Here is a 144179-nt window from a genome sequence, read left to right on the forward strand (position 1 = left end):
TTATTAAATATATGTAGTGTGGTTAGTGGGTTGGCTGAGTTCTTGAAGAAGAATATTTAAAGAGGGCTTCTCTTTTATACAACGCCAATTATTATTATTATTTTTTTGCATCCTTTGTTATGGGTGTAATGCATTATCTTGCTAAGGGATTCAAGAGCTGAATTTATAAGAAGTGTTTGTAGAAACAGAGAAGTACTATGGTCTTGCATCAGTCCAAGAATAGAACAAAGTAATAGATGAGGCAATTATGGGAATGTCAGATGGAAATATGCACAATTTAGTAGGAAGGCCAACTAATAATGAATTCAGGGCTTTGTGGTTATTTTTTACTGTAACATACTTTGTAATTATGTTAATATAATACATGTACAACAAATAAATGACTAATACACTTTTGCTTTGTAGTAGATTTAATAAGTAAGCTAATACATAAACAGCAAAATTGTAGTTGCAATCTGTGCATCTCTGTCATGTTTATAGATTAATTTCAGATGCACAGCAAGGTATAGTGCTGAGGGAAACAAATATTGGAATTATGCATTACAAATATATGAATGTATTGCTGTCCTTAAACAAAAAGTTTTTTTCACACAAAAAAAGCTTAGAATTGTGGTTTAATACATTGATATTCAAGAGTGAGGCACATTTTCGAAACAGTAGGAAATTTGGAAATTGTTGCAAACAGGAGGCACCTACTTAGACTGACATCGCAGATACACCCTCGGTAAATATATTGCACTGAAACAATGCCAGAGAACTCATTCTGGCAGTAAAGGCTTGGCTATTGATTCAGACAGAGGAAGTTCTGCCCTGTCTTTTTTCTCAGCATAATGCTGTGAAGAATTTTACCGTCTGTAACTTGCGGTAAATTGCAAAATGTGCTTTTGCATTCAAATATAAAACATAAGATAAGCTACTTTGTGGTTACTGTTGAGATAAAATAATTTAAGGTACTCTGGGCATGTGCCACACCAGATCACTCTCTCTTACAATGAGCTTTACAACTTCTCAATTTGTAACCAAGCTGAAAGATCTTGCCCCTTCATAAAGTTTGGCATCCGAAGGATATCGATGAGTAGTTTTAAGGGACCGTATGGACTACAAGCACTGCCATTGCGATGAGTGATAAATTGTAAATTGCTACATCTTTGTCCCTGTTGGTGAAGGCAAGAGTAAATATCTGTCTATTTTCATGGTTTTTTGTCCACGTTTGCCAAGCATAACATCAGAACTTTAACTGCCACTTTAGTATGGTCAAACTATTTTATGCACCTGCCAAACAAGAGTTGTGGTACTCTTACCTCTCCAAAACAGCTAAGTAGCTAGCATTCTGTTCCCATCAGAGAACACACGCACACTCACCTCATTGGCAGCTAGTACCCCTGTATTTGATTGGCTGCAGTGGAGCAGAAGTGGGGAGAGATGGGAAAGTGGGGGGAGGGGGGATCTGCAGGAGATGGCGTGCGGAGGCCGGGGGGCCCAGCGTTCGGCGATACATGCTGCCTTTCAGATCTGATGTGCTCTGGAGGAATTTAACTCAGAAAGGGGAACTGGATTGAAAAGCACAGGCCTAGCAGGTGTCTGCATTGTGAAAGGGCATATCAGGCATTTAGCTCTTGGAAGCTTTCTGACAATTTAATTTTTTGACGGCCTCCTCCAAACACATTCTTTACCGAGGGAGAAGATGGCTTTTCGCGAGTGGAGGAATTTCCCCCTTTTCCTGTGACTTCTCTTTTCATCTCTGAAAAAAAATGTATGTACAGCTGTCTTATTTTTACCGGGAGAACAGGCACTGTGATGCTGGCCGGTCCATTCACGCCACGTACGTGCTTCGGTGACAGCGCACCTGCTCGGTTAAAATGGCTCCACGTTTGACCTTTCAAGCATTTATGCTTAATTAGGTTTGCCTGGTGCACTGAAAGCCTCAGTTCAGCTGTTGCTGACACTGTCCTCCTACCTGACCGAGCCAAGCAAGGCTCTCTGAAGCATAAAGTCATTCAATAGCGTTCCCAGCAAATGGAACAATACGTTTCCCTGCTTGTATAACAGCTGCAGAAAAAGAATGTAATGCTTATATTATTTGCTGTGCTTGCATTGCTGCTTATAAATAATAGTTACAATAAAAATTGTAATAAATAGTATTTTGTATAGTAATATATATATATTGACTGTTTATTTCATCACGGTATATGACAGAGTCACATTATTTTATCATAGTTGTGTCCTTGTAATGATGGAAGGCAACAAAAACAAAAAATACTTTCCTAAAACTAACACAGGCTGAATGTTTCCAGATAACTAGCTTAGCTGGCACTGTTGTATAAGGGGTAAGAATCTGAGCTTGTAACACAGGCTCGATTCCCGGGTGGGACACTGCTGTCGTACCCTTGAGCAAGGTATTTAATCTCCATTGCTTCAGTATATATCCAGCTGTAGCATCTGCTAAATGCCTGTAATGTACAGTAATCTAATATACTATCAATCTCCGTTGCTTTTTTTATATTTTTAATTTAGTGACCGCTACAATTTCTAGATATATGTTCGGCCAGAGATATATCTGGCCTGTCTGGTATATCATCATCAGAAATGTACAGGCACCCCTATTTGTCTGCATTCTTATATTCAACAGGGATTATGTGTCAGAGGGAGTCTAGTCCACAAATTGTTTTGACTGTAAGGCAATTTCTACCACCTACTTTGGCTTTTTGCGAAATGGAAACTACATGAAGTATGTTATTGATTTTGACAAGAGATTATAAAATATAGAAATACTCTTGCAGTTTGTTATTCCTATTCTGGAGACAGAGTATGTCTTCAAGGATGGAGACAGATTTCAAAATCTATCTTCTACAAAAATGTTGATATACATACACAAAATTCTTTCTGTTGTCTGAAAGCAGTGACCGCTGAGTTACCAAGTGTAAACAGGACAAGGTGAGATACTACCTCTGGGCCACATCTGTCTAGACATAAATTATAATGGCACTGTCCATAGCCATTATCTTTGCTATGAAATGAAATACTGTTTGACATGGAATGTGTTTCGAGGAACTATCACTGCCCACTGTTTCATGAATCATTAGACTTCCAGTCCATATATGGCCTTTTCCCCTCTCTCTCTCTCTCTCTCTCTATATATATATATATATATGTATACACACACACACACATATATATACATATATGCATACATACATGCACTATATCTCATAAATATGAAATCTCCTAGGCATGTAATATGGAAGCTGAATGGTAATGACATAAATGAAATGCCTTGTTTGAGGCATTCACACAAGTGTATTATTCTCATTCATCATCATCATAATCATCATCATCCTTATTATTACGACTACTATTAGCATAAAAGAACACTCAGCTTTGCATTTGACAGACTGTTCTGAGCTATGTGCGTATCATCTTCTGTGATTCAACAGCACTGTTCTTGATTTGTAGTTTCAGTCTCCCTGAACTCCTTCACCAGGCCTGTGATTCGCTAGCTCGGCCGAAGGGGACGGGAGCATAACAGGACAACTGAAGGGAGTAACCGGGCCCCGCACATGACCGGCTTACCGGGGACTCCGCAGGAAGCAGTAAAACAGTACGGGCTTTGATATAAGCATGCTGCTGCGCTGCACTTATCATACCCCAAACTTGTGTGATAAGGTGCGGAGAACCCTGCTGTCTCAATCCCTCCCTCCCTGGGCCAGGCGACAGCCAATCAATGCGCTGACCTGCTGGGACCCTAGCAACAGTCACCACCGGCATTGTGAGTATTTCACTCCAAGCCACAAAGTGTGCCATTGACCCAAGAACCGGTGCTATAGCAAGAGAATACCACCCGACGGGCCGCATTCCTACACTGGCACGCTGTAATGTTTCCCCATTACTCAAGTAACAAAACCGGGCCTAAATTTTGTGGCTCCAGATAAAACTGAATGTGCACTTGATATGCAATAATAAAGCATAGAGATGAGGAACTACATCATTTGTATGCTTCCTTTCCTTCTGACCTAATGTGCACCATGGATTTCTGGCATCCACAAAGGACTGCAACCATTTTATGACCGCAGTTGCTGTTTCAAATTAAACCACACAAGCAAGCAGCACTATAGTTAGCTGCACCATTTCCTTTCTCTACGTTTGAAGGAAATGTTGGTTATGTGTGCTATCTCATTCAGGGAGACAAAACGCACAGGAAACCCTGCATCTTTTCTAAATGCATTTCACCCGCCACCAACTGTGCCAACGTATAGATGTGGATAAAAGTGTGATTGCATTGCAAATTCAACTTATCCCGACTGCACTTAGGAGCTGCAATGTATCTAACAAGGCAAGGGGAGTATTACATAAGATATACAGTAATTTGATTTAAAAGAATATTTTTGTCTTTTGAGAAAAAAAAAAACTGACAGGTATTCTTAAATCAAGGGATTTATGTCTAAGGAACTTTACCATGGGATGCTGGCCCCGAATAATTAAATCCACAGAGGTGCCATTGTTGAACTTTTAAGAAGCTTTGAAACTATTAAAAACAGGACTGATTGAATTTATAAAATAAGATTTAAAAAAAAATATATATATATATTTATTAAATATTTTACTCCTTTGCCGAGATTGATTTCACTGACCCCATTGTCATGCATTCCACATAAAAGTACAACATTAACACCAGAGGGGTTTAAATAGTAACTAGTTGACACAACTGTCCCCCCCCTCTGTTGTATATAGGCCTACAGTATTGGCTTTTATGTACTTTTAGGAAATGATAAAATTGCAGTTAGATGACCGAACGAGACCCTGATTTGGTTACCGCTTGAAAATGCGCCAATGCGAGAAATGACAAATGCCTACGCGTGCGATAATGAATACGATCATTTTTGCAAATGCGTAACATTAGAGACATGCCTTTATTCATTTGTAAGAAGCGCTGCATTTTAAGTTTGCATTTTATGGCGTTTAGTCAACTGAAATAGTTGGTATTGTCACACTTCGACAGTCTCCAGTGAGGCAGAATGGACGAGTTGGCTAACAAATCGCTCCTCAGCTCCCATGATTATACCACAATTTTCGGGAAATGCGCATTAGCTATAGTGCGCTGGGGACTTCTCCAGCTAACCTATAACCGAATGAGCAATACGGTAAGCAACGCATGTGTCAGGTTCGGTAATCAGGCGTGCAGTCGGTTATGGGAATACAAGTGGAACCGAGAAAGTGTAACCGAGAACTTGCTCGGATTAAGACGCACCACGGCCTCTGTGATTTGATTATAGTCGCTAAACAAACAAGCCGACATACATTTTATCTGTTTTGACTCTCTTGCGGAAACTAGCAGATGTATTTCTTATTGAGAGATCATATTCTCCCCCTTAATGTTCACATCTGGTTGTTTGGGTGAGCGTAGTTTTGCAATAACACATTTGGACTCGTGGGATTTGACACTTTCTCCGACCAGTTATACACATGTTGACTAATGTGAAATGGCTTCAATGACTAATGGCTTCAATTTGCGTTTGCAAAAATTATTTGTCTGAAATATATATTTATACCCACTATATGCACTGCTATGCGCAGTATGCGGTGAGCTCGCTCTCAGTGACTCCGGCACACATTTCACTTGTGGTCGTTCGCATGTGGACGTTTTGGAAAATAGTGGAATCTGTGGAAAGAATACCTCAGGTGTGAGAGGACAAAGGTCATACAGAACGAACGGGATAAATTGAAATTTAAAATGGTGTGCACTGCTGCACACCTCGAATTCCCCGAGCGCTCGGATTTCTGCCAGCACGCTCTCAAAGGAAATTTTCTCTGGCAGGAGCTAAAAGAGGTCTCTTGTGGATGGCACCCAGAGCCGCGAGGAAACGGGTTCGTGTTGTCAAGTTTCTTAACCTTGAGTTAGGGTTTAATTTCAAGGGCCGCTTGTTTGTCTTCCTCCAGGTAGCCTAATATCTGCTGCATAAAAGGTGGTGTCATGTTAGAATGGCTCCGCCCCTCTTTGGCGGTCAGTCAACGTCCACAATACACAGAGCAGTTATTACCTAATAAAATGGCCCAGAAAGTGGATGTTTATGAAAATGAATGCGCGTAGAATGCATACGTCTTTTGTTCATGTTGTGACAATGAAATAAATCTGAATCTAAAACTGAAACCACGATTCCTACATTTTTTTTGCATCATTGTCCTTATCATATTTTCGGCTATAATGGCCGTTTTATGCCACCTCAGGAATCACATTTTATGCATAGCTGCATACTTACAACAGCTGTCAGATATGGCTCAAAACGATATATTGTGTAAGTAGGGTATAACTTGGTTGAACAGATGGCGAATTTTGAGGTCTTACAGGGGTCAGACGACAGGAGCAGGATCTGGATGTTTTACTCTCTGAATGGAAATATTCCAAGTTTTAAATTTTGTATATTTTTTAAGCTTTTCTGGTTGGCTTTGGCTGTGAATTTAATGCAAGGTACTATATATTGAGGTATTCAGGTATTATATATCTGTGCGTAAGCAGCATATTCAAGCCAGTTAACGTCATGAAGATGACCTTTCCTGGCGCTGTGATCTTCGGCTTGAGCCAACACCCCACTTTCCACGAACAACCAAAATTGTTTGGTGAGTGAGTACGAGGTTCGGCTCAGATACAGATTACATTTAAGATCACCAGAATAAAAAAACCCTCAAATTTTTATTTAAAATGTGGCTACACGTAATGAAAATGTTCCATATTACGTTAATATTGTAAGGTTGAATGTTCCAGGTTTTCTGGGCGATTTTTTTTCCAGTGAGCAGTGAAGGCCATTATTGGTCAGTACTGACACTGAATGACCTCAAAGACCTTGTCAAAAATAGAAGAAAATTGCAGTTTTCACTCTTGTGGTTTTCCTGTTTTATATAACAGTATTTCTTTTATTGAGAATACGTTTGCTTACTACGTGTTCATTGGACATGGACTTTTTAGCTAAAACTCATTGCTTAGCACCCCTCAAATGAAATAATTTGATGTCCAAAACATTTAATTTCCTCTCATTCAACTTTAAACAGTTCTGTTTATTACAATTTCAGTGATTTCAGGCAGAAATTAGACATTTTAATTTTAAGACCTGGATTAAGAACAAAGGTAGGAAATATGGGGAAATGGCCAATCAGAAGCCTGGAGGGGGAATGGAAACAGGTGGCAAGACAGAGAAAGCCGGTTTAGGGGTTGACCAGGACGCTTGGATTCTTTACAGGGATCTTTATGAACCACAGGGAGTCAGTGGCTTGTATTAGCATTTCTTAAAGAAGGATGTGTGGCTAACCCACTGTATACTGATACATCACACGTGCAAGCATCAAGCACAGCCACATTGCAACATTTCAGTGAATAAGAGCAAAATAAGTTGAAATGAGAGGGTCTCTTGTGCCCTCTGTGTATTCAATACCAATAGACGTAAAACTGGGAATTGCATGGCATTACCTTACATTAAAGCCAATTAACAGGCGCTCTTGTCCCGAGCGACTCACACACCTTTTTTAAATGATCCATATTCATTTATTTATATATATATTTTTTTACATAATGTCCTTTATACAACTGTATATGTACTAAAACTTAATTTAGGTTAAGTATCCTGCTCAAGGGTACAACATTATTGTAGTAGTTGCTAATTGAAAATTGAACCTTGAACAAGCCCAGTTCTATAGCCATTATACTACACTGACATCCAATAGGAAACAGCAATGAGGAACAACACTATTCCGGCATTGATTTTATGGGAATCGACACGCAATCATGGCAATCCAAGGGCAAGCCGGCGCATCTCCGCTCAGGAATTTCAGCAGTCTGGTCGTCAGCTCTTTCACAAAGCTCAGCCTTCAAGTCAACACGCCGCAGCAAAATAAGAGGGAAAAGTTCAAATATTAGACTTTCCCGTGGAGCTGGTTTCTTGACGAGCTGACCTGGCCAGTATCAACACTGGGGGACAGGGGGCGTACAGCGTGTCTGTCTGGTCTGCAGACGACTCTGGAGGCGATGCGAGTTTGTGCTGGGAACGCACCCTTGCTCATCCTGCACAGGAAGAGGGGCATCTCCCTCCCATGCCCCCGTACGCGACTGTGCTATGCGTCACCCAGTGCCTTGCATACTGTCCATATTGTACTGGGGCCTCGTGAGAATCTGCTCTGCTGCATTTCCACCACTGGCAATTTTATGGCCACGGGTTTTTTTTCCAAGCAACAGCAGGCCCCGGTTTTTTTTAAAAGTTATTTTTAGTTCTTTGCCATATTGAGCAGACACAGTGAACACTGGAAATTTTCTACAATCATACTTCAGTACATGGAATTTGGGCAACTACAGACTTTTCCTCTCAATTATACTTTGTTGTGTCTTCCAATGAGACTACGCTTGAATTTATAAGTAGGTCATACTGAAAAGCCAGAATACTGAACAAAATAAACATATGCTGTATTTCCACCAATATTCTTAGCAAAATTCTTCTTTCAAAGTCTTAACTTCATAACAAATCAATCAACTTGAAAAATCTTGATAATACTATAGTGGACCACAAAAATGACCATACTATTTCCGTAGAATATCAGTTCATATTGGATTGACATTCAATGTGCCATGCATCAGTGGACTGCCATTGTGTCTTAAGCGATTGTTTTTTCATCTTCAAAGAGAGTGGCGCTGACGTATACGATTCTGTGTGCAAGCACGCCAAATTGAGCACGGACTTCCTGAAGACGCAGGGTGACTAAGTATTTTATTGCGGTGCAATAGGCTCCCCCGCGGCTCAGCGCTTTCGTCAAAAGGGGGCACAATGCTGATTTGTGAAATGAACTTTCGTTCGAGCCTTCCTGTGACGCATTGCTCCACAGAACACTATCTTGAATCATTCTGTCGCGCCTTTTGTCACACACCATACTCTTGGCGGATGGCTGAATGAAACAAAAAAAACTTCTTCTTTTTTAAAAGTAAAAAAAGGGAACTGCATCCTGATTCATCCACCATTCACCCATCTCAGTGCATTGGGATTTAAAAGGGAACATTACAACTGCTTCTTTATTGGGTTCAGTGACGTGCCATGTTGCTGGCACTGGGCTTGCCCAAGTTTTTGCTTAATAAAACTGAATTTTGAAAAGCCCAACTTAAACATAATCGTAAACCTGATGAACTAAGATGATAACTTGACTATAAAAAGGAAATAAAGCAAGTACATTTTCTTCATGGTTCTCATGGTTCCCATCCATTGGAATTACATATATAACGAAAGTAATTTTGTTCCAGAACAATCTTTACTGCTGCACATCCAAGTATTTAATTAACCAATCATGCCACAGATGATCAGATTAAGAGGAATTAAGGAATTTAATTAGGAGATTTTATGTGATTAGTGTGATAGGAAATTACAAAATAATGAAATAAAATTCTCCATAAGTGTTGTTCTGAAGCAAGGCTTGGTTGTATGTGGTTTGAAGAGTGCCCCTTCTGGCTAACTAGTATTCTGCACCAAGCTCTGTCCTTTTGTGTTCAGTCAATTAGAGATTTCTCCTCCAAAGACTCCTCGTCCATCGTAATATGACTGTAAGTCATGTTTAGGTTTTCTGGACTGTATGCATTCTTTAGTGCAAACTTCATCCCAGTTAAACCAAAACATCCATATCTGATGACAGCAGCCACTATTAAAACAGACTTAACCCAGAGCTAAGGGAAGATGATGATTAGTTGGTTTGGGGTAAATTCATAAACCCATAATTTACAATACAAGACCCTCGGAAATGGTTCAGTTGTTAACCTCTGACCACATTAGTGTCCAAGTATCATTTGTCACTGGATACAGATTTGATTACATTAGTGTCAATCTGCCTCAATCTGATAAATATGATTAATTACAAAACTACCATGTGCTTCTACGCCTTTTTGAAAGGGCCAAACACTATTTAATGTATTTCTTTGTAAGTTTAATGCTTTGCTGTATTTGTGTACTCAAAATCGAGCCTTTCTTACTTTATGGCTAAAGCAAACATCACCAAATTTTCTAACAAAAGCATCAGCATTATGTCAAAACCGATTGTGCTTGAAGGTATATTTGAAATGTCCCTGGCTTCTGGTCATGGTGCAATGGCTGAAAAGTGGGCAGACATCCTATACATGGTTCTGCATAAGGTTAACCATGTGATATCTTCTCCAGTGGTCTGTGAATAAGGGATGGTTGCATTCGTAAGTTAGTGGAGTGGACACGGTGAATAATTCCAATGAAAATGCTGATGAACACAGCAAGGAATACAAATGGCAGCTCAGTGCAACTATGGTGACGGCTGAAAAATGACACCGGTTGGTCAGAATTTCCCCCGGTGTGAGTTCACAGAAAAAAAATGACTGAATGCGCAGTTAAACTCTGGAAAGCAACCTGGGTGGAGGTACAAAATCAGAGTCGCTTAAAATCTTCCAGCTGTTCAGTATCACCATTGGGGGTTTTTTTTTTTTCTCGCATGAAAACAGTACTGTGCATTCACAAAATGACCCCCCTCCGCATTCCTAATGCCACGAGGACCCATGGTGATGGACAATAAGGAAAGGTGACATCTCATTAAACACCATTCCTTCTCATTCAAGCCACTTGCCTAACGGAAAGCCGGTGGGGGAAAAACCATGAATAGAATCCTACAGTGACCTATATCCACCTTTAAGTAGGTCACTTTCCTCAGAATATTTATTAATTTATTTTTTTAACCACGGCCCTCTGGCTCGTAAAAGGAGAAATAGCATTCTGCCACCCGGCCTTCTCGAAATCTCCTGTTGAGAGTTTACACATTGTCATGCTCTTTAGGCCCTTTTTTAAATGGCTAAAATATTTCCAGATTGCCGTCTCGGTTGCCGTGCGACTGCGGTGGAACTCCATTCTGTCAGCAACGCTTGGCGCAGGAGGGTCCGGGTTCTGGTGCGGTGCCAGAGACCATAGCGGCAATGGCATTCCCACTGACACGGCATCTACGACACAGCCGGACCCCATACCTGATAATTACCAGCCATGATGCGCACAAAGACCTTGCACATTCAGGAAGCTTAAGGTAGCTATCGTTGTTCTGGGAAACAGCTCTTAGTATAAAAAGCAGTAAATAGTCCCTCTATTTGTATGCAAACTATTACACATTCAAGCTTTTTTTTCTGTCTGGTTTTTTTTTCTCTTTTAACAGGACTATTTATGGGCATTCATGCATGTGTAATAGCATGGAAGAAAAACAAAGAATAAACCGTGATCTGCGAGGAAGAGGGGAAAGAAAGATTCCTATTCACAATATGACAAGTGTGTTTTGAATTACATCAAAATGTGTTGCTCCCCTGGAATTTCTCTGTTAGCACCAAAGAATTCGAACACTATACCTTTTCTCTGTTCCAGTGACATATTGAAACAAAACTTCCATTGATCCCAGTAAGACTCGGTCACTGATCAGCGCCGTGTACGTTGTCAAAGTGGCATTGGACAGTCAGATGCCATTGTTTTCTCCTATTTTGTTCAAAAACAAAGATGTCGGCAGAGAGACAGAAAGAGAAGGACGGAGAAAGAGAGACAGAGAGAGAGAGAGAGAAAGAAAAAACTTTAAGTGCCGGTTTCACATTCATCAGCTTGTCCGGCCCATTGTGACATAAGCATGGTCAGCAATGTTCAAAATTGCTATTTGTCAAATTCTAAGACAGCTATCTCATTCAAATCACAGATCAACAGGCCGACCACTAATTGCTGCATGTGACTGAAAGAGAATTAAGGATGGTCAGCTATGGTACACAGTGAAATCGAACCCTTTTGTTGATATTAACTGTTTAGTTGAGTGAACATGGCTAGTGGCCAATAAAACTACAACTAACTGTACTCTAAGGTTACCATGACATTATGAAAAAAAAAAAACAGACAAAAAATTATGTTGGCTCTGACCCAGTTCACAAGTATGTAAACACTGGATTTATTTTCAGAGTGGATCGACGGTCACAGAGATGTACAAGAAAGTGTTCTATATAATGTAAGCCTACATTTCAAATATTTGCTCGCCTAGCCAAAAATGGAGAAATGGCGGATGTTGCTATAGATGAAGGATGCATATCTGTTAGCACTCATCATTCAGTCCAAATATAGGTCGCGGCTAAAGACAGTTGGACTTCCCTCCTCTGGTTTACGACCTCATTTTTTTTTGTTTATGGCTTAAATTGAAAGGCGGCCCAGGAGGGTGGGGGTTTTCAGAATTAAAGTAAATCAAAAGACAAAGGCCCCGCTGACATTGTATTTTACTCCCTAATAAAATCTACAGGGCCCAGGAACCTGGACAGAAACTGTTTCTCAGGCTCCCTCCCATGTGCGCCTCTTCAATCAACGATGACAATGCCTGCGGAATTAGCTACATGAATGAAGGCAAAGAAGAGAAAGGCTCTATTTATCACAGGGAAAGTCGGTCACTTCCTCGCACATGCCATGAAGCCTTCCACAAGCTCTCCAGAGCAGTCTGCTGAAAGTTTAGATGGCAACTATTTTTTTTTAGTTCATTTCTGTAGTGATGCATTCCTAAGGATGTAGAATGTTAAGAAATGAAAGCCTTATTTTTAAATATTTATTTTCATAAAAAATGCTACTATCCAGAGCCACTTGATGCAAATTTTGATGCAGTATGCATTTATTAAACTTTCTGTAACAAAATTTACTGAAATTAAGGAAAGTACCTTATTCAATGGCACCGTCGAACCTACAACCTTTACTATACCAGTCACTGGCTCAGTTCATTGATAATCAGTCAGAGAGCCAAAATGGGGGAACCGCTTGCCATATTTCACCTGCAAATGATGGCTGACAGGGAGCTGGACAGTAACTGGAATGATACCCATGTTTGCTAGCTCTGAGGAATCTTTTTTTTTTGCTGGAGTCTTTCAGCGCATGAGGCAGGCAGATGTGCCCGGGGATCACGTCTCCAAAAACCGCAGCTCACCTGTGAGGCAGCTGCAAAAGCACACGCACTGAAGTACTTGTTTATTACAATGAATATGCATGGAGAGAAAGTATATATTAGCATTGATGTTGAAGCAGCTCTATTTTCATCTTGTGCAGACTTTATGAAATGCTCTTCTGGTCCACATCTGACGGCATAGAAGGGAAGGAGAAAAGGAGAGAGATTTATTTGCCGCAAGCAGAATTTCTTGACTTTGCAGGAGCGACCTCTTAGTTGTGCTCGATAAAAGACACAACGGTAGTCATGTGTCGCACACATGTGATGTCGGCCCGTGTCTCACAGATTACCTTTACTGCTACTGTAAATCCTCTTAGGTTTTTGGGTTGCAGAGGAGCCTGGAGGGTGGAGCACTTTGGAAAATAGACCCCTCAGTTCAAGACTACCATGATAATCACGTCATAAAACAATTTGTGCTATGCTATGTGGTGTATAATGAGAGTGAACATATGTCCTTGTGGTCACTAGTAAGTGTAAAATATATTTTCATAGTGGAATCAAACTGACCCAGGCATTATAAAAAAGTTACAAAAAGAAAACAATAAAAAATTATTCTCACTTCTCTGCTCTGCTTGAAAGAAACTGAGTTTGGACCAAGCATCACATACCAAAATATTAGAGGATTTATTTTATTTCCATCACATTACAGGTTATTGGACCTAACCATTCACAGAAAAAAAAAAAAAAAAATACAGCTGTACTTGAAATTAAGTAAGTGGTGATCATGCATTCTTTCATATCCTTTGCATGCTCTCAATTGCAATGGTTGCTGTTTGTGTATCGCAGAGAAAATGCACCTATCTGCTGTATTTTGTTTGATGTGAAACTAATGGTTTCTGTCTATGGAATCATAGTCAGGCATCTTGTAAACTTATGTTGCAAAATATGCCCTGGACTTTATGTTTTTATTTTACCACTTTTTATCTGTTTGTAAAGCACTTTGTTGCTTGAAAGCAAGCAAATGCAATGTCTAGAATGATGTTCAATGTGCTGCACAAGTTTACTCATGTTGTTTTTTATACTAAGTGCACTTTATTTATGCGTTTGATTGATTTTTAGTAATATTTTTGAAAATAACAAAAATGTTATACAATACAGAGCATCGTAAATATGATTGGGAACATAGTATAAAAATGTATTTTTCTCACATTTAAATGAGCTAAATGAATTAGAGTGGACATTCAAAATGCAGTTACCACAGTGGTGCAGTCCTAAGATTGAGTGCAATAAATTGCAAGTACTGTAATATAGTATTCCTTCATAAAGCCTTACAATAAACCAATATCAATTTCAAGGTTGCACAATGCAATGTTTTCCAGAGGATTAAGTTCAATTTAAGTGCTGCTTCCTTAGCTCCCATTCACTGGAGTCTGTCTTGATGATATCTGTCTTAAAATGATAAACAAACAAACAAATAAATAAATATTTGTTTTCATGATTCTTAGCATAATCGTTTTTAACTAATTATATCTTGTTTTTCTGTCTGTTTTACCATATTATGAATAGGTTCCCTTTTGAGACAGTCATACATTTACATACACGTGCACAATATATAGGGCTTCAACTATTATACTCACAGGCCTATTTAACTTGAGAGACAAAGCACTGATTGTTTTATCGTTCCTATATTTCTGTTTGCAGATTGTTGACAATCAACTTTAGATATTTTGTATACTAGCCTATACAATAAATGAACATTTGAATTTCCATTTACAATATAGAGGTCAGCACTTCAAGCAGTTTTAACAAAACACTCGAAAACAAACTTTTTTTAACCATTCGTATTTTGTCAGCGGCCTGTCCTTCACATTAGTTCACTTCGAGGGAAAGTGCTACCATGTGTTTCTTTCAAACTTTTTCTTTTTTCTTTTTTTTTTACCATGTGTTCGATGAAAAAGGGGAGACAGTGACGTCACATCAGGGCTGGTCTGTAGTTTATTAGCCAGAGCGAAGTGCCAGGTTGCAGGAGCTCAGACACCGCTCTGTTCTGAACACAGAGCTCACTCACACTAACAGTCTTCTTAGGGATTTTTATTTATTTTTTTTACTAACAACTTTTCATAGTCAGTAACAAACAAGAAATAGTGATCAAGTTCTGAAACCCTGTGTAAACTTCACTTTGATTTTGTATTATTATCTAAAACGTGTTGCAAATTGTACTGAAGCGTACAACTTTTGAACAAGTGGATAAAGTTTTTTTTCGCTGCGCAGGAGTGGAAAATATACTCTGTAGGTCTGAATTTAAATCATTTTTCTGCGTTAGGTAGCTAAAGTGAAATCGACTCGTGATGGTTCTCCTGTCACTATGCGTAGCTATAGCTGGAATTATTCTGAGTCTGACTTCAGCTGACAAGGTAAGTGACCTCTTCCCTTTGCTTTGCTCATAGAATATGAAGTTAGCAAACTAGTCAGCGTAAGCACAAGGCGGTTATAAAGTTGTGAACTCTGAAGTGCATCTTGACCAGTATTCCACAGCAACCGATGACACGAAGTGTCAATTTCGACAGTATTATCTGCCCCACAACTGTTTGTGTAAACCGAGTAGCGGTAAATTTTGAAAATCCCATGTAACGCCGGTGTGTTATACACTTTGTATCTGACACTGGCGGTAGAAAATTGCGTTTTTCTCAGAATTCTGTACATATTTGTGCGCACTTCAGCTATAAAGTGCTGCAGTCCATCAACTACAGAAAACGTTGACCTGTATCTTAGCCGTCAATGGGAGAGACGTTTGAGTATTCACTTTGAATATTCCTTTTGGTTTTATTTTAGAATATATATAATTTCGATGAATTGCTGTTCCTGGATGTGATGTTTTACTCGAAACATGTGAAAGCGAAAGTTGAACTTTTGCCAGCTCAGATAATCTAGGGGGACTCCTGAGTAAAACTGGACACTGAGTTACCGTCAGTTGAGTGAACATTTTGGACAGTGTGCATGCGTCTTACTTTTATTCGCTTTTGTCTAATTGATTGAAAATACGTTTGGGTTTTCCTTTCAGGCTGGCGATGTAGAAAAAGAAGGTAAGCATCTATTTGCATGAATATTCTCAAATGATGGCTCAAATAATGGTACACACTACAAAGCCTGCACAGGCTTTTTAAATAAGTGTATGTCTAGGACCAAGTACCTGTGTACTTATGTCTGCGTGTGGTATGCACTCTCCCACGAATAGTATAGCAATTAAGCATCTATAAGACAAAATGGTACTTTTCAAGTTAGACCACAGAACAAGCAAAACCAATATGTTAAAATCTGCAGAAACCAGAACTAACCTACATGGTGCTGAGATTGAAAACTCTCATGAAATGTGGCTTCTAGACTAAGAAAATGCATGCAAAAGTGCATTTTATGGAACTATAATGCCCTACATAGTTTTACTTCCTAAAAATTAGTTTTTCTAAATACATAATATGTTTGTCTGTATTACTGCAACAGTTACATCTGTCTTCTAGTTCTTGTGGGGGTTGGACCACCTAAAGTAAATGACAAGGTCCAAAATGTATGGCTTTGATTATTTATTTACTTTATTTTTTCCCCTCCTCTTCAGATGCTTACCTGTTTACAAACCATCATTCTTGTGTCTAGAAGGCAGGCCAAATTTAGATGGGAAATTGCTTTGAAATGAAAGGGGACCGTTCGAGGGTTTTAAACTTCCCTTCACTTCTAACCTGACCACAAATGAGCGACTGAATGAGGATCTTAGTATAAATCAAACAGTGTTCCCTGTTCAGATTCATTGCAGTCTGGCAGCTTGATACCCCTTTTCTGTCCCTGCAGATTTTCTCTGGCATTGCTCAAGGAAGTGGTAGATCCTTGATTTGATGGGGGTCTATTCCCAGAGTTAATTACCTTGTTTTTAATGGCCCTTTTCAGCTAAGGGCCCGAAGGAGTCGGTTTTAATATCTTGGATTCTCTTGCACTCCACTCCTCCAGAGTTTCTCAAGAACAGGCTGCGAGAGTACGGTCTGATCACGCCCATCAGCACCGACGCGGAGGGGCACTTCCTGTCGCACCTCCTCTCGGCCAATCACAAGCAGCGGGTCAAGAGGGACGTGCGGCAGGGGCCGGGGAGCGCGAGCGAGGAGAGACTGTTTTTCAACGTCACGGCCTTCGGGAGGGAGTTTCACCTGAGGCTGCAGCCCAACCGCAGGCTCATCGCCCCCGGCGCCATGGTGGAGTGGCACGACGAGCTGGAGGGGGCCGGGAACGACGGAAACGCCACGGGGAACGGCACCCGGTCCGGCGCGGAGAGGGTACTGAAGAGGGAGCTGCTCCAGACCGACTGCACTTTCATCGGAGATATCACCGACGTCCCTGGGGCTTCTGTGGCAATTAACAACTGTGATGGGCTGGTAGGTGCTTGATTTTTCTCTTTCTCCTTCTCTCTCTCTCTCTCTTTCTCTCTCTCTTCCCCTTTCTCTGTGCCCCCCAGTCTGTTCATTTGAATCTGAATTTTCTGTTCATTTTGGATAGATTATAGTTTTAGCCCCCTGTCTCAAAGTTTACACGTTACTCAGATTTATTCTGTATTTTCTGTTAACTGATATTCAGACCATTAACATTTATAGGTGATTTTGAATGCAGAACTAAATGGTGTTATAGCATGTTGTATGCAATGTAAAGTTATGTTGTATTATGCTGTATGTAATGTAGCATCCCCTTTTAATTGGATTTATTACTTATTTACTTACTGCTCATTTAGTTTGAAAAACATGTAAATCTGAACTAAAAAATACAGTGGGATATACATTATGTTATCCATGTAGTGGGACAGAACCCAGGATCCTCTGGTCCACAGTCCGCCTGCTTCCAAAATTCCAGTGAGTTTTTTTTTTGTTACCACAGCAGCAGTGCACAGAATTCTGGGAGTAAATGAACCAGTGCCTGTTTTACGTAAGCTATACAGCATGTAGCATGGGTGCACTCACTGACCGGAGAGGTGGCATAGCTCCCACTGAGGCAGATTGGTAACGTGCAGTTGCATGATGAGCAGCTAGGGGGCAGCAATGCAATGATAACTCATAGAAACGGGGCCACTTTAAGCCCCTTGCCCTGGCTGGATGGAGCAATTATGTATTGCCCCTGTTAGTCTCAGTTGTAGTTGGTTAATGACACAGCCCAAACTCAAACTTGTGATGTGAAGACTACAGGGATCAGCCTATGACTGAGCCACTGGTGAGCCGCAGTTGAATGATTGAAAAGGTGGCTGGGGAGTAGATAAGTGATTTCAGCTCTGGAGAATTGGAGCCTTGGGTCAGCCTCTCTGTGGCGAGAATTTAACAGTCAGTCATTATGACTAGCCATCATCTATCCTGAAGAGGGCTTCAATTCACTTATGAGCTACAGGTCCTGGAAGTCCTCACACGCCGAGAACCTCCAGGGGTTTTTATATACAGTGCAGTTCAAGTATTTGGACAGTAACACATTATTTTGTTGCATTGCCTCTGTACTCCAGCACATTGGATTTGAAATTAAAGGAATATGCAGTTAAAGTGCACAGACTGTCATCTATAATTTGAGTGTATTTCTATCCATATCGGATGATCGATGTTGGAATTGCAGCCTTTTTTATACATAGTCCCCTCGGATTTTATGAGATCTAAAGTAATTGGGTATTTGGCTGCTCAGTTCGGCTGCTTGGCTAGTAATATGTCATTGCATCATTGGTTCATGCACAAGATAGCTAAAAAAAGGTCAAGAGTTGATTCTAAGTGTGGCATTGCGTTTATGCTGCATGCTTCTTCATATTTCAATTTTAGCATACACTCTGTACTCTGCCATTTGATTACTTATTCAGTAGCTGTGTTAGGTGGAGCAGAAGCATACTGGCCAGATACAGCACATTGCAATAATATTCATAACCGTATAATAATATTTGAAATTCAAAATTTTCTGTTTGTCTTTCAAGTCTTCACTTCATACAGGTCCTTTGCTGTTTGTGGTGACAGTCTAAGGCCCCATCTCCCCACACTGTTTCTGGTCTCTGTGGGAGCATGCCTGGATTTCCCTTTGATCTGGCCTTTATTTGTGGTGATACGTAACCTTGAATTTAACCGCCAGGGAGGCCTCAGCTTAACCCGGGGTCAGCTTTGTTTGCATATCTACTGCCCCCATTCTGTGCTTCCTGGGGTGTTTTTCCCACCGTGGGCCAAACAGTAATTTCCCCCAAGCTGAAACTCCCAATGGGGGGGGTGAGGGGATGCCATAGCCCTTGATTCAGGACGAGCGAGGAAGCATTCACGTGGTGAGAAGCTACCGTCCACTGCTCTTCCGATATTTTGTGTTATAAGAAGTGAAACTAAACTTGTTTTGTTATCTTGTGGATTAAAAAAAAAACCGGTGGAGGTTTCCCCTGACCTTTGCATGACCCCTTAAGGTTTGAACTGAGCCGCACGTCTAATCAGGTTATGAAGAAACAACACGTATTCTTCTCTGTGCTAGAAAGGAATGGAATGCGCGGGCTTCCCAGTGTAGTGAATTGTGAGCGGTTGCACTGAGAGAAAGGTTGGGTCACACAGAGCAGGAGGCATTCATATGAGGGCGGCTGAACATTAACAGGGTGGCTGCATTGTTGCTGGGGTTTTGGGAGACCTCTCCGTGCCATTGTCCCATTTCTGTGGGTGGCTTCCGCAGTTTGTACCCACGCAGCTGGTGATAAGTGTTCTCTTTCTGACTTCTAATGTGATGGTGACCCTTGTCATTGTGATTGGATCTGCCCCGTTTGGAAGAAGCTGTGCTACGGCAGGAAGTTTTAGATCTGGCTAGTTGCCGTGAAACGAATTCAAGCTGAGGGGCCCAAGGACAATCAGTTAGGGTCCCTTTGATTTTTCACTGATGTGATGAAGGAATGTGATCTGATTTTGTGGAAAAAAAAAAAAGTTCTGTGAAGTTTTATTCTGCATAGTGGGTCATAACGGGTGCACCTGGGGTCTGCATAGGGAAATGAACACGCATGAAAATGATGTCTAGTTAGGGTTGTTCAATAGTTGTTTTCTCAGTTTAATGTGTAACGGTACTAAACTGTACACGTCCCGGTTCCAAACCTCAGTCATGCTGTGCCAGTCAGGTTGTTTCCCTTTGGGGGGTTGTAGAGATAATTAAAATGGTCGTGGTTCCTGGGGACCCTCAGCTTCTGGGTACAGTAATGACCCACGTTAACGGCTGTGGTTTGCTGAATGTGCCTTTTTAAATGTTTCCCATCAGTGACTAATTTCCTTATTAAGTACATTGCATTGCCTCTAAGGGTTCAGGCCAGCTCAGCTACTATTAAAGCAAGTGTTTATTTGACATTATTTTAAAGGTCACAATTTTTAAAATATATTGCTTGAAATGTGGAAAAACATCCTACTTCCGAGGGATCAAACAGGTTTTCTTCCGTGGTAATCACCTTTGATCTAAAGCAGTGCTTCTAGTCTCTAGGTGTGTGCTTTACGGTTGTTAATTATAGTCATTTTGAGACGGGAGATTCTTTACGACAGCCTCTTCAGTAGTGCCTCAGAAGCCAATATTTGCTTCCTTCAGAGAAAAGGTATGTATCCAGCTGTAAGTAGGAGCACACTGCAGTTTGGACCACTTGTGACATGGATGTTTGATTCCTCAGGAAATTATTAAGAGCTTCTAATAAATAAAAGCTATGATTTGAAGCTTTATTGTGCTACTGTGATGTATGCATAGTATGTGTTACGTACCATTGCCTTTGAGACAGACATCTGTGTTTGTAGTTAGTGGACCGTGTTTAAGTCAAGTTGTTTAGGGCAAGATTGACCTGGGCAGTATCACTATGATACCAGCACTGAAAAGTCAGTTTGTGTTCAGTGCTGTGTTTCCTTAGGAGGTTAAAGGAGGTCTAAAATTAACCCCAAACGGAGGTCACTTCAGAAATGGGCAATGCGCTAAATGCTAAACTGCTCTAAATCCGACTGTTTCATGTTAAACTCTCCAGTTAAGAACATGAGAATAAATGCTACCGAAGAGCATATTATGTCTAACTATGGAAGATATGGGAGTAAACAAGGAGCTTTGCAAGAGCTTAGCAAATCTCATCTGAACTAAGATTTTTGTGGCATCTTGTTGGTTCTAAGCTTCTGGATGAGCTTAATTCCTGCTGTGTTAGGTCACCCACTGTCAATAAGTCACCCGGCTAGTAGTGTCTTTGGATTAATAAGGGTAATTATCGCTGGAGTTAGTTTACTTCGTCTTATGCTGCCAGTGACAGCTTCATTTTCTGCTTCAGTGTTTTTGGGACTCAGTCAGAAAGGTCTTTGAACACGAGTTTCCCCCTTCACTCATGCCTCGAATTCCAGTCAAGCTGAACAAAGAGTATAGTGTTGAAATCAGCTTTGCTTCTGAATCTTAAATATGAGTTTGTGACATTTATGGTGTCTGCAGCCCAAAGATGAATTTATGCATGCAGTTTCCAACAGTCAAAAGAACTAATTACTGTCTTTGAGTTTCAAGCACACCTGTTCTCTTTGTGACCAGTGGGGTATTTACTAGTAATCAAAATAAACTAGACATATGCTGTAGTACAATTTTCTTCTATTTGTGGTGCATTTTTACACCACTAAAGTAGCTACATAACAAACCCATAACAAACCAAAAACAATATAAACAATGACGAGAATGCAAGCAAGGGCCTTGAAATTTCGCATGTGTATACTGTATTGAGAGTAAACAAACTTCTCCGCTTCGACTGTTAGCATTGCCATGTGTGTTGCTGTAGTAATGTATTGGCTTTTTCCTTAGAGGCTTGGGCCCACATTTTCTGCTTCCTGTTGATGACATCACAGACACTAGTCTCCGCCCACCCATGTAACAGGCCTCAATCACAACACACAAAGGTCTTACGGGACTTTAATTAAATAAAGCTCTTTATTACAACGTTCCATGTGGATTTAAAATTTCAAAGGGTTGAGAGCTGGTCCAAAAGCTTTGTGATTGCACATTAAATGTGGGAGCTTTTTTCATGCAGTTAAAGTGAGCTCCAGTTTTGCTTTGAATGTCTACCACTGAGAAAACAAATATCCATGTTTATCTTTAATGTCTTTCTGGATAAACGCTAAATTGTCTTAGCCTGTTATCTCCGTCATATATTATTCTCAAATTTCATGCCTGTCCAAAGGGTGATATCAAGTGAAAAGATTGAGCTTTTATGTTATATGCACCTTATCCATGATAGGTTTTTTGTTTTTTTGACATGACCAAAAACCTGCAAAAGCATTTTGATGACATTACAGCAGAAATTCTGAGAAATTGTGGAATCTTGGCTACATATAGAAGTTGGCACTGTTTATTTATATTTTTATGTATTTTTGTATTATATTTCCAACAATTAATGCATGCCACATTTGTGCATGCCAGAAATTATACAGCAGAGACATTTTTTAAGTAAGCAGTAATTTTTATGACTGGATAGTGTATATACTCTGGTAGGCCGAGTGGCGTAGTTTGCTTTGGAAACTTGTTGTCTTAACGTTTAACTGTAGAAGATGTACTTTGAATTTCCATGGTCTGAGGACAAACTAAAGAGTGTGAACTATGCAAGGAATTTTACACAAAGCGAGACTACTGTAATAAAATGCCAAACGCTGTCACTTGAGGAAATGGGTTCCACATACTTGTGTGAATGTCTACCAAATTTTGGCAGAACTAATTGTTTTTTTGTGTCATCAGTGACAGAAACCTGGATACAATCTGCTCCTTTTGGCTGGCTATGGAATAAACAGGGCCTCTGTTCCATAATACAATAACTGACCCGCACGAAGACACGTCTGATTGAAGTTTACCAGCTCCACTAATCACCAGTATTTATTTAAGTTGAAAGGTGAAATTCATATAAGTACTTATTGACACACAGGTTTTACCCTGCTAGGGGCTTTCATCTTCCAAAGAATTGGCAGCCTCCTAAGAATTGTCATGTGTAATGACGATATTTAGCTACCAGCATTTAGCGGCAACATGACGAATGAGTGCCTGCTCAAAGGACTGTTTCCTTGGCAATAAACATCTGTTCCCATTAATGCGCAATATAAATAAGTTATCAAAAGTTTTTATCACTCAATCTGCTTTCCCCCATGCACCCTAATTGGAACTGAATGACTCAGCCTAAGACTGAAGAGCTGGCTTTCCGAAGTCCCCAATGGGGCACGCCTGCTGTGGCGGAGCATTTGGACAAGTGACAAAGCAGGTGAACGAAACACGTGGATGATCTTTTTTCCTTTGTGCATTTTCAAACCGGGACCTGTCTGTTTGTCGATGATGTTTGTGGTTTGCAGCCTCGGTTGCTCTTCAACGTCCACTCGTCCTCCCCCGTCACGCACAAAGACGTGATTTAGACGTGCACAGCTGACATGTCGGGAGCTTTTTGCAGGTCCTTTAAATGTTCCTTTTGATTTGGAGAAAAGTGTGCCCGGTTCCTTTCCCCACTGACCCGTAGTAGGCACAAGAGTTGTATTCACTAATAGTTATTGATGTTCCTTGTTGATTCAGCGAAGGACTTGCCGTTGCAGAAGTTTGACCCCAGAGCTGTTTTGGTATATGGTTTGAGGTACGGGAGGGGAACTGCAGAAGGAATTGCAGAGGCAAGCTGTTTCTTAAGGTTCTCTTCAGGAGAAGTGCTTCTTTTTTTCACATATTAGTCCTCTTGTGTGCATTTAAATCATAGCCTCTAAGCTAGTTCAGCCAACTTTTTTCTTGCTTTTTGATTAACTGATGCTTTGTAGGAGTTATCCTTGCCACCTTTCAAAGCAGCGTTCAGACGTTAATGTCCCTTTGAGGCCGGAGAGAGAGGTGGGATTTATTCGGGTGTGAATGCTGTGTTTTCGTACTTCAAACGGTTCGCGACAGTGGCGGGAAGGCCGAGTCACCTTCGCTCCCGCCGACTGGCTGTGCATCCCTCAGGGCGTACGGTGCCAGGGTCTGAAAGACTTGCGCGAGTTTCTTCAATAAGAAAAAGCCCTCTCTGTATTGACGGACATGCCTGAGTGGCATGTAGTGGTGCGCTGGTGTGGAGACACGTGTGTTTCCATGTGCTCGGGGGGTGTTTTTTTCTTCAGCCACCAATGTGTGACGTCTGTGATAACATCTTACTCAAACAAATCAGGGTCTCATTTTATAAAATAAATAAACAACAGAAAAACTCCAAAAGCAGAGTTTACGGAGAGGGGAGGGGGTTCTTTATTGTGTTAATTCTAAGTACGCCTGTGAAATATTTTTGCAAGGACTTGTTTATTATTATTTTCCTTCCTAGAAATACAGAGATTCTACTTTTCCTCGCCGAGATGGAGGACTGTCGTTTTTTTTCTTTCCTTTTTTTTCAAATCGAAAAAGAAATTAGCCGGTGTAATTTTTCCTTAGAGTTCCTTTTAAAGGGGGACGAAAATGGCGGGTAATGATGACGAAGGTTCGCACACATTTCTAAACCAAACACACCTTTAAACAACACGGAGGGTGAAAGGTGCCAGTGTCTCGGCTGAATCCGCGCCTTTTGCTACGTAGCGGCGGTACCTCTTTAAATAAGGCACGTTCATACCGGCTCCTTAAGAAGTTTAGACTGGAGGGCTGTCTTAGAAAACTGGACCCCTTCAGCTGAATCCCATATGTTTGTCTTGGCAGTATGGCGGTGTCTGCTTGGCCGGCTCTGATGCCGGGATATTAAACTGATGGAACACAGGACTCCTCAACCTTTTCCGAAGGGGGTTCTATTTAGGTAACGGCAGGCCGGGGCGCAGCGAAGCCACCTGCGATTGTCTGCTCCGCGAAGCGCGCGCGGGGTGGCCGGGGAGTCGCCGCTGACAACGCCGTCGGTATCGCCACGGCGATGAGGCCACACTTCCACGTGTTATTCCGCTTTCAGAAATGGAGGCGAAATAAATGGGCCTTCATGGAATCAAAGGCATTTTAATGGCTCGCCCCCTGTATGTTCCCATAGATCACAATTTATTTAGTCATACATTTTTTGGGGACGGTAAAGTTTAATGTTGCTACAATTTAAAAGGGTCTTAATGATGAGACCTGTAAGCCTTATACGAATGTTGGATTTGAGAAGTGATTTCATATCGCATTTACATTTAGGCTAATGCTCTTGACTGGAGTGACTTACAAAAATGCAAACAAAAATAATGAACTAATAGTTAAGCGGTTTACTAGTTAAATAGTAAATAGTTTTAAGGTAATGGTAATAAATCATAGTGTGCATATTAGAGCAGGGGTCTCAAACTCCAGTCCTGGATGGCTGAAATCTTGGCTGTTTTTTGTGATTTCCGTTCAATCGGCAGAAACTTTAGGCTTTGGGAACAAGGTGTGTGGACTCTCTAACCAACCCATGACTTAATTAAGCTCTTAAGTGCATGAACACATCAGAAACCAGCAGACACAGTGGCCCTCCAGGATTTGAGTTTGAGATGCCTGTTGCAGAGAATACAGTGTGGTTCTCATAGATGCTAAAGTCTTTGGAGGTACAACAGAAGCGTGTGCAATATGGATTTACTGTAGTGTCATTGCCCTCAAGTGCAACGTCTCATCCTGATTCGTAAGCACATTGCCCTTCCTTTGTGAACGAATTGTGTTTAACTCATATTGGGAATGCCATCAATCAGGGACTTTAAATGTGCCTTGCATGACCTGGCGGTGTATGCTTTTAGGAACTCTCAAGCTGAAATGTGGGAATGCCATCATTGACTTAGTAGTGTTCCCTCTCCACTAACTCATTGTATTTTGAGACCACTTTGTAGCTGGATTCATTCAGAAAATTGGCCGACCTTGTAATATTGTCAGGCTGTCAAGCCAGTAAGGATGAAGGGCCACTGTTTTGCTGCTTTTCTTTCTGTAGCTCCCCAGCTTGAGAGCACAGTCAACAGTCTTTCATCCATTGAAATTCACCATGCTTTCTGGTCTAAGTTGATGCATGCGGTAGAATGCCCAGTGTTAATTCAACGCTAACAGAGTACATATGGTCCAGTGGGGTTAGTTTAACACTGAACTATGTAGATGCAATAGCTGTACTGGGACAAAGATCATGCCCAATGTGGTTGCAAAATGTGTCTTTAAAAAGTGGCGAAAAGTTTACCCTCCTTATTCTCTTTTCACCTGCTCATCCTTTAAATGGCTTGTTTATCAAGCATGAACTGCACAGCCTGTCTGGCCAGTTTATTGATATTGTCCTTGGTCCACAGTCACTCCCATTCGCACCCAATCACAACAAGTATTAAACATTTGACTAACAAATGAATGCAACAAATAGAGTCCGGTCAGTAAATTTTGGTCATCACAATCTCTTGCTTAATTATAACCGTAAGGTTGAAGAGGCACGTGTTGATTGAATCCAGGCCGATAGGGTGTCTGCCAAAACAACGATTTGCGTTTGCATAGCTCTCACAACTTGCCTGATTAGGCTCGTGTGTTAGGCACTTATTGCTTATAATACATAGATTCGTTAAATGCTTTACGTTGGCCTAATATGGAAACTGTGTGCATTTCTGTTCACAATTTTCTTCACCTTCTTGCACCTTTTTTTTCACCACATATTTATTTTACTGTGGCTCATTGGCCTGTCGATGAGCTGTGGATGTGTGCAAACTGATTGTCATGGCTCTCGGCCTACAGTCATTCCTCCAGAGCCAGTGTAGTCACAAAAACACAGCTTCAACATACATTTTCACAGCCAAGCCACCCCCCAGTGTGCCAAATGTATTGCTCATTGATTTTTCACACATGCTTAACTCTTGCAGCACTTATTCTCTCATTTGATGCATGTTTAAGTGACTTTATTTCGACAGCACTGTATAAATGTAGTCTGGCTCTCTTCACTCTTTGGTCATGCGCAATATGCAGTTAGCAGAGCAGAGGTTTCGCGTAATTATGAACAGCATTCATTGGACTGATATGTTTCTCAGTCACTGTTTGTAGACTGTTGTCTCTATTCAGCTTTAAATCCTTATTGGTCCTAAGACCAATTTGTATTGTATGTTCAAATTTGTGTAGCGCTATAGAGCTGTTGCCTTTACAAAAGTATAACGCATGCACTGAATGTAAGCAGACTTTCTACTTGAATCGTTACTTACGTGACATAAACTACATCCAATGTAATAGAGGTGTAATTATGCTTTTACAAACTCTTTCCCTTGCTCTGCAAATGGGAGTCGAATGCTGAAATACTCATCTGAAGAATCTCTTTCTCTTTGGCCATTAAATAAATACAGTTTTACTGCCGCGTTATTTCAAATGAATCATCCTGAACAACATATTGTTCCTCTTAGTTCTGCTTTAGACTTGGCTAGGTCACTCTTGGAAAGAAATTCCTTATCTCAGTGGGACTTCCTGATAAATTTAAGGTAAAATAAATAAATAAATGATTAAATAAATAAATAAATAAATAAATAAATAAATAAATAAATAAATAAATAAATAAATAAATAAAAGTGCTACATACGCGTGCACATGCACACATGCAAAAAGGGTCTAAGGTTCACCTCGGAGTACAAAATTCTCTTACCTCTTGCGTGGTCTTTGAAAACAATCATTTTGGTCTGTGTTACCATTTGTGGTTCTGTTTAAAATGCAAATTTCTGGTGTACGCTTGCATTCACACAGTGCAGTCACAACAGTATCTGTGTTTACCGTGATCTCATTGAAACATATTGTAGGAAGTCTTGCCAGGTATACTTCAGAGACTGATACTGTTCAAAGCATACCAAGCTCGCAAACTACATCCAACCGCTTGTCTCAGTGCTACATATATATTTTTCATTGTTCTTTATCTGAACTTTTGATAGCGGCATGCTGCTGGATGTGAGATACTGAGCGTAAATCACTGTTACGAAAGACCGGAATATTTAACAGAGATATATAGTACATCTGGAAGCTCCAGGCTTAGTACACTACTCTTGCCCAATGTCAAACATACCAGGATCTCAAGGGCACAATAGCTCAGGAAAATCGGGAACAATGGACTAGGAAGAGGGAAACGCTAGCAGAGAGCTACGAATGGAAGCGCCACTCGAAGATCGCTCTCCGGTTGGGAAGGGCTGACCCTGGCAGATATGCGCTGGATGGAAACGCGTGCTTATGCGTGGAAGTGTATGGCTTCACGCGGCAATGAATGTAGGTCAGACGAGGCGCTGGTCTGTGTAGGCTGGAATTAATGTCCCATGTACATTAGGCTCTGACACCGGAGAGATTTAGGAGCCGAGCGGTGTCTTGCTCGCCCAGATACGGCACACCCAATTTCAGCTGCGAGTAGTTTTTCATTCAGACATAATAAAACAACACATAATCTGGTTAGTTTCTGCGCATCCTGCTTTAATTTCGCCGATATTGTTCTTGGAAGGTTTCTCGGGCATGTGTTGTGGAGATAAATCTGTGATGATTTGTGCTGCTACATCTCAAAAACTTTGCCTTGCAGAACCTTTACCAGTAGGCTTTCCAAACAAACGCAGGTGTCCTGAATATTCGTTCCGATCAGTGTTGTGAGTTTGATGTTCGGAAACGTGATTCATGTTTGGTGTCCTTCTGTCAGGGTGTTTACTTTTCAAAAGAGTAGTTTTGACTATTTTAAGATGGTATGCAGTTTTGAGGGCCGTGCTTCTTTACTGATGAAATTTATTTTCATAATTTTATCATTTTCTCTGGACCAAGATGGCTCCCTTGGCTGTTCATTAAAAATAACAATAACAATAAAAATAACAAAGGTGCAGGGATTTCTTGTACGTTCTATATTTCTGTAATTGGTGCAATAGGTGATATTTTACCATTTACAGGCACGTGGCATGTTTTTGAGGGCGCTTTACTTCTTCGTCGCGATTCTCCCCAGTCTTAGGGAATCTTGTCACAAAGCTTATCTGTGTCCTAAGATGCTTAAAATCAAGATGCTTTCTGGTTTCCCATGGCGGTTCTGTGCCTTTAGAAGGCCGTCTCAGGTTACCGCCGTGCTCTGTTAGGAAGGATAAGCTGAGGGGAGAGGAGAAAAGGCCACGAGGCCGGTGCAGTGCTGAGCGAAGCGAGGGAGTCGGGCTCTCCCTGAGCACACAGGCCGGGGCTGGGGAGGGGGGCCCGGGGTGGGGGGGGGGCGTGAGGATGAGAGCCGCGAAATGAAACCATGAGTGCAGCATTCCAGCGAGGCTGAGAACTGAGGCCGGGCACAGGGGGCCAGCGCGGGGACGCCTGACTGAGGGGCCGTTTCATAGGGCGAGCCGGCCACACGCACACGCATGTACACACACACACATGAACGCAAGCACGTACACACACACACACACGGACACTCATGTACACACACACACGAACGCAAGCACGTACACACACACACACACACAGACACTCATGTACACACACACACGAACGCAAGCACGTACACACACACATGCACACATGCACACATGCAGACACACACGCACATGAACGCAAGCACGTACACACACACACACACACACATGCACACATGCAGACACACGCACATGAACGCAAGCACGTACACACACACACACATGCAGACACACGTATGCAAGCACGTACGCACACAAACACACACACACACACACACACACACACACACCCACAAACGCATGCATGTACACACACACATGCACACATGCAGACACATACAGAAATGTTAATGTGCATACACACTGACATGCACATATGCAAAGGCATGTGTAAATTCCATGAATGCATATATACAAGCGCATTGCACACAGACATGCACACACATTCATGAACACACACATGCATACACATGTACATGTGCACCCACATACATGCACACACATGCACATACGCACACACACATGCACACACACGCATTATTTAAATATTGCATATATGCCTCAATAATTAATGGCAAAGTCTGTAATGTATTTGTGACGCCTCTAATTTGCAGCTGATCATGTGGCTAATTTTGTTTTTAATTGAAAATTTCAGCGTAATTAATGGTCTGCGATATCTGGAGGGACAGGAAATCAAATTCTTTATGCCCTGATAGTCCGGTTTTCTGAGAAAACATCACTTATTAAAATTGACTGTGCATGCACGCTATGCATGTGAGATTCATCAATTTAATGAAGGCCCAAGTGATACAATCTTCAATGTGCTTAATTAAAGCAATATTAAACTGGCACTGAGTTTGATTTTGCACGAATCTTGTAATACAGGTTTGTCTGTCTAGTCGCTTTGAAGCTTGCATCAGAGGGATGCAGTTCAACAGTTTTTGCTCTTGTTATCATTTAAAGCCCATGACTCATACCCAATGCAATTTCATTTTACTAATTAATCATTAGCAAAGTATCTTTGTTATTATTATTATTATTATTGTATATTTTGTTTTATTTGAGCTTGGGCTGTATATACTTAAAGAAAGATCCTTCCAAGTTTCCACACTTTAGCCAGCAGGAGTCTGAAGCCAAATGACTCACTATCTCTGCATTAAAATACTTCACTTTTAAGTGAAGGGTGCTTCAGAGAACAGATTTTACATCACAGAACAGCTTGCGAGAAGTCAGTATCCACGTAATAGAGCTGAGTAATATCTGTTCACATTCCTTACAGCTGAACGTGAGCCAAAGGCTGATTCAGTGGCGCGGAGAGCGCGTTTGTATTATCTCTTACGTTCAACAGGAATACCCCAGGCGACTGCTGGGCAGACGCTGAGCGGAGTTGACCCGGAGTCCCTTAATGCCTCTCCTTGTTCCGTGTAACCAGGCCGGCATGATCCGCACCGACTCGGATGAATACTTCATTGAGCCGCTGGAGAGAGGCACGCAGGAGCGGGAAGAGAAGGGGCGGGTCCACGTGGTCTACCGACGGTCGGCCGTGCTGCAGGCCTCCTCGGACACGCCCACGGACTACCAGGCCAACGGTACGTTTTTACTCCAGCCCCGTGGAGTTCCTGCGAATCGACACCACATACACAAGACACAGGAGATATACGCAAAAAGCGCCGTTTTCCCCCTGAATCATCATTTCAGAGTTTAACTTGGATGCCTGGCCACTCTCTTGGTGAGAACTCCTTCTTTTGAGTCATGTTTTACCGTCCAGTTTACCGGCAGCTGACCATCTGGTGGTGGGAGTATATCATTTAATGATAAGAAGTCCCCGCAAGAAGCCTTGGGGTCCACGGAGTGCAAGGACATTCTTTTCTCAACTCGGTTCAAATGTAATGAAAACATTGATTGTTTAGTGGACTGTTTCAGCGGTGGTTTGCTTAGCTAGGATTAGCCTTTGTTTATTCAAGTTTTCGTGCATAAATAGGAAGATGCATGTACATTGTGAAGAACAGGCTCCTAAACCATTTCACAAGTGACTGAGGAAGCCAGTTGTCTAGTTCTAGTGCTCACTCTTTGAGTGAGAAGCTGTGATTGCAACAGAAGTGCATGCTGGTTTTGCACACATTTTCCCCTGTGTACCCAGGCTGTGTTGAGGTCTGATGTGCAGATAATGGGATGTTCTGTGAGGATCAAAGGGTATTAAATTGTCACTGGCTCAAAGGTGAGGGTACTGGTGGGGAAAACAACTTGTCATTCCAAAGTGGGATGACATTTTTTTTAAAAGTTGAACAAACTTATGCATGGATCCTGGAACCAAACTGATGTAAATAGCCTGTTCTTGGACTAATGCCTGCAATTAGCAAAGATACCAAATATCTGCTTTTCCCGGAGCATAAAGTGCATAACTGTATCCAAAGCTTTTATTTGGGCTGAGGTGTCAGTGACATTAACAGTGGCTACTTTGCTGTGTTGCTGGAAAGCCTGTTGGTGCTGAGTAGTGTGTGTTTTCCAGGAAGGTGAAGTAACAGGGGAAGCCTCTCTCCAAACCTGTTATTTATCTCGGACTGAAGCAGGCACTTAACATTTCAGTCTTAGCGTTGAGTCATTGTGCAGCTAATGGCAGTCTGAGGACCCGCATTTGTTGGCCGTTTTTTGTGCTTTGGAGTGTTTTGGAGCTCGAACGCCGCTGTTTTTGGATCCAAACAGCACGCAGAAACAAACAAACAATATGCTTTGCAAGAGTACATGTTCGCTTTCAGACAAAGGCCCAAGAGAAGCCCGGCAGCTGTTTGATCATTGTTGGTGGCCCCATTCCATTATATCTGATTTGTGAGAGAACAACTTTTTTTTTTCCCCGCAAGATGTTTGCGCATGCATTTTCCGTTCGGCATCAAACAGTCTTGACGGTGGAGGACCCCTTTTTAGTGCACGTTCATTCAGAAACTTGCTTTTTTTTTTTTTGTCGAAGCAATTTTGTAATTACATTCGAACAGTGGGAAACCCAGGGTCACCAAGCATTTAACACGCTGTTCCCTTTCAACGTTTCCTCATTCACTCGCTCTAAAAGGGCCAACTGCTTGTGTGGCTGTTGCCGTTGCCATGACAATGCGGCGGAGTGTCTTTGTCCCAGGTGGGAAACTCACGGGAGTGGGGAAATGATTACCGAGTTGCTCCTGGTTGCTAGGAAATGCCGGCCCGGGAACAACAGGCAGGGGAAGGGGGCCGTTGTCCGTGTAATGGACCCCAGAGATTTCCCAGACGTCCTTCTGCTGTGTCTGACCGTACTCTTTACCGTACTGTAGGTGGCCTCTCCCACTCTCTCCTTGCTTTTGTGCGGTCAGCTAAGAGCAGGAAGGAGGGGCACGGGAACAGGCGAGAATTAAGGGGCGGCTGCACGGACATTGTTTGGCTGTTCAAATAAATTACGGACAAATACTTTCAGTGGCAGTTGTGTGTATTATCAGGCAGGCATGCTAATCCAGGTCAAGCTGGTTTTGCTGTGTTATAAATGGTGGGTGGTTTGATACTGCCCCGAATCTGAACCTTAGACAATTTAATCTCTGCAGACAGATTTTTCAAACATGTACATGTTTCATGTCCCAGAAAAGGACAATTTAGAAACAAACCATGACGTTGCACAAGCAGCTAGAGAGATTTGATATTTTGATTGGCAAGATTCTAGATTATTTCCTTATTTTTAGAAATGTTTTTCCTTACGCACACAGGGACACACACACACACAAACACACACACACTTGACCTACCTGCACCAAAATCACTATATTATATTCTCTTCTTTTTATGTGACCTTGAGAGTTAAAGAAAGGAATATCCTGAAGCTTTTTTTGAAAAAACACTGAACTCTACTTATCAATTTACACACTGAGAATGACTGGCTCCTGAGTAACTACGGTTGGAATATGTGCAATTTAGATTTTCATTGACGACACTGATGCGGTCTAGTTTTATTAGGGCCTTTGTAAAGCGACACATTTCACAAAAGGGAGCCACTTTCACATTTCTGACACAGAAGAAAATGCCTGTAATGTAATGTAATGCATGCTGGAGCCACAAAATATTTTATAAGCCCGCTCCATGGGCTGCCATTTAATGGTTGAGCGGTGAGGATTATATTGATCTTTTTTTTATTGAAAGCCAGGCTTGTTAGGTGGTGGTCAGGAAGATGTGAGAAGAATGAAGACAGAAATGCCTTAGTTCGCTGTGCCTGTGAGCTAAGGCATTCCTGTCTGTGGAATATGATGCTAGAGCAACCTGCTGAGCAGATAGCTCGGTGCTTGTCCTACTTTGACCGAAGTCTGCTTTCATTAAAGACGTTAACTTTTAGGCTTTTTTTTTCTTTTCTTCTTTTTTTTTGAAGAACATTCATATTTAAAGATCAACAGAGCCCTAGACGATGTGGGCGAATACTTCTTTTTATCAAATGGTACCCTCCATAGCTTGGTAATGGTTGCCTCAGGCAATACTAGTTTATCTACATCCTTGAGTTTTTTGTCATGCACAAGAGTAATTATCCTGTCCAAAAAATAAGGTAACACAAACACAAAGTATTTATATGTTAAAGGTGCAGGAAACTGGATCAAACTGCGGTAATATTCCCCAGGAGTGACAGTTGATTGTCTTAATATTTCTTTACATTTTTTTAACCCAGTTATAACCATTACATTGCAATAAACACTATTAGATTAGCGTGGCCTTTTCAGCAGATAAGGACAGAGTGGGCGTGTATTCTGTGCTCATTAATGGTCATACAGTATCCCTAAGATACCTCATATGTAAACCATTTTACATCGTTAGGTTAGAGCAGTTTGCCCAGTGCAGGCTTTACCATCGTATAGTTAAAGCTGCAGATCATTCGATGTGTAATAACATTGTAACACTTAGCTACTGTACACTAACATTAGACTCGACAGCAGTCTCAGACTCCGGACATTACACCGAAATAAAGAAGGGCTTTAATTACACATATCTAAGATTAAAGCTATTTAATTATGACTGCAGGCCTACTTACCAAACCATCTTGGATCTGTTCTGTGACCACCGGTGGTGTCATTAGCAGCAAATGTTGGGAGGGAGATGAAGAGAGGGAAGGCCTTGCACCAGTGCCAGCTTTTTAGTAAAGCCACAATGTGTAGATAGTTTGCAAAGTCCTAGTCACAAAAATGGGCCCTATAAATATATTGCAATATTGCTGTGCCTGTGGACCTCTGAAATGAAACCCATGTCTTGTGGGTCCCTTCATTTTTTTGGAAAAGAAAAAACATTAGTCAGTCTGCATCGAGAGAAGGCACAATGCTTTGGCATTTCCAACTTAGCTTGCCGGCACAAAAGTGGCAAGAGCATCTTTTACAAGGAGAAAAGATTTAATCGGTCATGGAGTTTTAGTGATGTACATTGTACACAGTCTACCCAGATAACCCCCCCCCCGCCCCCACTCAAAACCTGGTGTTTAGCCAAGGGAGGAAAGAAAGCCAATCTCGGCACAGGCTTTTCTACATTATTTTTCCAAGAATCATTTCAAAATATTTCAGTGTCATTTGTGATTGCAAAAAAGTATTAAAACAACACATCAGCAAAGAATTAACAGATTTCAGTTTCCTGGGCCTTTAACAAGAGGAATGCCTCTTCATCAATCAGTGGGAAATCTTTCTTTGAAGATAGTGAAAAAAGACCTTGAAGCATTAGTGGGGACTGCTCCACAAAGAGCATGTGTCAAAACAACACAACACTGATGCCTGCACAGTTAAGTTTCTTTTCTCTGTATTTCAAGTCAAGTCATTTAAATGCATTTGCATAAACCACTATTTTCATAAACATGGCATGGCATTTACAACCATAAATGATTCTTTTTTGAGCTGGGGCATGTTGGAGCAATGCATTTCTCCCCCAGTCAAAGGAGATATGTCAATAGGCTAGTGAATAGGACCTTTAGTCAAGTTTCTGGTTGAGCTAGAAGGTTTTTTAGGGCCATTCAGAGCACACGTTCTCGCTTGAATTCGACGTGACGGAAGTAGCTCAGCTCACCTCAGCCTTCAGCCAAAGGGCTGCTTTTTAATCCGCTCTTTCCTGAGGGAATGCGTGGCCTAAGACACACAGGAAGGGTCATTGACCCGAGGTTCGAAACCAGCCATTCAAATTTTTGACCGGTGGAAGTTGTTTTCTTTTCGGAACAAGGTGTCTGTAAATCGCAAACATTCGGCACATTTGGGTGCAGAGTGAAATATTCAACTGTTTCACAAAAAGTGTTGATGTGACAGTCTGAAAGTAGTTGACTTGGAATCTTGGAATTTAATTATTTTTGTCCAACTTTCCAAAATATTGGTATATATATAGATAAAGAATTGTATATATTCACATGGAATATTTGCATGAAATGGGAAGGCAATTAATTAGTACTATATACTATATTTATGTAATTAAGTGCCTTCCCATTCCATACAAACTTAATGCATTTCCTATGTATATGGTGCCTCCAGTGGTCATGACATGCATTTACATAACATAACATACACAAACACACATTGGCTTTTAAAAAAAAGATTTTAAAGTTCTAACTTATCACACCATGGTTTTGTCTCATACTTCCTTGAGCTGAATAATCATCATCTGTCTTGGTTATTCAGCACGGCACTTTCTTAAGTATTGAACTCAAGTGAAAACTAAACGCAAAGCACAGCGGCTTTTCAGAAGTATTCATGATCAAGTCAACATGATTCCTTTTAAGTGTGTTGCTGTGTAAATGTGGCAAGCAGATGATTTTTTAAAGTCTTGCACTAATTACACAATGTTGCATAATCCTTGATGTTGCCAGTGGCGGAATTTTAAAAAGTTTGAAAACTGTAGGGTTTAAAGAGTTCATTCTTTGCACCCGTCTCAGATTTTATTTCATATCTGAAAGTTTTTGGGAAAATGAATAATTCTTCCCAGTTATAAGGAAATGTTCAATGAGATGGAGATGGAGAGAGTGGATTCAGTCAAACTACTGAGTCTGTACAATCGAGTGTGCCTTGTAACATTTCCCTGTTATTACACGAGTATAAGTATAAGTTAACGCTCAGTTTCTTGAACTGAATACCAGCACTGTGGTTATAGGCCTGAAAGCCTTCAATAACTTGGATCAAATCTGAACCAATTTCAATTGTAAGATATTTAATTTATTGTTTTAACAAAAATAGCAATTGCATGCTAGCACACATAAGGCCCAGCAGAACAAGAATGTTAATATTTGTTGTGTATCCTGTGCACAGTGTATTATCTCTGGCTGTGTTACATTTTAGACTATATGGTTCTTGGGAACAAAAATGAATAGCCTTAGGAGGATATACCGGTGTCATGGGTTTGCAAAGCGTTGGTGTGCATTTACCTTTGCTGCCTTTGGTCTTTCTGGTGTCTCAAGGGTTTCCTCTGAGCAGTTTGGAGTCAAAACAAATAAATTCCGCTGAATGTGGGTCAGAGATTAGCGTAGCGTGTACAAAGGAACCTGCGGTGACCGTGGCTGATCGTAGCCACAGCTATGGCAAGGAGCAGCGGTGCGGCTTCTGAAGGTTCTTTTTGATGTCTGCTGCCAGTGTTATCAGATCGACCACGGCTGACTCCTTTAGTGCGTCTGACAGATACGGTTTTTCAGCAACCAATATGACATTTTCAGTGTCGTACACCTTCAGTAACTCAGGGAATAGAGGTTGGGATTTCATATAGCCTGCAGATTACCGGTTTCTTTATTTACCTATGTATTTTTTAAAGTATTTTTTTAAAATGTATTTTGTGTTCATTTAGCAGTATTAATTCCTCGCAAGAAAATAGAGAATTAAGCCAGGATTTTGGCCAGCTCCCTGGCTTGCCTTTGCCGTACTGCTTCTGGGCCAGGTTTCAGTGTCTAGAAAGAGCAGTTGTGCCGTCGTTATGTAATCTTCAGCGGCCCTCTGCCAGGCACGGTTATCCTTCACCGACCAGCAGCTCAACAAGCAAACAAAACTCTGACTGCAGACGAGGGCATTTCTGCATAGCTCTCCTAGCGCCGCGCAGCCACGGTTTCAACCCCGAACCCCGTCAGGGTCGGGGAAATAATACAACGTGCTGTTCATCCGGCGCAGAGCGTGGGGGCGCTGAGGGATTTAGAGATAAGGAAGTGAAATCGAGCACCGAAGGCACCAGGTTGGGCTCCCTCCTCTCAGTCTGATTGGCAGATCGTAAATTGGACACCTAATGCATTTTGCTCCGAGTTTGTAGCCGCTGCCGTTTCACAGCTAATAGAGACACGGGAACAGATAATGCTCAAAGCATTGGCAGGCCCATTAAGTGTAAATTGCACGTGGGCTGCTAGTGCCTGCTCTTCATCTCACCCTTGGGGAGGCCTGCCTCTGCTTCTGTGTCTCTGATTTGTCAAGGGAGGGAGGGAGGGAGGAGGGAGGATTTGATGGTGGTTGAGGGGAGATGGGGGTCTTTGATTGAGCTTCACCTCTGATCTATACGAGGCCTTTCAGGAGGGAAAAAAAAACAGTTACGTCATCGATGATGATTTCCCGCCTGTTTCGTCGGCACGGTGACCCGAAAGGAGGCGCGTGAGGGGTCTGTCGGCCCGCGGAGCGGAGGGAGAGAAACACCTGAGATCGTCTGGCGCAGGTGCTCCAGCGAGTCGAGAGCATGGCCGGCGTGTGCCTGAAAGGGGCCCATTTAAAAGCCTCGGCACAGAGCGACGCTTGTAGCAAGCGCCTTGATGTGCTCCGCTCTCCGAGGCCGATAGGGGAAATATGCAGATCGGGTGCCCGGAGGGGGAAGGGGGTGACGGGGGGCCTAGGGGGCCCGGGGGGCTGAATTTTCAGAGTGTGCTCCACAGAAGCTCCTGAACTCTGTAGTGGGGTGGGTGGGTGGGGGTGGTGATTTATATTTGTCACACAGCTGTGTTAGGCAGGGCAGGGGCTGCCCCGGAGGAATTTGGTGAGCTGGCGGGACCGAAAAACATTCAATCTAGAAGGGTAAAAAGTTAAAGCAGTTCCTTAAATGCATAATCTTTTGCTAGGGAATGATGCTGGAAAAAAAGAGGAAAGAGAAGGGTTGAGAAAGGGTTGGGAAAAGGTAAATGAAAAAAATAAAGAAAATGCCGCTAAAAACATTTTACACTGCAAAGAAAATCTGTCATTAATCAAAGATAAGCAGCTTACCAGTGCTTTTTCATTAACTTCAGCTGGAGTTACCAGGTTAAATCTAATAAAGCCAGCGCAAAATCTTCAATACCATCTGTACATGACAGATTAGATCCATATTTTGTCCGTATTTAGTCAATTTTTCCTGATTTAATCTAGATTTCTATCTCGGTCCTGGTTTTGCTCTCGATCTCTGTTACCTTTGTTACCTTTTGCACTGTCTTACGTGTTTTACGACCTGAACAGAGGAACCGAGTTTTGACTCTTGACTGAGTCAGAAGGGATTTGGAAAGAGCGTAATTTAGCAGGAAGGGATGAAAATAATTACCCCTCCACCCTTTGGCTGTGTTTTCTGGGTATTAAAAATGACCTTTGGTGCCTGGCATAAGGAGTACAGTAAACTAGTGTCTTGGACATTTCTGGGACATTATGATAGACCTGAATTCTGTTTGCTGCACGCATGTACGCATGTATGTCTTCTCATGTACGCTGGGTGCAGAAACACCGTAACTGGACCGGGCAGTGTTTGCTGGTGCAGGTGTACCAGGTCCACCAGAGGGTCATTGTCCAGGAGCCTCGTCTTCTCTGGAATGTGTCAGGGCTTGAATCCCTTTAGTGACAAGCCAACAACTGAGGACAATCGGCCTTTCTGGCACATTAGTGATCCACTGAGTAATGCTCCCGCGGAAGGAAGTGGGATATTGTGTGAGGCGGACCATATTGTGGGCAGCAGTGGATTCAACGGTGGCTCGGTTTGAAGTCCTCTCCTATTGTTTTGTCAAAGGGACCGGCACAAATAGTTTCCCACATTGGGTCGGAGATGCTTTGAGGTGCCCTTTTTTTTATAAGGTCAAATGAAGGGTGAATCAAAGGGAAAGGGAGCCTTTCCCAGTACACACTGTTAGCTGCTGAACAATTGCTGATGCAGTGGGGCTGAACTTTCGCTACTGGGTAATGCAGAGGACAGGAGGAGAACTATGCAAGATTTATTGAGCTGAAAGACAATACCGTGAATGCCTGTGTCAGATCTGGCCGACATTTGATAAGTGAGTCTCGCGTACACAGTCGAGCTTGATATTTGAAACCGCGCTGTGTTTACACAATTATACATTTTCAGTTCGTTTGTACTGTTTATATTTATTTAGCTCTTAGCCAATGGCACAGTATATCCTGTTACCGGCCCTTTGCCACGATTAACGCGCCCAGACTTGTATAAATCTACATTTACAGAGATCTCTCGCGGTCTGTTTACATGAACAGGGATTATTCCAAAATGAGTTCACAGGCTTTCGAAAGCACAGTTATTCAAATAAATCTATGCTTTCGAGATCACGTGTTCTTATCCTGTCTGCATAATTTACAGAAAACTTGGAAGGGAAAAAGCACTGGATGGAAATTTCGCATGGCTCAATGCTTTTAGCAAGTGGGCTTTTTGGCATTTTCCCTTCATTGGCTCCCGTACTTGTGTAAGCAAACTTAGGCATAACCCTCTGTGGTGCCAGTCTTTCTGACTGCTAATTGAATAAGGTCTTTTGATTCTGTTGTTAAAACAAATCCAGGGTCATGCTGTGAAACTGTCAGATTGTGCAGATTTGCTCATTTCTGTTATGCAACACAGTATTGTGCATATTTAACAGCAAGGTTTCTTGTGTTTGTAGGGTTCTCTGTTTTAAAGTGCGTAATGCAGAATATTTCTCTTATCAGTTTAGGGTTATTCTTTAAAAAAAAAAAAAAAAACCTCCTGGGAACTGTAAGTACACCTGCTGGCCAATTCTGCAGTAGAGGTTTACTGAATGTTTCCAATTAGACGCTCTCCCTAAACAGGTTTCAAGAGGATGATTGACTAGAAGAGGAGGGCAAAACAGTCAGGCTCTGCTTTCCATAATCCTCTCCATGACCAATTTCTGGTCCAGAATTCAGAAAATGTGTGTCTGCACAAAAAAATGTGTGAAGGCATTCTCCACATTGCCATGTCGCCCGTAATGCAGCCAATACAGATGTCACCACTGGCAAAGCTTAGTGCATTTTAGTGCATTTTGTGAAAGTCGTGCGCATAACACTTTCTGTAAGGCTGCCTGCTGGTCCAAACAAGTCTGCAATGGCTAACCCCAATGAATGAGATGACTAAGTAAACACTCAAGTTCAGAAGGGAGGTCCTTTCCTTGAGAAATCACTTCAGAGATGAGCTTGTGTACAGTTTTTGTGGAACCCATTAGAGAATTTTGTTTACCAGGCTTTTAATTTCAGTTGTTTGCCAAGTTACTGGCTGCAGATACTAACTTGGGTCGAAGGCAGGGAGATAAAATGAATGTGAAGTTAAATGTGCAAATGCTCTCATTTGATATGATTCATATCAAATACATAGCCTAATATTCCAGTTGTTGATGGATGTCTTTCATTTTCCATGACAGTATGTCTTGAATATCTGTGTTGAAGATCTATTGAGCAGCCAAATTTAATAAGCTGGGGCTTGTTTGATTGCGTGCAATGCCCTGATTTGCATTCAAGGATTGGCGTGCGTGGGCCAATGAGGTCAGAGGAAGTAATTGGCCTCTTGTTGTGGCTGGCGCTGCAGTCTTATTGCATAGAACAGGTTTCTAATGGCAAAAAAATGTCCTCATAATTTTGATTCACTGTTAAATGAAAGTGCTTGCTTTTTTTCTACAGTTTGGCAAGATAATTTTGGCAGCTTCCAGGCTTTGTTTATGAAGAAAAGTAGTAGCGCTTATGTTCAATTGTGAGTCAAGGGCAAATGTTCATTGAATCCAGGCCAAATTTGTGGATAGTGTGTATCTGTATGTTCTCTTCTTAGATAATTTCCCTTACTTATTTAATATTTAAACCAGGAGGAACAAGGTTGGCTGGGAATGTAAGGGACTCAGTTGACAGGGGGAATGCCATGTCAATCTTTCTTGACAGCCTTGGAGATACATATGATTTCAGCTGTATTCATTTTCAGTCTGGGTTTTTAAATGTTTTTTTGATAATGCTTCATGTATTGCTCTATAGCCAGACACATGGAATAGCCATCTTAGGTAGTAAAAGTTAAAACCTAATTAAAAGGCTATTAAACGGTGCATTTTTGCTGAGGATTGCTTATGCTTCTGAATTATTCATGAAATCTTAAGTAGATATTACTTGAGACATAATAAATGTCTCTTCGATGAACAATGGTACACTTGGATCAGAAGTGGTTGCAATATTAATGCTTGCCAGACAGGTGATCTCCATTCTATGTGACCTGTTAGTCCCAGTCCTCAGATTGTTGAGCATATTATAATATTTTTTCGTGAGAGTTTATTAAATGTGCTCTCTGTCTTATGCTCTCAGACCAGAAATAACAGCCAAACTCTTCGTCTGATAAAATATTTTTCCATTAAAGCTGGTTATAATTATCCTCTCTAGGATTGGTGAGATCACTAAAGTATGTGAAACAGCCTTGACATATTTTACATCCTTTTGTGTCAGAAAAGGCCAGTTTTATTTTAAAATCGCAATTTCCATGAATCATCTCATCATAATGTCATCTGGCTCCACAACAGGAAGAGCTTTATTACCCTGCCACAATACCTTTCTTCTTCTGTTCTCCCTGCACGTGGTTCCCCAGCTTCAGTTTGCTGAAGAATTTCCCAGAATTCTTGGCTCTGAGAGTGATGTCATTGCCACGGCATATTTTACTGCCAGAAACTTTCTAAACTAGAATCAAAGCCAGGAGAGAACCCTTATACATATGTGCGGCTTTGAAGTATGGCAGCTCCCATGAATCTCAAGACTGTGAATTTATCACCCTGAAGAAAGGCCCCATTAAGCTCATATTCTGTAATATTTTGGTTTTAAATTGCATAAGAATTTCTGTGCCTACTATGGTAAAATCAGGTGACTAGTTAATTTAAGCAAAATTAAGCACAGGTTTAGTAGAAATTACCCTCTGAACATTTATTTGGTGAAAAGTTGGTTAAATGCCGTCTAGGCGTGCAAGTGAAAACCTGGCTACATTTGGTTGAAAAGTGGAAGATTTCTTGCCGTCTAGAATGCAGCCACGTTATATCCGTGTAAAGCCTGAGCTATATCGGAGTTAACCTATTTCGTTTATACCAAAACTTCTCCCAACCAAGATTTCCGTCCCTCTAGACGTCTAGATTCCAGCTTTGGCTTGCTGGGTGAGAAGAGCTGCAGAGCACATTATTCGACAGCTTTGAAATCTCTCCAGTATATTTATTTTCCCCTGGAAGAAAGATCAATACTGTTTCTTGTAGTCACTGTTTGACAGATACATACACACAAAAGACAAATACCAGGTTACATTTTTCAGTTTAAGTTGTATCTCTCCACCATGCCAGTGGTGCTTATTTTGTAGTGTGTGTATAGATCCACAAAACAAATTACAGTACCAGCAGAGCCATCGGGGCCACAGTTATGCAAGCTTTGTGTATTCCTGTGTTTTTGTTTATTTCTCCGTTTGACTGTCCCTGTTATACATCGATGTAAATGTGGGTTTCAGAAATACAGTACACATTAACATAATGGGCACCCTACGCTGGCGTTTTTGAAGACCTTGCCTTCAGTTGAACAAGTTTGTTGATGTCATTTGCTAACACATTTTATCATTATTGTCAAAAACATAAGTCACCTTGAAGAAATGCTATAAATATTACTGATAATATTGCATACCTTGGTGTACGTTTACATCTCTTGTAAACATTTACTGGCCTCCAAAGGAGGCTTGTGTCAGATACACCTGGCTTATCGTAAACAAGGCCTAGCATTAGCGTTTCAGTGCATTTCCGTCGGAACGGCTACAGCTGTTTTCGTTTAGAGAGAGGGAAGGGTTGTGTAAGCGGGGGTGTAGCTTCTGCGCATCTGGGAGGTTAGGGTTCCTTCCTTGTAAGACACAAACATGCTGGGACGATGAGGTGCCTTGACGCCACCTTGACGACGTGTTGGTTCTGCTTTCGGATGGCATCGGCCGAAATGAGTAACGTTTTGAACGCTTGCGTCTTTTGTTAGTGGGCCCGTGTAAATATAAGGACAGATTTCTTCTGTGTTCACGGCTTTGTCTTTGTCCCATAAGGAGCAATGGCTTTACATCACAGTTCATGCACACCGAAGTGTTAGTTGATTGCTGCCATTTTTTTATTTGCCAAGGCCAGGAATCTATGTCAAAAGGTCTTTGCGTGGAGCATCTCTATTTACTTGCTATAGACACATTGTAGCATTACAGTTGAGTGCATGATAAAATTTTCCTGTTCATCTGGCCAAATTAAACTCATATGTTCGTCTGCTGGGATTTGCCACTCACAATACTGATATTTTTCAGAAAACTGAAGTGCAGAAGAAAATGAGATAGAAAAGATTATGTTATATATGTCGGGGGTGTTGTTAAGGAATAAAGATTGGACAGCCATTTCCAATCTTGATTATTATGTGACTGAGATGTTATTTATTTATTTATTCATTTATTTATTTACTTGTATAGAGTAGACCTCAGTAATTTGTTTTACTTCCTTTTGTAAGAACATACTATGTATTCAATGAGAACTATAGTAACCAATGGCCTTAATCATTCCACCTCATTTTCCATGGATTTATGGCAAGACTTGAATGCATTGACATCCTTCATAAATCCCGTACCCTATTTATGTCAGAAAACATAGCACTGTCATAAAGGCAATGCCCCAAAGATCAGCTTAATAGACATTACTCAATTGGTGTCATGGTGATATAGATGTTGTCATAAATTGGCTTTCCTTTGGCATTCAAAAATATGATCACCAGTAACCCGTGAGAGTCCTAACATCTCATTACAACAGTGAAAATTACGTTTTGCTTTTATAATGCCATTTTACGGTTAATGCAAATAAGGCACTCTTCAAAATCATGTAGTGTTATGGTTAGAGATTAAGTTAAATGATAAGCACCGTATGTTAGTTGGATTTTAATGGTGAATGGACTATATTTATATAGCGCTTTTACAATTGATGCCATATACACACACACACACACACACACACGGTGAAGGCTGCCATGCAAGGTACCAATCAGCTTGTTGGGAGCAATTAGGGGTTAGGTGTCTTGCTCAGGGACACTTCGACATGCCCAGGGCAGGGGATCGAACCGGCAACCCTCCGACTGCCAGACAACTGCTCTTACCTCCTGAGCTATGTCGCCTCATACAGACCAGCATGCATTTTGACCCGCAGAATTAACCAGCCTTCCTTTTAGACACAAAAGCAAAACACAGTTCTGGCGCATTATCTGCGCTTGTCAAACCCAAGAGCTCCAGATGCCGAAAAGGTTTGGAGAAATGTGATACGGTGATTGGTCGCGTGACTTCAAACGCTTCTGCCATCTATACTCCGTAACGGACCGCTAGGCATTTCTGCGCTTGTTTTTGTTACCATTTGGAGGTGTTATTGTCCCGCGAGTGTAATCACTACATGGCTGTATTGATGTGTGTGTAATGACAGACGTATCAGCCCTGTGCATTTTTGTGTGTAGGTTTCTCGGTATGTGCGGCCAAAATATGCTGGCTGAAACGGCTGCCAGTTTTATACATCTGTTCTTATTGGTGGGAGATCCAGGTTCGCCTTCTCTCGAGGGTGAATTGCGGAGTGCTTTGGCTCCAAGTATGCACTAGAGGGGCAGTAATGTGGCTGTTGATATCTTGCAGAAGAAGCAATCAGATTTCTCAGATGGAAATGTATCTCTGATGTTTGTAGCCAGATTGCATTTTATTTAAGTGGCTTTTATTTTGTGGTCTTTATTTATTTATTTTTGGTTATTTATATGTCATGGGTATCATAGCCATGACGTTTGCTTTTTCTGAAGGGCAAATTACGGTGCTTTTTCTCATGCATGCAATGAAGGGAGGATAATTAGTCAGGTAATTAGTCAGACTTCCAACATATAGCCTATACCTCCTCTAGCTTTAAGTATATGTGCATAGAAATAGCCTACCATGCACCATCGGCTCGATGTAGTAGCTAATACTGGTCATTACATCCAAGATACAATGCATGCAGGCAAGGGTAAGTTAGCGTCTTCACTGGTATGCTGTCATTCTAATTCTGTGCACATGCAGTGTACTGTCAGAGGATGTGCTATGTGCGAATTAAAATGTCTGGTTCGTAACTGGAAAAAAAAACAAAAACACACACATATATATATATATATATATATATATATATATATATATATATATATATATATTCCTGCTTTTCAATTTGTACAGTCCCTTTCTACTCACACAAGGGTTTATAGGTGGAATTTATTTCAGGGACACAGATGGCAAGGCAGAAATGTCAGATTTTTTATATGAAAATGAAATGTTGATTTTCATATTGGTAGGCTGGAAAAGGACCCTCATTAAGAGACCTTCTTTGGAAACGGCTGTCCCAGAGGCGCCAGATGCTGAGGCTTCATAGGCTGTCTGATTCCACTTCCGCCATGTTCTCCATTGCATTATACGTTTAATACATTTCATCTTGTAGTAAATGTAATGTTTTGTCAGCATTCATTTGTTTCGCCATCCATTCTTGTTGACTTACGGTACGGTGCTGACATATATACTTATCTATAGAGTGATTACCCATTACTGGCAACATTTCAGCAATAACTAAGCTCAAGGGTGCACAGCAGAAGAGACTGGAACCCGCTACTTTGCAGCCCACTGTGTAAATCTCTTATTACTACACTACCCATAAGCACCATGTTTAGCCTTGAGTTGCCACCAGGAGGAGTTCTTTTTTTAATTAAAAGCACAAAATGTCTCTGGAGAGGCGGAGAGCTGAGGCACTTGTGTATTGGAGCGCAGTGGCGCGTCACATGGCCCGGATGTAATCTGGATCTTGTGGCTAGCTGTCCTCCAGGCAATCACATAATTGGCCGTCTCACCGGTCAGGGAGGGTTACCCATGCCTCGTCGCTCATCGGAGACTCCTCGGGTCAGCCAGAAACCTGCGATCTGTCCCCGCGGCAGCTCAAACGTCGGATTGCAGAGAGAAAATGAGCGGCAGTCAGCCGTGGGGATCTCAGAGCATGGGGAGCCGAGCCTGCAGCTCACCGACATTCACTCATTCAACAGCGTTCATTCACTCACCGTCCAACATTCATTTGCTCACCTACATTTTTTCACTCGCCAATGTTCATTCGCTCACCTACATTAATTCGCTCACCGACAGTCATTCACTCAGCGACATTCATTCACTCACCGTCCAACATTCATTTGCTCACCTGCATTCTTTCACTCACTAATGTTCATTCACTCTCCGACATTCATTCACTCATTGACATTCTTGGACATAAAATGCACTGTGACCTACAATTTTTATTGGATATTCCAATTTGGGGTGACATATTAGGAAATAGTGCGCAACCATAACCTGCATGTGTATAGAGTTGTAATGCACAGGTACAGTGGTGTCAGTGCCATTCACTCTGTGTCGCTTGAGCTGTTTCTTTACTTTTTTATTACTCTGTATTCGTGATTGATGATGCTGTGGCAGACTTTTTAAACTAGCCCCTTGGCCTGATCGTTTAAAGCTGTTGAATAATCATAAGAAAAAGTGAATGCCTCACAAAAGACAACAACACTTTGGTGAGCTAATCAAACTCCTGCAATCAAAGCCAAGACCAATTTTTCCACTGCGTGCATATGAATGAACGCATAAATGAGTCTTATTTAATCAAGGTGGTTATTAAACAGGATTCACCCCCCCCCCCCCCCACAGAAAAATGACTTTTTGAACGTTGTAGAGCTGAGGCTTGGTTGTATTTACCTTTAAATCTGCATCACTCTTACCGTACACTTTTTCACATGAAGGAGAAACAGGCAACTGCGTAGTCAGCTTAAGTCTTTTACGAGGGGATTTGCACTTCTACATTGAAACATGAACTCGTCAAAGTGCGTGAGCACCCCCACGCAGTCTAATTCCCCCACAGAATTTTAGTTAGATTATTGTGTTGCTGTGGCCAGCTCTAATTTAAAAACCCAGTTGGAGAAGGGAATACCATAAAGATTTTCCCCAAACATCAATGCAATAATAATTAACCTGAGATTTTTTTATGTGCTGGTTACTAAGAGACCCATTTGTGAAAGGGCTGTCTTACACCATCTCATTAGTTTGAGAAACAATAAAGGAAAACAGCCTTGTGGGGCTTTGGTGGGTGGCAGTTCTACACTCCATAATCTTAATTATTGAGAAAACAATATCTGACAGCCCATATTAATAAAGACGTAGCTTAATTATGTTTGTCTGCTTCTGTACATAAATAATTAACCATTCCATTAAAGTCATCTTCCTTGTACAGAATATTTTGATATTTGCACGGCCTCTGTATTTGTTTGATCAATAGAAGTTAACTGGATTCATCCTTAGACTTAGAAACTTAGAAGGAGAATAGTCAGTCTAACATCTGTGGGAGCTTGTAAAATGAGTTGTAAAATTTATTGTTATTATACTGTGAGGAGTATTCTTCAGACCATCACTCAATGAATGATTAACTTAAGTCTCACCCCTCAAAGCCATTACATTGCGTATCTTGGTATATCACTAGGAGGTAATAAGGCTATCAAAGGGATCTAATTTTGAATAGCTAAGAATCCAAACCTTGGAATGGTACATAACATACTGTATAGTTACATTTACTGTGACACTGCAATCTAATTTAACAGAAGCGACTAATTTTTCAGTAATATGCATTGTGCCATCACCAGAAACAAGTAGTAAGCATTTACATTTCCTACATGAAGTACTTTGTTTTCAACAATTTTTGGAAATTCAACAGATAGCACAGTGTGCTGCTTACCAGTTATGAGATACACTGCACACAGCCCCACTGTGCATCCGGTTTACCCTTTAACCCTCCATATTTTAACCTTAATGGACTGTTTCAGCAGAGCATGAAGGAGAAAAGCCAATCTAGTGGTGCCTTCCCCCCAGTTAGAGCACAAGGAAGGAATAGTTAGCATAGGTCAACACCCAGAACACATCCACACACGCACACACACATGAACACTGTAGCACATTCTTGCGTACATGCACAGTGACATACTTGGGTACACAGATGCACATACATACTCGCGCACACCCCACACACAGTCACCATGGGCTATTGCATTATTTTGACTCATTGGACTGTGTTTTTAATGTACGTGCGGAATGCGGGGGCCTAGCCATCCGAGCGATCGAAGCTAACATGGCCGTTTAGCTTTGAGAGATTACATCACTGGTAGATTTCCACTGGAGACGAGCCTGGTGGCCCCGGCCGGCAGATGTCATTTTTAGAAGCGGGGCCGGTTCCTGCCATTGCCATGTGTGTGTTATGTTTGCACTGCCATTCCTGGGCTGAATAACCCGAGTGCGGGGGAGGGCGGGGTGGGGCTGGGGGGGAGGGGGCGGGGGGAGAGGTGGAGCTGCCTGGCCTTGAACACACTGGCAGGCTTGAGGCACTGTCTGAGGGAAGCCCTGTGTCTTTGAAGTGGGACCTCAGACACCATATTTACCTTTCGGGGAGCTGGGTCGCGCAAGAATGCCTGTGTCATGACAGGACGGAAGAGCGGAGGAATTCGTCTCACAATCCCCGTACTGTGGGTAGGAGGGAGGCCGAGGTGGCGGCCATGTTTTTGCCTGTCCTGTGTCTCTCAGAGCGGGAGCTGGATGGTTGAGAGGGGTTTGTATGCGTGTATATAACCTGAAGTATCAAAGACATAAGGGGAAAAAAACTACTCATATAGGTAGGCCTACATTGCAAAGTGTAGTGGACTACAGCGTAATGGACCAACAATGCAATTCTTTGACACAAGAAGTGGTGCAACTGACAATAATTATGTGGAGTGGAAGTCCAATGGAAAGCTTTAAATTGAGATCCCTGTAGAGTTCATTTCTGTAGTGCTCTTTAAAGTAGACGTGTTCAATCAACATCTCTACTTAACCTTTACTGAGAAATGAACATGCACATTAATTTAAATCTTTCCTGACGCAGGTTTGCAAATTCAGCTAATGACAACATTCACTTGTCAAGCTGTGTTGTGGAACATTTTAAAGTTCAAGTAAATGTCAAGGTCAAAAAAGATTGTAAGACTACCTCATCGTTAGAGACTCCAGTTATTTTTCCCTGTTGGAACCGGATGTTCGATAATGGGATGATTTGAGGTTCACTGAGCTCCGGGGGCTTGTGTGTTGCTGGCTTCGCAGATCCGGTGCTGGATGTCCCAGGAGTGCTCCATAACGTCGCCGAGCAGGTGAACAAGACGGTCCGGAAGCGGCGGCACGCCGGCGAGAACGACTACAACATCGAGGTGCTGCTGGGGGTGGACGACTCCGTGGTGCGCTTCCACGGGAAAGAGCACGTGCAGAACTACCTGCTCACCCTCATGAACATCGTGAGTACGGTTACCCGCCGGGGACCCCGACAAAGTGCTGCCCAACGGCTTAATCAGTTCCGCTATCGCGTATCCCCAATAGGAGGCAGCAGCTGAGCCAAAATCTCTTTATCCCATTTAAGGCTTTCTTAATGCGCGTCCTAGTGTCCTGTTCAAACACAGAGGCAATTAATTCAAAGTGGATTGCTAAACGCCATGTACAGTCACTCTTTCTGCCCAGAAATGCACAGAAGGTGGTTTGTAATGGACGCATTTAAATGAGATCTGTCTCATTTAAGGTTGTCAAATACACATGCTGATGTTCTGTTCACCAACAGTGGAAATTAATTAATAGTGGATTGCTGAAGGCCGCGAACATTCATGCGCAGAAGGTGGGTTATATCTGACATAAAATATTAGTAAAATATTTGCTTGCCACTGTCAACAGATTACCCTTACACAAGTTAATACGAAGCACCATTTCTTGGGTATCATATTATCTATGGACAGCGACACCATTGTTCCCAGTTGGAAGCACAGTGCAGCATCTGTCTGCAGACATTGAGTTAGGGGTTTGACTTACAAGAGAGAAGATATATAGCCTAGCCTAATCAGACTACAACACTGTATTTATCAAAAGCAGACAGCTAAAATGGGATGAAGAAGTAGGGGTATGTAGCTGTGGTTTCTGTGTGCTTGCTAATTGTGTTACATTACAAATACAAATGAACAGCAAAATGGAACACCAAAAAATTTGGTTTTACTGAAATTTTAATACATGGATGCCTCAGAAATTTCTCTATATAACAATGTGCCAATCAATAATAATACAATAACGATATATATTTAATATTGATTCAGTATTCAATAAATTCATAAATATTACTTTTGGCAGCATTCAGCTTCAAGTTCTGAAGTCCCATGGTTTTGAATTGCCCGTCAGGATGACAATTACTTGGATATTGCTCAATAAACTCAAAGCGGCGACAGTACCTTTATTGAAAAGTCAAAATTCATTATCTCTAAAATTGACACAGAGCACATTTTGGCAGGTAAGCGACAGAAATAATTTCCATCACTGGTCAGTTTCAGGAGGGAAAATTACATTTTTTGATCAATGTTTTGACACTATTTGGAGGAGATCAAAATCATACTAGGCCCAGATTTGTGTCTGTCTGTTCTCATTTTAAAATAACTGTCGTGGCTTGTTCGTTTTCGTCTCTTAAGAGTTCAGTTTTGGTGTACAAACAGGGACTGTTCTCAACTTGAAAATATTGTGTATGTGTTAACAAGAGCAGGAGACTTTCTCTCTGGATGTTGGTAAGCAGATGAAGATTTGTACAGAGCTCTTAGCTCTTAGAATTGGTTTTTCAGCTATACATGACTTCCCCCAGTAGATGTCCCTGCTGGATTTCTCTGCTTTGAAATATGAAAGCTTTATAATTTTCAACCTGCGTATGTATATATATATATATATATATATATATATATATATATATATATATATGTATATATATATTTCAGTCAGGTCAACTCATGGATTTTGTTTAAATATATTAATACATATTGTACTGAATGGATCTGCTCGAGGTTAATCTGTGCATGTACCAGAGTACACTAACCTATCAAGCAGGGATCACAATACATATACTATAATAAATAAAGAAATACTAAAACCCCAAAGCACTTGGAAGCAGATCGAAACAACAGGTGGAAGCTGGAGTGGTCGAAGGTGAGCCCAATTCTGTGAGCTGCAGCAAGAGTAGCGTGCAGAAAGTAGCACAAGCAATGGGCAGCACCTCATAGGTCAGACTGTCAGTTTAAAAAAGGCGCTCCATTAGTGATGTGTGTATGTGATAGGCTGAGTATGAGAACATGTAGTGACGTGTGTATGTGATTGGTTGAGTATGAGAACATGGCTGACCAATGGTCGGCTGCAGCAAGAGTTTCCTGACTGAACTTGCTCTGCGCATGTCATGAGTGTCGCTGATATATGCAGCGGGCTCCACAATATTTGGGACAAAAAGGGACTTTTTTTTTCTTGATTTGGGTTTGTACTCCACAATTTTAGATTTGTATTCAGACAGTTCACATTTGGTTAAAGTGCAGATTCTCAGCTTTTATTAAAGCACATTTTTATACATTTTAGTTTTATCTTCTTTTTCTACATATTTCTATATATGTGTCCCAAACGTTATGGAGCTCACTGTATATCTATATATTAGCAGCAGTATTATGGATGAGCTGCACTGGTCGGAGGATGGAGGCAGGGAGGCCAGCAAGGAGGGAGTTGCAGTAGTCCAGATGGGAGATGATCGGTCCATATTATACGAGCAGGTGTGTCTAAACAAGCTGCTGCCCCTGTAAAACCTGCTCACTATTTTTAACCCCAGCAGCCCAAAGAAACATAATTTTCAGTGTGAAACATTGAATTTTCAGTAGTTAAATATGCGGAAGTAGCAATCGGCATTTATGTGCCAGTGAACAATCTCACCATCTGCCTGAGTACACTTTCCATTGTCCCCCACAACAAATTACCAGCTGAGACCCCCCACCCCCACCATTCACAAATCACTGTTTGTACAGTACAATGATATCATTTGGCAGTTTACTAATACATTTTATAATAATGTTCCCTGAGTGATTATTTTCTGGTGATTTTGCATTTCAAAAGTTTTATTTTAAATCTGACTAAGTCCCACACTATAAACAATGATGTTAAACATTAATGCCAATAGGAGAGAGCCATTGTGAAAGGCTTTTTATGTAAATATATTTAAACAATTAACCAAAAAACTAAAGATCTCACAAGTCCATTTTGAAGAAAGAAGAGGTTTTCTAGCCCTTTAGCCCTTTTAGATGCTGATGGATTTCCTCTTGCATTTATATGAGCTGCAGTCCGTCTACAGTAGATGACACTCCTTTAAAGAAATGTAAATCTTAACTCTTATGAACTACGAAACACTTTGCTAACATAATTTCACGGATATTGATCTCTTTAGGCATTTTGACAGTTTGATATTTTGTTACATATTATGTATTTAGCAGACCCTGGCATTAATTAGAAAGTTGCCATCCCTTTGGGGAGAAAAAACATGAAGACTTGAAAAATATTATCATATAAAGCCAAGGCCAGAGTGCCTGGTAATAATAGACCCAAGACCTGACTTTTCATGCTTTCTCTGCATTTTTGCTAGTACTTTTCTCCATATGTCCTGAACTACCTTATCCACATAATAATTAATTGTCAATGTTCCTTTCCTACAGAGAAATGTGTTGTAAAGGCTTATGGGTGGCCTCATGTTAACATATGATTGATGTAATATATCAGGGGGTGTCAGATCGAATCTGCTGACACTGCAAGGATGTGCTTAATAGACATGTCAAATGCATTGTAATGTCCTCTTCTATCATACAGTATCTGTCTGTTCTGAAGTGGAAGAAAAAAACACTGGAAGTGACACAGACCTGAATTTGTTCCTTCAGCAATATGCAGAAGTTTTGAATTGAGTTTATTTTTATTGAAGAGAAATACTTTTCATTACCCCTGTTTGCATTCCATTCGTTCTGGTTTCAGAAGTGTCATTTTTGGCAGTAGCAAGCAGTAATGTTAAAATGGAAGATAATTTCTTAACATTAAACCCTTTTGCACAACCTTGTGACCTGCATGCTTGTTCTTCCATGTTGCAGGTATTATTTGTGATTTTGACAACAGCTGAAAGCTTAAGTTTATATTGCACGTGTTTATATTGCGTTTATATTGCACGTGTTTATATTGCGTTTATATTGCACGAGGGGAAGACCATTCTTGGAGGAGGTCATTTTGATGTCCAGCATCCACAGCAAAGCAGTCATTCAATAACACAAACTACCTATTGAGTTTCCAGAAATGGGTTTTCACGCACTAAAGCAAGAAAGAGAGAAAGGCCTCATCACACAGACGACAGTAAAATAACTCCGTCTCCCTGGAGCAGACAGAGGGACAATGTCTTCACAAAATCCAAAACAACAAATGCTGAAGGTTGTTCTTGGTGATACGTCTCTGTATATTCACTGCGTGGTCAGATACATCCAGAAACAAAGCATATGGTACTGTTTTACTTTTTGCCTTGAAGGGTGGGATTAATGCACGTGTACACCGACCGCAGTATTTACAATAGAATAGATCTCAGCGCAAATACGGTACAGATGTGGGCTTTGTATTCACAGCGCATGACTCAAGACCTTTTTTTATGCCTAGTGAACATAGAGGTACAGTACCATCTGCGTAGATTGTACTGTAAGAAAGAGCTGTGGTACACTGCACGATAAATGTAGCTTGCAGTATATTGTTAGGAAATCCTTCCCAGAGGGGGTTTTGTTAATTTAGTGTTACTAAATCATTTTGTGGGTTCTGATGCTCTTTGGAAAAGCTGAATATGTTTGAGTTGCCCTCTGAGAGGTGAATTCACGAACTAATCCACTAGAGGATGAAGTATTTATTTATGTTCTCGTTTGCTCAAATCCATCTTGGCAGACGAACCTGCTCATAGCCTGGGCTGCATTTCGTAATTGGTGACAATTCTGCCTGAAGTCTTGTCCAAGTGAATAAATAGTGTGTAATGAAGCAAACAAGCATTCAGAGAACAAACTGAATTGTAGTTTAGAGTCAAAAAAAGTGCATTTCCCCAGTTTGTAAGCTCATGCTCAGTCACAACAATCTTTTCTTTTTCTTATTTGTACATAGAGCTGGTGAGGAGAGTGGTCTTGCACTTGTGAATGAATTGTGGAGTCCTGCACTAATTAAAAAATGCCCTTTTTTATTTTAGCCTCGTTGCCTTTTCAGACACCCTTGGCTGTGACAGATTGAAATGTTCTTTTATTTGCGCTGTTGCGCATGTCGTAGGCACGGCCGTAAAGCCGATTTCCTCCGGAACATCTGGGGTAAATTACCTTGCTTGCAGACACGCTGGCGGTGTCCCACCACACATTTAACCTGAATCCCCCGGTCTAGCGTCCGGCAGTCCCTCCCCGCGTGCGTGGGATTTAACAGCGTCGCCTTAGTTACCGCCGTGGTGTGCCGTCACCGGCCTTGAAGCCGTCCGTGTACGCGACGCGTGCGGATTCCACTGGCCTGGTCCAGCCGGATCTGACCGATGCACTCTGCTCTTTAAAACTTCGGGGGAAGAGGGGATTGCATTGGAATAGGAGTGACGTGCTCTAAGTGCATTAGACGCCCGCGTGGGACATGGCTTGTCTCGTCGCTGTTATTGTTAGTTTTTTCTTTCCCGGGGCTCAGACTGACCGGTCGACCTGACCGTTGTGCATCATCGGAAGAGCTGTCTCTCGGCCTCCGCCGCATTCCGCGCTGACGGTTGCATTGATGTGTTTTCAAGGGAACGTGCGTCTCTAGCCTTTCGCCAACCCCCGGCTGTGGGGGGGGGGGTTGTTTTGAAGGAGAAGTTTGGAGAGGTTTTTGCTTAACAGATTGTCATCTTTCCCAGAATGTTTTCATCTTCCCTGGTGCTTTTTCTCATGTATGATATGCATAGATATGCATTACTTTGCAATCAATTAAGTAAAAAAAGAAGAACTAGCTGAATCAGAAAATGCTTTGAAAAGTATGTTTTTACTCATTGCTGCCCCAGTTCTCTTTGGAACAAAGGAACATGTTGAACAACAACAATAAAGTGTTCATTTATATGAGAAACAACAAACATAGACAACCTTGATATTTGTGTGCTGTGCGTAGTAAGAGAAGTTTTTCTGCTGTTTTTTTCAGGTGAATGAAATTTATCACGATGACTCACTGGGCGTCCATATCAATGTGGTTCTCGTTAGGATGATCATGCTGGGTTATGCGAAGGTGAGGCCATGTGAGAGCGTGCGTTTATGTCACAAGTCTAGCTACATATATCATTGCTTCTCCAGCAATGATATATAGCTCCAGCTCTATAGAAAGCACCCAACTGTGTGGAAAATAACACCATTATCAAGAATTTAATTGGAAGTACCAAATATATATATATAATGTAAGTTTGGGGCACGCATGGTACCTCCAGCTGAGTAGTTTACTTGGGTTCATTTTTTTCAAAACATAAGTCTGCTTTGTAATTAAATATGCATGCTAAAGCGCTGTTGTACTGCTGAAGGACTACAGTCATCCATATCCCAAAAGTTTGTTGACCAATTTTTTTTTCATAGGAGACACATTCAACTTGAAATACCACGGTTATTTCATTGTAGATATATTGTATTTATTTAAGTGCTTTTTGTTTTTGGGAGATGCATAACTTGTCAGTTTGCTTAGATGAATGACATATCCCACTGTGTTCAGAATCGCTGTTGTAGTGTAAACTGTTTCCACACATTAACCTGCACATTAAGCCAATTGAACACGGTAACGAGCCACAATCTGTAACCGGGGTCTGATGTCTCTGGTGTCTCCGTCCTGGCAGTCCATCAGTCTTATAGAGAGGGGGAACCCGTCGAGAAGCCTGGAGAACGTCTGCCGCTGGGCGTTCGTCCAGCAGAAGGCCGACCCCGAACATTCGGAGCACCACGACCACGCCATCTTCCTCACCCGGCAGGGCTTTGGCCCCACTGGCATGCAAGGTAACCGCCATAACCCGGACCGAAAGATACCGAGGTCAAGAGACTCGGCTGAGGTGAAGTGAGGCGGGGTGGTGGTGGGGAGTCAGACGGGGGTGTGCCTAATTGAGAATGAAAGCAGTAAATGCTGGTCATAGGCCTCTAGGTTAGGCTTGAATTTGAGAAAATGTTAAAGACCATTCATTCCCTTCTTTAATTAATTGTAACTGATGTTCTCAACTAAAGAATGAAATTAAATATAGGCTTTGTAAATTGACATAAAAAAAGAAATACAGAGGACATGACCTCCATGTCCTCAGTAGTAGTTACTTCCCAGCAAGGTAAGGGCGCTGTCACACATGAGGACTGGTATCAGAACAGTTCTGGCATTGCACATTCTAAGATTGGTCATTCTGCCAGTCCCCTGCTTAATGGATCTGGTGTGTCAACATTTTCTGACAAATAGAGGATGAATCCAGTGAGTAGTGCATGAAAGAAGCATTATACAACTGGAAATGTGTGGCACAACACAAACTAAAGCAAAGATGCATTGCCAACATGAAAAAATAAAGCATTAGCTTTCAGACGAAATGTAATCTTTTTGAATGTTTTTTCAAAGTCAACAACATTGAAATAATTTGAAATAATTTTCCAATGCACTTATATTTTCAGATTAAATTGAGCAAGTCCCAGATGATATTAATCACAGTTAGTGTCAAAGTCCACTACTTAATCCTGCCTTCCATGAAAGTAATTAATAACTAAGTTGTCATAGATAATATCTGTCCATTTTCTACTGCAGACTTCATTTATGGATGAAAGCTGAATTCAAAGCCTGTGTTTGTCATTCCTTGGCTACTGGGGTGCAGCTTACAACGGCTGCAGTGGCACTCATAGTTACTAACAGCCAACAATAAAACACATTACAATTCTAGTCTGCTTTCGCGGAAATGGTTCTGAGAAGGCCTTTTTTAAAAGTAAACTCACTAACATTTATATGAAATTTATACCCTGGCTGTGATAACAATTTGATCCTGGAGAACATCGTTTGCACTGTCAGCCCCCGCCACTTGATCTAATCCCCACAGATAAATACCGAAGTGATCCCGATCGCAATCAGCGTTTCAATTGCAGGCCGTATTGAAGCAGTAATGGAATGGCCATACAGCCTTCCTGCTGTGACAAGACTCCAAATTCAGTCATTCTTGAGAAGTGGAAAAAATAATACAGCGGCACTTAAGCGAGATATACCTGCGTAGAAAGCCTGCATGGTTCCCGTTCCGATTTTCTAACACTGCATTAAGTTTTCCTGTCCAGGCTGGATACCCTCTTCTTCATTTTACTGTTTATCAGATGGAAATAAATCGAGCCCAGCAAGTACATGAATTGTGTGAATGCAAGCTGAATCTAAAGAACATTTGACGCCCAAAAGGGTTGTTTGAAACAACAAAGTTTTCCAGCATTCATTACGTTTCAGCTGGCAAAAGAGAGGATGCACTTGAATCGTACTTACACAGTAAAATATCCATTGTTAAACCAAGTCTTACAGATTACTGTACGGTACACATGGTTCCTCTTGGACTCATGTACTGTTAGATTTGGATTAACACTGAACATTTTACTGTGTAAAGGTGAACTGAAGGTACAATGATGTTTTCAGAGGTAGAACCATATTGTGAAAGTGCTAATCAGAACAATTAAATTTCTTTCAGTTTAATTTTTAAAAAGCACAGATGCATTACAAGACCTGCAGCATTCATGCTCCCCAGTCCCCTGACAACAGGAGATGACTACTGGCCCTTGAAGACCGTGCTTTCTTCATTGAAAAAGGAGTGGTGCCCTGTTAAATTTAGCTAATGTTGTGTAGTCGGTGTGCCTCAGTGTTATGTACAAGGGGCTGGAGGTCTCCTGTACATAACACTGCCCGTTGAGAGCTATTGCATTCATCCCTTGTCAGTACTGAAATGAGAGTTGAAAGTGAAGGTTTGATAATGGGATCTGGTATTGGATACATTTTCAGAATATGAAGGAGACGGTACTTTAAGGGAGGAGAGAAAAGGATTTTCAACCAGCTTTCTGAACCTGGGGGATTTAGTTCTCTCTCTGCCTCATCACCGTTCCACATCTGCCATCGGACTGGCATTAGATTTGGGCTTGGCCGATGCTTTTTACCACAAAAAAACTTTTGTGTTGCCCCGACTGCGTGCTGGCTGGTAATTCATGAACTTCCCATATTGGCACATCATTTTCTGCTACGATTCCCGATTACCGCCTTTTTCCTGGGTTGATTTCATTTTTAAAAATAATAAGAGATAAGGTAAAGGAGTATTGCGTTATTGTTAACGGGTACGTTCACTAATGAACGGGAAGATGTGATGTAATCGTAACGGACAGCTGGGTTCAGGTTTTGACTCACTGTCAGCGACACTCAGCGTTAAATGAAGCAAACAGCAGCGACTAATTGAAGTTGATTTTGAGAAGTAGCTGTCAGAATAGACAGGGACGGGGGATTGAGGGGTGTTGTTATGACAGGATGAGTAATCCATAGCAACGCTGCCTCTGTCTGTGACCACAGGGTATGCCCCGGTAACCGGAATGTGCCACCCAGTGAGGAGCTGCACCCTCAACCACGAAGATGGCTTCTCTTCCGCCTTCGTAGTGGCTCACGAAACCGGCCATGTGTAGGTTACCCCCCGCGAGTGTGTGTGTGGGCGATTGTTTGTGTGCATGTGTGTGTGTGTGTGTGTGCATGTACATGTGTGTGTGTTTGTACGTATGCGTGTGTGTGTTTGTATGTGTGCGTGTGCGCATATGCGTGTGTGTGTGTGTCTGGTTGTACAGTATGTGTATATATTTGTGTGTGTGTGTGTGTGTTTGTGAGAGAGAGAGTGTGTGTGCGCACACACCTGCACATGTGTGTGGGTGTGGAGATGGGGAGGTGGGGTTATGGTTGTTGCAGAAACCAGCGCCCAAAGTTATCATCGTTCAGAGGAATGCAGACTGTATGGTGTAATGAACGCTTTCATCTGCACTGATTACAGTCATCATTGTTTCAAGGAACAAAGAGCTTCTGGACTTTTGTAGTAATGCTGATGTTCAGTGTCAATGGGATTCTGGGGAAGGGCATCCTCGCTTTCCGAAGCCATACACAGTTGTCAGCCTTTTCAGATTTTTTCAGATTTTTTTTTTCTGTTCTTTTGTCTGTGATGATGGTTTTTCTCCTTGTAGCAATCCTCCTGTCTTACTGCCTCGCTCGATTCTTTTGCTTTCCCATCACACAGGATGTGCGGAGACTGGTAAAAAAAAAACTTCTTCAGAGAAACAGAGCGCACTAGTAATTCAAAAACTATGTACCATATCACCAGCTCTGGTTTAGCCCCATGTCAGTTTTCCTGGAAATAATACCCAATTATTGTAAGCTTTGAGAGAAACATCACTCTATTAGAATAGAGAAAGTTATTTCAGTGGCCTAGAAGGAAGATTTTTTTTTTAACATTTTCACTCTCCTTTCACACCTTTGCATAAGTTTGGATGACATTTGTTGTTTTAACAAGTGCAATATAACCGGAAATATTTTAAAGTGAAACAGGCTATATTACAGTTGCTGTTTGTACAAATGAAAGAGTACAGTACCCTGAAGAGGGTGTATTAAAGCATTGTGCCCTGGTGATTCATATGCATTGCTGCTGTTGCTAATTTACCAGCTGGGCTGGACAGTTCCTGTCTGAAACCCTCTCTCCCTGGCTCAAGCTGTAGCCAGTCAATTATTCTGCTTAGCCCTTAGCCGCAGTTAGCACCAACACTATCCAGAATTCATTCTGGAACATGAGGTGCACCACTGCATTGAAGAACAAGTGTCTCAGGTGTCTCAGGTATAAAGCCAACCAACAGTCTCAAATAGATACACATGAAAATGTTTATGTTTGTAAATACAATGCAAAGTGCCTTTATTACCAAAGAGAAAAGTGCCTCTAAGAAAGATAGTTGTGGTCAAAGACCGGAACAACCTCCTGTGAGTTTGTGTGCCCCAACAGGATAATAATAATCATAATAATAGCTTTATTTATATACCGCTTTTCAGAACATAGCGCTCAAAGTGTTTTCAAAAACACTAAAAAAGGGATAAAATCTACAAAAGTAACACATAAAAGTAAAATTAGACCACTAAATGGACAGCATTGAAAAAGATAAGATAATATTGAAATACATAAAAAATATATATAATAGTATGGAATGCTAATAGAGTTCAACAAAAGGCTAGTTTAGAATAATGCATTTTTAAAAGAGACTTAAAACTATCAAATATCTCTGCCTTGCTAATGTTAACAGGGAGTGAATTCCAGAGCTTGGGAGCCCTCCCAGAGAAAGATCTATTGCCTTTAGTTTTTAGACTGGAGTACGGGACAGTAAGGAGATCACTCTGTGAGGACCTGAGCAATCTCCCAGAACTATACAGCACTGAAAGCTGATAAATATAGGGAGGGGCAAGGCCATGCTAAGCTTTACAAATAATTAATACAGTTTTTAAATCTATTCTAAAATGAACAGGTAGCAAGTGGAGTGCGGCAAGGATTAGGGTGATGTGTGTCCTTTTACTGCTCTTAAATAAAACTACTGCTGCTGAATTTTGAACAGCATGGAGCCTATACAATGACTGCTTAAGCAAGGATATAGAGTTGCAGTAATCGAATCGCAAAAGAGATCAAAGCATGTATTACTTTCTCACTCTCAGAAAAAAGATAAATATTATCTAATCTTAGCTGAGCTGATGGTAGCAAGATTGTACTACCTTTTCAATGTGAGGCTCAAACTTTAAGCGAGAATCAAAAATAACCCAAGAGTTCCAAGAGGCAGACTTCTCATTCAGTCTGAGAGGGTTTAGATTACAGGATATAACTTCAAGCTTGGGACCAATAATTAAAACATCAAAAATCTTATCTGTGCTGCAAAACATTTTTGGCCATCCAGCAATTGATGTGATATAGGCAGTCATGGAGAGCCTAGTCACTTCATTTGGCTTGACAGAGGTAAAGCTGTGTGTCATCAGCATAAAAATGGATAATATAATGTATAATATGCTTAAAAATTATATGAACAAGCGTATTAATAGAAATCAGAACTGGTCCTTGAATAGACCCCTGAGGGACACCACATGTAATAGGGGCTAGAGAGGATACAAGCTCACCAATGACGACTGATAACTGTTTGCCGGTGAGATAAGAACCAAACCAATTCAGAAAATATTTTTAACGCCCACCCAGCCTCTTAAGGAGTTAATTAAAATCGTATGATCAACCATATGAAAAGCCGACAGGAGATCTAGTAAAACCAGTGCTGAGCGAGCACCATTATCGGTGTTCGAAAGGAGATCATTAGTTACCTTAAGGCTTCTGTTCTATCTGATAGGCTGGGAATGGAGCATGATGGACAGGGAAACCGCTGTGGGGATGAAACGGCCATGGGGAGCGTCATGGCCCCTCTCGTACAAGCTGCCTTCCATCGGTACCACTGGTCAATGTGCAGTGGCCAGGAGCTCAAGCGATACATACAGTAAGTTCTCAGCTCTTACTGGTTTCCACAGGCACAATTCTGTACAAATACTTCCGTCTTACCCATCCAGGAGTCATTTTTTTATTTTTTACGGTGTCATTTTTAAAGGTATGTGACGCTTCCTAATGGAGTAATGTACTGTTTGATTAGCTTTTTTGAATTTGAAAGTGCATGGCTACATCAAACACTCTTTCAGTTTAATACACTGGTATTGACTTATATACTCACATGCATCGCATACTGTATGTGTACTCAAGGGTATGAATGTGTATTTATGAAGTGGAAGAGTGAAGCTATGTTTTCCAGTCTTGCAAATGGATGTTACCTTTCTGATAATTAGCAGTGTGATTACATTTAACTGTGAAGGGATGGAGGAATATTTATTTGTCCATATAAAACAGATAATAAGAGAATTTAATCAGTTTTACAGAAAATGTCAACATCTTCTATTGAAGTCCTCTGCCATATGTTAGTCTAGAATTGTTATTTTCCTATGCTACTGAATGTTATTTTGCTGAATGTGAATTATGTGATAAGATAAAAAATGGAGATCTTACTTTGGTTTTTTGTAAGATTTTCCAGTTGCAGCCACAAATTTCGAATAAAGTATAAAACAGTCAGTCAAAAACAAAGAACAAAAGCAGTAAACAGACTGACATGTATTCCATCAAAATGTGTTCTCTACCTAAAAGCACAAGCATTGCACTTTTTCACTTCTGAACTCATTAAATCATATTTGGGAAGAGAACAACCAGACTTTCATTGGATTGTAAATCAAAGTTAAAGACAGATATTGATTGACTGAATCTAAGCCACTGTGCTGGTGTTCAGCCAGCCTTATGTTGAGGAAATCTATGTGAGCTACATCATTGATCTTGTAGTTTCAAAAGGCCACCAATACGTAAAACTATATATTTCCAATGACAGGGAGGTTCTTGGTTTGTATGCAGATCAGTTTATTTATATATTCTAAAATAAAATACTTATAAAGAAATTGTAATAAAATAAAAGTAGCATTTTAAAATTCAGATTCATTGCTAACTTGCTTTTCATCTGAAATACTTTTGAAGATTGTTTGCTAACATTTGAGATGATTTAATATCAAAAATATTATTTTTTGTTACAACTCCCAGTTCTTATGACTGTCTCTTGGATGATCCCTTCAAACACGACTGGCCTCAGCTTCCAGAACTTCCCGGAATCAACTATTCAATGGATGAGCAATGCCGCTTTGATTTTGGCGTGGGATACAAAATCTGTACTTCTGTAAGTAGCCTACTCCATGTTTGCTAAATAGCTGGAATCTAAGACAATAGATGGCAGATGATGAATTCTAATTAAGACACTGAGCATAAACAGGCAGTGGTAAAACAGCCAACACAAAAATATATAAACGAAGTGATGTTGTCCTGACTTATGGTCCTGTAAAAATTCTCTGTTATTACGTTCAAGAATGACTCAGATCCAATTATGGATGTCTTTTTTTTTTTTTTTTACGAGCAAAGCCGATGAATTATGCTCTTTCAACACTGGGGTCCGCTGAATGAGATGGAGGCTTTTAAGGCCTTAAAGACACTCAGGGCTGTTGGAAGGGCATATTTAGATATTTACAGTACTGGCGCAGGACGGGCTGGACTTAATGTCTGTGTATATGCATGCGTGTGTGTGTGTTTGTATGCGTGTGTGTGTGTGCATGTGTGTTTTTGTATGTGTGTGTGTAAGTGTGTGTATGTGTGTGTGCAGATGTGTTGAAGGCATACTCAGACATGGGGTTCTGCACCTCTCTGTGCTTTGTCTGAGCCCTCATCTCGACATCCCAATGCCCTTGGACTTTGAAACTGCCTATAAGTCTTCTCTTCTATTTAGAAGAACAAAACAAAGCAATGACACGTTTAAAATGCTGTGCCTTTGTGAAAGAAATAATATGATTGCATTTATAAACACTGACACTTGACAAACGGGGGCTAATCGTCCTCTTTTGGACTCTCCTGTGCAGCCAATTTAGAATGGATTTGGCTGCCGCTGTGACTTTATACTTGGAAAGAAGTGTCTGGTAACCAGCTGGGAATATTCAGAGATAGAACAGAAATGGACGACTGCGATCCGCAGACCATCGTGTGCGCACCCCCCCGCTTTCTGTCATGTTCATTACCGTGACGACGGAGGGGTTGCCAGGTTCCCAGTGTGTGTATAACTAATGACCGTTGCTTCTCTGCTCGCTGTCATTGCAGCGTAGTCCATTTTAGTGGCAAGTGGGGGGCTGCCTCACGCTGCTACATTGATTCCCTGGGAGGATCTGATTTGTAGTCTCATGTTAATGTCGAGCGGCCACTTCTGGAAGAGAAAGGAGAAGAGCCGGATTTGGATTCTCTTCTGGAAGTCAAGTGCGCTAATGGATAATCAGGGTGGCATTGTGTGCGCGCGGAGGGAGGGTTGCTAACAGGCAGCTGGTGCAGAGAGAAAGCCCTGTAAGACAGCATTGTGATGACAGAGCGGAATCATACCGTTGCTTCTCACCTGACTCGTCCATTCCTCGTGAATACCACGCATCTGGGTGCTTCAGAAATAACAAGAGTTTTTATGCTTTTATTGTTAATATAAATTCTCTGGGGCCGCTGTTCAAGAGGCACTCTTTCCCCCTTCTTTTTTCGCCGTTTTGGAATCGCGAGCTGCGCCTCTCAAATCGCCGCTGCACCGGCCAAATGTTTAAGCAGCACTTCAACTGAAAGACCAGTGCTCCTCTGCCACGCCCTCTTGGGAGTCAGTGACTGCCGGTCGTCCCACAGCCCATTAAGGCTCCACGTTATACTTTTCCCAAGGAGCACCCTCGCTCCGAAATTGGAAAATTTAGCAGCACGCTAATGCCTTTCAATTAGTTGATATGGTCCTAAATTAAAGCATTATTCCAGATAGCGCACTTTTCAGGAGCGTGCTGTCCCTAATCTCTAATTGGAGGATAGGTGTATCTCTCTCTGCTAAAAGGTGACTATTAGACTATGGCTATCTGAGGTGAGGGAGGGAGGAGCTACTGTGGTGACCATAGTAATACTGGTCACCATAAACTGGTGCTGGCCCTGGCTTGATACACCTGTCTGAATCAGCTACAATTCAGGATAGTTCTTGAGTACACTGGATGAGAAAGTTGTTTAGTAGGCAAAATTTTCTCTAACTGTAGCATGCTTAAAATCCCAACACAATATTATACTTATTTTCCAGGTTTTCACTGAGTACATTCAGGAACATACATATCATGCAGTGAACAACCATCTTGGTCTCATAAATAGTACGTACAGCTTCGCTTTTAATAACGAGATGCAGCTTCACCGACATTTTCCTTCAACAACAACAACAACAGTGACACATGAGCATAGCCGCGAGAGCAGAATGTCTTACGACACTTCCACTGTACCGTTGGAAAATAGTATGGAGGATATTTTTCGCGTACTAAAACATACATACGCACTAAACAGTAGGCAGTATGTTTAGCAGATTGTCCATATCATGAGGACAGTAGTTAGGAGGCTGATTTGAACACAGATCTTGTCTTGGTTAGATAATGACGAAGCCCAGGTTTGACCCTGCGATGTCCTGACTGTAAGACCCAGCCTAAATGAGTGTGAGCACCTTTAACAACAGAACCGATTGGGTGACATCATGCACAGTCCTCATGCTATTAACCTACTATTAAGAAATTACTGTGTGCACTGTGGAGAATACTGAAACATTTATGCCTTATAATTTGCTGTTCTGGTTTGTTATGTGAGACTTTAATAACTTAGACTTTAATCAGTAGAAGTAAAAGTTAATCTTTTGTCTACATTTTTGTAGGTCTACATATCTTTGTATTGTCTACATATATGTGTTTTGGAAATGATTTAAGTGGATTCTGAGGAGGTGTAAGAGGAGATAGTGTCTGAAATGAAGGTCCATACATTCATAGTTTGTGTCCCTTTTTAAACTGTTTGTTTTGCAGTTGATCTTGACCCGGTCAACTTTGATGTGACTCAGACCTTCGCACAAACACACCAAATTCAATCTCAAGTGGTCCAAATCTACCCTCAACTTAGCTGCCCTTCTACATTAGTTACATCACTATCAAGAGATTTCACACATACATCATACCACGTCAGTTTAAATATGTCAAGCAAATTAGGTGTGAAAGTATCCTCAACTGTGAAGAAGTTAAAAAATACTTTAGCAAAATTGAATTGTTTTTAAATGTAGTGGTGTGTAATCACTTCAGAGACATTGGACATTATTGAGCAAAAGAGCATTGGCTTTTATCTGTGGTTTTTGAAAATTGCCATAACAGAAGGTGTCCCTGCTGAATTCTAAGAAGGAAAATCGATCAAATCCACATCAGATTACTCCAGCTTCTTCCGGTAAACCCATTCAAAAGGTCATTATTAACTGCGTACTGTACGGTAAATGTCATCGGTTTAGGCTAAAATCACAGGTTAGCCTGCAAATTTTTTCTGACCTCCACATCGAGTGTTCTTGTTTTTTCCGCCGAAATTTGAGTTGCTTTTTCTCCCTCCCCGTGTAACAGTTTCGCACGTTTGACCCGTGCAAGCAGCTCTGGTGCAGTCACCCGGACAACCCCTATTTCTGCAAGACGAAGAAAGGGCCCCCATTGGACGGGACGGAGTGCGCACCTGGGAAGGTAAGTTTGGCACATTTGGAATCGTTTATTTACATTACATTACATTACATTTATTTGGCAGACGCTTTTATCCAAAGCGACGTACAAAAAGTACATTTCATGGTCATGGACAACTACTAAACACAGGTTCAATAAGATACAATACTTATTTTGTACAGCTATTTCTAGCCAAGAACACAGTTTAGTTCACACAGTGAACACTATTCTGACCTAACCTCTGCAAAGCCAACTAGGCAGAAGAATAAGCGACAGTATTAGGACAAATACAAATTACCAAGAAGTGCTGGGATGGGGCACCATGTAACAAGTGCCATAAAGGAGGGGGGGGTGGATTTAGAGTGAAATATACAGCGTGGTTGTAGTTAGTCAAGGTATAGTCTGAAGAGATGAGTCTTCAGGCCACGGCGGAAGATGGGTAGTTAGGGGGAGGTTCGGAGAGGGACAAGGAGTTCGTTCTGCCACTGGGGAGCTAGGGTGGAGAAGCTCTGTGATCCCTTTGGTCGGGTGAGAGGGGTTACAAGGCACCCTGCTGCCGCAGAGCGGAGTGGTCGAGCAGGCACATAGGATCGAATAATGTCCTGCAAGTAGATGGGGGCTGTCCTGTTGGCTGCAGTGTAGGCAAGGGTCAGGGCTTTGAACCGGATCCTGGCAGCGACCGGGAGCCAGTGGAGTGATCACAGCAGGGGAGTGACGTGGGAGTGGCATTCTGAATCATCTGTAGTGGCTGTATGGCACAAGCTGGCAGGCTTGCAAGTTTATCTGAGTGTTTCTCAGGGGTGACATGGTGGTACAGTGAAAAGCACTGTTGCCTCACAGAGAGAAAGTCCCTGGTGAACATTGCGGCCAGGCCTTTCTCTATCTACATGAGTTTCCTCCGGGTACTGTGGTTCCCTCCCACAGGCCAAAGACATGCAGGTTAGGCTAATTAGATCCTCTAAATTGCCCTTAGGAATAAATGTGTGAGTGAATGGTGTGTGGGCCCTGTGACGGATTGGTGACCTGACCAGGGTCCTGACCTCCCCCCCCCCCCCTCCACACACACACCTAACCCTTACCAGGCAGCGGGTTAGATAACAGATGAAAGGATGTTTCTCATTTATTGCTGTTTTTTATTTCTATTTCGGGAATTAACCGAGACTGTGTTATGATCATTAGTGGTGCTACAAAGGCCACTGTATGTGGAAGAACACCAACCAGGTGAAGCTGGACGGCGCCTGGGGGGCCTGGACCAAGTACGGCTCGTGCTCGCGATCCTGCGGGACGGGCGTGCGCTTCAGAACCCGCCAGTGCAGTAACCCCGCGTAAGTCACCTCTAAAACCCACCTCTCCCTGGCCCCTCCCGCTTCTCCCACCTGATGGCCCGCAAACAAACGTCCACATGCTCTCAGGAATGAACGAATCGTTTTCGCTCGTACACCCACATGAATCTTGACTCAATGCTTGCAGTAGCAACCTGCTACTGTTGGTGTGTGTTGAAATGCACATGCATGACAAGACATTAACCTTTGTGGCCAAGAAACAACTGCATTTTCATTTGACTGCAAGAGTGCTACCAGTTTGAGATCACATTCATACTAAAGCAAGAGCCATGTTTTAAGACTTGTTTTTTTGCTGCTTACTTGAAACTAATGTGTTTATTAAATATGATGGATGAGGAGTGCTGAGCCTTAATGGAAATATATGAAGGCATAATGTATTTATACTATTAGCTTATGTTATTATGTTATGTTATATACTATAAACATTAGAGACAGCTTTCTTCTGTTCAGACTTTGAATGCTCTAGACAAGACCACCAAAATTAAAACCTTTGGTTGCTTGCCAGATAGCTGAATAAGCAAGTTCTTGGGTCTTACATGCACAGTTGTCTAATGCTCAGCTATTAGTAAAAGTAATATTCAACTATTATATATTCAATAATTTAATTGTTCAGTGTTAAGTCCTGTTCGACCATATGTACTCTTTTAGAGTTGAATTAATACTGGACAATTTACTGTGTAAATCAGGGATCAGCAACTCACGGTCCCCGAGGGCCGAGAACTGCTGGTTTTCCACCCTCCCTTTGCCTGCGAGTCAGGTGTGAAGACAGTCTGGCCAATCAGTGGCACTAATTACCCGGGAGAAAAGAAAACCAGGGCTGGATTTGGATTTGAGGGGCGGAGTTGATGATCCCTGCTGTAAATTGCTGTAACTGCACTTGAACCATATGAACCAGACCATACTAATGACTAAAAGGTGTAGTGTGCTTGAACTGCGGCTATTTGTAACAGGCTCCTTTCACTGTCTTACACAGTGGTCTAATGAGCACGACAATCGCTGGACTGAGATAAATTCAACCTTCGATTAATTCATGTAATCTTGGAAGTGAGGCTTTGCAGATAAAGATTCAATTAAGTGTATCACTGTGGGGGGTTAGGAATCCAAATGAACAAAAACAGAAAAAAAATAATGCTCAAAGATTAAAATGATTAAAATCTTAGACAAGTATTGTAATTAAGTACTGTACATTGCCTGACAAAATTTTAATGCTACCATCATAATAATAAAAACTGAATTTAATATTTCAGAAAGAATATTAATTTAGCTTTCGAACAAATCAATGTAAATATAAATAAATAAATGAATTCATTTTATTGATATAGCACCTTTCAAGCAATAACCACAAGGTGCTTTCCAGAACAGATACGAATAAGGTATAAAATTTCAACCCAAGGAAACAATAAAAGCAGCATAAAAAAGAAGAACGAACAGAAAATAAAATAGCAATAAACAAAAAGGCAATAATACAACTAGGAATAAAACAAGGGGAAGCAATCGGCACAGAAAAGGTAAGACACAATAAAAAAAACAATAAAAGAAAATTAAAAAAACAGTAGCGTTAAACCCAACGATTAAAAAGGGAAAAGCACAACAAATAGCTATCAGTTGTTTCAGAAGGCAATTTCGCGAAAATAGGTCTTTAGGCTAGTTTTAAAAGCAGATACTCCATCAGCAGGCCTAATATTGCATGAAAGGCTTTCCAGAGCTTTTTTTTTTTTTTTTACAGCAAAGCCTCAAAATACCAATATAATTACATTATTTAGCAAAATGTCATATGAAAAGTATGATTCTTGAACATTTAATAAAAAATCATTTATTTATTCAGTTGTTTATTGATGTATTGGCTGTTTATTAATGTATCAGTTAATGTAACTTGTGAAATAATTTGCGTAATACGGCTTTGCAGTATTACAGGAAGTGAATATATTTCTTAGCAATCTGTGCATTTGCATCAACGTAGTTGAAAAGCTTTCAGTATTTCATAGAGATTATATAGGACATCTGGAAAGAAAGCCAGTTAAGTCTTTTTTTTTGGCATTTTGTTTATTCACCAGACCTTCTAACGGGGGCCAGGACTGTCCTGGTGTAAACTACGAGTATCAGCTTTGCAACACCGATGACTGTCCCAAGCATTTCGAGGATTTCCGTGCCCAGCAGTGCCAGCAGCGTAACTCGCAATTCGAGTTTCTGGGCGCCAAGCACCACTGGCTTCCCTACGAGCACCCGGACGGTGAGTCCCGGAGAAGCGGGCGTGGTATGCGGGTGCAGGCGTGCTGTCCAGCAGCATTTCATATAGAAAAATGGATATTCCCAGTTTCTGAAACACTGCATGAAAACCTACAGAAGGTGACTTCATTAACTAAGAGCTCTGAAGACTAGTACAGGGTTCATTGGATGCAAGTTTAGTGATTTAAAACGGTGTTATTACGTGAAAGTGTGTGTGACTGCATACAACCTACAGTGTACACTCTACAATTGCACGCGCAACAGATTGAGACAGGTTTACCTTTACCTTAAACTTGTCTCGTTACTTTTTCGTTACAGCCAACAAAAGATGTCACCTGTACTGCCAGTCGAAGGAAACCGGAGACGTGGCATACATGAAGCAGCTGGTTCACGATGGGACTCGATGCTCTTACAAAGATCCGTACAGCATCTGCGTGCGGGGTGAATGTGTGGTAAGCACATTTCGGCTTGCAGCCGGTGACTCTGTAAGCCACCATTTTGTGTTTTCATGCTGCACTTCGAGGCGCTCGTCCTGCATTTCAGGGGCACGCTTTTTATTCAAGTATGTGATGTGCACTTCAGAGCTAGTACTGTAAGTTAATGAAAATGAATGATTGGTTTCACTGTTGACCTTTACCTTTTTGGCTCAAGATATCATGTTCTTTGGCTCAAAGAACCATTTCGTAGGGACTATTGGGTCAGGTTTGCCTCATAAAATACTATCTGAATCAGATGCTTTGAATTTTGTTGTTCTATTGTGAGCATTCAGACGATGCCTACTGCAGTCACCATTTTGGCTTAGCTAATTAATTAGTAAATAATCTGCGCTTGCAACACACCAATATACTGAATGAAGTAAGACATTTCATCTAACACCATTTCATAAATAAATAATACGAAATATGAAATTCTAAATGCACGCATGAAAAAATGGCAATAAGTACTATTTCATATTTCATAGCAGCGAAAGGTTATAAATATGGAAAGTGCATTATATAAGTCAGTCATATGGGTATTTTCTCAGTAGGATGGAAGGAATATAGTGTTTCAAGCAGGATTGTGCCTGGGGCTGCCTGTAATGGTGTATTGGTGTATTTTCTGATTCTGACCACAGGGAAACATCTTAACGTAGAATGAGTCATCTTTCAGCATATACATATTTGGTTTGCAGCACATTATTTGTTGTGTAAGATTTAGTCTGGAGAACAATATTATATGGTAATATTGTTATGGTGGCGGACACGGTGGCATAGTGGTTAGCACTGTCGCCTCACAGCAAGAAGGTCGTAGGTTCGAATCTCAGCTTGGGGCCTTTCTGTGTGGAGTTTGCATGTTCTCCCCATGTTTGTGTGGGTTTACTCCGGGTACTCCGGTTTCCTCCCACACTCAAAGACATGCATGTTAGGTGCGCTCCTGCAGGTGCCCTTGACCAAGGCACTTGCCCCGGGCGCAGCACACGAGAGGCAGCTGCCCACTGCTCCTAGGTAACTAAGGATGGGTCAAATGCAGAGGACAAATTACCCCACAGGGTTCAATAAAGTATATCTTCTATCTCACACTTTATATTAATAATTCAATGGAAAACATTTAATTTAGCATGCAGTCATCATTTCTCTCCATATTTCCACAACCGTTCGAGGTACGGTAGCTTAGAAGAGAAATAAAGGGGCCAGCAGCCGGGTCACATCTGAGTCCCTGTGCTCCGTGTTGTTTTTGCAGAAGGTGGGCTGCGACAAAGAAATTGGCTCCAACAAAATGGAGGACAAGTGCGGCGTGTGCGGTGGAGATAACTCGCACTGCCGGACGGTCAAAGGGACCTTCACTCGCACCCCCAAGAAAGCTGGTAGGCATCTTTCCAAAAACAAAATGTACCCCAACTGCAGACAACAATGTTAATGAACTGTGTGATGAGGGCACAGCGCTTCTCTTTCTCTTTCACCCCGCAACAGCCGTCTCTTTGAGTATGATCGCACTGACCCAATTTTGTGCTGCGCTTTAGTGCAGTTGAATGTGTCATCATATACAATAGCTAACACCATTTTGATTTGATGTGTGTTGTTATTGTCTGTGTAATGCAATTATGTTGATGTGCTCTCGCACTCACGTAAACACGGCAATTGTCAGAGCATTCGCCTTTTGAATTGATTAGGCCGGTCTACATTCAGTGACATCGAGTGGCATAGCTTCACTCAAGGTAATCTCCTATTTATAATCAGCAGTTGAAATTGCTATATTATCTGTTGCCCAATTTGTGTGGTAGCATTTGTTTGTGGTGAAAAAAACCTTCTATTCTACTGTATGTAATTTTTTCATGTTTGCTATTCAGAACTTTCCATAATCGATAATGGATATGGGTTAATGCAAATTAATTCCAACAACACATGAAATTAACATTTCTTTTGTGGCTGTTGTTGCTACTGATGATAGAGATATCAAATGAGAATCATTGCCTGGATGCATTGACGGTAGACTGGCTTCATGGTCATCGCATTATTTATTCAATTACGTTTGCACTTGAAACCGTAACCGTATTTTCTTGGAATCAAAGCGTACCGATAATCACACCATTCCTGGTATCTGCTGATGCTAATCACTGATGCAGCACCGTTGGGCTTTCTTCTTTGTCATTAATTGGATGTGCACAGAAGTGATCAAAGTGGTGGGCCAGCCTCAATTATGGTCTCAGCTGCGAATGTGGCTCTTACTCAGCCATTACTGAGTCATTTTTTCGGCAGGAGCTGAAGACCTGGAGGGAATCCACGGTCCGGATATGCAAGCACCTTAATATGGGCACGCTCGTCCGTAATGAAAGAGTCAAACATCTGTGTCAAATTATTGCCCTGTTCTTTTAGTATATCCTGTCAGAATGTTTAATGGACATGTTTTTTTTTTTTGTTTTGCCTGATTGCAATTTTATTCCCTCTTCATCCTCCGTAAACCACGGCTGATTCATTGGAGGGGAAGGCTAAGTTCGCAAATTGATTGGTAGTCCCATCTCAAATTAGACATTAATAGGCATGTCGAATGCCTTATATTTTTTGTCCCGAGCTATGATTTCAAGTCAGCTAGATGGCTTTTTAAGGGCTTAATGAATAGGAGCAAGAGGTGTGTTTGTGTGTGTGTGTGTATGTGTGTGCCTGTGTGTGTGTGTGTGTGTGTGTGTGTGTGTGTGTGTGTGTGTGTGTGGTTGGGCTGCTTGTGTGGTGGTTGTTGAGGGGGAAGATGAGAGCTTGTTCCCAAACCTGCTATTATTATATTCATCAAGCCTGCTTGTAACATTGCAGTCTGTCCAGGTGCACCTTAATAGAAGTTTGAGGAAATTTCCTTTATCTTGCGTTACAGGAAAGACACCTGTGACCGAATTTGTCCTTAAAGTCCACTTTGTATGTCAAAACATTCTCATGTTGTTGCCATGTTGTGGCAATGTTGTAACATTGACAAGACATTCCAGTAACGTTGCAAGGACATTTTGCGTTAACTGGACAGCAGCCATGTCCTAAGGTGGTGCACAAACACACGCACAAGCTGCAGCACAGCGGGGCGTTGATGACAGTTCTGTCACCTGACTGTAAATTTATTTTATTAAAACGAGGCCATTAGAAGCTGGTCGGTTTTCAAAGGCTAGCGATGTTGTGCCACGCTGTGGCCAGCGATTTCCTTTTGGCAAACGTCTGAGGCTTAACACCACCCTCCCGTTGCTGCAGAATAACGAACAGATGCAACAAGCGGTCGGTGGGATGAGTGTGAAAACAAAGGCACTTACCTTTCTCTCTTTTTCTTTCTCTCTAGTTTTCCATTTAAACCACTCATCTCTTTTAACAGGGAAAAAGTTAAGCAAGAGATGCCAAAAAGAAATCCATTTCTCGGAAAACAGAACCTGCAAGTATCAAGTGTTACCCTGATCTTAAAGACTTTCCTTCCTCACAGTAATGTTTTCTGTTTCATTGACTGTCTCGTGAGGCCACGCGATTGGTGGATAATTTAATCCGTGAAAAAGCTAAATAACAGCAACAAACCAGTCGGAACAAAGACAGAGTCTGCCGTATCCCGTGACTGTTTACCATTAAGAAACTTCTGGAACTGAGTTAATATATTAATGGTATTCATTAAACAAAACAGTCTCTCATGAGGCAGTCAATAAGCTGTTTTCAGACAAATCCGCCTTCAAAGCTTTATGAATCTCATAAAGCTGAGTACACACACTTGCAGACCAGTGGGGGGGGGGGGGTGGCATATTGGATGTTTGTGTCTTTGAAATGTGTGAGTTGTCTGATATGCGCACATATGCGTATGCACTGTGTGAGAAGTGGTCTCGAGGGAGACTGTCAGCTTATGCCAACTTCGCTTACATTCAACACCCGTGTTTTGCTCACATTCACAATCCACGTTTGTGTTGCATTCACAACTCCCTGCCGACAGCCTGGCAAAAAAGTGCAGGCTCTCCCACAACGTGCATTATTTTTACAGAGTTGCACGGACCGGATAGAGTTCTCGTGATTTAAATCAGTTGCTCTTTCGATGCTTGATATTGCTTTACACAAAACTGGGTCTCGATGTACAGAAGTTATTATTTGACTGAATGTTACCATTCAATAACATATCACTCTAAAATATAAATGTATAATTGTAGTAAAATATATAACTTATTGTCTGTATACAAGACCTAGAGCACAGCTTACTGTACAAAGTATTGAAAAACAAGAAAGACTACTTGACAAATTGGTTTCGTCAGACTGGTGAGCCCATCCTTACCGTTTGATTGCTTAACAATAAAGTTGACAGAACACATCGTCCGTTCAGGAAGGAATAACCGTATTATTTGCGTCTGTCGCTCTTTGGTGAACCTCATTGGTTGATGTCAATCTCCACACCAGGCAGTGGGGGGGACTCATAGTTGTGTTGCCTAGTACAAACAATTAGTTAAAACAGTTGGTTGCATGATTTTCGCACCACATTTGGTGTCCTACGTCTGAATTGGCTTCTGATTTTAATGTGAAAACTGACAGCCGGCAGGCCCTGTGCCTTTCCAGGGGCGGGGCTGCTGTAATACCTGCGGTATGAATCAGCCCTGGTTTCCATGAGGCTATGGCTGCAAATAGTATGATTCAAATCTTTAAAGTCCCATATTACGGTATCTTACACTATAGCTATGTTAGCTTTCACATGCAGTAAATAGAGGATTCATCAACAACGGAATTTGTGCTAACGAGAGAATGCTGTGATTCCAAGGTGGAAATTTGTTATCAGCTCTCGTTCTCTTCTCCTCACACCAGGTGGCATTTGTGTGTACTCATCTGCACGATGAGAAAGCAATAGAGGTTTACAGCTTTTATGGCAAAATAGCCAATAATCTTTACGCAGCAGGTGCACCAGGTCACCTTAGACGTTTCCCTATTTCAGAGTTTGAGGAAACTGATTTCTGCTGAACACTATGGCCCTCTCTGTGATTAGGACTGGTCTACCTAGGGTAATTCATACAAAGTCTGTTGTTCAAATGACCAGCAGAGAAGAACTGAATTAAGTGGCAATTAATTACTGAAGTCAATGAAAAAGAGAACATTCTGGAAATGTGAAATAACTAATTGATTTCATTTAAAGGGAAGACAAGAGGAGCATTCTCTTTGCCCAAGGGAGCTCGCAATGTGTATCTGAATGAAACAGAAGATTCTAGAAATGTTATTGGTGAGTCTCAGTGAGTTTGCAGAAGTCTGGACATCCACTGAATAGAACAGAAGGTAGCCTTGTAACTTTAATTTTATTTTACTTCATTTCTTTTACACAGTTTGCCCTTTTTAACTTGACAAAGGGTTCTTCATTCAGAGTTTTATATTAGCGGTGACTGCATTGCAGTATGCAAAGCAGATGATTTAAATTGGTCTTGGTTTTATATTTCAGAAGGTTAAAATATTGAGCAAAAGCAACATGGCTCATGCTATTGAGCAGAGAGCTCTCAGAGGAATTACACATCATTACAGTGGTCTCCATTGTTCCTGAAATGTCTATTGTCTATTTGGAGGCCTATTTCCGTTTCATAATTAGTCACAATTCTTGAACAGTGATTTTACAAATTGCGAGTATATTGGCGGTTGCTGTCACACAATGACAGTACCCAAAGGGGACAGTTCACCTCAGTGATCGGGATAAATCAAGGTTGACACCTGAATGAAGAACATTTCTGTCAGGTTTTTGCGTTCTAACTTTCTTTTGCAGGTTTGTATGACCTTGCACAATGAAAGTTGACATTAGATGTGTATGACCTCTTAAACCTGTCTGTTTGTAGAGCAAAACAAGCACCTTCTAAGTATTTACGGATGTCCACTTCTGCAAGGAAGCTGTATTTTTATCTACTTTTGCTCACTAACTGCTTCGATTATCTTTCCCAATCTTTTGCTCTCGTCGCTGATGCAAACACATGCAAAGGTTTCCTTAAGATGTTTCTGATCCCGCCCGGTGCTAGGCATGTAATCATCCAAGAACATGAGGCTTCCCCTCACATTCTTGGTAAGTGTCATTTCATACCGGATCTGAAAGCCGTGAGCTCGTACGAGTGTGCATGACCACTTTAAATGTTGTCCAGATGTTTGTGGTTAAAGGATCGTCCAATTGTAACACTGAATATACTATGTTGATACATTTTAAGTGAGCCACGCTGCAGTTGCAAGTAGATCCCACCATGTATTAAGTATACTGTAGCCTTTCCCCCCTATTAGATCTTGGGACATTACACACACTTATTTGCATCAGCTAATACAACCATTTCATCTTTATTTTGTTTAAACAGATCCTCTGCTGTAGTTTTGATATGCATTTACTATCATTTTTTTAAATTCTGTTTTTATTTTTTGTTTCTTTAGTAAGCCAGTTTTATAATGGTAGCCGTGGTTGAAATCAAGTGCATGAGTACTTTTTCTTGCTTGTTGTGTGTGGTGTGGAATGGAATTAGACTGTGGTAAATGAAAAAAAAAGACTAATTGCTGCATTCAGCTGTAATTACTGGAGTCTGTGGTTTATCGCAGAAATGCATTGCAGCTTGGCCGATAGACTGAAACTCCATAATGTTTGCTGAAGCTTTGACTGCCGGGCTGATTTGTGGCACAAGGCTTGAAACCACATCATCCAAAAGCAAATTACTCTGTGGGCCTACTTCCTAAACAAGGCTTATGATTACATCCATAACCACTTTAACAAACACCCTTAAATTCGGATTTCAGTATGTAGCTATTAAAGTAGTGTCATCTTACTGGTGTGTATTAGTACTCATTATTACACTGGATAGAAATGAATACTAATAGCACAGCATAACTTAGTTCTACCGTTTTCTTTTTAATAACTTGCAATACGAGGGAACATTTCATCATGATTTAAATTTCAAATAAGGATTGTTTTTTGATATTAAGCTAGGCCTGTAAGCTGTGAAATTGGAACATTAATTGGCAGTAATCCATCATAAATGCCCGTGTGATTCAATTAATTCCCAGTTCCGCGCGCGCCAAACAGGATGTGATCAATTCCGCATCCAGTGTAAAAGCGATGTCCCTTCTTTGCCCGTCTTTGTGTCGGGAAAGCCGTTGTTCAAAGCTGGAGGCAAAAGCAAAGGATTTCAGAAGGCGCACTGTAGGAAATTAACAGGGAGACATCCACCCAATTTCAGAGATATAAAGGCACAATTCATCAATGCCAAGCAAACAAAGCAGTGGCTGAAAAGTCACGTTTGTTCACGGGGGATGTTTGAAATGCTGAGTCATTTAACCCTTGTGTGGTGCATGATGACCGTGGCCGATTGGAACACAGACACGTACACGATAGAGCTTCAGATCTGTTCCACTGTGTGCTAATTAACACAGTCAGTTAGTGCTTTTAAGGTTTTCACGTTAAAAATGGTCCAAGCTTTATATCCACCCACAACATGGAGTTTTTATGTATGAATGGACTAAAATGTCTGTAATTTATCTGTCAAGCAGACACTACAATTAGAGTTAACATGCAGCTCAAAATTGGTCAGTTCTGCAACCATTTCCTTGGTGCATTTAGCAGATATCCATCATTTACCGCAGCGTGAAGGCATGATGAATTTCATTCCATTTCAATTTTGTATTTATTTTTTGGTCATTTAAGAGGAACAGAGTTAGGACAGTAGATTTTTTTTTTTCTTTCAGTCATGTCACTATTGGTAGATTAAAAGATCTGAAAAATAAAATATGCTCATGCTGAACGTTTCTTATCATAATCATCTAATTAGGTGGACAAAAAACGCATCTTGTTATATTGCAGATCCAGTCAGCAGGACTGTGCTGTGTGCACATCCATGCTCTCTTGTCATGTGTTGCGTTCAGTTCTGCTATTTTATCAAACCCGCTGCTTAATAGACTCTAGTAGCTTTGTAGATTATCTGACACTGCTGTAGAATACTTGCTTACCTTCAGACCTGAGTCAAATATGTATTTGATTTGGATTCAAATACTTTTCTGTGCTCTATTGATCTTGCCTGGTGTAACTGAGCCTGCCAATATGACCAGAAGGCAGGGTTTGCACTTTTTGAGAGTATTTCGTTGCTTCCAATACACCAGACAAGATCAGTAAAGCGTAGAAAAGTATTTGAATCCAAAACAAATACGTGTTTGACCCAGGTCTGCTTACCTTTAAAACGTGCCGCACTTTATTCGTCATATTGTCTGATATTTCAAAAGTAACATTTAAAAGATGAATATCATTACAATGATATGAAATACTGATACTTTTCTGGGTGCGATTCTCTTCGACATTCTTTTATGCATGAGATTTATGTTCAACTGCCTGCTATACGGTGCATAGCAGGGCGTCCACACGAAAGGTCATAGTATGTATCTCTGAAAGTTATGCAGGCCTTAAGCAAAGACAGCTCGAGTAATAGGTTATAAAATTATATATTCAGGAGCCATTAAAATTGATATAGTTCAAATCCACCGATTGGCGAGGATTGTCCCAATGCTCTCAACCTGGAAATAATATAATAGGCCACGGTAGAGGTAGAGGCAGATAGAAAGTGTAATGCAAAGTTACTAAAACAGTTTCTTTTGAAAGAATTCATGTGACCGAATGCTTCTTATTTAATAGAGATTAATTATAATTTCAGTTAATGATGAGTCTGAAGATGTGTCCTCTTTTGCATGCATATTGGATTTGTGATGAAACAATGTGTAAAACTGACTTCCAGAGGTGGAAAATCCAGATTCAGAAGATAAAAAGTCCTCCCCATTATTTTGTTCCAGTCACCTGGATTTGCTAATTAGCACAATTCTTCAGCCGGGAGGTAAAACTAATTAGTGAAATCAGCTGGCTGAGTTCATGAGTGGAAGAAACGCATGGCAGGACTTTTACTTTCTGACCCTACCTCTTTCTTTCCACCTCTGCTGCCTTCTAATCAACCTCTGATTGCAGCAATCAAGAATCAAGCCACAGGGCATTACATACTGAATGGGAAAGGAGAGGAGGCGAAATCAAAGAACTTCATCGATCTGGGAGTGGAGTGGGATTACATAATCGAAGACAACGTCGAAACGGTGCACACGGACGGGCCGTTGCACGATGCGGTGGTCGTGCTGGTAATTTTTTTTTGTTGCATAATGCTATTGGATTGCGTAATATTGCACGTGACAGCGAGTGCTGCACACATGTTTCTAAAGGTGTTGTTTATAACATCAGATTCGTTAGATGAAGCTTAATTGAAATTTCATGCTTTTGTCATCTCAAGATGAGGTCTAGGTTTTCGGGCTGATGGCCTAATTAACAGTCACAATTCTAAGCAGGCAAAAGCATACATCCTTTCAAATCTGAAAGTGAAATGTGATTGGACAATGCATCGCATTATGAACTCAGCTGTGTGTAATCTGGAGCTAACCATATTGCATGCACTGTACATATGGTACAATTAATCAAATTGTCACGCTCACACACACAGACACACATATTCACACCTCCAATGGCAACCCCTCCAAGTGCCTGCTCAGTGTCCTATCTCCTGGCCATACTGGCCGAGCACTTTGAAGCTTCTTATGGCTGAGAACTGCCAAATAGTGAATTAGATGTCTGACAGGAGCAAATATCAAATTTAAGATGCTCTCAATCAATAGTTAGGTCTGTATGATCTGCAGTCAACATTTGTTCTGACATTTCCGGAATCACCAAAATGTTCATGACTCAAAATTTCTAACTTATTGATAACAAATTCTTTTAGTTTTGTAACCTTCCATCAGTTCCCTGGGTATAAATATCTGCCATGTTTCTTGGGAAGAAAGGAACTCTTTCATATCTGCTCTCTGTGCACCTGTCTGCCAAAGGGAAATCACCAGGCAGCAGTTATTATCGCTTTTGATTTTCTTTTCTGTGATAGCTGTTCTCCGGAACCAGCACGTTTCAACGTTTGCAGCAAATGGCAAATGTGTTGGGCCAAGAACAGGTGCTCAGAAAGCATACAAATCAATCTCTATCAAATCAATTCTTTTGCTTCAGGAGAAATTCATGGTGCTCCCGACAGAAGATGTTTGTTATTCATAGCAATGCGTTGTCAGTTTTTTGTCCTTCAAATTCATCTTTCTGCGTGTACTACTCACAGACTATGAATGTGGACTGTAGAGGTAATTTTGAGAGGAGTCTGGGAGAGGGAGAAGGTGTGTTGATCCACCTTTGAGACCTGCTGGGACTGCGTACTGTTGGAAGGGGGTACGGAAAGGAGTGTTTATGCCGTAGTCTAAGTGTTGGGTACAGTTGGTTGTGAGGGTTCTTCAACTGTCCCTGAGAACAACCAATATATGGAGGTCAGTGACACAGTGCACTCAGAGAAGATGAGAATATTGCCATCATTTTCTCGGGGGTTTTGGCTGACTTCAGGGTCAGATGGTTAGAAAAGAATTATGCCTGTGTGTGGGAGTGCGTGCGTGCATGTCTGTGTGCATGTGTGTGTGTGCATGCACATAGAATGATACTTTATATGTATTTATGTCATGTCAATTTTCATTTTTCATGTCAGTTTTTAGTCTTTCTTATGGGACAGTGTTCAGATGCTATTCTGACACCAAAACATGGATCATAATGACATAAGATGAAATGAAGCATGGGCTGTTCTTGAAGAATGGTGCATTAAACATTGAAGTACATAGACAGTGGTTTGATATATGTTTCTTTAAGCAATGGCTTTTCCCATCAGATTATACCGCAGGACAATGAAACGAGATCGACCCTCATGTACAAGTACATTATACACGAGGACTCGGTGCCGATCAACAACAACAACGTCATCCAGGAGGACACGTACGAGTGGGCCCTGAAGAGCTGGTCCCAGTGTTCACGACCTTGTGCAGGAGGTAACGGGTCTCGTCTGCGGCTAACGTCACAGTCATTGCTGTGAAGAATCACCTACCGACACGACCCCCCCCTATTTGTGCGTGGTTCCAGGGTTCCAGTACACCAAGTACGGGTGCCGTAAAAAGGGCGACAGCAAGATGGTTCACCGTAGCTACTGTGACGTCAGCAAGAAGCCCAAGCCAATCCGCCGCATGTGTAACCTCCAGGACTGCACCCAGCCACAGTGAGTGTGTGGCCATCTTACTATACGAGTTTGAGCTTAGCTGCTTCTTTCCATGTGAAAGGCTCTTTTGGACCTGGTTTGCAACTCACTCATTCACTCACTCCCTCCCTCATTTACTCCATCGTGGTGTGTATGATAAGGCCCGCCCTTTGGTCTGGGCTATGTCTGCACATGCCGGTGCCACTCTGGTTCGGGGAGTCTCAGAAAGCCGTGTGTAAGAGACAGAAACGTTTCAGCCCTCAGAATTCCAACCATCTCATCGCTCACGTGCGCCCTCTGTGATGGAACGCGAGCCTGCAGTCTGACCGTGTCAGCCGTGCAGGCACAGTCGAGAATAAAAAGCAGTGCTCGTGCATTTCTGAGGCCCTCCCAAATTCAGGATGGCTCTGGCCGAGGAGCCGGTAATTATCCGTATTGGGCCAAGGGAAACGGGGTGTGTGAGTGTCTGTTCTTGTCTGATTATCATTAGATTACCTGCAAAGTCCCTGGGTATGTGTGATGGGCTTCTTGGATAAGCTTTATGGAAGAACATTTTTGAAAGTAAACCACAGGGTTGCATTCAATTAGAGGAGCCAGGCAGACGCTCAGACTAATGGTGCAACACGAGGGCATTGATTTGCAAAAGCTTTGTACATTCACCAAAAACATTTCAGCATGGTTTGCATAATCACAGCAGTTATCCTTAAGTTGAGGCCCAGTGCTAAATGATGATTCAACCCACAGTCTAATGCTGCAAAGTCTTTTTTCTTCTTCTTATTTTTTCCCTCTCAAACTAGTCAATCTAAACCTTGAACTACTTAGCTTGGATCACTGAGAACCCATTATTGGTCAATTACTAACCCCATAAATCACCCACTTTGGTGTTCATTAACAGAATCAGAGTCAATCAGGGAGAGATAGTTAGTGGACTGCCAGGAGCCATGAAATGCATTGAGCTTTACTGGCTGAGCCACATCTCCACTGACCTTCTTTATAGGTATAGCTCCTCTTCTAGTGCAGCCTAATGTGGTTTTTTACCTTTATACTGAAGCACTACCCAAGTGCTGCCGATTCTAGAAAACTATTCAGACTGTCCCTCAACTGAAATGATATATTATCATAAAAACTAGGAACAACACAGGCCCAAAACGTGCCGAAATGCTTGGCTGCTATGCTTACGCATGAAGAGAAATACGATTGAATTGAAGATATAAATGTGCTTTTTGGCACCAGGCTACATTTACTAGAGTAATGAGCCGTGTTTCTGAGATTTTGGTCACTGGACGCAGGAGTCACGCTCTGATTATTCTCTATCAATCCTAGCTGATGGCCCGCGCTGGTTCGTGGAGACGCTTTGGGTCAGGTTTGCGTCCACAGGCACAGTGCACACGCATCACATGTACAGTAAGGCGCTTGCCTTTGATTTTTTCGCCCAGGACTCTGTCATGTAAAATTACAGCATCCCGCCAGACGGTTGATGCGCGGGCACTTTAAAAGCAGCGGCCGTGTTCTCGTCAGTCGGTCTTTGCGGTAGGTTTTCAGCCGAGGCAATTTCGGCTAATTACTTCTCTCTAACGGATGGCTCGTTGAGCCACATTGTTAGCCGGCAGCGCGGCGCTCCGCTTCATGCGGACAGACTCAAAGTCAGGAGTGATTACCCTCTCCGGTGTGAGCCGCCTTGCCTAATGCGATAATGAGGAGCGGAACGGACACAGACCCCGGGTTACTTTCGACATACCTCCCCTTGTTAGCCTGAGCTTTTTTGGGAGACGCGACCGGCAGAAACAGGTGTCTTTAATGAAGCTGATGTAATTTTTTTTTCTCCTGCTCTGAAATTATACACTATATATGTAAGATAAATGTGTATGTGCCTTTAAGTAGCGTGTTTTACATGCCTAGGTTTTTAAAGTGAATTGCACGTACTGTGTCTGAGGCGAAGATAAATTTCTATGTTTGAAATGTATTCTGAAGGCAGTGCACACTTGCCTGCGTGTACTGTCAATGATATTTGCAATCGCATTGGTTTTTACCGAGAAATCTAATTTTGCTGGGTTGCATTTGGATATCAGAATGACTCAAGGCTGCATGGATATTACAAACTACTGGTTCACGCCCTGCAGCAATCTGAGATAAATTCTCTTGTTTCGGTATTCAATTACATCCCTTTCCGGCTACAGTAATTCCCTTTTTTTTATCCAGTGTCAGTGCTCTGTTCCAGAGTTCATTGCTGACAGAGAACAAGCTGGGAAAAGATCAAACAGAGATCAACAGGCCAACGAGAATGCTCACGGTCTTCTAAAGGAGGATAAAAAACAGTGGTGGGAGATAGTACTCAACACTGAATGTGGGAAATGCGGGATGCCAAGATACCGAGACGCCGTGATTTCTAGGAAATGTAGTCATTTGAGTACAATGAGGGATTCATGCAGTACCCAGCATTTCACCACCACTTGCATCCAAGATCACTGTAAAGATGCTTCTGGCATGGCCCTTTGCTTAGTGCGACAGTTTCAGCTAGGAGCTACATAAGGGTGCGGGCTTCTCCATCAGTTTGTTCGATTTTTTCCGTCAGGCTATCGTCTGTTCAGCTGAGACGTGCACGTCTACCTTGACTGCACTGATGAAATGCACTGCTGAGAGGGAGGGTTAACCATGGACATTGATCCCGGCAGGGGACTGGGGGGGCACGTCCACCCCCCAAACTTAGGGAGAACAGAAAATGGTTCCCCCATTATTATTATGTTGTATTGGGTGGTAAATCCTGTAGAATATTTCCTGTTGGTTGTGCCCCTCAAAGTTGAAATGAGATGTGTGTCCTTGCGGAGGGGTGAGCTGAGGTTCTTCCTGCACACTGTGGACATGCCTGGCAGTTCCTGCCCACTGGTGGCGGTGACAGAGAGGGTTGCCAGGTTGGCAGATGCTTCTCTGACCGTAGGGCATCTTTTCTGGATATACTTGAAGCCAGCAGCACACAGCCTGGAGTAAATAAATGCAATGGAATAGAGATTGTTGAACAACCACAGCTGTTCATCCTCTGTGTGTATTGCCAACAGGAGTGGTATTGCCAACAGGAGTGTAAAAGGGCAGTTTTTTGAACTGTCTGTAATGAAGTGTCTGTGTCATATTTTATTGCTATGCATTCTTCAAATGGCTCTTCTTGTTACTATGTTGTTCTACATAATGTTACTGCACTGGAGACACCTGCTACTAGCCTACAGTAGTGATGAGGAATAATTAACATATGAGGTGTCTTACAGATATGAATATTAATGAGCGCAGGATACACACACAGCCTGTCTTTATCTGAAGAACAGGTCACGGTAAGCTAATAGTGTTTGTTATAATTTAATGGCTATAATTAGGCCAAAGAAGACAATATTCTGGGGAATATAACCACAATTTGAATCCAGTTTCCTGGACCTTTAACTACTCTTTTACTTTGCTCGGTTTTAATATGATAAAAAGGTCATTGCAGCATTTCAGAGTTCCTAGCTGGTGACAAAAACCACTGTTCCATACCTTTCTCAGAAATCAGAATTTTTTTGTCTGCAAAATAGATAAAGCTCTGTGTCGTTCATGTGAGTTCACTACTCCTCTAGTTAAAGGTGAATTCATTTGTCTTACCATACACAAATGATGCAATTTGTCTTACCGAAAATTGGAAGTAAACATATTTTTATTTTTGCTGACTTCCTTGACACAAACATGAATGGTTCCATTCTTGCTGTCCCAATCAATTATTAGTAATATTATAAATATGAATAAAGAGTATGATAATTATGTATGCATTGAAAACATTTAGTCTTTGTAACCAAGATCTCATTGGGCCTCACAACCCCAGAAAATCATTTCTATATTCTATCCTATCTTTTATACAATATTTTTTGAGGGCCCCTGTCAGTCAGTGCCCTTGGAATTGTCCTCGCTTTGTACCCCCCCCCCCCCCCTTTAAGACGCCCCTGTCTGTAACACGTCAAGGTGCATAACAAACAGGAGCCTGCCCATTTTTTTTAAAGTGACAGATTGATTTAGGCAAGTTAATGTAGGTCGTTGATGATCACCCCAAACTGATAGATAGTGAAGGCTAGTGCAGACATTTACGTTCAGTTGCGAGCCAAGGGCAAATGAAGATTGAATCTAGGCATGAGTCTCTGATTGCCCTCGGTTCCACACGAACTGGGCCTGGTGACTGGGAATTGATTGCATGTCCGTGCTCACCATGGTTGATAACCCTGCGTCCTTGCAGCAGGGGGCATCAGTCAAGGTACAAGTGCAATGGCATCAGATTAGTAGGTTTGTGTCACTTTTTTTATAGTTCAAAACCGCAATCAGATCTGAAGGCAACATATGCTGGGTATTTGCAGATGGGAAACCAAGCCCTTCATCAGGTCATTGACGAGCTGCCAGTTGCTTTAAAGAGATTTTGACAGGACACCAAGCTTGAATTCGTGAAAATCTTGAAGCTCAAAGTGCAGAGTTTCCCATCTGTCGTTCTTCTCCTTTTTGCTAAGGCTCGGAGAGGAGAAATAAGACTGCATGCACCTCCTCCCTCCTCTCTACCTCCCTACGGCAAGGTATGACTCTGTTCTCTGGGGCCCCCCTCCCTTAATCTGTGGTGCAGCCAGGCATACAGCCACAAGCAAATTATTTTCGCTATATTTAGACTGTTACTTTTACTATCTCTACTACTACCTCTACTACTACTACTAATACTATTACTATTAAGAGATGAATAGAGGGTAGCAAAGAAGAAGAGTGGGATGCAAAAGTATGAATATATTTTTTGTTTATTTCATGATCAGGGAGATTTCTGCTTCTGAAGTAACTGGGGCCATTTCTGCTTGAAAATGTGAGGTGGACATAGGCCACCTGGACACTTGCCCCAGTTGGAGGAAAGAATATTTATATTTAGGATTTGATGATTGTCTCAGTGACCAGGCTTTTGACACTGCCTTGAAGGCAATTACTTATCCCCATAATATTCTGCATAATATTCTACACTAAAACAGTGCACAGCATGCTTAATCACCACCAGTGAAAACAAACATTTGTATTCACCAGATACATTTTCTGGCTGCGAGCTTCAGCGCACTAAGAACAATGAAAAGGTCTGTGGTTAATGGGCACCATGCTGAGAACCCTTCATTGATGTTACAGTATGGTGCCTATTAACTGCAAGCCTTTTCATAATTCTGACTGAACTGAAGCTGGCCGGCAAAAATGTATCTGGCAAATCCCAAAGTGCGTTTTCACCGGTGAAAACTGAGCATGCTGTGCACCGTTTTAGCGTGGGATATTATGCAGGTCGTGGAGAGTAAATTACTTAGCTCATTTCGAGCTTTTGTTTCATGAATCCGGAAAAGAGGATTTCCCAGGCACCTAATCCTGCTAACACGCTAGGTGCCCACATGATTCATAGCATGCTAGACTCTTGACTGCGGTTGTGGCCAATGGCTCCACAGTTCCGTATCTAACAGGCTGTAGCGTTGCCCCAGTTGGGGAGGGCGTTGATTGGTGGGATTGTCCTTTTCTCATTTTGCGAATGCAACTCTTCTTGTCAGCCACGTTCGTGCTGTCTGACTGCAGCTGCTGCGCTGCGGAATGCAACGAAGCAGCAGTCTGCAGAGCAGTCGCTTCTGTACCAAAGAGCTAAACCTGTAGCTCTTTGGTACACTGTCGTGTTCAATCTTGATGTACATTGATCTCCTTGCAAACAGAGTTACTTTATACCGAGGGCCTGTTAGTCTTTTGCATTGCTGACTGGAGATTCATTTACTAAGGGACATTACAGTTATTTTTGCTATACGTTTTCCAGTGAAATATTTACACCGACAGAGTCTTATGTTGGAGTGCAAATTTCATCTTGTATGCAATTCTATTTTAGTTTCTACCATTATCCATATGGCAGTTTATTAATCTTGTTCTATACTGTATGCCCGCAAATTGCAATCTGATGAGCATTGCCTTTTGATAGATTACAGGTTGCATAACATAAACCCATAAGCCCATCTCTGAGCTCTGGATATATTTTGCATACACCCACACGCTTAACGTTTCAACGTAGAAAGGAACGCATTAACATTTGAACTTGCTAAAAAAAATAAAATCATTATTCATATTATAATAATCCCAAGAGTCAATCTATATTCAAAGCAGTAACGTACCATTTTAGTGCATGTAGAAAGCAAGAAATGCCTTACTGTGCTTCTCCAGAAGTGCTCATTTTTGACCCAAGTCTGTTTATATGTTGAAATTGCATGTTGTGTACGGTAGAGTAGGAGTTCCCTAATCCTGTTCTGGGGATGCCTGTGTGTGCTGATATTTTCTATAGCTGAAATGAACCATTTCCAGCATCTAATGAGCTCATCATTGAGCTATATTACCTCATTAATTAACCGATTAATTGATTTATTGATTGGCAGCCAAAATCACAGGGAGTCCTACATGCTGGAAGTTGCTGCCATCTGTTTGCAGGAACAGATTTTTTTTTTTTTAAAGCAAGCTAAATTTTTCAATCAAACATAAAAACATGTGGAAGCATGTAAACATGTATTTTCAACAACATACTGGACTGCCTGGGATAAAAATCCGGCATCCAAAGTGGTCCTCTGGACACAGTTTACAGGAGTTGCAATAAAGTCTTATCTACATAAGCTGGAAATGAAACATACACTTTTCTTCACTGTTAGGAGGTGATTGTCAGTCTATATAAACAGGCTGTGGGAGCTTCTGTGGTGCTTAACTTGGGAAAAACAACTATTTTTACCCGTAAAATGCTTAACGGGGATTATTGGCAGGTCCACTTCCCCAAATTTTGTTTACGGAAGCTGTGCTGGATGAATCGCTGAGTGCCTCAGCCAGTATTATTACTTGGTTGGGTAATGTAATTAGATCAACAGATTCAGTTCTGCAGTCGGGTTTTAATTTAACAGACTGCAGATTTGTATTGTTCCCCTTGTGAGCACAATTAAAACAGACACAAGCACAATTTGGGTTAAAATGAATTCACTGAACACTGATTACCAGCTGAAAAAGCCCGGTCAGTAATTACAAAGAGCACATGTCACAGGCTGACCGAAAGCTGAATGAGCAGAATACATTTTGAGCATTAAGCAAGACCTTGCAGACGGAAAATAGCAACTGTAATGGGGTATCGATAAGAATGAGAAACACATGGATTTGCATAATGTGTGTACATTATTCTGGTAGCGTAGGACATAAACAGACAAAAGCACAAGAAAGTTTAAGAAAAAAAAATAAAGAAAGCACCAGTCTTATGTTTCCTATCGCACGCGCACACACACACACACACACACACACACACACACACAGGCAGGCACACAGCTTATTAATATTCTAATAGGCTATATTAAAGTATGCTGTGGCTTGCATTGTGTGCCACACATCAAAGACTGCAGGAGGGGGGTGAAATGCATTAGATGGGCTACGTAAGCTTGATGGTAACTTCCTGTGAAGAAGCAGTGCTGCCATTTAGCCTTCTGTCACCTCTGGGTAAGGGCATGGAGGGAGAGCCTACGGACAGGCAGGCAGAGAATTAAGGGTTAGAAGAGCACAGCCCAAATGAATGTCAGGACTGGTTTTTTCAGGGGTGCCGGTATTCTGCCCTAAACTCCTAAAAATACCGTACCGATGAAAGGTAAAAACAATTTTAAAGGTCAATCATTTTAAAGGCCACTAATGGCGCCATAATAAACCCTATTGAAAGCATTGAGCATCGTCTTGTTTAATTGTTTTATTGGCTGCTTTGATCATTACATTTGTTTTCAGTAATAGTGTAATGTTTTATTGATGCAAATCAGTAAATGTATCTTGTGTTCATAATGAGTAGTTTTCCTTGGTTATTTCTGTTGTTTTAGATTTTAAAGTGACTGGGTTGTAGCAGATAAGACCTTTTGATAATCACTACAGTTTGCCACAGAATTTTACCTGCCTATTTAATTCATTAAGGTATAAGATCAATACATGATTAGAATTTTCTTAACTGAACATTCTAATGCTGATGTCACAATCACTACTACCAACTGACACTCGTGGAGTTATAGAACTACTGGTAACTAAACATGTTCTAGAGTTTTGGATCACTAACTTAAAAATTTGAAATAATACATTCCAAAAAACCTTCTCTTCAAAGGGTTAATTACACAAGCACATTGTTTCCAGTCCGATTGCATTATAGTTGTGTGGATCCAATCAGTGGCAAGCTTAAAGAAACCAATTTTTTGCATCTGTACTTGATTTTCTTTTTCCCTTAAGTGTGATAAATAGATTTCCAGACAATTATTTTCAGAAATAACTTGTTGGATGTTATAGCTCTTTAAGAAGACTGATTGTGTGGATTCGAATAAAATGTGAGAGCAGTCCTCTTTGTCTGGAGTGAATAGAGGAGGTTGCCTTTATCCACAGGAAGGTGCCATTGTCACCAGATGTGATGGTCTATTGTCTGTACCAAGCTGGCCCATGAACTGGACGTGGTGTTGTCAGCGTGGTTGCAATCTCAACCATCTTGTTGCCACTTGACCATCCCAAAAACCTTAAATCCAGACGTGACCAGCTTAAAGCCAAGCTGGAGTAGGAAAAAGGGGCACCAGAGTCATTCCTGGCTGCACCATAGAAGTTATAGATGGAAGGGGGCACTATTAGCATACTTGGCTGTTGGGTAGGGTAGAGAGGCAGAAGGAGGTCCACACGGCTGGCTGTTGGAAGGGGTAAGAGACCATGATGGAGAGAACAGAATACAAGGAGGTGCAGTCAATAGGGCAACAGTAAGGTTGGGATAGATGACAACTTTAAACTGTGGGCCTGTGAGGGCAGATGGTCGGGGGGGGCAGTTGAGATGGAGTGTGTCTGGCCAAAAAGAGAGGGATTAGAACAGAGAAGGAGTGTGACAGATCACTCGCGAAAAATAGTCGAGCTGGGATTCGATGCAAACCTAAAAGCATTGAGCAATGGAGTTCTGACTAAAAATAAATTTCCCACATGCACAGTACAAATCCACAGCTGAATTGAAATTATGCTTGGATACTGTATACAACTGAATACATTGGTCTGTTCTCAATGATGATTTCAGTTGCACAGGTTAGAAAATGGTTTACAGGGGCCTCTGGGTGGCTCATCCTGTTAAGACAATGTTCTAGTGTGTGGATGGGCCCCATGGTCCAAGGTACCGAATCTGAACTGTGCCAGTGTCATCCAACCTATGTGTTAGATCGCATACAGTATCCCAGCACAATTTTGGTCTTCATGTACCCGTGGCCTTATACTGTGCAAGTGGGAAATTAATTTTGCAATAGAGTAGTTTTCTAGTCTTGAGGGTCAAATTTTGTGTACCATCTTGGAAGGTATGGCCACATGAAGCAATTTCTAGCTGAAGTGGTGAAGACTCACCCCCACCCAGCTTCTGTGAAAAGCTTCCTTCTGTTTTAACCCTTTGAAGTGTAGGTTTAAAAAAAAAAAAAAAATTAAGTCAGTGTTCTAGAACTCCACTGCTTTCAATTTCTAGTAATGATTGTTACATCGGCATTAATGTTCAATCAAGGACATTCTAATCACATATTTGTGATCTTACACCTTAAAGAGTTAAGAAACAGTGCCTCTGTTGCTCTGTATTGAGTGTGAATCCAGAATAACAATGAAGACTGCAAACCTGTAGTCTGTGAAATCCTTTATGAATGTGTCACTTAGCATTTCATGGACTCAGTCATATTGAGAAAAACAAGAAACAACTTTTCCAGTCACTTCATCTTCCAATTTATATTGACTCCTTGAAGGCTACATTGTATGGCAATTTTTTGTCTGAATTTCTTACTATACCTATGAACTGGGCCTGTGCAGAGCAATACCAAACACTCATGATCCTAACACTGAAGAATAAATCAATATGACGTATTATCAGATCCCCTGAATTGAAGTTATGATAGAAACACTGGCCTTGGTAGGTGTGAAGGGAGACTGTTTTCACATCAAAGCTTCCCTGTTCCATTTCTGTGGAAACGGGTACACTTGGCAGATCGTTGGGAGATATATAGCCCATCATGATGGTCTTCGTCACAGATATCATAGAGGGCTGTGTTATTTCTTGTTGTCAAAAGAAAGGGCTGCCGGTTATGGGAAAGAATGGTCTGGTCCTATTTTGAGCACAAATCAACGTCAATGAGGGACAGGTCCCATAAGTACAAGATTACATCTGGCCTTCGATAACACTCGATGGCAGACCCGCTGACAGACCTTCGCCCCGTTTATTGTCCGGTTTCCTGTGGTATTTGATTCGCCAGCACAGTTTTCAGTTTTCCTCAACCATAAGAGAATTGGAGACACACAAAAACAGGCCATTGATGTTTCCTTCTTCCCCGACCATTAATCTCAAACTACAGTTATTTAAAAGGTTGACAGGGAATGAAGTAGTACCCACAGGCCTGTTGGGCCTGATGGGTGGTGAATCCTGAGTTTTGATGTAAATGTGATTAAGGACCTGTCTGTAGCTTTTATATCATAGATGTTGGTCAGTGCTGTATTCTTCCCATTACTGGACAGCAGAGCTGGGGGTGGGGTGGGGTTGGGGCTGAAAAGTTGGAAGTTGGATTGATTTATATAACTGCAAGTGTTGAGAAAAAATATGTAGTGGGCTATTTACTAAATATTGTACAAATTCATGCTGATGGTATTAAATAATATATGATTGTATAAATATTTTCATCCCTATAAAAAGCTCATCTTGTTCCTATGGCGACAACACCTGCTGTTAACATATCTCACCAATTCACAGCACACACTGGGGCATTCTAGGGCATTCAGTTCCAAATCCCTTCTTGGCAGAACCTGTGTAAGCAATGTGGAACAGTCTTCATCTTTGATCTGTGTCCTCATCCTAAATCTCTAACATTACCTACTTTCGGAGTCCGTACTGCAGTTTTCAAAAATACTCTCACCATTAGAATTTGTGATCAAGTTATGCTTCTAGCGACAATTTCCTCCTCCCTCCTTCCATCATAATGTGGTCAGAAGTGGTTGACCTGCAGAAAATGTCAAATGAGCAGTCCTAAAGTGGTAAATATCGCAGTTTAATTGGCTATTTAATATGTGTGTTGCAGTAAAATTGCTGAATGTTCCACATAAAAATGTAGGCGCCCTTCATTTATTTATTTTTTGTATTCTCTGCAGATTCTAGCAATACCAATGAGGATTACGTAAGAAAAGCACACTGGTTGCATTGTATTTGTTCATTAAAATAGTTTAACACTTCATTTTAAGAAGAAGCCTGTTGAATCTAGTAAATACAAATCGTATTAATGCTCTGTTTAAATGTTTTGCATATCACCAGTCTGAAGGCTTCATGTGTTATTCTTGGTCTGTCAATTGGTCTTGGTCTTGCATACAATTACAGTATAGGAACTAGGCGCGCAAGTGTGCTCTATTAACTCTTTATATGATTCTCATGTTCTTAACTGAACATTCTAATGCTGATGTAACAAACACTATTGGAAGCTGTAAGCAATGGAGTTCTAGAACACTGATTTAGAATTTTTTTTAAAAACATTCCAAAACACCTACTCTTCAAAGAGTTAATGTGCATCGCTAGCTGCAGAAAACTGAAAGGAGTTACTGCAAAAACAGTGTGTCCATTTCGAAAATTATAGGTGTTATGCAAATAGAGAATTTGACTAGGCGTATCATGCTTGACTGATAGATTTGCCAGTTGCTTTGCTTATTTTGTTAGTTTCTGATGAACAACAGCCCATTTATTATTAAAGTATTATTTATAGTGGGAAAGTGAATTAATGATGTGTTCATTTATCGTATATTTATGTTTTATATTTGTTTTTATTCTGCATACATTTTATATTTTCATGTGTATTTAGGTGGACCATCGTGCAATAACTGAAATGACTCAGTTATTTACTGCCATAAATGCCGCCATTCAATTCTCATCCTTTTACAAGGATATTATATTTACACAATAAAAAACACCTCAATCCTTTATTGACACTAATCCTGCTTCTGGCTGAAAAATCCCATTAAGACAGGGAGGAAAGACATATAAATCAAGGCTGTTAAATCCCAGGGGATTTAACTCTCCCTTCCCCCGCTTCACTTATCTCTACTTGAACAAGTAGAGAATGAGCTGTCTTTTGTTTGAGACTCACTGATCTTGGATTTACTTGTTTGCTTGTTTTGGTGTGCATGTGCTTGCGTGTGTCTGTGTGCATTTGTGTGTGTGTGTGCTTGTGTGCTGTGTGTGTCTGTGTGCATGTGCTTGTGTGTGTGTGTGTGTGTGTGTGTGTATGCACATGTGTGCCTGCGTGTGTATCCAGGTGGATAACAGAGGACTGGGAGCACTGCACCAGAACCTGCGGCAGCCTGGGCTACCAGATCCGCACGGTGCGCTGTGTGCAGTTCCTGCACGAGGGGACCAACCGCTCCGTGCACAGCAAGTATTGCAACGGGGAGAGGCCCGAGGCCAGGAGGCAGTGCAACAGGGTGCCCTGCCCCGCCCAGTGGAGGACCGGAGCCTGGTCAGAGGTGCGGTCGCGTCCAGTCAGCTCTAGCTAAGACAGTTCCACCGTCCAATCAGCTGAGCCTGTGGCTGGCTTTGCACATTCTACCGTGCAACCCTGCTCAGGAAAGCTGCAAGGGTCTGCTGGTTTTTAAGTTCTGTGTTAAAATCATTGACCAGTTCTGACTCCGGAAATGGGCTTGAGCTGAGTTTAACTGTAGATGGCTGCCTTAAGTGATCTAGTGCTGTCTAACCGTGAAACCCAGCAGACCCTGCAGCTCTCCTGGAACATGCTTGTCTTAATGATAGCATTTTGTATTAGCATTAACTGCACACATCATTAGGTATGATCAAGCAGGTGCAGAGATACTGTTGCTGTATTTTGGGGGATGGTGATAACAATACATGTCTCATATCTCTTCGGAAATCTTCTTTGACTTTTAACTTTTCTATTTCACTTACTGCATTGGCAAAAAGGGATCAGACGTAGTATTTTTTTTGGAGATTGATCTGTAGCCTTTTCAGTTAGTTTCCATTTGTTTCAATGGCTTTGGAACACTGCATTAGATGCAGTGGATTGGAGGTGGTGGCATTGATCAGATGAGCTGTGAAGATCATCTGAGATGTGTATGAGTAGGCTAGCAGGACCAAGTTCTGGATTCCATCAACTTCCATCCTTAAGTCTGACTTAAGTGTTTGTTTTTATATTTGTATTTTTGTGTTTGTATTTCTAAGCCAAAGATCAGGGAAAATTTTTATACATGTTTATACATTAAAGTTATGGGAAAATTGTTTAGTGAACGTTTACCAAATCTCTCTGCTTGTTGTAGTGCTCGGTCACCTGCGGCGAGGGGGTGGAAGAGCGGCTGGTGACGTGCCGGATTGGAGATCAGTGCAGCGGGGAGAAGCCGGAGTCCTCCAGGCCGTGCAGGCCTGGACTGTGTCACGGTACGTTCCCCAAACGAGGTACAGGCCATTCGCCGAGTCAGCTTTACTCTTACGAGCGCCCGCGAGCGGATGGGCTCAAACGGAAAGGTCTGGAACAGGTGCAGGGAGATAAACGCTGAATTGGTGGGGACTCCCCCACTGCTCTTCGGAGCAGAAGGAACGCTCCTGCCGTGCGGCGCGGTGGAATGCTAACGGCTCCGATTAGAGCTGTCTGATTGGCTGAGCTGCCAGGCTGTGCGTGTTGGCTTGACATGCTTTATTTGCAGCCATTTTGCTGATGTCCTGTGGAGATTTCTGGATCGCTTTACCGTAGCATTGGTTGCATTCAGCATCTGGAACTTCGGCACTAGTTGGTTTATGTCATGGGCATCATGCCTTTGGAACACAGCGCTCCTACCATGCTGCCATGTTTTGTTCCCAGAACTCTCTGCGCCCTCAACATCTGTTAGTGCAGCATTAAGGTGACTAGTCAGCAGCCACAAAATTATTTTTCATCTCAGATTTAGTAGTTACTGCATAGATTATATCATCACTATATGACCAAAAGAATCTGGACATCCCTCGGTCTGGGGTGTTTTATGATTTGGATTGGCCCCTTTGTTCCAGTCAAGGCAAATTTTAATTCATTGACATTTTTGACAATTCTGTGCTTCCAACTTTGTGGCAACAGTTTGGGGAAGGCCCTTTCCTGTTTCAGCATGACGATGCACTCGAGCATACGGCAGAGTCCATATAGAAATGGTTTTGTTGAGATCAGTTTGAAAGAAATTGAATGGCCTGCACAGAGCCCTGACCTCAACCCCATTCAACACCTTTGCGATCAACTACAAGCCAGGCCTAATCACCCAGTCAGTGCAGACCTCACCTATGATCTTCTGACTGTATAGAAGTAGAAAAGTCCTGCAGTATAAAGCCTTCCCAGAAGAGTTGAGGTTTTTATCACAGAAAGGGGTGGACCAACTCTATATTAATGCCATAATTTTGGATGAGATGTTGGATGGCAGGTGTCCACATACTTTTGGCCATGTAGTGTACTATTGCCTAGCAAATGGCAAAAGGGCATTTGAGGCTGATAAATGTTTTATTCTTATAAATGTCAGTGGACTAAGCCCCATGAAAGCAACCTTTTCTAAGCAGCCTGTATTTAAAAATCGCTGTTCAGTACATTCTGAGAACACTGTGTAAGGTCTATCAGTGACTTTTGGCCATTTTGTACAAAGCCTTCAGAACTGCCTGCCCACATCAGACTGTCCCTGGCTCAAAACAGGGCTTAGGTGGTGACTTTTCGTGACAGGGACTGCAGTCAGTCTGGCTTTACTGCTTAAGTGGACACGTCGTCTCCCTATATTTAGCTACATTTAGAATGTAAAGTTCTGGTCTTCGAGAGACCACCACAATGCATAGAGGTGGGCATGACAAAAATAAAAAGATTGGATCACCTTGTTTACATATTTACAGAAGGGTTACATATTGTGCTCGATGCTGCTGGGTTACTACAGGAACCGTGGCATTTGGAATTACAGTATGTCTTGAAATGCATTTGAATATTAATTCGCGTTTAAGTACAACGTAATGCCAGCTTACTATATTTAAATAACTTTTGTGCATTCACACAATATTTACAGTTTCATATTCAGATTTATTTTTGTTGTCATTGTTGCTGCTGCATGGAAAATGATGTATAACATACATCAAATTCTGTGAAAATGGATCACCTGTCTAGGATATCCTTGTTAAAGCCACCCTTCCATCAATTTACTTTGAAATGTGGCCATAATGGCTGGCTTTCTATGAGAGCAGACATGTTTTATCTGTGGGGAGAACTGTAGTGCTACATAGGTGCTAGTGCTACTGGAAATTTTATAACTGAATTATAAAATTGCTATATTAGCACACTAATGTCCCTGAAGAGACACTTGCAATACAGAAATGCAATTCAGGTTCAGTTCCTTGCTGAAGGGTCTAATGAGCGTGCCGAATCTAGCACTGGAGAAGGTGCAGAGGACATGAACTGCATTAATGCATGGGGAAAATAGGGTACAGGACACACATTTAATCCCTCACTGAAAGGAAAGGTTCGTTCTGATTGGTCGGTGCTTGGCAACACCTCCATCAACCTTTTGTATCATTACAGTGGTGTGAACCACATACCTGCTTTTACTGTGTCACTTGAAATATGGCCTTAAAATAAAGCCTTAAAATACGAACTATATGCAAAATGTGATTGGGGAAGGGTTGGAAAAGATTGACACTTTCTTTAATTTTCTTTATGATATACACTACATGGGCAACAGTATGCAGACACCTAACATCCGACATCTCATTCAACATTATGGGCATTAATATGGAGTTGGTCCACCCTTTGCTGCTATAACAACCTCCACTCTTCTGGGAAGGTTTTAGATGTTGGGGCATTTCTGCAGGGATTTGATTCCATTCAGCCACAGGAGCATTAGTGAGGTCGGGCACTGATTAGAAGATTAGGCCTGGCTCGCAGTTGGTTTTCCAATTGATCCCAAAGGTGTTGGATGGGGTTGAGGTCAGGGCTCTGTGCAGGCCAGTCAAGTTCTTCCACACCAATCTCTACTAAACCATTTCTATTTAGACCTCACTGTGTGCCCGGGGGCATTGTCATGCTGAAACAGGAAAGGGTCGTCCCCAAACTTTTGCCACAAAGTTGGAAGCACAGAATGATCTAGAATGTCGGTGCATTAAGATTTGTCTTCACTGGAACTAAGGAGCCTAGCCCAAACCAGGAAAAACAGCCCCAGATCAAGGGATGTCCAGATACTTTTGGTCATATGGTGTTGTAAGTTCTTTTTTATTTTAAATTGCTGGCACATGACATGACTCTCGATAAGAGTGCTTGCTAAATATAAAAAGTAAATGTAGCAATCAATGCTTATCTGTTGGGAGTTAGTTGTCCTAGTTAATTGTAGATAATCATATACATGGTTGCTTTTTTGTGTCATTTGTCATTTTCACAGTTTGATAGTTTTTATTATGAAGTGTTTATGCTCAACAAAAGGAACAAGCTGTAATGAATAAAGTGAATTCCCTGTGATAAATGTAAATTACAGAATGGAAAGCTGACTGGCACCCCATGAATTTAAAATGCAAATTAAAAGGCCCAAAAGTGGAAGCTTGTGTGTGTGTGTGTGTGTGTGCTCTGCGCTAGAAAATGCCTGGCTGATTTTTAAGCTGTTTCAGTAAGTATGGAAACCGTTTTTGTTTTATTTGTTAAATTAATGCGAAACACCCCATTACGGTCATGTTACATTTGGCAACACTGTGAAGCAAATTAATGGGAGTGTGTTTAATAACTCAGTTTTTTTCTTCTCTTTGAAACACATTGCACAGTATTTATTCATTTATTTATTTATTTATCTTATTGCACTTTAGAGACTGAGCAGCTCTTAAGTTGCCATCACTTTTTTTTTCACAACCAGGAGAAGCTCCATCTCCATAGAGAAATACACAGCTCCTGTACAGAACAGACTCTTCAAGCGTACGGGCTAATATGTTACCTCCAGAGACCAGAGACCTTTTCAGAAGCTTTCATCACAAGCTCCCAGTTGTGATGAGAGAGAAAAATGGATTTTAATCCTGATAGGGAATGAGGGCCTGCCATTGGCAATGTGAATTAAAAGTGTGTCACAGGGCTTTTGGTGGGGGGTGGGGGAGGGGAGGGGGAATTAAGAGGCATGTGTGCAATAAAGCCCACTACACTGTAATCTGCGGGGGTGTGTGGAAGATCTAAAAACCGAACACTCCGCTTCACATCAAAGAAGAGACGCTAAACTTTGATCAAGTGTTTGAACGGCTGGAGTTTTTATTGCTTAGCGCTTCAGAATGGATTGTTTATTTTGCACATGGCCTTTATTTGGGTCAGCAAGCTTTACACAGTCCACGGCATTTGTGAAGCGCATCAAAGTGAAATTAATTTATGAGTGCAGGGGGACTGCAGTAGGCCATGCATTCACAATTGTGCATTTGCACAGATTTCAACTGTAAGTTGGTATTTGCCTATTTGTTTTGTTAAAAATGGTAAAATGGCAAATTAGGTTGACTAAGGCCATTAAATAGTAAACACTATTGGACAGAGCCAAAATGGAGGATCAGTTTTCTGAAGATTTATGTGTCTGAGGGATGACCACTGTTGAGGAGGGTTGCGGTTGTGTGGGAGGGTACAGCAGTCCTCCCAAATGGCCCTGATCTAATGGGGGTGTCCCACAGGGCAGCACTTCTTTGACCATAGTATCACCTTTGGTAGCATAGTTAAAGTCACCATGGTGACCCCCATCTATTCACTCACTGCCAAGTCTTCCTCTTTATTTATCCAGAGATCGATGTAAGATGTGACGACATTGACATCCACCCTGAAAAATCAGGGAAAAGGTTAAAGGTTATAATGTCACTTTTTTTTTTTTTCAAACCGTTTCTTGTCTTCTCTGCAGATGAGCCCTGTACCGGCGATAAGTCCATATTCTGTCAGATGGAGGTTCTGGCTCGGTACTGCTCCATCCCCGGCTACAACAAGCTGTGCTGCGACTCGTGCAGCAGGCGGACCAGCACCCTCGCCCCGTACCTGTCCGAGGCCGCCGAGGAGGTCCGGTTCGGTTCGGCTCTGCCCTCCTGGCTCCTCGACCCGTCGTCGTCAGCGGCGGAGGCGGCGTCGTCCAACGGCAGCGCCGGCCTTCCCGCGGGGCCGCTTCGCCAAAGCCTTAAAGCGCCCGCCACGCCCGGGAGCTCGGGAAAAGGCGTCCCCGCCACCGTTCCCGCCTCAAAGACAGCCCCGCCCGCCGGCAGCAACAAGACGAGCAGGCGGGTCCCGCAGCAGGCCGGCCGCGGCGGCGGCGGGAATCCGTCGGCGACGGCGGCGAAAGACGCGACGCCGCAGAGGCGGGGCGGCACGACGGCCCGCCCGCCCCCGGGACCCGCCCCCCCGAGGGCGGAGGCGTCCCAGGAGAGCCGGCGGCCCTCGGAGGTGGAGAGATGAAGCAGAGGCCTTCCCCCCCTCCCGAACTGTGTGTGTAGAAACCCAGCAGCACCCTGCATCTTTTACTCAGTAACATCAGTGTGAAAGAGAGAAAGAAAGATAGAAAGAGAGAAAAGTGCTGGTTCACTTTCGTCGTGAAGATTCCTTCTGCGGTTGACCGAAGCAACACTTGTCATCCTCATTTCTGTGTGAAGAGAAGCGCCAAAGATTCTCTGTAAGAATGGTCGGACTGATCTTTTGAATAGCTCGGTTGCCAAGGTTTGCACATCAGCCGAAGCTAAGAGATGTCATGGTGGTATTCATTAGAAAGAAATATGGTTCTAGTTGTATAGAATTACCAAATCAAGCTATTTTTGGTTACTGTTTCTCAACTGTTTGTTTGACAAATATATATTTATAAGCTGTCCTGTAAATAAAGTTTATGTAAAATGTCAGTATAATTTCAAAGAAGGAAAGCTGATGATTTTATATATGTTACAAGGACGCATTGGTGCCTATCACTTTCCAAAAACCTTGCACACATAACTTTCTGGAACTATAGGAATATATTAAAAACACTGACAAGTATCAATTTCATAAGTAATGGGCAAAATACTGGTGTAGCATAACATAAACTAAATACATATCAGACTGAATGAGGATGTTCTTCAGAAACTAGTGCTACCAGACCACTTACAATTAATTAATGATTTTAATTGTCCTTACTAAACAAAGTGTTGTGAGTGTGTGATAAGCTTGGCATTTGTAAAACCGCAGTTGCAGTACTGTTAGGTATTTGGTTTTTGCCACAAATATTCAGCCTACCACCCAATTTGCATTGCTATTTCAGTCTTTAAGTAACTCTATCCAATTTAATTTATGGATACGGTTTGATTTATGGATAGGCACTGTATTCTCGACTGACTTGGTGCCAAACAAGCCAATAAGGGAAAATGTTGCCAGGAGACTCATTTCATTTTCTACAAATTTTTTGAACACAAACTTTTTTTTGTGTGTGAATACGTGAAGCTGGACTTACAAAGGCCTTTATGTAGAACATATTGTACAAGATGTCTTATGCTTTGTCTGAGAAAGATTGAGAAAGCTATTTATTTTAAGAAGGATTATATCACAACCACAATGCATCTGACTGCAATAGACATTTATTTTTTGTTTCAGCTGTGTTCACAGTGCAACCATTCATACTCTCTCCTGTGTGTCAATGTATAGCACTTGTATATAGGATTGAGAACATAAAATATTTATTAAAAGCTGACATTTTTTTGTATTTGCTGCATCATCTGGTATCTGCCAGTAATAATAACCAAATATCAATATGCCAATTTTTCAAGGCTATCTTTTTACCAGCATAATTCAGTTCATTCATAAATTCCATAAAATTTACACATTTAGTTAGAAAAATTTGACCATAATTGAGAAGCAAACTGAAATTTAAAAACGACAATGTTTTCAACAAGCAAAGTAACTAGTAACTAGTTTACAAAAACAATGCTCATAATTTTGAGATAATTTTGTCCCAGAGAAAGCTGTTTGTCACAGCTGTTGTAGTATTAAATCGGAATTGAAACACAACTAAGCTGACTCCTTACAGCAGAGAGTAGTGGTAGTTGACTGTAGTTAGTGTTTTTTTTTTGTTTATTTGTTTTTTGTGAAAGAGTGGAACAAAGGTATTAGTTTTTATGTTGTCCCCCTAAAACAAGGGCTGTTTAACACAAAACAATAGCTAGACATGTGTACAGTTGTCCTTCCCATCTAACAATTTTAGCACTTAGTGCTTGTTACATTTTGTTGTCAATTCATAATGTTGTTGACTTGCTGCCTATAAAGAATTGCTGCTAATGTTACACAAGGCTTTCAAGTTCAAAGAGAAGATAGTTTTTTTTTTGTTTCATTTTTAGATTTTATATCGACAATCCCTGAGCCTCAGACAGATATACTGTACAGGATATGTGTTTTTTGTATCCCCAGTATTACCCTTGCTTTTTAAAGTATTACTGTTCTGATAAAGTTGGTATTTCTCATTTCTAATCGCTTACATTTTCTTCTGTTTTGTAGACTTAATTTAAGTGTTCACTACTGATGCTGTTTGTTGTAATGGGGAGCACATAGCAATAAAGGATATACTAAACTTCCTAAGTCTCATGTATTTACTGCCTTTCATGCTATGATAAAACTGCATAAGATTACTTTTATGACTAATCTTTAATGGTTGTTTACTTCAGTTGGTCTTTTGATCATATCAAATACTTCCTTTTCATTTTTAATTTCAGCGACTGCTAAATTCTGTGTGACTGCTATTAAAAAGCTAATGCTTTATTTGACTGTGGTCCTCATGACATGGAAATGACAGTGTCATTACCATGACACAATACCTGTCATGAAGTATCCCTGATCCCTGTAATAGACTATGGTCAGTAATATGGTCAATTGCATACTTAGCTTTCAATATTGAGCTTTCAGTGAGCAATGGTTTTTGCTGGGGTGGTCAGCAAATGACCGAAAATATGAGTATAACCCATAGAACAGCACACTGAATTTTGGTCAACTTTCATCGTTTCAACCGACCTTTGCCAGCTGAGGTGGTATGACACCCCTGTCATAGTGAGGCTTCTATGCAGGTTGTTATGTCAGTTGTGTCAGAACAATTATGTCATAGTTGTGAATTGCCATACCAATTAATGTCAGGTATTATTTCATGGTAATGCCATTTTCACGTCATGATGACCATTGTCAAGTGTTACCCTAAAATCTAAAAAAATGATTCAAAGGTAAGGATCCAGGACCCACTTTAAATGATTTGAACTATTAATGGTACACAACAGTTGCCTAAAGTACTGATGGAACAATTAGTGATGACTAAAAATTAAACATACATGCTGTCACTCCTGAATAGTGATTTTTATGTCTTTGATGTAACAATGGCACTGGTAATTGAAAGCAATGGAGTTCTGAGTTAGAAGGTTGAAAATAACATTACAAAAAGCCTAATCTTCGAAGGGTTAGGAACCCTTTGATCTTTTACCATATATATGGACTGTAAATAAACAGTGGATGTCACAGACAATGTCCAAGGGCCAGAGTCATTCTATAAATTTATGAACAACATTGCAACATAACAGACACTAAGCAATAGGAAGCTTCACCTCCTTCCATAGTTGCTGGTTTCTAAGATTGATCACTTGTGAAATCCATTTAACCTTTTTTTTAACGGTCTGTGTAAAAGCGACAGCTGTTGCACGTTTAGTGCTATTTATCACAAGGCAGCCCAATCTATCAATCTTCAGATGCTGGAATTGAATGCAACATAACAGACACTCACCAGTCATTTTGGGTCTGGTAATAACCTCTTTGTTCTGGTGAGCTCAGTTTTCTTTGCTGGTTTTCTCTGGCAGAGTCAGCCACAGACATAAACATTCTATGAAATTCTATCGTTAAGAACCACACTTGTCCTTGGACCACAGAAACCAAGTGTTTTTTTATTTTTTAAGTGATTTAATGATTTATGTTGGAGCACTTTGGGCCCATAACAACATCCTTCTTTAGGGCCACCGAAACCCTTGGGCCAACTCTGTTCCGAGAGAACACTGAACATGTTCCTTTTTGTTTGCCACCATGACTCAACAGATGCGATATATTGTACCCACATGGATAACACAGCACAGTACATTGCACCTACAACTTCAAAGTCACAAACTAGCCTTTGCAAAACCAAAAATTGGAAGAGCTGCTGGTAGATCTCACTCAGTGGTATGAGTGGTACCAAACATTGCGTTTTGATGAGAAAGACATCACCATGTGATTGGCTCAAAAAAGTGATTGACGGCATATCGTAAGGTCACCTATTTGGAGTTTAATGAAATCTCACTCTCCCAGCTCTACTGTGAATTTATAGGCCTGGGTACAATCAATGTCTGTCTTTGACTCTGACTTACGATGAAGTGTTAATTTATTTCTTCATAATCACAGTTTGGCCAACTAATTTCAGTGATTATTACCAACTGTCTGAGAACAACTAAATGAACACTTGAATTTAACCATAAGCCAAAGTTAAGGACAAATGTTGATTGATTTTAGGCCCTAGTCTTTATTGTGTGATGGAGTGAATGATGATATTTGACATTTTTGAATATTTTACATTGATGGACACTTGGGGTAATGAACCAAATGCAGCCTTCACTTGATGGAGAGCTCCCTGTGTTCTGAATTTCAAAGTAGAACCCTGTCATTGACAAATGTTTACTACTACACACTATCTGGGTTTAACAGCTTGTTGTGAACTCATAATAAATGTTATAAATAAATAATTAAAAATTAACAAATAAAAATGTTTTTAGTTACATTTCATTTACATTTTCAGTTTATGATTCAACTGTCAAATTCTACTTTTGAGATTTGCTGAACTCAAATAATTTTTGCAAAATTATTATTCACTTAATGAGATATAGTAACTGATTTCATTTACAGATTACCTCTAGCCAGAACTGTGAACAGCTAGTCAGTTCAATATTTTAAAGCTGGCAATACCTCATCACCCTCTGCTATTTAATTCAAGTTCCCATTTGCCCTTTCTCCAGATAATCAAATGACCTCATTAGTTTTAAAATGTTTTGATCTCTAAAGGAGGGCAAATGCTGGATAGCAATAGCCCAGTGCTTTCTGTCTAGAGGCAGTAGAGGACAGAGCTTGATCTAAGTTTTAATTTAGCCAGGCTGCTGTCCTCTTGATACCTAAATCAGGAGTGAGTGAGATCAAAAGGAAGAGGAATAAAAAAATAAAACAATTCAGCTAATATTTAATCTTTTCGTCCTCTTTATGTAAAACAGTCACAATCAAACATGAACAATGATGTTGTTTTGCTGAATGCTCAGGGCAGTTGTATCCCTGAAAAATTGTATGCTGTAGCAATATGGACAATGCCATCGGTATGATTTCATGTGAAAGCAATTACAACTTTGTCCAAGTTGGAAGGATTAACAGAGAGCCCTCGCTATTTTGTTTGACTCTATTATTTGCTGAAAAAATATATAGTTTAAACACATGAGTCATACTGAAACAAGCACAAACTTTAAAGGTGTTCACTGTTATTGTGTGAAGGAGGTCAACACACATGAACTGTGTTCCATTTATATTTCATCACACAGTACTTACCAACCTTACAAGGCTCATCTGCCCAACACATCCCCAGAAACTTAATAGTTGGTGTTAGTATTGAGTATATGGATTTATATGACAATATTACAACTATTAAGTGCAGTAACCTTCAATATAAAAAGAACACTTCGTTGATTGATACAACTATCTCTGCATAGTTTAATTAGATTGTTTTAGGGCTGTGTTGTTGCAATCTCATTAGAAAAATAACATGACCTCCTGGGTACAAGTACCTGTTGTTCTATGAGTTATTAGCAAGCTTTAAACTGAATTTGGGAATTGGATTTAATCCAATCTCCTGAAAAATATCTACACAACGCCATCTTGATGGCTAATCAGGGTAAAGATGCGCTTTGTGACCAAATTTGCGTATGGTGGCTACTTAAGAGACATCCTAGCCCGTAAACTTTCTTCATAAACAAATTTTCAGTGAAGAAAAGCCAGGGCCTGCAGAGATTAAAGCTCACTAATAACTCATAGAACAACGGGTACTTGCACCCTTGAGTTCTATTTCCTTATTAGCTTCTCTTTAAGCTGCATATGAGAACCCAATCCCATATGCAGTCTGTCATCAACATCAGTCCCCTGATGCAGAACAACAGCCAGTGGATGTTATAGCCGATCAAGGGGGCTCTCTTACAACAGTCAGCATTTTTCATAGGTGAAAAGGGGGACCGGACAAACTGAGGAGTCACAACTACTCCCAGAGCTCGGTTAATGTAAACCAGCTACCAAATACACAAGCCGGGAGAAGGACGATATATACAGTATATAAGCAAGCTTCTTGCCACAGTTAGAGGCAGTGCCTCAAAAAACAGCTTAATGTACGGCTTAATGTACTTTTGGCTGGTCGCTGAGCTCAAAATTGCATATGCGAGCAATGGTGTAATTGAATCCAGCAGATAAAACCGTACAAAGGCGCATGGCTCACTCCAAGACGCTGCGCAAAAGTGCTGCACACTTGCCCCCTGAAAAAGTGCCTGAGATGCTGCCAAGCCTCGAGTAGAGTAGGCACGGACCCCCCGCCGGAGGGGGCAAGCCCATACTCTCATATGCCAAGTTAATCGCATGAGTGAGCCAGTGGAAAAGCGTCTGTGACGTAACAGCTTTCCCTCGGGCAGCAGCATCATGACACACAAAATAGCGGATCGGATTGTCGAACAGGCCGCGAACGTATAACGCATGTCGACAGAACGCGAACTGGGAAGAGTTCATGAGGCACAGCATCGTCCTCATCGTCATGAGGAGGGGGGCTTAAATGCCACCAGGCCCAGTACACGTGAGCGAAAAGGACGCGGTGATGACCTTTTGGGGTAAACGCAGGATTTAGTCACAGCACAACTCCATCTGATCCTGAAAAGCAAAGACAATCTGGGTGCTCAGACAAGGCAAATAAATCACTCACTCGCTTAGCAGAAACTACCTCAGTAAGCAGAACCACCTTAAAGAGACAAAGTCCTCCAATCTATGCTCTCCAGTGGCTCGACAGGAGGACTGCACAAAGCTTTCAATACCACCATTATGCCCCACTGCAGAACACAGGGTGGGGCAAAGGGTTTCAGGGGCCGGATGCCTTGGAGAAAACATTTCACCAGGGGGTGGGCAGAAACCATAGAACCACCATAACCGGTACGTTGTTCAAAAATGGCAAAGACATACCCTCTTAAAGTAATCAGAGACAAACCCTTATCTAGTAGGCGCTGCACAAAATTGTGCACTACAGATACAGGGAAATTTCATTCACCTGAGCCAGAGTTTGGTCTCATGCATAATAATCCCAACAGGTCTACAGCGATTGCTGCTGCCATTAGTCTCAACAGGTGCATAATTGTGATCCCATTGATGCAGTGACCTGGAAGAAACCAGTGAATGGAGTCTTGCAGGGAAGCTATTTGCCTCTGAGAGAGGCATGCTGTCATGAACAGTAAATGCAGCTCAAGACCTAGGTATTGAACACAATGGCTCCAGGTGAAAACTCTTTTGCCACAATTGATGGAGGGAAGGGGCTCAAACAAGCCAGTCATTTAGACACGTTAGAAACCGTATTCTCTTCTTCGGTAATGGGGCGTTAGGAGCCCACACCACTACCTCCAAGGTGCAGGGTGTCAGGGCCATCCCAAACGGGAGTTTGGTGAATTCATACACTTTTACCCTGAAAGGCAAAACGAAGGTTCTGCCAATGGCGCTGTAAAATGTTCACATGAAAATAAGCGTCTTTCAAATCTTCCAGCAAGAACCAGTCCCCTTGTCTGACTGAGCTCATCACACGTTTTTTTGTTAGCATCCGGAAACGCTGTTTCACTAAATGACTATTCAGTGCCCTCAGATCTAATATTAATCTCATGCCTCCATCTTTTTTTTTCGGAACAAGGAAACATTTTGTTGTGTTTGGGGACTAGACAGGTAGCACTTTTCGCTAAGAGAGCCTCTGTCGCTAGGGAAATCGCACTGCTTAGGTGTGGGGGCATGATCGTTTCCCTTCCTCCCAGAAAATGAGGGGTCCATGCACTGAAGTTGAGCACGGACCTGGTTGAAACCACTTCTGACTGTATAGCGGACATCTTGGCTCTGAAGTTAAGACAGGGCTGAGTTTGCACCAACGACCCCGTGTTTCTTTGACATACAAGGGGCCTTGGCCATTTCAGCTGCTAATGCTGCCTGAGTGTTCGGGGGAAAAAACACTGAGTGCTGATGCAAGCTATCTGGCATCAGAGAGTGTGCTTTGTGACCGTGGGGGCCAAACTCGCTCCCAAGCAGGCACCAACAATGTTCGTGACGCGATTCGGCAGGGCTCCGGTCCACTTGACCAGGACACCGCTTTTACACTCTCTCGCCAAAAATCAGCTTTAGAGCTTTAGGCTGGGAGGATGAGTTCCTGGCACAGCAGGGTTGAACGGCCTCATCCAAGCCTTGCCGTTAGCAATGACAAGAGCTCTCTGACCCCCAGGGTGCTCTCCAGATAACCACCGGGATGACGTCATCAAGGGGGCAACGACTTTTAGCCCTAGCACGACGGTCGTGGCGTCTTGTGTCTGAAGCGACAGGCAAGTGCTTCTGCGGGGTGGACCTCTCCTCAAGTGGTCCTTTAAACCTCGCTAACGCCTCGGTCACTGCTGGACCGAAGAGACCGTCAAGGGAAACTGAAGCGTCTAAGAGGGGGACTTTGTCCACTTCAGGAATTGTGGAGCTGCTCAGCCATGCTGTAAAGTGCCTGAGAGATGCCACACTCCAGCCCATAATACTTCCAAAATCCTGCGCTATCACTTGAGCGAGGCGCAGAACGGCACCCGTGTTCTCTCGAAGCTCCACGGACACGTCGTCTGCGAGGGAGGAAACGAGATTCAATTAGATTCCTCTGCGCTGTAGCCAGAAGAGCTAGGCTGTTCTACCCCTCGGGACTCGCTGACGAACGGCCGCCCTGACAAGGCAGCCGGTATCTGTCCAGAGCGAGTAGGCATATTGGGCTGACAATAAAATAAGCCTGGCAATATTTACTAATAGAATAATAGAATACATGAACAGAATACACTTTAAATACGAACACTTACAAAATGTTATCAAATCAAAAAGTCAAGAAGCCATTGGCAGCCATTAAATTCAAGGGGAAAAAACTGTAATGCTGAAATCAGAACAATAATAAATCCATCCTCTTATGTCCTTTTCAAAACTAGGTAATACTTTTGCATTATTGCTAGATATACAGATATTTATCTCATTACTAAAATCATTATTAATCGTAACTCACATCCGTTTATGGTGATGAAACAAACCAACAGGACAGCATGCATATGTGGAATATTTTTATTTAAGAAAACTAAATAGACCAGATGCCGTATTTAATGCATTATTATACTGTAGTAAATACTATTTCAAGTAAGTTTTCAGTTTCTTTTTCTTTATTTTATGATGCACCAAGAAATACAAAATGTAATATTGTCACGGTTTCTGTGCAGGGTAGATCATTTTTCTGTGCCTGCACCGGCTCAGTGGTTAGCATTCCGATTAGCCACTCGGCTAATCGTTATTTTGGTGTGTGGGGACGATTAGTTCGAGCTCGCAGATTAGCCACTCGGCTAATCGTTATTTTTGGTTCCTGTGGGAGGTTTGTTCCTGCTTGAACATTCCGTGCATTCCTGCAGGGTTACCTCTGATCCGTTTCACCTGTGGGTTGCTCACATCTTCCGCTGATTACCAGCCACACCTGTGGCTGGGTATTTAAAGCATCAGTAGGCAGTGGAACAGTGCTTGAGTGTAACGTGTTTTGCTCTAGCTGGTTCCCTGTCGTATTTCTGAGGAAGGTGTAAGGATTTTAAGAACAAAGAAATTTAAAAGAATTCTGACTTCAGTTTGTTTGTTTTTTTGGGAGAAAGGTATTAGGACGGTATATGTCCAGATTCTGAAGCTGGCGGTTTTAAGGGGTTATTGTGTCACCGTTGGGGCACAAACCTTTCTGCCTCTTACTAACCAGTTTCCCCCCTGGTTTTAGTTGGCCTCAGAACTTCTTCTGTTTGTTTTTGAAAAGACATTTTCTTTCTCTCTGCTTCGGGCCGAAGTCGTTTTTTTTCTTTTCCCTGTTCCTTTATTTTCTTTATATACTACTTCTTCCTCAGTTACCCGTTTAGGGGTTTATTCATTTTTCGGGATACGTCCCTTAGGAGTATAGCACCCCCTTCTTATTTCGTCTCTCACGAGACTCAGTGGTTACTGGAGTGCCCCTTTGGTAACTTATAGATCCCCTGTTTGGTCGCGTCTGGTCTTCACACTTCCCCTCCCTCACAAATATAAGCAACGCAAATCATGAAACTTGTTAGCATTCATTACTGAGATTGGCAAAAACATTAATTTTATTTGCCAGAAGCGATCTAATTTCTTACAGACAAAGTCTCTTAATGATTTATTATGTATCACAAATAACTCCCCTGGAGGATTCACTAACAATGAGCATTCTAGTGCATCTTAACCCACAGAATACCTCCCATCTGTAACAGTCAATTGATCAAATAGGCATGTGATGTGCAACTCTAAATAGACTGCTGATGGGGTCTGTTTAGAGATGTCTAGATTTGAAAAGGCTTATTTGTTGACAGTTGAGAATGTCTGTGTTGTTGAACACAGTTCCGTTAGCTGTCAGAAGTATAAATCCCTGTGGAGAGATTTTTTGATCTGGCAGGATAAATATTACCCACAGTCTCAGACATGGCCTCCGTTCACTTGTCATCACTGAGTGTGACATCGTGGTGGCTAAGCTCAATGCGTCTTTACAAGCCTCTGTATTTGGTATCACTAACTGGGCAGAACACGTTTCTGGAAGACATTGAACCCAAAGGAATGTTCAAACATGTCTGTATGATGGCTGCCACATTGGTGTCAGTTGTGAAGGCACAGAATGAGTTGAAGGAGGACTGTAATTCTGCTTTTATTGCACTGGATTTTATTGCTATTTCAATTTCAAAGATTTGTGTTTATGTTTATGTTTTTATTAGTTTACTGTTTATGCTGCAGTTACCCTTAAAATCATTTATCAAAATACATCTTTCACCAATTAAAAATGCATCGATTGTATCATACACTCTGTTAGTTCAGCACATTTTAAAAAAATACTAGTCAGATATTCAGTTCACAGATTATTGTAGGTGGGATGAACATGCTTTGTCTCATTTCTGGAAACAAGTTCAAGTGTAATATAACTTATGTTCCATTTACTTATGTTTTTCTGGTAATCAAATGGAACATAAAAGCTATATTATATTTGAACTGTTTCCAGAAATGAGACAAAACATATGGCTGTACTTTGCCTTATGCACAAAATTATGCAGAAAAATATTTTGTAACATTCTTGAGGTCATTGCGGTCTGTTTATTTCAAGACCGATTGTGTTTATTAGCATTTTTCTTAACTGACATACACACAGTGACTTTTCTCCTTTTTGTGCTTTCCTTTGATTACCTCCAGATGTTTTAGTTTTAGTGATTTCAACAATCACCAACATTTTCTTTAGTCTGTGAAGTAAAATAACCCTGCACTTATCTCTAAAGTTAAGGATTGACCTCAGTCCAAGCAGAAGGTAGATTTTGAGAGCTAAGCTAAAACAGGTAGCTGAACATGTCCGCGTTTGAATAGTAGTGCTGCTGTATAAATGCGTGGTCTAATCTGTAGTTGGCAGTTGGTGTTTTTCTGGCACAGGGTCATGGTTTGGCACAGGTGTACTCAGGAGGGTTCTACATCTTCTCACCTCCAATAAATATCAGTATGGTTTTCATTTGGAAATGCAGTGCAAAAAATGATGTGTTCTGTTTGTGTCTTGTGATAACTCTCATTCAAGGAAAGGGCAAACTTTCCCCTAGAAGGCCAAAGAAAATGGAGCTGCAGATTTAGGATTGTAAATCATCTATTTGCCAGCATGTTGAATCCATTATCGTACATCTGGCACGGGTCACACTAGGGATCAGATGGGAGTGAGTTAGCCAGGGTTCCTCAAGCTGCTGCTACAGTACATAATCTCAATGATGAGCCAGGTGCTCACAGCATACCAATTGAGTGTATGACCCTCCTACCCTCAACATTCTCTCATAGCTCTGCGTTGACTGTTTGGTGCAAAATGGTTACTGGCTGAGAATATTGCAGGATTAGACATTTCAGGGTATGGGGATGGAGGGTTGGGAGCATTATACCACTTTGGGAGAATTTCCAGTGTGATTACTGATCAAATCTGCTCTGTTGGGAAGTTGGGAAGTAGCATGTCTGCATCCATTGATAGATATAAACACAGGGTGGGCTACAAGGGGGGAAATAATAAACTAAGCCATAAACTGGGCTTTGCCAGCCACTTAAAATCATATTGCAGTCAATCAGCCACAGTTGCCAATAAAGTAAAGCCAGCCATTTAAATGGATTCACATTTGAATTTACACAAGAGTCAGACTTAAAGACTTAAAGAGATTTTAAGTAATGTAATGTAGCCATACAACTAAAACAAAAGGGCAGCCCATTAAAAATGACAGCCTGGCCATTCACATTTCAAAATAAACTTGAATCTTTGAGAAGAAAGGAGTGGTAAGTCTCCCTTTCAGCGTGTTTCTTTGGAATGATATTTCAGTTATATACACTGATATGCTTGTGTGACTGGCTTAATAATGGAAGCTTAATAATGATCCACGTTCAGTAATGCCAGCACAGACCATAGCCTATTAAAATTATAATATTCTTGGTAGAACAAAGAAATTGCTTACTGCTATTTGCCAAAAACTTGAACACCGTGAGTTCCACCTACAGGCAAACACAACTGAGGCTGATTAGTATTCAGTCCAGTTGCTAGTTGGTACCTTCATTAGGATTTTTCCAATTATTTTTTAAACAAAGGCACAATTGGATGTGGCTTTGGGGAAAGACATTGATGAACACAACCGCATGCTGGGTTGTGTCTCTACAACCCTTAACAACTGCTTGATGTCTTATAATCACTGTGGGTGGCAAGCCCAGTTTTGAAGTTTTTCTTGTTCAATCATAGTTCAGCATGGTAGTGCCACCTGGAATGGTGTAGCTGGCAAATTATATGCATGTCACTTTTGGGGAGGAGACCTTCATTTCTGGGTTCATATGACTCAGCTGTTGACAGCATATGGCAAATCCCCTTTGTTTTTGTCATGGTAATTCTAAAATAAAAACAGCTGTTTTACCTATTTTCATTTTATCAATAGAAAAAAAAGCCTGCTTTGTAATTCCCTGCTATTTTTAACATCTACAGGAGCATCAGATTCATGTATAACGTGCTTGTATAGAGATTATACAATACATTAGTCAATTTTGACGGGAGTAAATGGTAGGCTGTATAGTGATATTCAGCAGGCTTTTTCTGAGTAACAGATTTGATTTAGCTCAGTGTGGTATCTGAGGCTGGTTTATATTTTGCATCCTGGAGCCCCTGTAGTTACTGTTATGATTGCTCTACGCAGATGATGTGTTTTGTGATTTTCTTTTTCAGCAGGACTCCAAGGTATCATTCTGTGCATCTGCAAAGCAGTTCTAAAGTTCAGTGCCTTTATTTTCAGAGGTGTACGATTTCATTTGGAAATGAAAAATACCTCAAAGCTGGCATGGTCTAGCCACCAGAGTTTGAATTGCAAAGATATATATATATAAATATAAAATGACTCAACAGGGTTTTTGCTTTTTTTTAAAATATATTTTTAATTCATTTTCTTCTTAATCCCAATTTACCATGCTCACTCATATTTGTATGCCTGTCCTATTTCTGCAGAGCCCGTCAGTCGGTGTTGCATTACCCAGCGTACATTTTTTGTGGCGAGAAGTTTATGAAATGCATTCTAGGCACTGAGGTGAAAACCTGGGTACATTTAGATTGAAGAGTGAAAGTTTTCTTGCCAACCAGGACATAGCCAGGCTATATCCGAGTAAAACCTATGCTATATTGGGGTTAACATAGTCCGTTTATGTCAAAACTTCTCTCAACCTAGATTTACACCCCCTTTAAAATGTCTCGAATCCAGCTTTTGCTCACTGAGATGATGCACGGTAGATCTATTGTCCACAGACACAGCAGCACAATCAGATTTGTTCAGGAAAGTAAAATCCATCATGTTATAATGTGAACCTTGCACGCATCCTCAGACTCACAATTGAGAGCTTAATGCGAGCTAACAGATGTGTGAAAAAGGATTTATGTGCAATCAGTGTATAAAAAAATACATAATGGGGTAATTGAGTTTGCTCATATATTTTCCCTGAACAAACACCTGCAATGTTTCCAAACATGTTTTTTTATGAAGAGTTATGGGTATCCAGAAGCGACTGTCACTTGCATTATAACCACTTAATTACAACCCACTTGGAGAAATATGACCATGAAACATCACTGCCCTTTTTGATTCGTCAATGATTCACCAGCTATGATTCATTCATCATACTCTAATGTTAGCTAATAAACAATATACTGTGTTTACAACTCTGAGGTTGTAGGTTAATTTCCTAGGTGAGGCAAGGCAGTTCTTTTGTACTCTACAGAAAGGTTCTGATAACCTATATTTCTTTTAAAACAAAATAAATTAACTGTATGCAAAAGAATAACAGCATCTGCTAAATGTCTAAAAAGTATTAATGTAAAAAAAAAAAGCATTAATCAACGATGTAAATAGATTTTGCATGTGTAGTATGAGACTATGAGCGAGCTGAATGCTGCAAAAACCTCATTATTACAACAAACAACCAGCACTTGTGTACAGCAGTGACATTTATAAATGGGTTGAGAAATTCTGAGAGGGCACAGGCACCCACACACTCACTTTCTAACTTTAAATTTAGACAGGTCTGGTATAACAGTCCTTGTTAACTACACAACAACCATTAACAAACAACTATTGCTACAGGCTGAGACGTATGCAGAGCATAAAATCGAAGATATTACGAATGCCCTCCAATAATCCTTAAAGGGAACTGGGTATTGAATGTTATGGTGAAGAAAGAATGACTTGTGGTCTGGTTGTGGACTGGAATAGATCTATTGATCAAAATGGCTGCACTCCCAAAAACAAGGATGTAGGCAGTGCCAGAATGGGTCCTCTGAGGGTGTTTACTGTGAATTGAGGGTCATACAAGTTAATTGTTATGCATTTGGACTGTGGATTGAGACATTTCAAAACCTAATTCAGATGAAACCAGACAATTAAGAAACTCAGTCTGTTCGGCCAAGAGGTCAAGTATATAAATGGAGTATTAATATAGTAGCACGAGGTCAGTGATGTTTTCAGTGAGCCAGTTTCAATTGTTTATAATGCATATGCAGTATTACATTAACCCAATGACGAGAGATGCAAATTAAAATGTAGCACAAGGGATGACACAACATTCATCATACGCAGTTGTCCTAATTCATAATTTCAAGTCAAGATTTTAGAAAGCAGTTCCTCATAGAAACAGATGAGAGCAATGTTACCAATAGGAAGAATTTCTACCTCACAGAGCATGATAATGATAGTTAATCTCTTGAAATAATCCCACACTTGAAATTTGATTTGTTGATATTGGTTTTCCTACCAACTAGAGTGACAATAAAATAACCACCTTCTGCTATTCTTGTTGTTATTCTCTGTGTTTTTCTTGTACAGTCATGGTCCAGCAGGGTGGCTACACCTGCCACACATGGTTTACCTGTGGTAAGCATCATGATGGAAAGGTGTAGCTGGCAACTAACATGAGTGCCTCCACGAAGATAGTCTAGTGCATGGACCAGTCCCACAGTCTTATATCATGTCATAAATTTCATATGGTTATAGTTGTCTACTTTTCTGGTTGTGGAATTATTTGAAGAAAGAAATGTTGCTTTTCCCCCCCACACTTCACATGGATCCCAGAAAGATTTTATTTAAATCACACAGAGTAACCTTCTTTTCCCCCAGGCACAAATGGAGTGTTTGTTTTATTTTTAAAAACAAATATTAATATGTGCATAATTTCTTTCCGAGATCCTGTCAAATTCATTGCCATGGAAAGACTCAACTGACATTTGGGAACAAACACTTATGGCAAACACTTATGGCAGCCCACAGTTAAACCAAATCTATCGAGCCCACGAAGACCGGTGATTTTTCTTCAGATCCGGAAATAGTAAACTAGCATCAATGGCTGTACTTGTACTTGTCATAACACAAATCATGGTTAAGAGAAGATATGTTTTAAATAGCGCTCAGAAATGAGATTAAATGTGTTTAAAAATGTACATTCTGGTTCTGAGTGATGTTATATAACTGTGGCCGCCTGCTGTTCACATGAAGCTCCCTTCGGGGAAAAGGAAACAGAGCCCATTCTGCCATTATAAACATGACATTGTCTCTACCAAGATTACCAATGAACTAACACACCCTCAACCACGATTTCTATCATCATATTTCCATTTTAATTCATACCTTTCCATTGTTATTTTCATTTATATTTTAGTTTCTTATCTAAATTGTTTTTATTTTTTATTTATATTGTGTTGTTTATAGCAGACCTTAATAAGCAATGTGCGGACCTATTTATACCATACACGGCAACCCGGACCTGTTTATACCATACACAGCAACCTGAAAGAAGTGACAGTTGAGGAAGGAAGTTGATTCAAACCAGTTGACAGCCTTGTTGCTAAATCCCTGAGGTAGTCAAAAGAGAGAGCAGGAGTTGGTGAACCATGTCAATAGCTGCAGAGATGTCAAAGTTGATTAGAACCTCCTTGATAAGATGTCTTTTCTGTAGCCTTGGTGTGTTACGAATGTGATTTTTAGGAGCAGGTTTGCAATTTGTTTGTGACTCATGTATATCAGAGTTTAATGTGTAATGTTGAAATGAGGTACAGTATTATGCAAATGATGTATGCTCCACTCTTCTGGGAAGGCTTTCCACTAGATTTGAAAACATGGCTGCGGGGATTCGCTTCCTCTGAAGAGGGCAACAGGGCCTCTGGTAGGACCACTGGCAGCACCTCTAGAGAGGGCGGCAATGTGGTGGCCTCAGGCTGGACCTCTCAATGGGGCAGCAGGCTGGTAGCCTATACCTGTGGCCTGTGACAGGGTGGCGAAGCTACGATCTCTGGCAGGACCTCTGGGCAAGGCAGCGGGGTGGTAGGCGCTGGTGAGCCCTCTGGGCAAAGCCACAGAACAGCAAGCTTTAGCTGCTACCCTGGACAGTGTGACAGGGCAGCAGCTACCGGCAAACCTTCTGGACAGGCCAGAGAAGCAAAAGGGGCAGATGCTTGGGCACCGAGAGCCACCCCCTCTGCGTGTTCCTGCAGTTCGGCACCACAGAGGGCGCAAATCATAATTTGTTACAGCAATTCTCAGCAGGTTAGTGAAGATAATTATGTTATACCCATGTGAAGTAAATACTGTAAGTGATTGGTGGCTAAGGATGGAGACAGGTTTTAGCAGCATAAGACAGATAGTCCTATCAAGTCAGGAAGAACTTTTTAATTATACATGATGGTCATCTATCGAAACTTACTGTGCTTTCTCTTGGAAGGATTTCATAAAGATGCCTGCATGAAATACAGAACAAATTACATCTTTAGCTGTTCCTCGGTACACGATCCTAAGGCACCATGGGTTTTTCTTGCAACTATAGCTCAACGTGATCTTCACTGGCATTTAGTGTACAACTTTTTACGTTTTATTACTGTTCAAAGATTTTCAAATAGACATTTTCTTTTACCTCAGATGGCAAAGCAAATAATTTAAAATGTGGTATAAAGTATTGTGACATACAATATTAAAACAGTGTGGTTCTACTTTTTAACTGGTAATGATAGAAGAATATGTATGTACTGAGTGAATGAATGAATGAAACATTGCACTTTTCTAGACACTCAAAGTGCTTTACAGTAATCAGGGAAACTCAGCTCAGCCTCCACCAATGTATAGCACTCACCTGGGTGATGCGCAGCAGCCATTTTGCGCCAGAACGCTTACCACCTATCAACTGAGGTAGATAGGGAGAGATGAAACATTTTTTGCCAATTAAATCAGGTGGCAGGTTGAGAGAGCCAGGCTGGGAATTTAGCCAGTACACCGGGGAACCCCCTACTGTTTGCAGTGTGTCAAGGGATCTTTAATGACCAGTGAGTCAGGACTTTGGTTTAACGTTACATTTGAAAGATGGCATCTCCTACATCACAGTGTCCCCTTCACTGAACTGGGACATTGGGATTTTTTGACAAGATCATACCAGTGGCATGGCTACTGGTATTGTAAGTGGGGGCTTATTTATTAGAAGATACAGAATTTTGGTCAGTTTCACTCTCCAGTAAACACTTTGGTTGAGCTATTTTGCTGAATTCCAGTTTCCTATATTATCATATATTTATAATAAAATATCAATTAAATTGTATAGTATATGTTATTATTGCATTCATTTCAACATAAAAATTGAAGGTTTGAATATGTGTGTTTGTATTTGGACATTCATATAAATTTTGGTTAGAGAAATATCACCCTGAAAACACTGCTGATATATCATGTTGAGAGTTTTTCCTGGACTGAAGCAGACGGTACCAGTAAATGTGCATGCAACTGTACATGAACAGATAGGTCTTGGCCATGATAGGAGCCAAGATAGGATCCATGGATAGGACTATCTTAAATATTCAGTCACTAAAACCAACAAAGGTGGCCAGTTACACTGCCCTAGGATTCAAAAGCCACCCGACCCTCAACTAATTCAAGAAACCATTTGTTACCAATTCTATGCGGATGAGTTTCTATGCATTTCACAGCTCACAGCTCTATAAAATTTGGTAATGCCTTTCTACACAGTCATATTTCGAACTATAACACAAATTCAGGGTCTTTGGAATAACAAGGTTTTCTTCCTGACCTGGAAAGGCAGTGATGTAAGTGGTAAGCCTATTCTCTCATCTGTGAGACTGGATTCATTATCAGCGCCATCCAACACTGCAGCTCAACTCGTCAATAAATAATTGGATATTTCCTTTTCTATACCACCCTTAACCAGTAACAATGGCTGCTTTTTCACTTCAAGTATATGATAAGGCCTGAGAAGACGTCACAACATATACACACAGCACAAGAGACGTGGCACAAGAATTGACTAGGCAATTTATATGGAACCTACAAAGGATTCACATATCTGGGAGTTCACAATCGAACTCTCCTTGGCCTGCAGTTCATGTTGCCTTTTTGAGTACTCATTTTCTGTTTGTTAAATTGAATTTATTCAAATATTTTATTCTGAAATGTAATTTTTAAAGGTTTTTATATAATTGTAAATCAGGGCAGCTGACAAATTAAGTCTACTTAATGAATCATGATAATACACAGATTTTCTCGTCTGAAGGAAACTTTTCTTTGAGAAGCAATGATCATGCCATGCTGCGCCCATCATCAGAACAGTGGGTATGGGTATTGAAGAAGGCAGGAATCCTGTTTTCGATTTATATGCCACCCTTGGGTCAAATAATTTGTCAGCACAGCATATTGTTTCATTGTTGTGCCAATGATGCTCAGCTGTATCTGACGGTTAATCCAAATGATTTCAGCAAGTTGATTGTATTGCATGACAGATGTGCACAGCTGGATGTCTCAAAAGCTCCTCCATTTAAACTCGGACAAGACTGAAGTCCTTGTCGTTGGCCCTGAACTTATTGCTAGTAAACTCTGATTGACCCTTAGATCCTCTTTTTATAACATAAAATGTAGAAATCTAGGAGTTATTTTTGATTCAAACCTAGCACACACAAAAAAGCTAGTTCAGTCTTGCAACCAACAAGTCAGAAATATTGCAAAAATAAGATCTATCATATCTATGTTGTAGTCTGTATTCCCGGTCACTTGTCTCCCCAGTACTGTCTTTGTGTCTGTGTTCCCTGAGCTGCTTCACTCCCCTGTACTTGTGTGATTTCACTATTCGGGTGGTTCCGGGTTTTCGTGGTTTCCCCCCTTCTTTCCAGTCTCACTTTACTTACTTCCTGCTTATTTCTAGTTTTACTAATTTCTACTAATCCCTACTAATTTATAGATTGTAAAGTACTAACCTCACTAATATACTAACATGTGAATATTACTAATGGACTAACACACACTAGTTTTGGGTTTTTGATAGTTTAGATCACTATACTAATACATTAACCAGTCTCTCCTTTTCCATGCTGCGCTGTAGCTCTGCCCCTTTTCTTTCTAGCCTGCTCTAACGCTGAGTTCTGCAATTGCCTGCACCTGTCTCTTGCTCTGACTGCACCTCTCTCTCTCTGCACGTGTTTTACCTGCTTCACCCAGGCCGTCTATTATCATTGTTGTCTATGTGATTCCAGTCCGCGTTTTGTCAGTCCCCTGTCATTTTATTAGTTATCCTAATGTTCTTCACCTGGATGTTGTTTGTTACTCCTCCCTCACTCACTTAACCCCTCCTTGATTGTTACCTTCCCCAGTGTATAAATGTCAGTCTTTTCCACCAGTTCAGCGTCAGAACGTTGATCGAATTCATTGCGCCGATTGTTAGTAAGCCTTTGTCTATCGAGATTCCTGCGACACCCCTTTGTATGACTTCGAGTTTGCCTGCCCCTTTTGGTTTTGTTTGCTTCTGGTTTGACCTTCGCGTTGCCTTGACTTCTCTTTTGCCTGTCCCTTTGTACCTTCGCCATTCTGATCTCCTGGTTTTTGATTTTTTGCCTGTTTTTTCATTATTCTTTTGGAAACTCGATTCGGCACCGTCCTCTCTCTGATTACCTGGCTTCGAACCTCGGACTGAATAAAGACAACGTTTTTTGGATTTCCCTGGTCTGCGTGTGGGTCCTTACACAGAACATCACAATCTATGGATGATACTGCGAAAGTTACATGCTTTTATTTCTTAGCTTATGGTAATGCCTTGTATATGTGTCTTAGTCGCCAATCCCTAGCATGTCTTCAAGTCATCAAGGGTCCAAGGCATCAAATGAGCCTCAAACCACCGTGCTGCTGCCACATATGCAGTAGATACTACAAGCACTGTTTCTCCTGATTAATTTTCCTGTTGAATAGAAATAGAAAAAATATTCAGGAGAAACAACGTTCGTAGTATCTACTGCATATCTGGCAGCAGCACGGTGGTTTGAGGCTCATTTGATACATTGGACCCTTGATGACTTAAAGCCATTTACCCAACAAATGTGTTCCATACTGTATCAGCATAATTTACAGCTGAATCTAGTCCCACCCCCCAATTCCCATAGAGATCCATTCAAATGCAAAGAGTTTTTGTATTGCTTGTAGGGCAACCTGAAGCGTTGGGGGCGGATGGGTGGGGGGTGGGGGTTGTGGTTGTGTGGGTGAGTAGGTGTGTGTATGGGGATGTTTTCCATCTGATGGATGAACATAATATAGTTTTACCCATTAATTTCCTATGGCGGTCATTTTAGACCCGTTTTAGATGTAACAAAGTTGACTAAACCACTCAAAATTCAATGAAAGTGGTGATCAGCAATTTTGCATGTTCAAATGCCTGGTGTGGAGGAAAACATAAGGTCTTGAGGCAATCAGATGAAAAACACAATATTTATGATTTAGGAAAGTTGTAAATCGGTCAGATGTGACTGGAACACAGGAGGAAGGTTAAAAAAAAAATGATTGCAGGCGGAAATGTAGTTCAAAATTATTTTTGTGACTGGAACAATGGAATAATGTGCCGTGCATTCATTTGAAGAGAAGGTAAGGTAGACATTTGAAGTAACAGTAATTATTTTGAAAATTCATTATAATCAAAAAGATGTTTAACATGAATATTAAATATTGTATGTAGAAATGAGAATGTTAGTGAAAATGTAATTTCATATGCATGAAGGGAAAAATTGAATCATGTGTCAGTTAATAAAATGTCATCCCATGGTTATTAAATCCTGCCTACGGGATAAAAAAAAAAAAGAATTAATAATAATCAAATGCTCCGAATTGTGTACTGTAATTTAAGTAGTTCCTTGCGTTTGAGTACTCTATCTCAGTTCATTAAATAGAAGGGCTAGGATGAGGCTGGGGGGAGGGGGGTGGGGTGGGGGGGGGGGGTGGGCAAATGACAGAGCAGCATTCTTCGGAAATTTTGTGCATTCTTTCCTGGATTCCTGTAGCCCCAGCCATTGTTAGGAATATGATCGGCGGTGGTGTCCACTCTATGCAATGTTTGCTTCCCTACTTCCTAGAATGCACATTTTTCTTCTTTATTATATAAGAATTTGCCTTGTGTGTTTTTGATATTTTCATTTTTATTTTCTTTTTGGTTCTGTGACTTATTTATGTTTTGATACATGTTAAAAATAATCTAATCTCAATTCAATTCAAATTGCAGGCTGATATGGTTATGATATACAGTTGTAAGACCTAATCTGTAATTGAAACTATGTATCTCTATTAATTTTAGGTACGCAGTTATGACCTACTTGCTTTTTAGTACCTTAGAAAACATATAGCCATTAAGCTAACCTTGATATATGACATTACATTAGCTTTGTTCTACCTCGAAATGAGGTTTATGCTCAATTAACCACTTACGAAAGACCACTAGTGCCTTGCTATCATACAGTACCTAAATGCAAGGCACTCACCTCCCTTGAGGAGAACAATGCATGTCCTCTGTTTAGACCATTCAGTACCATTCAGATTTGCAAGTGATAATGGAGTAATTGAGTAGGTCTAGATAAGAAAGGATTTCATGGAAAGCCTTATTTCATAATACTGTGTTTAGGTGTGGAAACCTTAATTTCAAGTCTGTGGTTATCCAGTGACATTGGAGAGTATGGCCAATATGGCCATGTACAAATTGTCTGAGCCATTGCAGAACCATACATATCACATGGAAGAAGAGGATGATGAATGCCAAAATAGTTTTTCAGTCAGGACAACTCACATATTGAAATATTACATGAATATGTAAATACATTTTTTGGTTTGGCGCTGAATGGATCTGTTTCAGGTATTAGTGCACGCATCAGTACCCTATATACCTGGGACTACTATACATCTCCCCTACTAAACAGGAGGAATATCAGAAAATCCCCCCAGTATCTAGAAGTGGATCCAAACAACAGGTGGTGCTGGGGTGGTGGAGTGTGAATGCAATTCTGAGCTGTAGCAGTGAAGCATGTAAAAGCAGCGCAAGCAAGCAGCACCACTGAGCAGTGCTGAACAATATATACAACTCAAATTCTTATTTGGTCGTTTTTTATGTTTATAAACAGGGTCTTTGAAGCTGCATGCAATTTTGTAAGTTGATCACCAATAATCAAACAAGCAGTCAGTGAATCTCATTAAAATAATATTTTATTTTCCATATTGACTTTCTGAAAGATGCAGCATGACATAAAACATCATAATAATAACCTGTCCAAAACTAATAACATCATCAGTCTACAGACATGTCGAGAGCTTGTGGCCACCATGAACGGTGTAGTATACATCAGACGGTACTATCGCATACCTTTCACATTGCCGTTCCCAAGGAAACTTGGTCACAATTTGCTGATTTAGATCTACTCAGTAGGCAGTTCAGATGCAGTGAATTTCCTGTTTTTTCTTTTTTTTTTTTTTTTTAATTAACGGAAGTTATAATAGTTTTTGTTGAGGAATATGCTTTCTAATTATAATCACGGGGGTGCTTTGTTAGGGTTGGAGTGAAAACGTACAGGAAAGTAGATAGGGTTGAGCAGCCTGATTATAAAATAAATTTTTTTAAAAACAATTTTAAAAAAACAGATATAGGATAGGGGAATGACACAAGATCATAGCATCCTTACAAATGTGAGAGAGGAAACTGGGACAGACTTGGCAGAAGTCTTGATGCATGTTCTTCCATCAATTCTCTGGTTATTTAAAGTATACATAGGAAATACTTTCCCCATCCGTGATGTCGAAAAATCTGTCTACTTCCCTAAATAATTCATGCAGCTAGACATTTTGCACCAGACGCTTACTTTAAGGAATAAATCTAATTGGTCGTCATTCTGTGTTTCATTAGCCAAGAGCCTGGATCACCTGATCCAGCACTGATCTGGCTGGCAGAAGTTCCCAGTAGAGTTACTTAATTGAGTATTCATTGTTTTGTTTTGTTTTGTTAGCTCAATGTGGGTAGGCTTCTTTTCTTGTTGCAGCTGAATTTTTGACATTTTCCTTTTTCTGCAGCACTATGGATAATTACTCCCCTTAGGAAAGCCTTTCGGCCTCACATGAAGGAGAACAACAAGTGCCTGTCTATCATTAATTTTAAAAAAAAATAAAGTAATTCTACTGACCGTTTCACATATTGTATGAACAGCAGATTGTTCAAAAGAGTTCAACCCCCAAGGCTTTGAATTGTGACCATTGGACATTCTATTTTCACATTGGAGTCTAAAACGGTCATGCAACAACTCTCACATATTGTGGCTTAATTTAAATGTGATGTGGGCACATCATTATTTTGAAATGAGGTGTCCAAGAATCAAGATTAAAATTGATTTGCATGAGCTTTTTATCATTTTAAAAAAAGTCCAGCAATCAACAAAATGTAAAAGGCTGATGGAATCTAAATAAACAATGGCATTTAGCTGGAAATTCTGCTCACAAGGTGTCCGAGTCATATCCATTATGCCGTGTTTTCATCCGTACTAAATGTCAAACCACATAGATTTACACTGTTTGACCAATGTGTGGTTAAATAGCCGCTGAAGGGGCTTGCTTTATAAAAACATTTAGGCAACAACAAAATAATTTCTGTTTTTAAGGCAAGAAGAAAATATACTTTTCAATAATTCAAAAATGTTAATACTGCATAAACAAAGCAGTGGATGAACATTCCATTTCAGTCACCAGTTCAATAGTGAAAGTGTGAACAGCAAGTATGCAACATAATAATGCACCAGAAACCCATATCCATAAAGAACAGAATTAGCCAATGTGGTCAGTATCACTGGTCATTGTCAAAAATGTCCTGTCCGTGTTGTATGAATCTACTCAATATATCAGCCAATAATGGAAACTATTTGTGACATGCTGGTGTTTTGTGTGGCATTATTATCCATCCATTATCCTTATCCTGGGCAGGGTCGCAGGAGGTACTGGATCCTATCCCAGCGTGCATTGTGCGAGAGGCAGGAATACACCCTGAACAGGTCGCCAATCTACAGCAGGGCATACACACCATTCATTCACACACTCACACCAATGGGATATTTAGAGTTTCCAATTAGCTGCATGTCTTTGGACTGTGGGAAGAAACCAGAGTACACGGAGGACCCAGGACCTTGCTGTGAAGTGACAGTGCTATGTAATATGCCATTTGTCTAATATGTAAATACAGCTCTGAACAACCGTTGTGACATGCAATTTTCGGCATTTTAATTAGTTTATCAATTTAATCTACATTTGAAAATGACTAGAATGGTCGCACATCACAACAACCTTTTTTCATATTCGATTTCCTGCTGCCAGTTCGCATGCCCAATTAAAAACTTGAATACCATCCTAACGACGTCTCTAGCAGATGGCTAAAGAGATTAGAAGCAAATCCTAACAATGCGCTTCTTAACTTCATGTCCCTTTTTAAAAATGAACTGATATAGTATCTGGAACATAAGCAGCCTGAAAACTCTACAATGCATCTAATAAACCATAATAGTGTAATGAAAATATGAAAAAAAATGGTCTGCTGAAGATTTTTTCTTCTTCTCTGTCCTCACATCAACAAAGTAGATTCTTCCTCCCCACTTATCTTACCTATTGCAACATTCTTATAACTTTTATTACATCTGGTCTGCCTTCCTCTAAAAGCAGTTTGCAGAAAACCAAATAAAAAAAAAAAGATAAAATGTGTTTGTTCATATTGGCAAAAGACAAGAAAAAATGAATTTAGAATAGATCGGAACTTTCAATACTAAAACTGCACTTGAGATTGAAGGCCACACTCAAAAAGGTTGACACAAAATGAAACGAACCTTGTTAATTACAGTCTCATGTTTTTTTTGCGTACTCCAGAGTACTCCAGAAAAAAACATTTGCTTATCAGATCAGAAGCTGAATTAAACTAACCCTTTGACAGATTTGATAACGATTTCTTATGAAAGACTAATGCTTTTTATCCTCCTGAGAGGCCTGGTAGAAAATAGTTCAATTATTTATATTTTTGACATTATACAAGTGCCTTGGATTACAAAAATGTGTTGCAGTGAAAATATTTTCAAAAATATTTCTTATATTATAATGAATGTCTCCTAGAGTAGGTTTCAGCACAGTATAATGTATCTCAACTAAAAATGTTATGAATGTACAAAAATTCCAAGTTACTCATGCATACAAAACACTGACTATGCGTCATTAATTAAAACTTGCAAAACAAAGGCATGCTATTAAAAGTGTTAGAAGGCCAAGTTACAACAAACAATATTGGCTATCTTAGCTCACACTAATTAAATGAGCTGTATTCCAAAGCAATGTCACCTAAGGTTTCCTAAACTTTCTTATGTAATTTCGTGGACTTCTAATAGTACCCAGTTGCAGGCACACAAAACAAGCCCATGGCTGGACGAAGGTTCCAGATGGTATGGCCTACCTTAGTAGTCATGTGCTGTAGCTGTCTGAGTCGTGAATTTGGTTGGGTTCTGAAACCAAGTCGCGCTATGGCCCCAGTTTCCAAACAACCGATACCTACCAGGCCACAACGTATATTTTGGTGCTTCAGTTTGTTGCCATCTTCGCTAACCTTGCTATACTCGCTCTGTCAACTCAGTCAGTGACAGCAGGTACCATTAGCAAGCTAGCTAATGTCAAACTTTGTCAAAAGGCCAAAAGCTAAATTTGCTAAAGTGTGGCTGTATTTTAGAATTCAAACAATAGGACGTGTTTTCGCAATACTGGATGAAATCAGCAAGAAAATTAATGTAAAGAAGACAGACTTGTCTGGACCACGTTAAGTTGTTTATGCAGGCTCAGTGGTAGAAACATCTGCTTGAATCCCTGAAAAGTGCCAAACTCTCTCTGCTGTATAATTATGGGGCATGCCCCACCAAGCCATAACTTGGTGGATGGCATACCTGCCACCCCAATGATTCTTGAGATTAAGACTCATGTCCCATACCAGGGACAAAAATAAATTCCTGCCCCTTAGAAGGATATTATGTTGGACAAAGACTATTTCAGATGGTAAATGCTGTTGCAGAAGTCACAAGATTAAGATGAAAAGAGAGTCAGGGATATTTGACGTTATGGTAAGAAAATAAAGGGGTTGACACACTGTAGGTGATAAGCAGTTTGACCCACATGTGGCAGGATCAGCTTGGAATTCCAGCACAGGCTTTAAATTAGATTCATTGTGGAGCTTGGTGGTGAAGAGGTTAACTGGTGCTGGCAGGAAATTTCTCTTCCTAAAGATACGTGGAGAACGCCACATGTCCTGCAACATGTGTCAGAGATCCTATTTTCTGTCAGAGCAATGAGTAAGAGAGATGACTGATGTTATTTCAGATTTAATAAAAGCAGTATTATGATACTGCTGTTGCTGATGATGATGATTGTTTTTATTTGTTTTTATTATTAATAGGGAAACGGAAAAAATGGAACTAACCATCCTTATAGGAGACTTAAAGGTGTACCATGCCAGCTTTTTGTGGTCCTTCTACACTCTGTGTTTGTCTCAGAAATGTCCCAAACACATTTTAGAATAACAAATACTGGTTAAAAAGTGCAGGAATTTGGTAGAACTAAGTAAAGACATTGATTGCTAGTGCATCATAGCATGGTTATTTTCTAATATTTTCAAGTAAAAAATCCTGCATAGTCTGCCTTTAATTACTAGTGCTTATCTTAAATTTTGTTTTCACAGAAGATGTATGGTAGAGGAGCAGACAGCAAGATGGAGAGGGAAAGAAACCCTTCTCTCTCTCTCTCTTTCTAATGGCTGCTGCAGGCTTAGACTCACCTGGGTGGCAGGGCCGTTACAGGTCTGAGCTCAAAGGACTGGGTAGCATTGTGGTTATGGAGCTGAGCTTATAACCCAAAGGCCTGGTTGGGGTTATGGTTAGGGAGTTGAGCTTTTAACCCAAAGGCCTGGTTGGGGTTATAGTTAGGGAGTTGAGCTTTTAACCCAAAGGCCTGGTTGGGGTTGTGGTTATGGAGCTGAGCTTTTAACCCAGAGGGCTGGGTGGTATTGTAGTTATGGAGCTGAGCGTGTGACCCAGAGGGCTGGGTGATGAGGCTGTTATGGAGCTAAGCTCTACATAAGCAACGTGATGCCAAAAAAAAAAAAAGTGCCCTCACAGCAAAGTGGGGAAAAAATGCCACAGATGGCGTGTGCACTTTTTCAGATGCTTCTGGTGTTCGCAGAGAGAGAGAGGCACTAAAGTGGCATCTCAAACACTCGCAGGCATCTGCTTTTTATTTCCTGTCCTTGTCAGCTTGTGTGGCAGGCGTTATGATCCAGGCATCGACTGTGTTATCACCTCCATGAACTTGCCTACGGAGTGCTGTCAACTCACTCACCAGTTGCTGTTTCACATGCTGAGGTGAAATATTGCTCCGCATCTTTGGTAGTAAAGGGAAAATATGTCATAAGCATGAACATCACTTTCCATGCGGCAATCTGAAAATAGTCTTTCTGAGTTGCTTGATATTAAGGAGGAATGATTTTATCACCAATGCTTTTGAAATATAATTTGCAAGATGTATTGCAAGTCTATTTTCTTTTCATAAAGAATTGTCATTCTCTGTCGCTTGCACACTTCCGCTGTCAGATTATCATATAGATAGATTTAAAATAAACATATGTCCGGGTATATGTCATTAAGTTCTGAAACGGAAATGTTTCATATCCAGCAACACAACCCCCCCCCCTCCCCCAAACCCCCACACACACACACAAGCATACGCATTCAAAGTATCTTACTGATTTCTCTTCAGTCCCACAAAGAATATGTCTATTAACCCTATTTCAGAAATCAATTATGCAGAGCCAATGATAAAATACATTACAATTTACATGTTAGTCAGCCCATAGCTTTCTGTAACTGAAACATTGGAAACACACATAACACGCATAACTAGGTCAGATATGAAATTACTGGGCTTTGGTGAACCTAGTCTTTACAGTTAGAAAAATTAACACCAGTTTGTTGATTATTTTCAGGCATATGCTTGTTTTACAGAAATCATTTTAAACAGTTGTTGATTGTATGGACTATCTCTACCATTTCTTGGCCTCAACACCACTACAGTGCACCTTGGTCTTGATTTAGAAATATACTTTACATCCAAATCCAGCATAATTCTATTATAATATTTTATCATCATTTCAATCGTGTCATTTGTATGTTCATTTCAAGTAACTTCCTTGTTAAATTATTGTTATATAAATTTATACGGGTTTTGATCCGTCATCACATTATCCAGGAGAGTTTACATTAATTGAACATGAATTTACGATTTGCATGATGTAAGGATGACAGATTCATGATGTCAGGTTTCACATTTTGACCCCTTGATTGAGGCAGCAGCTCTACTGTAATCAAATGAAGAGAGCCAGTGTCAGTGACCTCAACAGTTATCAGCTCAATGCCATCGGGTCATTTGTCATCTCATGTTTATGTGTGAAATTCTTTGCCGGGAGAGGAGATTGTCAACCTGCAATAATGTCAGATGGTGCCAGAGGAAAATGGCTTCACACTATGGTTCTCCCACCCTTGGCAGGTTTAGAACAATGCTTTCACCCATCTTAGAATGTTGGAGCTGTAACAGCATCCACCGCCCTATGTCTAGGACATAACTTCAAACCAAATGTTCCACTGACAGTTAAAACTCACAAATCACTAAGTGCTCTACACAACAGGTTGTAAGAATTTTTATGATGATGATGATGATGATGATTATTATTATGTTTTTAATCACCTCTCTGGGGGACTGCTGTTCCCCAGGGCCCTCCCTTGATTTGTTGAGCCGACTGCTAGCTCGCTTCTTGTAATAATAATGATAATAATAATAATAGTACAAAAGGAAGGTATAAATGTAGCACATAAACTATTTTAAGAGGGCACAGGATGTCCTTTAAACATATGTATTATGATGTAAAACGCTGCAATAAAATATGCTAGCCAGACAGGGATAGATTTATATTTTATTCAAAGTCATTGTCGAGACAGGAAGTCTGCAGGGAGATGTACCCCTCTTGCTTTGTTTTATTACCTCTCAGCTCTAGTTCTCCACAGCCTGGGCTCTTTCAGTGACACAAAGTGAGGGGCTACATTCCCCATGGTCCTCCCTCTGTTTGCTGAGCTGACTGCTGGCTTCCTTCTTGATTCAAAGGAAATACAGAAATGCTGCTAACCACTTATGCAATGTGCTACATAATCATAAACATTTCAGTACAAACCATGTAATAGAATAGTTTTATAAAATATTTACCAAATGACAAAGGAAGTAGAAAAGTATGGTTTGCAGATGCACCTTTGCAGTTATCTTTTTAAAATCACAAACCTGATTTGGAGATTGGAACTACAATTTTGAAGAAAGAAACAAGCACTTGTATTTTTTTACTTGGGCTTCAAACTGAAGCAGAGTAATTCATTGAATCCAGGTTAGATGATGAATTTAAGAATTATTGAAATGTTTTGATAAAAAGCTTTAAAGGTTAATGGGTGGTTTAAAGAGTACCTTCAAGAGTTTACATGTACATGTACTCATAAATTTTTCAATTCAGTTATTTATTTGCTAATTTATTTATAAGTTCTTTTTGATATGCATTTAGCTAAGAACATTATGGAATGGCTTACTGAAAGGTATAAAGCCTAGATTAAATGTGCAGTGCCTTAGGCCCTGTCCACACGTATACGGATTTTTCTGAAAACGTAGTTTTTTCTTTAAAAAAAAAAAAATCCTATCCACACGACCGGCGTTTAAAAAAATATCTCCATCCACAGGAGAACGCTAAAACGATTGCCGCATGGGCAATACGCCAATTGCCATGGTAACTGATGCGCGAGTTGACGTCATGACGTCAGCATTTTCATAAAGCTCAGCTTTTCTTGTCCACATGAAGACAGAGAAAGTTTTGAAAAATCTCCACCTTGGAAGGCATTTTCAAAAAGCTTCGTTTTCAGTGACCTAAAATGCCGTTTTCATGTGGACAGGAGGGCAAAACGGAGGCAAAAAACTATGTTTTCAGAAAAATCCGTATCCGTGTGGACAGGGCCTTAAAATGACCCTGCATCCCATAGCAGGTGGAACGTCAGAAATGAACCCAGATAAGAAAAATGTAAATTACACTGACCCGTTGAATATCACAGATATTTCGAGTCATTGGCTCCGTTTCTTCAGGAGAGGTAAGGACAGGGAACTTTAAAAGACATTACCAAATGTACTGATAGTGTCGTAGGATATGTTTTTGTTCAGGTTGACATTTTCCTCAACAATGCTTGCCTTATATTTGTTGGGTGAGAGATGCCAATGCAGTCATCCTTCAAGATCACTGCTTTAAACAGAACTATACAGAGCCAGACACTGACCAGACATTTCTGCAACCCCAAAGCAAGAACACTACAAGATCCAGAGTAAATATGTGAAATGGGGGCTTACTTGTTGAATATTCCAAATCACTTCATGCAGAATTTATTTCACAGAAAATCTCCAGGGAAAGTGAAAACTGAGAGAAAAAAACTGATTTCTGCCCCTTATTTATTATTCCTCTCAGAAATTAAAAAGTGAATTTGAGGTTCTTCTAAGAAGTGTTGTTAAAGGTGCTCAGTTAGCAATAATGTTCACTTAAATATCAGAAATATTTTTTTTCAGCAAATGTACATCTTTATTTCTTATTATACACATTTTAAAGAAGTCTGATATAAGCTTCCCCAAAAGCTTTTAATTATGCATCTTAACAATTACATTATATTTGAACCCACTGAGGAGTAAGATTACAAATGATAATCTTTTTAACTGAACATTCTAATTCTGATGTAACTGTCAATACTTGGTAATTGAAAACAATGGAATTCTAGAACACTGACCTTGAAAAAGTGTTAAGCGTTTTTCTTCCCTTCCAAGTCTATAGATTACATGGTGTGACACAAGGCCAGTCAAGGACAATTCCACCTTCAGTTGATAGACACAGTGATGTTCCACAGAAACATACAGACAAAATTTATTTATTTTCTGAAATGGTACCATTAGCCGCAAACAATTTCAAAAGTCAACAAGAAGTCTGTAAAACATACAGTGAAGGCTATCATTTCATTCCGTTAACATCGCATGGATCATTATTAATTATTAACATGAGCACAAAATATGCTCCAGGCAATGCATGGTATAATACATGTACCTGATTTCTTCAATGACCTTCCAGTTCTGTTTGAGAAGGACAGAGATTCCTGAGTTAAAGCAGTTTTTACTAGACCACAAAATGAATGCGGAAGAGACTAGAAGAGGGAGCTGAATAGGTGTATGCAATGGACAGATAAGACTCAATTTGTGTGCAAAGCTGCCCTGTGTAAAACTGTCAGTCATTTCCTCTCTATAAAATGAATAAAATGCAGACAACCATCCGAAAAATAAAAACAAGTATGTGCAAGCATATGCAGAATAAATAAATGAATCTACTCTTACAGAGTTTGAGTCCACTATGGTCAGAGTTAGAGTTTAATTATAATTAATTAAATTAATTTAATTAACATATCAACACATTTAGATTTTAATTATCACAGCAGAATTTACTGTATACATGGTTGCCATTGCCTTGAAAATCCCATTAACCAATGTGGTTCAATTATTGTAGTTTGCTTTCTGACCTTCTGAAGTTAATTCTGCATCGTTGAACACTGATGACAGAAAGATTGTAGCACTTAAGACGGATAACAGTGAGTGTCTAAGGCTAACATCTCCAGTTTCATGGAATTGTCAAACAAAAACAGTTTTGATTCATTTGTTAGAGTGCAATTTTACTCTCTACTATGACTTTCAGGCAAGCTTAATTAGTTTTTTTATTTTTTATTATTTTGGTCAGATTCAGTAAAATATATTCACAGATCAATGAAAATGTATTATTTGTAAATTAACAACACAAAATTGCATCCAATTAATTGTGAGAAAAAATGTAATTGATTGAATCAATTCCAAATCTAAGAAGCGGGAAAAAAAAGTACTGTACAGGACTGTAATGCATATTTCACTGAAAAAATTACTAAAATGCTTTCCTACATATATTTTGAGCTTTCATTCATTGCTACATTTGACCTACACAATTATATGGTTATTATTATATAATACTCGTTAGAGTGTTATATAACACTCATAAGTTCGCCCAGTAAATTACTCAAGGCAAGGGAACTGGCTGCAGACAACACCTTTCAAATATAGAATGTGTTAGACAAGAGTACAAACAGGCTAAGACGTGATGAGGGTGCACAAAGCCAACAGCAATATCCTACCGAGTAGTGTGATAAACCAATCCCTGAGCAATAAGCTTATACACACACGCACACACACACACATGTACGCATGCACGCACACACACAAACACACATGCACACGTACACGCATTCATGCACACACGCGCAATTTCACACAGGCATGGGCACACACACACAAACGCACACATGCACGCTTATGCACACACACACACATGCACAAACACACACAAGCACATGCACAAACAAATGCACACACACACACATACGCACACATGCGCGCATGCATGCTCATGCACACACACATGCACACACAAGCACATGCACACACACACACACACTGTATTTATGTTATTTATATATATTTTGTAAATTTGCTGATGGTGACAAAATGAAATTACTCAATAAATAGTGCCTAATAGGAGGGTCGACAGCTAATTCAGAGTCTGTAAAAAGTACCGGTGTAGTATAATGGTTGCAGCTTAATGGTTAAGGAACTGGACTTACAAGTCCCAAATGGCAGATTTGATTCTCAGGAGGGTCATTGACTTCGTACCCTTGAGCAAGGTACTGAAGAACTGTGATTGCTTTGCTAATTAACCAGCTGTTTAAATTGATTGTTTGTAAAGAAAAAATGCCATGTAAGTAAATCAAAATAAGAGTATCTGCTGAATTTATTAATCTAAGGTTCTATAACTCCCCACCCCCATTTTTCCTCTTATTTACAGCTATCATTCTAAACCCTGTATGGTCAACTTATTGAATAAAATGTTTGCCAATGAAATTCAGGTTAGGTGCCTTGACTGTTGCTCATGGTTATAAGAGCATTGTCTCTCCAGCAGTACATTGCAACCCTGGGGACACCATTTCTAAAGGCCATTAATCATGTCTTCAGCTGTCACCATTCCCCTGGTTGCCACATGATCAGCTGTGTATCACATATGTGGACATAGCTAATGGCATAGCCAAGGCTGGAACCTCTCCCTATGGAACCTGAATAGAGTGAGTACCTTTTCACCTGGTGAATGTTAAGGGAGCAGACACTCTTCAGCTTATCATCATCTATAACCATCCTCCTCTTCCACTGCTGCTTATCTTCATTTAAACATATCTCTCTCACACACACACATACACGCAGACGGACACACTCATGCATGCAGACATGCAGGCACACACAGACACATACACAAACACACACACACAGACAGACACACTCACGCATGCAGACACGCAGGCAGGCACACATGCACAGACACACACACACACACACACAAAGGCAGAAGCTTTCCCTTTCTTGCTGAAAACACCACATGTTCCAAAGAGACTCTATGCAGTGTTTATAGACAATTCCCAAGCGACTTAAACTGACTTCTCCTTAAAGACAGAGGATAAGATGGACTGAGATTAAGGATGATTTCATTACACAATAGGAAAAATGTCAGTACTCAAGTTCCTGCAAATCACATGGGTCTTCTGTTCTTCTGCAAATAAAAATAACAACCAATAGGAAGAGCCACGAGATTATGCGTCACACTTGCCACAAGGTATTGCATGAAGTGCCTATGCGTAGGCAAGGGCTTTTAAACTATATTGGGTAATCAAGACACATTGACACAATGACTGATATGGATTAAAATTAATAATAGACTGAATATTGATCATTCTTGTGTTGTTAGTGGTTTACCTTACCTCTGAAAAATAGCTTCATTTTCCTGCAACATCATTAGTTGACTGTGGCTGAGCATCTTCATAGGCAGGATACAATTTCTCTGGTCCTACAATAGTAGAGTGTCAGACATTGCATATAACATCTGTGAGGAAGGGGCATCTGTTCTCCAGATGTTGTTACTTCCAAGTAAGTACCACTGTTACTAGTCAGACACTAGTCATTACACGCTTGGCATGTTTTTGTTTTGGAAAGTACTTTTCCATTTTTATTTAAGGAACATATTTGTTGTTGTACATTGCAGTTTTACAAGAAGAAATAATAGAGGTCGCACTGAAGGGAAACACTGTCCAAAAAACTGCAAAGCTTCAAACGTAGGCAATTAGAAACATAGTTTCCAGATTGAGCAGCAAAGAAAGTGTTCAATATACAGATAAGACCTCTTAAACTGCAGACATCTAACAAACCAAAAATACGTTCTGCCATCAAGACACTGTGTAGACCAAAATCTATTGACACAGTCAATGTTCTCATGAATTGGCATTATTTAAACTTTGATCAAAAACAAGTACAATATGAACTTGTGCCGCATTACAAATGAATGTTAATTACATGCAATGTTACTCTATATTTATTCAAAATAACTGACTCCACCCTAGACTGCACACGTTACATCATATGTAAAAAATAATAAAATCCCAATAGCTACATCGATTTTATTCATCAAGCCATACAATTAAGTATATTTCTTTTTTTTAAAGCAGACATAACATCTTCAATTATCAGATTGTACAATTAACATCATAATACTTGGGAATTGTGATATTAATTGTATTTTTCAAGCCCTACAAGTAAATATATATATTTTTAATTTTTTTTTAAATCAGACATAACAATTTCAATGATCAAATTTTACAATTAACAACATAATGCTTGAGCTTAATACATGCAGTAATTATCATGACAGAAATAAACATGATGCATAGCATCTGACATTCTTACTCTCATTTACCACCTCCTTTTAATATTATTCACAATGTTAAATCACTGCCTTCTCGCCGAAGACCAATTACAAACTATAAAATTAAGGTCCATAAAGTTTGTATCGCACAGTTCTTGCAACCCTAAAAATACACAGAGCTCTTAAATGGATCGCTGGCTTGTTCAGTACAAACATTTGTTCACACATTGCAAGTCTGGGTCTGTTCAGAGGCACTGTAGTCTGTCTGAATTTCACTGGACACCCACAATGGCGAAAATGTATTTTTCCTCTATAAACCTTTACCTTCACCATCTTTTCTTCTCATAGGTCGTAAATAACCTGCCAAGATAGATGGGAAAAAATATCATTCAGGACTAATCTACATTCAAATGACCAACAAAGCCCTCTTTTCATTTGATCTGCAATGTAATGAGTTCATGGGACCACATAATACTGAGGAAAAAGTAACACATAAAAGAAAGCATTTAGTTCGCTGTTTGTCCTCTCGCTACTGGCAAACCCTTACTGCCAGACAGTACTGTAATGCATTATCAAATCCAATAGCACATTACAGTTCTGTCGAGCTACTATTTGTTACCTTGCAAAAGTGTCAGTTTAATCTGTGAAAAAGAAAGTCTTCCCTTTGATTTAACCCAGTAAAAATAAAAAATAAATAATTTCAAAGCCCTAAATCAGAAATACAAAGGCTGCCATGACTTCAAGGCTCCGCTTAACTGTCTGCAAAATAGTCAAAATCAATAACAGTCCCCCCCAATTCCAATCACAAGGGCAATTTCATTTCCAAGTCTCTCCTTCCCCTCGAAAAATCCAAAAATGTTGTTACCACCTGTCAGTACAATGTCCGATTGTGTGCTTGAGAAGGATACCACTTGCCTCGCTTGTTGAGTCATCTTGGCTTCTTAAAATATCCACAGTCTCTCTGCTCTTTGGAAACATCAATTCCCATTTCTGACATTCTGTCTTTCACTCCAAATTTAAACCACATGCACTGTGATCCAGTATGAGGAATTACCTCTGATTATGAAGAAATGCTATACCTAGTTTGTCCCTGGTATTTCACAGCTCTGTTCATTAGTGTGTAGTGATACCCTTATGAGCATTTATCAGGTACTTTAATTCTTTAATGTCACATCATATTTTAAGATAGCTGATCAGGACACTTTCTTAAAATAAAAGTTTCTTGTTATGGCACAGCTGTTAAACAGTCTCTGAATTTGAACTCATAAAAATAACACAATCCCTCATTTCTAAATCTGATTTTTGCCAAGATGCATGATGATCAACATTCTTATTTAGCTTTTACATACAAATAAACACAGGCAATATAGCTGTTTCAGCCATTTAGGTGATAGTTGAACTTGCCACACTGGGTTTGTCAAGAAAAACAAAAACTTGTGAGAAATGGACTGCATTTATATAGCACTTTTATCCAAAGCGCTTTATAATTGATGCCTCTCATTTACCAGAGCAGTTAGGGGTTAGGTGTCTTGCTCAAGGACACTTCTACAGGCCCAGGGCGGGGTTTGAACCGGCAACCCTCCGACTGCCAGACAATCGCTCTTACCTCCTGAGCTATGTCTTCCCGCAGTAAATGGCCCATTTTAATTAAAGCCTTTATCAGAGAAGCCCCGTATTCTGCTTTCAGAGCACTGTAGTGCCTTTGTTTGTGATTCAAGTCCTGTGCACCTAGTGCATCAAACTATTCTTCACACACTCTTTGCATATGATGGTTGCCTTCTCTCAGGCTGCCTATGAAATTACTCAAATGGTTTCTGTTCTGATGTTGTGATCTTTGGATACATTGCCGATGCAATTCTTTATTTTATTTTATTTTTTTATGTAAACAAAGGCCAGCACAAATAAAGAAGATGCAAACCATCGCATGAGAAGTTCATGTACGCATAAAGAATAAATATTATTAATGTCTCTGTGCTACTTTTAGAAAATGATGCTTGTTTTGGTGAGCTTTTTTCAAGTTCACCATGCACACAGTCAACACTTCGCACATGCATGTACTGTATTTGATTTTACTGAAAAGGGTTGATCATTAAGATTTGAACCACTATAGAACTGGCAATAGACAAATGCTACAATGCAAGAAAACTGCTTCAGATGCAGGCCAATATTAAGACACTCTTAATTCTTCCCAGTGATAGCAATCCAGCGACTTTGTCTCACTTAAAGACATTCCTCCCTCAGACTCAAGTTATTTCTGAGGGCTTACCAAGAACAGCACAAGCTCTTAGGGGGTTTAATAAATAGCCTTCCGACTGTCCTTCCATTTTCTAACTGTCCTTCTATCATTCTGATCTGGAGAGATGCTGTGATCATCTCTCCAGATCAGGCCTCATCATGCCTTCACACGACACTGCCAGACATCAAGATAACAATGTGAAAGGTACGATACGAGATTGAAAATGCAGCCATTAAACTTCAGAAGTGACAGGTTTATATCACTGTTTTCAATTTCCACAAAGTGGGGGCCGATATACTTTTTCGGGGGATTGGGGGATGGCTTGATATATGGAGGAATGATCAAGCTTCCCCTCAAATATTTTTACAGATCTGATAAAACACTAGATGGTGATTAGGTAGGCTAATCCATGTGAAGTGAGGGGAATGACATTTTTTGGGACATAATTATGTGATTTTAGAAGTGTTACTTCAGTTGACTCCACAGAATCATTATTACAGTAAAGTATTTTTAACTTTTGAGAATTAAAATACAGCTCAGTCCTACTGTATTATTAATTTTATACAATCTTTTCTGTTCATCTTTATAAAAGGTGTGAAATTCAGTGGGCAATGCCCAAGTTAATTCTACAGTGCTGAAATAAGTAAAGACCAGGGCATACACAAGTAGAGCAATCTGTCAATAGGAACATGTGGCCTCATATATTTGAAATTACTCAAGAGACAAAAATCAATTTTAAAAACTGCGATGCCTTTTGCATCATAATTTGGGTAATCGGATAAAACAGATGGGCTGTGTATTGGTGGTTTCATAAATGTTCTTTAAAAATTCCAGTCAGATGTTTTTCAGAGAGGGCTTCGCTGAGCTCAATTGTCAGTCAGATGACACAGTGAATACCTCTGTCACTGTGTAATGCAGTGGTAAAGCAGTACTAGCATAATCAGTTTGGGTAATTCTGGTCACATTCACATCTATTCCTCTCCATTATTAATGAAGCAAGTCTTTTGATACATACCGTAAAAACCCGTTACATTACATATAGCCTCAGTGAAAAATGTACTGGGGGGAGCATTTTTCTGTCAAATTAACTGATCTTTATTATATATATATTATATTATCTAAATAGTTCTCTCTACAGCATTAATTGAAAGATGTCATAAAGATGAATAGATATGAATATATGTACTGAATTGATATAAATAAACAAGCTCTGTGTTTCTATAAAGCTCTCAAAATCCTAATAGGAGTCCTGTTGATGAATTATGCCAGTAATATGCACCATACAAGCAAAAGCACTAAATGCCACCATCTGCTGAGATTATTTTATTTAATTGGTTCATTTTCATCCATATTTGGGGCTTGAATAATTTAAGCCAGTAATACCGAAAATTATAGCTGAACAAAAAAAAATTCAGCTATAACACCTGCCAAATATCTGATCCTGCATCGTTATAATCAAGATTTATTTCAAATAAATGTTACAGAACATGTTGCTAGCCTCGTAAATGGCATGAGTACCATTTTATCTGACTGTGCTATGAGCTTTATAGGCGTATGCTATTGGTTTGAGGTGAAACGTGGTTTTTAGTATTGCCATAAAAAGCTTACCACTCAGCCAAGTATTGCTATTCTGAAGCAAAGAAACAATTCTCAGCAACAATAGTAAATTTTATGTTGGTGTTCAAACCATGCTAAATGCATTAACAACCCAATATAATGCAAGTTACTGAAACACATAAACAAATGTATTGCTCTAGTTTTCCATCAGAGAAAGTAAAATAAAATTGATGACTCTATTTAATATTCTGTTTAGCTTTGGTCTTTTAATAATGGTTAAATGAACATAATTATTTTGATTTACATAATTGCTAGAGCATATGACACATGAAAATGATCCTGAGGAAACTAAAAATCAATTGATACTGATTTTATATATAAAACGAGTGTCACTCAGCTGCTAAATAGCTGAGCCACTGGTGGACATAAAATCCATTATACAAATGAGAATTGCACTGAAACACATTTGCATTTGTGTTCTCTTGCAATGCGTTCATTCAGACACATTTTAATTCTTACACCAGGGGTGTCCATTCTTATCTGAAAAGGACCAGTGTGGGTCCAGATCTTCGTTGTTAGCCAGCACTATGACACTGGCTTGAACATAATTAACTAATCATGATCTTTAATTAAGACCTTGATAAGTAGAATCAGGTGTCTTAGTGCTGGAATGAAACAAAAACCTGCACCCACACCAGCCTTTCTAGATACTATTGGACATCCCTGCCTTGCACTTTAACTTGGAGAACTTATGCAGACATTCTGTACGGTATGAACTGGCATTCATTATAGTTCACAAAAAAAATGTAGCAATAATTAGCTATGGATGCAGACTTGTCCACAAATGTACTGAAGCCATAGAGTAACATTACAGATCTGATACAGTCGGCAAAGCACCGTAGGTCAACGGGAATTACATACAGAATCTGATTGCATGACCTCATACACCTGACGAATTCAACCCGCAGCACCCCATGTCAAAAAGCAATCGAGAGCCAGTAAACCACCCGGTTTGGAACACTATCTCATACCTTGCGAGTTGCGACATTAAGACCTAATATTTTTCTGACGATCTGGTCTCAATCAGAAAAAAGCCCATAACTTGTAAAATGTATGCCTGCCCTTACTGACTAAGATCACAAATATGAGATTAGAATGTTGTTAACTGAACATTCTAATGCTGATGTAACAATCACTACTGGTAACTGAAAGCAATGGAGTTCTAGAACACTGACAAAACACTGAAACACTGAAAAACATTCCAATAAACATACTCTTCAAAGGGTTAAATGAGATTTTAATATTGTTTGAACCCTACCCTATCTGAAATGCGTGTGAACTGTATTAATTAAAGAGGTATGGATTTGGTAGGGAGACTGCTGGGGAAAGGGAAGGGAGGGGAGGGGTGTTAGGGGCAATTAAGTTCTTGTTCTGTTTGTAAAATATAAATAAAAAAATAGATCATTAAAAATTATAATTTGGCAAGTTCAGCAATCACCAAAATAACCATTGCATTTATTTGTAAGGTAAGTACATATGCTTAACATATCCAGTGTGTTTGCATAAGACCCTCAAAATTAAAGCATTCCTGTTTGAGCATGGCACCGGTTAGCAAAATCTGCAAAAAAAATGGACCTTTGATTTAGCGATTACGTTTGGTGGTCATGTGGGCACCCCCTATTATAGCGAACTGCTTTCTACGCCATTGCTTCTCGATACCTTATCCAGGTCTTCCATGACCAAGTCTTGCTCGTTCACGTGGTTGTTCCTCTTGGTGCTGTTGTTCTCGAGGCTGTTGAGAGACACAGGCTCCGTGGAGGCCATCGGGTTGGCCGGGAGCACGGCGTTCCCCTGGATCCTGTGCGAGTACGTCTTTCTGCGGCCCATGTCCGCCGAGCACAGCTGGAACTTGAAAGCCGCCTGGAAGCCCCTTCGGAAGTTCTCGTTGAAGAAGCCGTAGATGATGGGGTTGACGCTGCTGTTGAAGAAGGCCAGCCAGTGCGCGAAGGGATAGACGTAGATGTTGATCACCCTGTACTGATGTTCGGTGAGGCTGGCGTAGTCACTCAGCATCATTAGGGTCCAGAGGGGCAGCCAGGAAAGGATGAAAAGCAAAGCCACGATGAGCAGCATCTTAATGACTCTCTGCTTCTTCTTTGACACGGCCTGGCGGTTCTCTTGGCCGGGCTTCCCGCCCGTAGGCACCGCCGTTTTGAAAAGCGTGATGCCGATACGTGCATACATAATCACTATCAGGGAAAGGGGGGCGAGGTAAATGTTGGCAAAGAGAACGGTGGTGTAGATCTTTCGCATCTCTTGGTTCGGCCAGTTTTCCCTGCACCAGTAAAAAGGGTTCGTCCTGTTTCCATCCCCGAGAAACACCCGGATGGACTGTTCCTTGGTCACTTGTAGCATGACCCCAGAGGGACACATGATCGAAATAGCCAAGACCCAGATAATCACGATGATCAGGGTAGAGGTTGATATTGTTAGTTTTTGCTTGAAAGGGTATACAATGCATCTGAACCTGGAAAACATAAGAAATAACACTTGGTTAATTTGTTTCTTTTTTAAATAAATTCTTTACATGTTGAATAGGTTTCAAGCACCATCCTTCAGGTTTGTGGCACCCAGATTACACTTGGTCAGAAAATACTGTATCAGGGTATTTCTGTGCAAATTATGAAACAGAGGAACATTATTGTTGCTTTTCTAATACCTACTTCATGGCTAAGAGAATGGTGGCATAGCACTGTCACAATGTTTTGACAGCCAATTATTACTGATCCTGTGCAAGCTAGGTTCTACATGCAGGCTTGGAGATGGCATACAATAAATACTATGAGTGCAGATACAGGAAACTAAATTTTAATGAGCTGAAACCAGATCACACATACATGCAAAGTATTTTTCAAACATTTCTACTAATAGGACAGGAATATGAATCGCCACATGTCCATGATCGGTATATGTCCATGCCCAGCTTTAATTTTATTTACTTTTCTCTCCCTGTGTGCACTTATGTCCTTTGCTGTCATGCAAATATCAATTTCCATAGGGAAAATATGAATCCAATTCTGAATAATAATAAAAACCCTCCTGTGCATTCCAAACAAAGTACATATCCGGGGAGCTAGCCTATGACCCAAAAGTATTAATCAAATCCTAACTGTGGCAGTGTAACCTGACTCCATTGGGGCTATGCATGATAGATTGGCCATAGCGTTTCACGTGGAGGGAGGGGCGTCAGCCAATAGACACATGTCCTGTCTCATCTCAACAGCAGCTCTCATTGGTGACTGGGTGCGTAGCATTTGTCTGAGCAAGCTGTGTGCACATTATTACTCTCCATTATTATTCTGGAGTTGTATGAAGAGGCAGCAGTTAGCAACATGCAGCTTGGACGCAATAAGTGTGTAAGTTGGATAGAGAACAATATGGCGGTGGTACAAACACACAAACATGACTGGGCCTACCAGGACTGGGGAAAATGAAAGAACAGTGGATCAAAATGGTCTCTCAAGAAAAAAACAATAATAAATAAATAGTTAAAAAATGAAAGTTAAAATGACTTTACCTGTCCACGGCAATTGCAACCAGAGTGAAAACAGACGCTGACACAGAAATTCCCTGGACCATCCCACTCATTTTGCACACCAAACTCCCAAAGGGCCATCCTGTGGAGAAAGACCATATTAGGGCTCCGCTTGCATTCTGATTGTAAAACACACACACGGGAGAAACTGCATGGAACCCAGCTCTCTTTGTGCTTTTAGTCTTCTACCCTTTGTGAAATAATGACCTGTTGAACTGATACAGGTACCATTGTTATACCCTGATGAAAGCGTACTGCCGAAACGTGTCATTATTTTCGAACAAAAAATATTTTCTACTGCATGATGAGAAGAGTGCTATTTTGCCTTTTTTCTTTCAATTAATGGACCTTTAGTCAGCACCTTTTTTGGGGTGTGCTTTCTTACTACTTTTATTTTGAACCCAGCACTCAACCCAATAACAAATCCTCCAATACAGCTGGGCTTTTTATCCCTGTATCTGTGCCTCTGTGCTGTCCGTATCTCTGTCTGTAACCATCTCTGATTCTATCTGTAACTCTGTCTGTAACCAGCTCTGCTTCTGTCTGTAACTCTATCTGTAACCATCTCAGCTTCAATCTGTAACTCTATCTGTAACCAGCTCTGCTTCTGTTTGTATCTCTACCTGTAACCAACACTGCTGCTGTCTGTACCTGTAAACAACTCTCCTTCCATCTGAAAAAAAAAATGTTAGGATACATAATGCATAATGCTCACATACAAACACGCACACACACTACAGCCATAACTGTGGCTCTTTGCTGCTTTGAAAAATATACATTCTAACCACTTTGTCATTAAATACTTACACCAGTGCTCTGTAATTTGTGTTCTGCTCAGACTCACAAAGGCAGTGGATTTCATTAGAACCATTGTCAATAAAGGACACATGAACAAATCAGTGATGCATTGTGGAACTGCAGAACATATGACATGAATACAATTATGCAGCATTGTTAAGATTATCCATGCCATTTACGAGCCAATGCTTTGACTAAATTTGATGTTGGGGTTGAATTATTATTATTTTTTTGTAACCCCCTGAACCTGA

General features: G+C 40.8%; 2 protein-coding genes and 1 long non-coding RNA gene across 4 annotated transcripts in view; 2 read left to right on the forward strand and 1 right to left on the reverse strand.

Moving 5' to 3' along the window:
* Positions 1–10705: 10705 nt before the first annotated feature.
* On the forward strand, positions 10706–12242 carry LOC135233263 (uncharacterized). The gene is made up of 2 exons (XR_010323798.1): positions 10706–11052; positions 11179–12242. It is a non-coding gene; the product is annotated as an uncharacterized LOC135233263 (long non-coding RNA).
* A 2678-nt stretch (positions 12243–14920) lies between these two features.
* adamts3 (ADAM metallopeptidase with thrombospondin type 1 motif, 3) lies at positions 14921–102213 on the forward strand. The gene is made up of 22 exons (XM_064296615.1): positions 14921–15326; positions 15974–15995; positions 16909–17327; positions 30667–30823; positions 49587–49774; positions 55515–55598; positions 56191–56347; positions 58899–59004; positions 61730–61873; positions 63007–63139; positions 66423–66536; positions 67692–67837; positions 69910–70085; positions 70400–70533; positions 71801–71924; positions 76502–76582; positions 79499–79662; positions 81264–81420; positions 81512–81644; positions 93953–94160; positions 94965–95082; positions 99540–102213. Exons 1-22 carry the CDS (start codon positions 15261–15263, stop codon positions 100079–100081), a joined length of 3573 nt encoding a protein of 1190 aa, XP_064152685.1. The 5' UTR covers positions 14921–15260; the 3' UTR covers positions 100082–102213.
* A 32805-nt stretch (positions 102214–135018) lies between these two features.
* The window catches only part of npffr2a (neuropeptide FF receptor 2a), a 22464-nt gene continuing 13303 nt past the window's right edge, over positions 135019–144179 (reverse strand). Inside the window, exons 3-5 of one of the 2 annotated variants that reach the window (XM_064296617.1) lie at positions 143113–143212; positions 141255–142062; positions 135019–136102 (exon numbers count right to left, since the gene is read on the reverse strand). In XM_064296617.1, coding sequence (XP_064152687.1) covers positions 136085–136102; positions 141255–142062; positions 143113–143212 — 926 coding nt within the window. In that variant the 3' untranslated portion in view covers positions 135019–136084. Of the gene's footprint in view, positions 136103–136626; positions 142063–143112; positions 143213–144179 lie in introns of those variants that run through there. The other variant, XM_064296616.1, reaches the window with a different exon arrangement.

This window comes from Anguilla rostrata, chromosome 10 (assembly GCF_018555375.3).
Source record: "Anguilla rostrata isolate EN2019 chromosome 10, ASM1855537v3, whole genome shotgun sequence".
NCBI lineage: Eukaryota > Metazoa > Chordata > Actinopteri > Anguilliformes > Anguillidae > Anguilla > Anguilla rostrata.

Coding starts and splice junctions, on each gene's coding strand:
- adamts3 (XM_064296615.1), top strand. CDS start 15,261: ATGGTTCTCCTGTCACTATGCGTAGCTATAGCTGGAATTATTCTGAGT. Junction 76,583..79,498: donor GGCTTCCCCTCACATTCTTG/GTAAGTGTCATT, acceptor CTCTGATTGCAG/CAATCAAGAATCAAGCCACA. Junction 81,645..93,952: donor CAGGACTGCACCCAGCCACA/GTGAGTGTGTGG, acceptor GTGTGTATCCAG/GTGGATAACAGAGGACTGGG.